The sequence below is a fragment of the Ammospiza nelsoni genome, chromosome Z (assembly GCF_027579445.1).
Source record: "Ammospiza nelsoni isolate bAmmNel1 chromosome Z, bAmmNel1.pri, whole genome shotgun sequence".
NCBI lineage: Eukaryota > Metazoa > Chordata > Aves > Passeriformes > Passerellidae > Ammospiza > Ammospiza nelsoni.
Genome location: NC_080669.1, coordinates 19,911,979 through 20,056,157, shown reverse-complemented (window position 1 = coordinate 20,056,157; position 144,179 = coordinate 19,911,979). Strand labels below are relative to the sequence as shown.

Here is a 144,179-nt window from a genome sequence, read left to right as displayed (position 1 = left end):
GTTTGAGAAAGCTTAACAACTACCAAATGTAGATAACAGCATGGTGTATCTTCCTCATTTGTGTTCTTCAGTTTTAGCACTGTTTACAATTTTAAACCATTTATTTTATCAGCAGAAAAGCTTAACTGGCTTTTGCATGTGTCCTCTTTGCATGTGTACAAGTTAGTGTTCTCAGATATTCTTATCAAGACTGGATTAATGATTTACATGAAAATACCTGGAAAACTGCTCATTAGTTAAAACTTATGGAGCAAGGGTTGTCAGAGCAATCTTCAGAACATTAGCACACAAAACTCACTCAATATCAAGCCCAAGTTTTGAAACCCTCAAGATTCAAACCGAATTTGGCAATTTAATTTTTTTAGTTATTTATGAGTAGCATAGATGGACAGTTACAATTAAGCAATTGCACTGTGAATTTGTTTTCTTGCCTAACATTTTGTTTCAAGAAAAAGTGAAGACAATTCCAAGATAAATGAGAGTCACCAGGAGTGAAACCAGGACTGAGCAGTAACTGGGAGAAAGGTAACTCCAGCAGAGGCAGATCCTGACCACCAACTCACTGACCACAGACTCAAACGGAGGAAAGAACTATACCTGAGGACTAATTAGCATGAGAAGTGAGAGACATAAAGAGCAAATTGGGGGTTGAGTACTAACTGATGAAGAAACTGTGGAAACTGTGACCAATGAATGCTGATGCCTTTGTTTATTAAAATATAAAACCAGTGTCATGTTTAGATGATCATGGAGTCAGGCTTTTGTGTGCTACCACCCAGCTCCCTTCTTTGCACACTCTAGGATAAAAAAATAGAGATACCTCAACTCAGTGCGAGCATTGGCATTGAGTAATGAACCCACATTCAGGATAACAATTTACATTTGAAGTTGCAAATGACAATCAACAAACTTGTGTGTTCATATCACACCCAAAGTCATCTTGACAACTTTAGCTGTAACACACTGGAAAACAGGCCAAGAAGAACCTATCTCACTTTATTCAACAATATTCTAAATGGTATTGTGTTGCAGAAATTCTTGGACCTTTTGAACACACTAAAATAACTGGGCCTTTTATTCCTCTCAGAAAGTGGAAGCTAGGTAATATAGTGGGGGTTTCTTGGTCTTTATTTTGGATACACATTCTGAACGGTGCTCTGGAAGCTGAAGGTTTTTCTTCAGAAGAGTTTTAGAAACACTTATATCTAAACATCGTTTCAAATATCATTTTGGAGTGAAAGCATGCAACTTGGTCACATTTTGAGGTTGTCAGCAGGGTTCCTCTAGTGGACATGGGTGTTGGTGTTTAAAAATCTAGACACTGGAAAATCACGCTTTGTCACATGCTAGGCCATGAACTTCCCCTGTGTGAGACCCTCCCACAGGCTGCAGCTCTTCATGAGCTGCGCTATCGTGGATGCCTTCTATGGGGTGCAGTCCCTCAGGAAGACTGTTCCAGCCTGGATCCGCAATGGGGTCACAAGTCCTGCCAGCAAACCCGCTCCAGTGTGGGGTCCTCTGTCCATGGGGCCACAGGTCCTGCCAGGAGCCTGCTCCAGCACAGGGCCTCCACCAGGTCACAATCTTCTTTTGACATCCACCTGCTCCAGGCCTGGAGATCTCCATGGGCTGCAGATGGATCTCTGCTCCACCATGGACCTCCACAGGCTGCAGGCAGCTGCCTAACCATGGTCTTCATGATGAGCTACAGAGGAATCTTCTCACAGAAGCCACCACCCCTGCAGCCCCTGTGGCACCAAACCCTTGCCATGCAAACCCAACACAAACTGCCCTAAAGAGCTGTTGCTCACCCACCGCCCATACATCATCTTAGCAGCACTGCTGCTTCAAACTCATTAGTGACAGGCATGTTACATGTTAACTCCTGCTACAGGTTTTGATCTGAAATATTTATTTCAGTAAGAGATGAGCTCATTCCTTGCCACTTTTGTTATGTTTCTTGATAGAACACAGTAAAACATATGAAAATATGTCTTTCACAAGTATTAGAATAGCATGGGGATTGAAAATTCAGCACTGCAGTGTGTTAAGTTTCTTGTAAAGTGCATTATAACAGGACAAAAAAATACAGGGCAATTCTCCTCTCCTGTTACAGTAGCCATGATTGATAGATTCCCTATATCCGTCTGCAAACAAGGAAACAACTTTCAAGATTTCTAAATTATTTTTAAGCAATAAGTAAATATGCCAATTTGGAATAAAAAATGGAAAATTTAATCCTTGGTTCCAATATTTTGAGTTTGCTTCCTCTGCCATTAATAAATCCTGAAAAAAAAAATCAACCAGTAGTGGGGAAAATGTGTTGACTTTTTCCTTCATCAAATTCAATTCTTCTTTCAGTATTTTTAGCTTTTAATGTTATGAAAATAAAAATTACACCATTTTCCTGCATTACTTCTATGGAAACAGCTTATTCTTCAGACCTGAGCTTTAGTTCTAATATCTCATATTTCTCTTATGCATTTCTGCCCTGGAGGCCAGCTACTTTGTCCTGCATTTTGGAAAGAAAACAATTATTAACCTCATCAGTGAAGGTATACAGATTTTACAATTTGCCTGAAGATTTAAGACATGTATGGGACAAATTCCTGTGGAGTTAAGTGTTGCAGAAATGACAAATTCATGTCACTAAGCGCTCTTAGTGCCATATTTCTCGCCTGCCAATTTTATTCCTCCCTGGATGCATTATTATTTTTAGCTATTAATCCAAGCTACTCTCTCAGGCAAAACTCCCTCTGGAAGTTTTATAATACTGCCAAATGGAGAGACGAGAGACCCTGGTTTTGATGTGTGTTTCTCTGTTTTTGAAGAGTAAGCAATACTATATGTTCTTTGGCATTTCAATCTGAGTATTTTCTTATATTTCCTAAATATAAATATTTTTTATACTTGATGCGGTACCTCGCTGCTATAGCCTTTAAAAGAAAATTACTGCTTTGTCTGAAACTGTTGATTGTTTTCAGCATCATCTAAACATACAATTGCTTTTTTCAACAAGGCAATGACACAAGGCCACATCAGTCACCTTTCAACAGGGTACATAGCAGAGTAGCTTTAAAATGCCTGATAAGAATTTAATAATCCAAGCAGAAAATTAATGGCATGCTGCAGAAAAATGGACAAGTAAGTAAGTATAAGAATCTTCAGTTCAAGACTAGAAAAACAGAAAGCAGACCACAGAATAATTTCTGTTCTTTACACTTCTTAAATGTTGGTATTTTTAACTGTCGCGGACAATGCCTTAGATTGTTAAGATCAACAGGCAGCAGACAACCATACACATAAAGGGTGAATGTCCAAAACTGAGCTTCTGAATTCTCAAGCACGGGTCTATTTGCTAGCTAAAACCTGTATAGTCTTGTTGCAAAACATAGAAGTATCTTGGATTTAACAGAAGTGACATGACTAAATCCTGCAATAAAGAAAGGCATATGCCATGCCACAAGGCAAACCTCTCAACTTAGAGGCAGATTACATGTGTTTTTACATATATTTATATGAAGAAAAGCAGGTTTATAAAATAGGAAAAATGGGAAATTCCTTGAAAACGCACCCAAAAAAAAGCACTCAGAGGTGTTTGGGGATTTGGCCATTGACTCTCAAGATCAGTAACTGTAAGCACCAGAATAGCACAAAATCAACACTTGTGCCCCAGCTCTCCAAGATCAACAGCAATCTTCCCAAGAGAAGAGAGAAGAAAGTTAAGACTGGGTGAATGTTACATTCAGAATGGGTGTATACCGAAGTTATTAAGGATGATAATGGTGGCACTACCACCCGTATTTAAAAACTCAATATCACAACACACACTGGTTTTTTTATCACGCTTTTGATGAAAATACACAAAATACATGAAAGTAAAGCAGAAATAAAATGTCTAATAAAAATGCCTTACTAGGTTATGTAGACAGAAGCTTCTGTAAGACACGAATCTACCATAACCCACTCAAAGTTTAACCAGTCAACCAACAATTAAAACAAATATTTGATGAATCACGTTTTTTTCAGAACCTCTTAGAAAGACTCTCTAATATTTGAACACACCAAACAAGATAATCAAGCCTGAATTATAAGGGCAGAGAAAATAAACATTGAAGTCAAGATAGAATGCCAGAGAAGTGTCTGTTACCAAGCTTTGCTTGCAACATTTCAGAGCAGGATCAATTAAGCAAGGTATAGAAAGATTCCAAATCTTTTCTCCAGTGAAAATAATTGCACACATTATGAGGCAGTGTTGAATTATACCCACATTGTTGTTCTAAGATAAAGTTGTCATTGACAGCTGCAGTCAACATCCTGCACTGCCTCAAGGCAAGGTTGTCCTCTCCTGCAAATCTAAAGGAAATTTTGCCACTGATCCCAGTAGAAGTAAAAGCCAATGCAGAGAATGAAAAAAGATACAGGAAAATAAAAACATCTCCAACGCTGATATATTTCTGCAGCCCTCATTGATACTCAAGGTTTGCCTGCATATTGTGTCACCGTTTCGTTTAACTGTACAAGATGAATGAGTATCTGGAATCATTTAAGTATAATGAAATCCTATTTGTATTTCTAAACTGACACCATACACTACCCAGAAGTCTTTACACATAGCTAAGAGGGCTTGCTAAACGCATTTGATGTGATTGCTAGCCAGTTCTGTGGATGCTTGAAGAAACTTAGTCACTTTCAATTGTCTTAGAATCTATGCAGCCTGCATACACTTCATCATGTGTGGCTTGCACTTACCATCCAGAGAAACTCTCCTTCCAGCTGACTATAATAAAAAGCTGAGCGGTATTTGGATTTTAACTACTTTCTCATATGGAAAGGCTATGTCACTCGGAACTACCATGATCCTAAGAAACAATTGTGCCTCTTCACTGCTCAGTTCAAGTGTCTGTAGGACTGGCTCCTCGGTCACATGCAGCTCTAGGAAACTCAAACGTAGTATTTGTGCTGGAGTTGCACACAGTGATGGTAGCAAGGTGATAGGACAGGGTTGCTGGTTGACAGGACAAGGCTGCTGGATGATCAAGTATGCAAGCAAGTGAGGCACAAGGGAATGCTAAAGGTGGCCATTTTTCACTGCCTTGCTGTCTAGCTGAATATGCAACTATCCCTCAGTGAAGAACTGTGGCCATTTTCTGCTTACAAATAACTGCCGGGCCTCTGGTAGATTCCTCGTGTCTTGTGGATATAGGAAGACTTGGATACAAACTTTGAGTCTGGTTAAGTAGTGGAATATACTTCTTTGGCCTTGGAGCTGCAGGAAAACAGCCATAGTAACTTTGTTCTGCTCAAGAGGAGGAACAAAGAAGTTTACATATCTAAGAGTCCATATAAATGCTCTGCATGAAATCCAGTTGAAAAGTCTTCTGACACACAGGTGGAAAAGCAGCAGAGAGATAAACATGCTGCTCTAACAACACATGAATTTTGGGTACCATATTTTTGTCGGAATTAGAAGTCAGATTCTTCAACACCTGTAAAGGTCTCAATAATGACAATAGGATAGTAGAGATTAAAATGAACTACCAGTAAGACAATAAAGCCAAATAAGCAGCTTGATAGACTAGCTCAACATTTACAAATTCATGAACTTGTGATTACCCTTCAGCTGCTGCCATTTCAGGTACAGAACACACTAGCATCACTGAGACTCTTTTTAAAGTATTTCAGCGAAAGAATTACATGCTCAAAACACTATCAGAGCAACAAAAAGACATTACCTAGCTTATGGAACATTCTGAACAGGAAGTCCTGGTTACAGTTTGTTTTGTTCTAGAAGTAGGAGCACTGAAATCAGTAGTAGAGACAGACAACCTGACTTAGCCATACAGCATGGGTAGTAGTAAGGCCATCTTCAATCAGTTTTGGGGACTTTTATACAGAATGTTCTGTCACACATCTGAAAAGGAGGTATTACTAGAACTCTAAGTATGTGTGGAAGTGTTTTCCATCTGGAAATCAAAGCAACAGTATCCTTTATGCAAAGTGTAATACTGTCCTGATTCCAAGGTTACATGCTATATTTTTACTCTTATAATGCCTTCTGCATTATAAACTGAAATACATTTAAATATGTGGCAAGTCATAAATATGCAATTAGACAGGACAGAATTTGGCTCTTCTGGATCCTCATCCTTTCAGCTACAAACCATCTTTTTAAGGTTAATTCTGTTCTTAGATAGCAAAGACCTAGAGTTCAAGAATGAGTCCTGGGGTGCTTGTGAGGGGCCTCTTCTTGTTCTAAGACACCTAACAAGAAAGGATCAGATAGGGGCATCGGTGTAATGGTATATATGAATGGGACTACCAAAACTGTCTCAGGGAGCGTTCATCCAAATCTGATAATGCTAAAGATTAAGATAACAATCAGATGGATTAAACAGTAATCAGGCAATTAACAGAGACTTTGGTGGGGAAAAAAATCCCCCTAAAAAGCAATATAAAAGCAGCAAAAACATTTGCAGCAGTGGAGATGGCAGCTGCTGATGCTGGGCAGACAGAGCAGCTTCACTGAAGGGCACTGCTGGGCACTTGCACCCTCTTTCTGTGGAGGACACATTGGAGGGAACCCCCATAGCATGTGCCTATGTGACCTTGGAGGGGGCTTCCTCAGTGGCTTGGCAGTCTGAGCTGCTGTTTTTTTGTGAAACAGGCAAAAATGAAATAAGCTGCACCTGGGGTTCATTATTCCATGAGTATGGTCATCCTGTGTGAAGCACGTATATGTTATCAAAAGATTGTTATGCCAGCTCTGATGTGTTGTGATACTAAGAATATATAGGCGTAGCCAAGGTAACAACTGAAAACCAAATGGCTTCTTATTGTAAAAACACTGAAAAGGGTATGTGTAACAGTTGGCAATTTAATCAGGTTGACTGACTAGAGAAAATTGCAACTACGGAGAATTCAGCAGTATTGTCTGCTTCTGGTGACAGTTGCAATCTTGGCTGGTATTCAAGCAAATTTTAGCACTGAGTCTAAAACTGTACTACACTAGGAGAAATCTACAGGCTGTTTCCAATTTTGGTACTGATCTTCAGTGACCCCTGAGGAAACCAGTCTGTTCTTCCTTGACCTCTAGCTTACATGAAGTCTTAAAGAACGTCAGATTTGCAGCAGTCTTTTGGTGACACCAAGAAGACCTAGAAAAGTTGAACCAGAATAGCAGTGACATCAGAACCCTTCTTCTTTCTCTCAGCACAGATATTGACTTCAGAAATTTCCTACCATTTTCCCAGGAAAAACCTCTGAGTACTAACCAAAGGTACTACACCGGAAGACCTTTTACCTATGTTGGGCTTGTTAGTCAACTACCAACCAGCTTCTGCTGATTATCCAGCAAGTGTCTGACCCATTCCAAAGACAAAACAGAACCAGGATCTTGCCATGTTATTCAAGAGTGTACAGTAATATATTTTGAAAGAATACCATGGTAATTTTATAATACATTACATACTTCCTCCAGAAACAAGAGGTATTCCTTGCATGTAGCATGGTACAATAACATCTCTAGCAGCAGTAAGGGACATGCCTTTGAAAGCAGTGACCTCCTTTCAAGTGGAAATGACATTGGAAATAATGAAGAGAAAATCAGTATTTTTAAAAAGTGTGTATTTCAATATTTTGTTGAAAGTGGAAAAAGACTTTCAAGTTCAGAAATGCCATGTCTCAAAAGTTTTTATGCTTAGAGTAGGAAAACGCTACTCATCCAAGAAAATAGCTGTGCAAGGTATTGCAAAAGATGTGATTTTTGATTCAAAAGATGAACAAACTGAAGTCCCTATTTTCAGTTTTAGTACAAATATCTTTGGGTTTCAAAAAAGCAAGTATTTTCTGCCTTTCCTGACTTCCTTTCTTCACCAAATAAAAGCACAAGTATATGCACAAACAGTAGAATAGACAAGTGTCCATCAAACATCACACTTCGTTATGAATCCTCTGCAGCCATACCTGAATATGAAAGACGTGCATTTTTTAGCACAGTCTGCTCATGATGGCACGTACTTGGTCTGTTTTGCCACCCAAAATTCAAGAGGGCCTTTTATGGCAGGTGGAAGGTCCATGAGAGTACTTTACACTCCCCTACTCAGTGGTACATGAAGGCTAATGCACTCATGCAGAAGATTTTAAAACATCTTCCAAATATGACTGTCCTAATAGAGCAGTACTGGGCCATTTTCATAAGCTTTGGAGAAAAGGACAAAATTTCCTCCTTAAAACCCCATGCTGCTGGCAATCAGCATATCCATGGCAAACTGCAGGGACTATCTACCACCTTTAAAATCAATATGCTCCCACAGATTTTCATCAATACATGTCAGAGTCTCCTCCAACAAGAGAAGTAAAACTCTGCAGAAGAAGAGAAAATGAGGAAGAAGTGGTTTATGTTGTAGTCCTAATAAGCAGTGCTGCTATAGTTTCTCTGGCCTTCTTCCATTGTAACATGTATCAAAGAAGCTTTCTGTTGTTTTCCCACTATCTTTCACACTTGAAAATTTCCCAAAATACACATCTCCAATTTTAAAATATGGTCTTGGGTTACAACCAACTTTGTTTCATTGTTAGATCAACAGGATATAATGACATAAGCTTGCCTCTGTGCAACATTATTCCCACAGTTAGGTTTGCCTGCCTACATACCCAAACAAAACAGAAACTGTTTTAAACAGCTGTAGAGGTTTAGACAGGTTAAGGCTGATCTGTGATAGAGCTAAGTTGTATTGTCACATAAATATTAATACAGAAGAAAAAGGAGAGAGGGAATACTCACCTGGAGTTGGGAAGTCAGATCAGATGAGACCAGCTGTTTTTAATAGGTTTATGAATTTAGAATTTATAGAAGTCTGCTGTGTAATTGCATCTGAACAATGCCTTTATTTGAAAAATACACCCAGCAGAGGAACTTGGTTAATGAAAACTACCTTTAGCTAAGATCTTACTACTAGAAGAAACTTGGGTTTCTCACTTAGGGTAAGTATATCTGAGAGATATATATACCACATGACCTTATCTCTTATTTATCAAAAATATCCTGTCTATTTCCACTTTACAGCTAAACTCTTCATGGATAATTGTATGTTTTCTTTGACATAATTTACTTTCTTACTGAGACAGCTCTCCCCATCAGTAGTGTTAGAATAAAACAACACAGCTGGTTATATCCTGGGGTGAATTCTCCTTTTCTTCAGTTTTGTAATTTATTTATTTATTTCTGTTATATCCTGGGGTGAATTCTCCTTTTCTTCAGTTTTATAATTTATTTATTTCTAACTGATGACACAGAAATACACTGTAAATTCCACATTGACTATTATTTTTGCCACATTCCTATTATTTCCTATTATTTTGCCAAGTCAAAACTACTCTAGTGGTTAGTATAGCAGATCCTGTCTTGCCATGATTTAAAAATAACTCTGGAATCAAGAAAACACTTGAAACTCAAATGACTACTGATCCATCATAAATAAAACAGTTTTTACATGTTTCTAATTGATGGTAGGCATCTTTTAAGACACTGATTTTGGTTTTAATTTTTTTTCATTTCTGGCAGCTGAAGAGGAACAGTCAGTGTGAGTTCAGCAGTCAAGAAAGAGTTAACTATCTTTACTGCCTAAATCCATAGTCTGTCAAAGAAGAGTTAACTATCTTTACTGCCTAAATCCACACACTGTTGCTCCAGCCTGTACAAAGCTGAACTGCTGTTGCGTAAAAGTTGGTGACATTTGTTCAGAGGAAGACCCCTGTTTCCTGAGCTCCAACGCAGCTATTTTAAAAGCTCTTTTGTCATATACAGCTTCCTCCTACCACTCATTTATATAGATCTCTTGTAGCTGTTTCACCAGTCATGAGGGCTCAAAGATATAACACTTTTCTTTAGGGGATCAAATCACTCTTTCCATGTGTGTAACAATCATGGGGAGGGGAAGAAGGAGTTCTCTTAAAATGAAATACCTCAGCACTTCAAAATTCTGCATCCTTAACTTCTGTTTGAAAATTGTTAACTTCAACTGAGTGGCTCTGTAATTTCAAGCTGCTTTCTGTAACTAATGGGTCCCTACACTGTCATGCCTGTGCATTTAGTGATGGCACTGGAACAGGTTGTCCAGAGGTTGTGGATTCTCCCTCACTGGAGATATTCAGGAACCATCTGGACACAATCCTGTGCTTGAGCAGGGAGGTTGAACCAGGTGACCCACTGAGCTCCCTTCCAATCTGACCCATTCTGTGATCAGCAAAGTACTGACATAATGACAGCAGTCTGGGATAGCACTGCTCAGATAAAAACAACTGGTGAGGGGCAGCTAGAATCAATACCAGAAGTACTGTGTAATCAATTTATATTCAGGTCAAGCTCAAATTTGCATGGGTCCTAGTACTTAACAAAGCTAGTGGTTTTAAGAACACGTTAAAACTAGCAACAAGAGACTCAATGAACATGCAAGCACACTTCACTGATTTTGACATAGATGCAAACCTGCCTTAAACCATAAACCAGAAGTACTGAGGAAAAGCCCGTCATTCACCTCTTATAAGAAATAAGTAGCTGGGGATAGGGCAGTGCAAGCTTTGTTTTCTCAAAAATCTTCCTTCATGTTGCTGGTATGTACATAAAATGTAATCTTGGCACTGATACCTGTACTACCACTGAGTGCCCCTATTTCTTGAAGCCTCAACCAACTGTTCCCATTTGCTCTCTTCTACCTTGGACATAATTTTTTTGCCAATCTGCTCTGGCTTAAAAAGAATTTCATTACAGTAAAATTAGATTTTTTCAACATCAGTTTTATGAAGTGATGCAAGCCTGCACTGTCTGAGTGCATGCATGGTTTCACTGAAACAGGGCAGCTAGGTAGCACCACGTTTCGCTGACCTTACTCCACCAGGCTGAGCAACTGAATTCCACTATATTTTATCTCTTTCCCTTTTTGCCTATGAACTCTCTTATTCTCCCTTATTCTAAAGCATTAAGTCATGATGATGATTCAGCTTGCCATACTAAAAACAAAAATAAAATTATAATGTGTTTTCACTTGAGCTCAGTGTCTGAGCTTGTTTTCATCTTCTCTGTGTGGCATACTCTCTATCTAATTTCTGTGCAAATGTGCAGCATTAGGTTTCATAGCCACGTGTATTTTCTGTCAGGGGAAAAATACCTGCTTGCACTGCAGCCTGTCGCTTACCTGATGTGTCCACAAAAGGCACCTGAAGAAATATTAAGTCTCTTCAGATTATATGCAATGAGACTTACTGTCTTCTCCATGAGAAGAAAGTATTCAACAGTGAAGGAAAAGAAAAAGACAACAACCACAGCGCTATGGTAGACAGAAATTTCACACTGCCAACACTATCACCACAGCACTTACAGAGACTCATCTGTAACTTTGAGAGAAAAAAAAAGGACTTGTAATTCATCATTATGTTGCTTTGCGTAGAACATGACGATTTTACTTTAAATTTAGAATTCACAAGGCAGTTTATAATGGGATAACTGATACAGGAATACCAAGTGCCTTATGCAAGGCTACATGATAATCCAGTTACAAAATGATGACAATCCTTACATCTTCATTTCTGAAGTCCACTTATTCAGTATCATTACTGATTTAATACCAGTTGCATTTTTTTTACGGTACAGCTTGGTGTCCACAACTGCATGATAATCAATTTACACTAAAGACAAAAACCCTTTTTTTATGAACTGCATAGATTACCATTTAGACAAGAGGTGAGTAGTGAAATGCCCCAGTTTGACATCCAATCTTTGTATTAAACAAATTAAACAGCAGTAACTTTTCAAACTAGTTTACTTCCATTATTCTTCCAAGCTTTTCTGTAATGATTACAAAAATTTTGTCCAGTTTATTTTTTCACTTTTATTGGAGCTTTGCTTCTCAGAAATCAAAATTACAATCTAACAGATAGACATAAGTAATTTCATGTTCAGCATGTTTTTAAAATCATTAATTAAAGTAATCTAAAAGGCAAATTTTAGCTGGCTGAAGACTACATTTTTCAATGTGATGCTATTCAATAGTCTGTCATTAAAGCCATTTTTACAGGCTTCCCAGGGAGGTCATGGAGTGTCTCTGGTGGCATTCAAGACCCACCAGGACACCTTGCTGTGTAATCTGCTCTAGATGAACCTGCCTGAGCAGGGAGATTGGACAGGATCATCTCCAGAGGTCCCTTCCAACCCTAATGAATCTGTGAATTTTGAGGTGAGTGTTTTTGGTGATTAAAGTTGGAGGGTATAAATAAAAGAGTCCCACTTCAGGTCTCTTGTGTCCTATGAAAACTTCCTGTATGGGCCTGTTCAAGCTGCCAAAGACACAAGTCCCCAGGGTACTTCAGGATACTCCTATTTTCTAGGCTGTAAATAAATAAATGCCTCTAATATGTGTCTGTGTTTATTTCAATCATAGAACCATAGAATACCAAGGGGTTGGAAGGCACCTTAGAGACCATCCAGTTCCACCCCCCCACACACATCCAGGGATACCTCCCACTGCACCAGTTGCTCAAGGCCTTATCCAGTCTGGCTTTAAACATTGCCAGGGATGGGGCATCCACAGGTTCTCTGGGCAATTTGTTCCTGTCTCACCACCCTCACAGTAAAGCATTTCTTCCCAATATTTAATCTAAATTTCCCCTCTTTTAATTTGTACCCAATTCTCCTTGTCCTATCATTACAATTCCTAATGACGAGTTCCTCTCCAGTCTTCCCGCAGGCCCCCGGCCAGGACTGCTAATTAAGTAAGAGGACTATAGACATTCACCACGTACCTGCAACACTACACCCAACTTTCACCACTCGCCGTGCTCTATCTTTGGGATACCCACCCAAATCCGTCATTACCAGCTTCCTCTTTTAGGCCTAAAAGCCCCTCCGTAAATTGTGCCGGTTCCTCCCAGCACAATGCAGTTTCGCCTTTTGGCTTCCTCCACAAACTGCACAGGGTTGCGCCTATTTCCTTCCACTGTGACCCGCCAGACGCAAGACACTGCCCCGCCAGGGATACCTCGGCACGGCTTTCCCTGTCCGGGGAGCCACACCGGCACACCTCCCCCGCCAGGGATACAGTGGCACGGCTTCCCTTGTCCGGGGCGCTCACACCGGCACAGCTCCCCGCAGCTCGGCCCGGGGCGGTCACACCGGCTCGGCTGCCCCGGCCCGGGGCGGTGCCGCGCCTGCGGAGCCCGCGGTGTGCGGCAGGGGCGGGGCGGCGCAGGCGCGGGGCAGCGGCCGGAGCCGAGGTGAGGCGGGCGCCGGGCCGGGGTGGCGGGGCTGTGGTAGCGTCGGGGGTGGTGTCAGTGGCCTCTCTGCTTTACGGGGAAAGGAGCGAGGGCATCCTGCGTCTGCCTCCCCGGTGCCTCCCCGAGATGTTCAGACCAGATCCGCACGGTGCCACACGGGCCTGATACGGGCCGGGAGCGCGGAGGTGCCGCCGCCGCCGAGGTGGCGGCGGCCGCGGTGGAGAGGCGGTGGTGAAAGCGAGCCTCTGGTCAGCCCGTGGATGCTAGGGGTCAGTGGGGGTGGCTGGCGCCATGTCTTCCCTGAAAATCGTAAAGTCACGGTGTCAGATGGCCAAGTCAGATGGCCTTGGCTTCCCGGCTGCCGCTCGGGCGGGGCACCGGCTGCCTCCTGAGAAGAAGCCGGAGCGAAAGAGGTTTTACACTTCTGCTGTGAAGTGATAAATAAAAAAAGAACTTCAGATACAGAGTTTCTGGCGAGTTGAGCTGTGGTAGTGAGGTGTGTGTTCCTGCTCCGTTGGTCCCGGGTGGGATTCCCTGCTGCTGTCATCTGGAGTGCTGCAGGCAGAAAGGCGAGGAAAGCTGCCAACTGCTCATGAGAGGTTTTCCTCAATATGGGTGGGTTCTAGCTGTTAAAGTTTTCCGTCCTTGGTTGAATTTGTTGGCAAACCTTTTTTATTTCATATCGTCCTGTGACTTTAGCCTAACTTTTAGGGAAGATGGAACTTCCTGTTAGCTTCTGCAGCCTTATCAGAATGGGGAAGCTGTAGACATGGTGGAAACAGCTAGGAAAGATATTCAGGGATTGTGTCCACGCAAGATAAAAAGTTGTCCGTCAATGTATTCTATAAAGTGCTGAGCGCTTGTGTCATAACACCCTGCATATGATGTAAAGGATAGATTTATTGTGTCAGTTTTCATACACAAGCTGTACGTTGTGCAAGTTCATCATACTTCTCTAGTGAGTAAAGGGCATTTGAGGTCTGACTAATGATTGTAAAGCATGCCACTTTTTTATGTGAAACATACATATGTATATACACAAACTTCCTTTCTGAATGAAGTCTGTGATGAAATCTCGGGTGAAGAAGCCAGATTGCTCTTGAAAGTGTCATTTGGAAAGAAAAGAATTGTGGAAAGGCTTTGATTGGAAGGGACCTTAAAGATAGGATGTAGTTCCAATGCCCCCAGCTCTGGGCAGGCATGCCATCCCACTAGTGTTCCTCAGTGCTCCATCCAGCCTGGCCTTCAGCATTGCCAGGGAGCAGGCATCCACTCCTGTGGGCAACTTTTTCCAGTGCATCGCCACCATCACATAAAGAATTACTTCGTAACATCTGATCTAAATATTTTCTTTTAAATAAGGTTTAAAACAAGTCCTAACATTATTTGGCCATGTAAAAAGAAGATGAGATAATGATGATGGCTGGTCTAACTTTTTTGTCTCTGTAATTTTTTTCTTTTTTTTTCAGGTAAAGTAAGCATTTTAGTTAGACAAGAGAGAGGAAACAGGCATGTCAGCTCTTTGTCCACCACCATCCCCTGCAGTTGCTAAGACAGAGATCTCTTTGAATGGCGAGTCACCATTATTAGCTGCCACTTTTGCTTACTGGGACAATATTCTTGGCCCCCGAGTGCGGCACATTTGGGCTCCAAAGACAGAACAGGTACTTCTCAGTGACGGTGAAATAACTTTTCTTGCTAACCACACCCTGAATGGAGAAATACTTCGGAATGCAGAAAGTGGTGCAATAGATGTGAAGTTCTTTGTTTTGGCCGAAAAAAGAGTAATCATTGTGTCATTAATCTTTGATGGAAACTGGAATGGAGACAGAAGCACATATGGACTGTCAATTATACTTCCGCAAAGTGAACTTGGTTTCTACCTGCCCCTTCACAGAGTGTGCGTGGATAGGTTAACACATATTATAAGGAAAGGAAGGATATGGATGCATAAGGTAAGTTTTTTGTTCATTCCTTAAAATAATTGTTAGGTTGTCTTAGTGCAGTAGCAAAAATTGAGATGCTGTGATGTCTGTTATGTGGAGTCCAGAGAGACAAACTCAGAAAAGGCTGGTCTCTGTACAGTTTTGACGGTTAAAGGTTGTCAGATGGTAAATCAGCAAATTCAAGGCTGGGATTTTAGCTTGGATTATCCTGTTGATACTATATTGCCTCTACAATTGTGTAGTTGAAAGAGGCTTCCTGTACAGTTTTTTATCTTTCTGAATTTCATATTAATTGTTGCTTTTGTGTTAATTTGTGTATTTAAAGTAGGTATAATTGTAAATTTACTGTGTTTCATATAGTTGTTTTCCTTGTTGAGGTCCAGAAATGGGAACTGATGCAGTTATCTTCCCATTCCTGTTACATTTTTATTTAAAAAAAAGAGAGTGTTAACAAACAGTTTGTGAGGACTTAAACTTTGTAGAACTAAAGGGAGATCTACAAAAGTACATCTACTTTAGTCCAAATATTTTTACTCCTGGAACTTAAAAATGAAGACATGCTAATTTTTTCTTAAGTGGTGAAACTCTGACCTTTGGATAAATCATCGATATTTCCTTATTAAGTGAAATCTTTTATGTATTTTTCTTTAAACTAAATAACAGTCTAATGGTAAAATTTAAAATTTTTGTCATCTTTATGGAGTCCAAGCTGTCTTAGAGCAGTAGAGTGCCCATCAGCTGTAATGAATATGGTGATGTACATTTGTCTGGTATCTTCTGTTCTGAGGCTTGTAGTCAACACACTTTAAACTTACTCTTTGAGTGCTCTTATCCGAGCTAATTACAGAAGTAACAAGCTGATACTATTTTTGTGGTGGTGTTTCCTTTTGCTGTATTGCCTTATTATGGCTGGTAGTGCTTTCTGAAACACTGGGTTTTCATAGTTTCTGGGGTTCATTTTTTAGAGGAAAGATAGGACATAAACTTCTTTCTTAATATAGTAAAAACACATATATTTAATTCCTTATCTAGTCTTTTAAACCCCTGTTAATGTTAGTGGTTTTAATGTAAGTGAATGGTGTCTTATTTTGCTTATTTTGCTTCTTTCATTTAGTGTCCTCTGCACTGAGTTCTAATGAGAGTGGTCAAATAAGAATTATTCATAAATTTTAGCTGTAATAAATTTTCTCAGTTTTTATATTGCTCCATGCCAATATGTTTTCACAGCAGAAGTGACCTTCAAACAGCATTGAGAATGATGTTTTTTTTCTTTAAGCAGGTAGGCCAGTTGAATTAGCTGAGACAGCAATACATTCTTAATTAGAATTTTTTTTTGAGAGAGAGCTCAGATTTCTGCATATATTTGCAGTTTTTCAGTCTCATTCAGAAAAGAGAAAACTCATTGGAAAATTTAGATTAAAATTTAGGCATGATTTGTAGAATAATTGTAACTATGATAATAAATTAAAACTGCTTCATTCTGTGGTTTGCATTTTGAGGCATTTTAGCAGCTATGGTTACATACAGCAAATCAAAATAATGATCAAGTCCAATCTGGATCTGTTCTGGATGTTCTAATAGTTGTGAATATTAGCTCTCATTACTTCTGTGTAGAGTCAGACAACATTTCCAAGTAGACTTGAGATGAGAAGAGCCTTTTGAACTCAAGAATTAGGAGAAACATGGAGCAGTGTTCAGACTGGCAAAGAAAGCAGGCAACTCTGAGGAAGTCATCAATATGGGATTAAAACCCCATTCACCTACTCCAGTTTATGCTTTGTATGTCTTTCTAATAATTTTCAACAGTTATATTTTTGAAAAGAAGTGGCCTACACCATTTGTTCAGCCTTATCTTCAAGAAGACTGAGTTTTTTAAAATGATTGTCAAGGATGTCTTCCTTCTCGGACTGAAGGGTGGAGGTGCTCTGTAGGAATCTGCCTTGTTCCAGTGTTGTTTTTCACTGATGCTTCTTTTAGATGTTTAGAAAAGGCTTATTGCTGTTTAAGGGCAAACTGCTGTAGCTTAGTCCCTATTCATCTGCTCAAAAAAATCTCTTGCCAACTCTTTTCACACTTGAAGGTGATTAACTCTGAGTAGGTCAGTCACAGGAAACTAATGGTTAACCAATAAAAATGCAATAACCCATCAGCATCTAGCAAAAGATATCATTAGTTCTCCCAGCATCTGCTATTTTTTGTGACTTGTATTGATGCTGCAGCGATTAATGCCAAATCCTCTTCGTGAATAATAACTTCATTCCATTGCAAGTTCATTTTAAATGCAGTTTGCTATTCAGCTGCTGGTGAGCCTGTTTTCAGAGCTTTGTTCAGCCTCTTGTACATTGTTTTGTGTACCTCTTGTACATTGTTTTATGTACTCTGAGGTTTTGTGTCTCCTGTACTTGGTTATAAAACAATGTTTTGAAGACCTGTAAGTGCCTCAAGAGATGGGGGAAAAAAAGTCTTTTGTTTCCCACCCTCCCCAGTCCAATAATTTTTCTCATTCTGAAGATCTTATTTTTTTCCTGTTATGTCAGGAATCCTCAATCTATGCTATATCCATCTGAAAATAAAAATCCATACATAAAGGGGAATTCTTCACCATAATCTCATCATCTGGCATTTTCTTGATCTGCAATGACAAAAATGTTTTGACATTGTCATCAAATCATTCCTTTCCTGCCCAAACATGGGAGATGTGCAGTGGAGGAGTGGAGGGCAGAGCAGGGAGCGTTGATCTGTGTTGCATGACATCACCTCTTCCTAAAGTTAACTCTGTAAAAGAAAAAGTACTTGAACATCAAAATTTGAATGTAAGAAGCCTGACTCCACAGGGAAGAAACTGAGTGACTGGTGTGTGCCTACATACATGAACAAATGCCAGAGAGTTTATATTTAACTGCTTCTCTTGCAGGAGAGGCAAGAACATTTCCAGAAGATTGTCTTGGAAGGCACAGAAAGAATGGAGGATCAGGTAAGGGCCATCTGGCGGATGCATGTGGCACGCCATTGCAAAACCATTTGACTGCCTCTTATTACTGTAGATGTTGCTTCTTATTTTTGGATCCGGGAGAATGCATTAGACTGGCTAATAATGTGACATGCACACTAGGCAAAGTTTCTGAAGATAGGATGATGGAAGCTGTGATCAAATTAAAGGAAATTATATTTCATCACTTTAGGGATAAAGTAGAAATTTGTGAAGAATATTACCTTTCAGAAAAGGAAACTCATTAACTTGAACTTGTAACAAGCTCTGTAAAGGTAGCAGTTTCCATAGAGTCATGCCAGCCTCCTATTGAGCTTGTTTTTTGTTAGGTTTAGAATTATAGAGACATATGGACTCTGTGACGTTGAAATGTGCTTGGAGATTTAATGGATGAGACTGTGAAAAGAATTTGATTTCTGAAACTCTAAATGTGAGACTGTGGCTTCCTTCTCTTGTGATAGATAAGTCAGGAAATTATTTTTGTATGTTAATGAGTAATGTGCTTGTTTGTTTTCCAGTCATTGTTATAAGATCAGACTTGAATGTAAAATGCTTAACAGTGATTGCATGTAACATAGTATGATCAAGTTATCTCACATCAAATACTTCTTGTCTAGGCCAATCAAAACTAATGCTGAAAATTAGCATAAGACCCAGATATGCATGTTAGGTGTGACGTTGAGAAGCCAAATACATTTTTCCAGTTTATAATTATTGGTGAGCAAAGCCCAAATCTGTGCATCAATTTCTGCTCATACTACCCTTCTGAGCAGTAGGAAGTTAGGATGTTTTGCATGTAATACTGCAAGTACATGTTGGGAGTAACTTCTGATATTACCCAATGTGCTTTTACTTCAAGCATCTTATTTATTGTTCAGGGTCAGAGCATCATTCCAATGCTGACAGGAGAAGTCATTCCTGTAATGGAACTCCTTTCATCTATGAAATCACACAGTGTTCCAGAAGAAATAGATGTAAGTTCTGGTTTTATTTTTATTCTGAATTTTTGAAAAGTGACTTTCTCCCTCTGGTTAAAACATAGCTTTGTGCCTTTACTTTGGTACTCACTTTCCCAGAGAAAATGCCCATTTTCCTAAATTCTTGTACACTTCTGTTGCTTCGCATCAAGTTCTCCTAAGTGGTGTAATGCATGGCAGTATTTTTTTATTGTCATCACTTAGCAAAATTGACTGCATAGGATTATGTCATTGTATGAATGGAGAGGCAAACCAAAATGAGTGGGCAGATTAATGGATTTGATGTGGATACCTGTTTCAGTGCATTATAGTGTTCTCATGGAAGGAGTAGAAGTGATACGACGTGCACTAATCTAAAGTATTCTGGACATTCTTTGCAGAAAAAAAATACACTAGGAGAAACCTGACTTGTACTGGTGGAGACTTAATAATCAAGTGACTCTTATTTTTCCAAATGCTTTGTCTGAAGACAGGTCTTCTTAAGATTATGCTTTTTGGGGAAGCCTTACAAGTTAACTTAAATAGTTTCCAAACAGTTCCCATGTAGCAAAGCGAAAATCAATTAATTGGAAGGTGATCAGATTCTTGTCTAACTTTTGTTTATATTTACTTGCATTTCAGATAAGTGACACAGTGCTAAATGATGATGACATTGGGGATAGTTGCCATGAAGGCTTTCTCCTCAAGTATGAAATTCAGTTTTGATTTATGCTGTAGTAAAATGATTTAAACTTGTGTATGCATCTACATGTATCTATCTGCATGTGCATGTGAACATGGATTGGAATAGATTTCTTTATAAGAGGGGGAAAAATGACATATATTTGGCTTTTTGAGATTTTTGTCAATAAAATGTTATAAAGTTTCTGTCATGCTAAAAGAATGGTTCTGAGCTAATAGCTGCATCTCTGTAGACTCTGTTGTCACAGGATTATTTGTTTGATAATGGAATTCCTATTAAATACATGTTTTTCTTTGATACCTGCATCTAATTTTATAAGACTTTAAGTCAAAGTCTTGCATTTTTTTAAATAGCAAAAAACCTGGGTTGTGCATAAGTCTAAATAAGAGTCCTTAATGGTATGGCATATAGCATGCTTATTGTTGAGTTGTGTATTTCTCTTTTACCCCTGGTTTTAATTTTTAAGTGGAAATAGTTGAACTTGAGAGCAGCTTGGCCTCTTCCTGTGGGAGGGTTTAATAGGTTTTAATTGATGTTCTGTTACATTTCATTGTATCTCCTGCATAACTGCATTCATATATGTAGTGCTTGGTGCCATCTATTTATACACCATCACATGTGCTTCCAATACTGGAGAAACCATCGAACTTTTGGATTTCAGCAGTAACCTATGCTGCTGTTTAAAGTCCTATAGTTATGGACATGTAGGCTATATTTATAATTGAAACACTTCTCTTCTTGTGAAGGTGACAATTGTTTCATTTAAAAAATCTGATTAAATGTATTAACCTATGTCTGTTTTTACTTGCAGTGCAATTAGTTCACACCTGCAGACCTGTGGTTGCTCTGTAGTTGTAGGAAGCAGTGCAGAAAAAGTTAATAAGGTAACATACTTTCTAATAAACTGAACTTAAATGCTGATTATTAGGAGTGTTACTTGGAACAAAGTTAATCTATAAACATTCTTGAGGCTGAAGAAGGAAGGAGTACTATTGTCTGGCTATCTTCAGTTGACTGGTCTAGCAGAAGAGAATTCTGCCAGAAAATTGCCTTTCAGTTGTATTCTGACAACTATAAGAAAACCAATGTATTTAACTGATACAATACATAAATGAGTAGTAAACGAGTCTGAGCTTTTAAAATCAGATTTTCTAGCTAAAATACACAAATAGAAGAGACCTGACTGGCTTGTCCATTTCAGCTATGTCATAGAATCACAGAATGATCAAACTTGGATGAGACCTTTAAGGTCATCCAGTCCAGCCATCCACCTGGCACTGCCACAGTAGTTCCTAAACCACTCAACCACATCACCTAGCACCAGATTTAAGACACCTCTTAAACATGTCCAGCCATGGGGTCTCCACCACCGCCCTGGGAAACCTATTCCAGTGCCTGACGGCTAACAGTGAAAATTTCTTTTATAATAATTAATCCGAGTCTCCCCTGTCTCATTTTAAGACCATTTCCTCTTGTCCTCTCACTGCGGGCACAGCAGAGACTGGAGACATAGGAGAGACTGGTCCTCACCTCACTGCACCTTCCTTTCAGGGAGCTGTAGAGAGTGATAAGGTCACCTGAGCCTCCTTTTTTCAAGACTAAATAGCCATTCCCCCTCAGACATGTTTTCTAATCCTTTCCTTGTTGCCCTTCTCTGGACACATTCTAGCAGTCCAGCACTTCAGTGTGCTTTTTGAAGCGAGAGGCCCAGAAGTAAAGACAGCATTTGAACTGTGGCCTCATGAGAACCAGGTACAGGGGGACAAGCACTGCCCTGGTCCTGCTGCCACAGTATCCTGCTGCCACAGTATCCTGCTGGGATGCTGGCCAGGATGCTATTGGCCTTCATTATTACCTGGGCACACTGCTGGCTCATTTAAATCTGGCTGTCAACCAGCACCCCCAGGTCCCTTTCTCCTGAACAGCTCTTGAGTGACTCTGTCCCCAGCCTGTAGTGCTGCATGGGACAAGGGCAGGACCCAGCAGTTGGCCTTTTTGCACCTCATGCAGTTTGTCCTTGGCCCATTGATCAAGTCTGTCTGATCAAGTCTCTCTGCAGAGCCTTCCTTGAGCAGATCAACACTCCTGCCCAACTTGGTGTCATCTACAGACTGACTGAGGGTGCACTCAATCCCCATGTCTAGATCATCAGTAAAGATGTTGAATATGATCAAACCTGGAACTGAGGTCTGGGGAACACTGGTAGTGGTGAGTATACAGACAATACCCATGTCATTGGGTATTGTCTGTATGCTCTTAAACAGTTAGTGTCTCCATAATTTCTCCTGCACTGAGCAGTAAACAGGTTTCTGTGTCATGAGCTGTTTGTGTTTCGTGGAACATGCGTCTATTTCTTCAATGTGAAATAAAAACATTATGAACAGTGGACCTGCTGAATAAATTGTATATTACTTGTGGAGTATACATGCTATATATGTATAGCATGCTATATACAAGAAGCCCATTATACTATTTTATAGCATAAAGACTTCTTGCCTTAATGAAGTATTAAAGTTGGGTTTTTTTAATTTAAAGGTAATTTAGTAAACCTATGTTTTGAAATAAACAAAATTGGGGCAGAGGGAATGCATTGTTTCATGTGTATTACCAGCAGTGATAAAGGACCTCTGATCAAATCAATAGTAAATGCAGGTGCCCAAAAGCAACAGGCAAACCAGAGAAAAGAAAATTCTCAGATCTTAGCTGCAATCACAGCTAACCATAGTTAATATGTATGGTTTCAGAAATTTAAGATTTACATGCATTTAAGTTACTGGACATGTTACATGCTTAAAAGAAATGCTATCATGCTATCTATGTACGCACATATGCTATATATAATACAAGAGGAAATGTTAGAAGCTTAAGTAGTTATAAAACACTTATAGATCATTGAATAGTTAATAAAAAGGACCTAATGTCTAAATGGTTACGAATTAGTAAAGTAATATATCAATAAGCTAGAGAGTATAGGGAAAAAACAGTGTAAAAGAATGTGAGCCTCAAGACATCAAGGGTAAATTTCATAAATTAATTCTACACGTTCTTATCAGCAGCATGCTCCTTGTGTCATGGTACAACTCTTCTGAAGTAACTGCTTTCTTAATAGCATATTTCAGCTTATCTGAAAGGAAAAAAAACCACTTGTGGCATATTGTGACAAAAAGTGTCAGTCACAAATTATGTTGTCATTGTTCTAGGTACTGCAGAAACACATTGTGCAAGGACAGAGTCTTTTCAAATATCTTACAGACACAGATAAGACACTACAGGTTAAGACTGTTAAGAGATGAGTGGAATGGAATATGTGTTGTATTTGGAGTGATAACTCGTAGCTGTTTCAGCTCAGAAGATTGAAGATGGGTGATGAAGTACCTGTGTTCATTGTAGTAGAGAGTTTAAGGAAATTACTGAGGAAATAAGCATCAGTGCTTATTTACAAAATTAACTGTGCCTGATTTGAGACAATAACTGCTATTTCAACATGGAATGAACAAAAAATAAGAGACCTGAAAGGCTAGGAAAGTAATCACAGTAACTCATGTTTATTAAAAGAAAGATGTAGAAGAAAAAAAGTGATTTGTTCTACATAATTGGGTAAAAAACAAATTTGGTTGCAAGAATGTGTAGGATTTTTTTCATAATTTGACAAGAAGTTGGAGTAGTATGGCTTAGTGCTAGTAATTAAAAAATAAGTAAAAGTAAGCATGTCACTATTCTGTGGCCTGTTATTAAGTTTTGGCTTTTCTAATAAACATGCTGAATTCTTTTGTTCGTAATTTGAAATGCCCAGTACAAGGCATTTCAATAGTCTAGTCAGACTTATTTCCTTACATTTTCCTGTTTTTCAAAACTATTCTTTTTAATGCAGATTGTGAGAACGTTGTGCCTGTTTCTCACACCATCTGAGCGGAAGTGTTCCAGACTCTGTAGAAGTGAGTCCTCTTTCAAATATGAGTCAGGACTTTTTGTTCAAGGCTTACTCAAAGTAAGTATGCTTAGGAAAGTTCTGTTCTTCTGTAGTGTAAGAACATTCTTCAGTGTCTGTTTTTGCATATGGTATGCACACACATACAGACATTCACATTCAAAAATGTATCATTGTCCCGTGATGTCATTTTTTCTGGCATTGTAACTCTCCTTGTAATTATCTTCATGTTAAAATTCCAAGCCAGTCTTTTCTATGACACATCTGTTTCTTGAGGACTGTTCAGGATTGTTCCTGTACTTTGAGGTACAATAATAATATGCTCTTGTCTGCTTGGGGCTAGAATTCCAAAAGTAATTTAAGTTTTTGTGTTTTAACAAAACCAAGGATATCAGGCCTGGAGTTTCCAAGTATTTTAAACAGTCTGTAGCAATGGGTGGAGATGACTAGAAAAATAATGCTTCTTGCTCTAGCAAGCAGTCTGAACTTACCAGGTAATTACAATACTATAATGCTAATGGGCTCACAAACCAGGTGATGCAATACTCTAATAGACAGGTCACCTCAGCACCTGTTTTCACCTTTTTGTTAAGGAAATCATCCATTATTAAGGACTTAGTACTGCAATACAACCACCAGTTGTTCCAAACAAAATGCATATGAACAAATGGGTTATAAAATGTAGGCATGATGTTTTAATATTGTTTTGTCCCAGTACAGCTTTGCATTTTTAACTGAAATAGCGTTTTTTTCCACTAAAACAGGATGCAACAGGAAGCTTTGTGTTGCCCTTCCGTCAAGTAATGTATGCCCCATACCCTACTACTCATATAGATGTGGATGTCAATACAGTGAAGCAGATGCCACCTTGTCATGAACACATCTATAACCAACGACGATACATGAGATCTGAACTGACAGCATTTTGGAGAGCTAATTCAGATGAAGAAATGTCTCAAGATCATATTATCCACACAGATGAGAGTTTCACACCTGATTTGTACGTATTCTTCTCACATCTCACCAAGTTACTTGGTTTGGGATGAGAGTGTAGAGTACAGAGCCTACTTGCTAATAAAGTACATAGAGCTTCTTAAAAGCAAAAAAACTTCTTCAGTTCTGGAATTTACACTTGTTGTGGCAGAATTGACCAGATCCTTCAGTAGTTTGGTTATATCAAATACTATTGAAATTAATTTTCAGTGATAATTCTGACCATGTCATGTTAATTTTATTGCCTGTTGTAATTAGGGGTATAATAGAGATAAGTGTATTTGGCAGAGACCAGTGGCATTTCTGGATTTAGTTAATTTCATCTGAGTGCTTTAAAATTCTCTGTTATCTTTAAAAATACCAGAATTGTAATTTACTACAGTTTTAAATTCACTTTTAATTTCAACCAGACTATCAACAGTAATGCTACTGCGGTGTTCAACTCTTAGAAGGTTAATATCCCTTACTGGCAGTAACTCACATGTTCCTTTGTTTTCTTTTCCATAGAAATGTCTTTCAAGATATCGTGCATAGAGATACATTAGTAAAAGCCTTCCTGGATCAGGTAATTCTTGCTTTTTTCAGAAAAAAAAGAAACACAGTTCAGTACTTTGACCCCTAGGAACAGATAATTTAACACAAATACATTAATTACATAATTACACAAATATCATTCAATGGTTTGGTAGCTTTTCTTCATACTACTGCTGTGATTCTTCTCTACATAAGTAGAAAGAAAAATATTGATATGAAACTAAATCCCTGCTTAATTGTGAAAAACAAGGGACATTTTCTATTGCTGTGCAACAGTGTCTGCAATTACAGTATTGAAAAAACTGCCTGACCAGAAATAATTTCAGATAACTGTCCAAATGGAATTGTAATACAGCTTCATTTATTGTATATGAGCAGATAGAAAACATAGGAAGCATGCTGTCTATGTACAAATCTGCCATTATTTGCCTGCTTTGTTATAATTAAGAATATCTTATGTGTGTATGCAATGTTTCTTTATTTTCCAGATTCTTGAAATGATTCTTGAATTTCCATGTGTACCTAATATTCTTGATTTTTAACAGATTTTTCACCTGAAGCCTGGCTTGTCTCTAAGAAGTACTTTCCTTGCACAATTTCTGCTAGTCCTTCACAGAAAAGCCTTAACTTTAATAAAGTACATAGAGGATGACACGTAAGTGAACAGATGATGGAAAGTAGATTTAGGGAAGCTTCTTTTGCTCTTTTTGAAAGCATGTTTTTATTTCCTTGCAGGCAAAAAGGCAAAAAACCTTTTAAGTCTCTTCGTAGCTTAAAGATAGATCTTGACTTGACAGCAGAGGGCGATCTTAACATAATAATGGCTTTGGCTGAGAAGATTAAACCAGGTCTACACTCCTTTATCTTTGGGAGGCCGTTCTACACCAGTGTACAAGAACGCGACATGCTCATGACATTTTAAAGTCTTCCCTGCATCTGATATTGCAGTCCTGCAGAACACGAAATCTGTCAGTGGCACCCCCAAACTGGTGACAAGCTTTGTCGACTGAGGGTAAAGCATCAGGAGCACAGTGACGTTGAGGTGTGTCTCAGGCAGTAAGGGTCTTGTTAGAGGGAATTTCAGCTTAGCTATATAAGCATGATTTTAATTAATTGGTCTCTTCTGTGTGTTTTTTAAATTATAAATGTTACCAGAGGTTACCAGAGATTCCTTGGCCATATTGGCTTGGTGGATAAATGTGGTTATGTTTTGGTGTATGGTAAAAGGAAGCATTTTGATTTTTATTCCCCAGAAACTTCTTTCAAGTGTGTGTCAGATTTTCTCTGTCCTGCTGTGTCAGTATTTTTAGTGTTTCCACAGAAAACAGTAACTATGTCCTCACTAACAAATTGTCCTCACTAACAATGGAGGTTGCAGAAAATGTTTCTTCCAAGAGTTTTTAAAACTGTTGTTCTTATGTATGTGGTGCAAATCTTAAATATGACTTTTACTCTTCTGCCTCTTTTAACACTACTGCCTTCTTCCTTTAGAGCATTTAAACATGTTTGCAGTTTTAATGTACTACAAAGTGCTGTTTCTGAGTGCAGACTGTTGATTATTTGCAGCTTAAATAGCAGTGCATTGCACGTGGGAATTAGATCATTACTCAAGCAGCTTTGTGCATGTAAGTGCCAGCCAGGATACTCTTATCATGTCTTTCTGGACTGTCCTGCAGTGGAGTCAGTGATCCTGGTCAGTAGTCAGCTGACTGAAGTCTTTCACAGCAGTTGTCAGTCCTTCTGTTTGTAAACTACTACTGGTAGTTGCACTGTCAGTTTCCATGAGGCTCGTAGAATTGTTTGGAATGGAAAAGACCTTCAAGATCATGGAGTCCAACCATTAACCCAGAACTGCCAGGTCCACCTATAAACCTTGTTCCTAAGTACTACATCTATACATTTTTTGAACTCTTCCAGGGACAGTGATTCCACCACTTTCTGGGCAGACTGTTCCAGTGCTTGACAAAATATTCAGATTAAAGTATTAGACCCTTCCAAAGAACATAAATGTGATAGCCGAGATAAAAGATAAAACAGTACTTTTTTTTCATTTACATTACCATTAATATATTTAATAATCCTTAATTTATAGATGTGCGCAGCTATGAACTAATGTGATTAGCATTTTTGTAAGTTAACTCTAGTCATTAAGCTTACCTATCTTCTTAGTTCAGCTTAGCGTATCTCCAACTTAGCTTGAAAATCAAAACACATTTTCTATTGGTATGTCTCAACCTTTCATTCTCAGTAATATATAGAGCAAATCAGAAATTTGAGCAAATATATATAGAGCAAACCAGAAATCAGAGATATATCTGTAGTGCACATTGTTGTATCTCTGCTCTTTTTGGACAAGTTTAGGAATTTCTTTGTGTCATGTTTCAGCATAAAGTCATAACTCAGTCTTCACTGGAAAAGGGAAAGATCTGCACTGACTGGAGAAGCCATGGCTGCTTTATTGCTTACGTTGTTTATAGCTCTCCTTTGTAAATAGGTTTCTATTTTCAAGATAATGTTTTAGTATTATTTTCATGTGGTGTGACAGAAAAGTTAGAAGTTGGACTCCCATTTTTCCTGAAATGTCTAATACTCAGATTTTAAAAGAAATACTGTCCTTTATTTAGATGTCCAAAATTCCAGTATGTTTCCTGAAAGACAAAGATCCTCTATCAAATGTTTAGAACCTCTAAAAGATGTGAAATTAAGCCCCATCTGCACACCATTTTTGTGAGTTTGCATCATCAGTATTACCAGGTTGCAAAAGAACTGACATTTTGTGCAGACATCTTTTTGCCGTACATGCATGTAGAACTCTTGCATTAACTTGGTGATTCATCAAAGGAACTTGTCAGAATTACATAAGTTACTTGTGCTGAGTTTGTCATTCTAACACTGCTGTTCCCTTCTGTCTTTTTAATCAAGACATTAGAGCCTGAATGGGCTTAAGTTGTTACTCTCATGGGTAAATAGTGAAAGAAATGTAATAAACACTGCCAAAACTTCTAATGTAGAAGTTGTGTCAAAATATAGGAGCTTTAAATCTGCTGCTGAAATTAATCCTTTCAGCTTGATAAGCATTGGAAACTAGACACTGACACTACTAACAGAGAAGCTTTTGTTTACAGAAGATTCTGTTATTTTTTTGAAGTTACTAAAAACTGGAAATTCAGTTGCTACTTTTGTTGCACAGCTGTCACAAGTGCAGAATGTATAGTTAAGTACATTGTTAAATGCATCTGCATGTTGTGTTGTAAATCTAACTCAGGAAACAAAGTAATAAAATTCATGCACAATTTTTGGACTTTAATTGTTGCTGATTTTTTTTCACATATTTCTGCTCTGTATCTAAAAGCATCATTATCTTTCATGCTTTGAATTAAAGAAGAAAACTTTCTTCCTTCTTGTTAAATTTATTTATGCTTGGTTGCTGTCACTGATGAAAGTCACATGTTATTTAGTTCCTTCATTTGTCAAGGACTTGGTCATTTCAAGCTGAGACCGATGGGACTTGCTATGCCTCTGATGTACTCAATTATAAATTTTAAAAACTTTAAATCCCATAGGTGAGAGGTTAGAATGTTCTATCTAGCAGTCAGTGAATACCTTTCTTCAGGATTTTCTTTCCTTACATTTGAAAGAAAATGGCAAATTTATTTCTTCCAGCTGGATTTGAAAAGAAAGTACTGTTTTCACGCATTTTTAGTAGCACATTATTCCTGGTCTTTGCACATTTAAAAAGATAGCACAGAAAGATATCCACTGGAATGTCTTACATATTAGGACCACAGAGAATATTCCCTGTCCATATATGCCAGTATGTTGCAGTGTCAGCTTTATTCTAGGGCAGAATAGGCATTTTGGTTCTTATATCTAAGCAAGCTGTTTGCTACACCAATACAGAGTGCCAGGACTTCTGCACTCAGTTCTGTACTGGCAAACGATGTTAGAAAGCTTTCTCTTCCTATTCTCCGACCTGTGAGCACAAAGGAATGTGACCCAGAACATGAGGACAAGCAGGTAGGGTAGTCCCCTCTGTTGTCTAATCAGAGGCTACAAGCAAGTACTTTGTCCTCTTCAGCAATTGGAAGGCACAAACCATACTCATTAGTATGCAGAGTAGGTTTTTGCACAAGAGTAGAACTTGGTTGTCTTGTTTGCCTTCATCCTGACACAGAGCTCCTGTTGCACTTCCTACTTGGGCAAAACACTAAGGAAGCTCCAGGGCAGCATGTGGTTATTAGCAAAGTTGTTCACATGATATTTCAGTTATAGAAAGTAATTATCTCATTTCTCAAAGCCATGCTGTTCATATGCCTGCCCAAAAGTTTCAAACAAGAAGATTTTCAATTGAAGTTCAGAAGTATGAAGTAAAGGATGCATTCCTGACAACGGCCATCAAGTAAGTCCAGGGCAGCTTTTAAAAGCAAAAGATCAGAGGAAAGAGAAATTACTTAACACAGAATTGCAACTGGTAATTGTTCCTTTCTCTTAGATACTTCTGTCTTTATTGTCACATAGATGGAGGAGGCCTTTGACAACTGGAAAAGAGCCAAAAGACTGAGGAACTGCAGGTTGACCAGTTTTACTCAGGTATTAAACAAAATCATGCCATGTGTTCTCTTGGACTTTGTGTCTTACCACATGAGGGAGAAAAGGTGATTGGGAGTTACCAGCACAGAAAAGTGAATAATGCTTCATCCATCTCATCATATTTTGTGATAAATGACTGGATTTGAGGATGTGGAGAATGGGATGTAACAGGCTGACTTCAGCAAGGCTTCCAACACCCTCCCACAATCTCCCTGTAGCCAAGCTGGTGTTGAGGTGGGGATGTGTGCCCCACAAGAGCGGTATCTATCTCGTTGGATGTTTGGGCTTAGATGTGATGGCCACTGGGTCATATCTGACTGGAGGCTGCTGCCCTGTGGGATCCCAAAGGGTCTCCCCTGGAGTTTGACTTGTGCAGTGTCTCTATCTGTGACCTGAGGACGTGACCAAGGCCTTCAGGTTTGCAGGTGGTGCCAAGTCAGGGATTGCTGTTCAACATGCACAAGGGCAGGGCGGCTGTCCATAGGGATGAGGGTGGGAGGAAAGGATGGGTTCCCCATGTCCTTGGGGCTGCAGAAAAGGGCAGCCCTGCCTTGGGCTCTGGAAGCCACGAGACCATGGGCAGCTCTGGGGAGACGGCCCTGGGTCCTGGTGAGCTTATGGCCCAGGAGGACAGTTTGGCAGTGGGGATCACTCAGAGAAGGGTTCTGTTTCTCTACCTGGAGGGTTCCCAGGCTTCACAGGATAACATCCTGAGCCCTGGTCTGACCATAGGGCTGAGCCTGCTCTGAGCAGGAAGATGAATGGAGACCCTCTGAGGTGCCTACCAGCACAAAGTGTGCTGTGGTGGCAGGCTGCAGCTATTTTTCCTTAGGCCAGAGAAAACAGGTGGGCAGTGACCTCTGGAGGGTAAGGGTCCAACCCCCTGTGTGGACCAGGCCAACTCCTGTCAACATTGCTCATAGAATTGTCTGGTCTGTTCTGACCAGAACTTCATTCCAAAAGCTTTGAGGTGGCCTGGGTTCACCAGTAAAACTGGAGATATGCTGGTACATGAATCTCAAAAAGAAAAGTATAGGTATCAGGAATACGTCATCTCTAGGGTCTAGTGCACAGGTTAAAATTAATGGCAGCATGTCCTCTAGTTGAAAGGTTGGGATTAATCAGGACTTTTTGTAGAAGCATCTCTCTATAGCAAGGAAACAAAGACTTAAGACAGAGAAATTTACACATCTAAGCAAGGGGGAGTAAGTAAAGTTCATTTCTGGCTGAATTTCAAAGTAAAAGTGTGATTCTCAAAGGCAAATATCTGAAGCTTCATCCCTAATCTGTATCTAACAAAAAGCCAAAATATTTGAAAATGTACAACAGCCAGAAGCTAATAGATGCAACTTCGAGGTAAATGCCAGTCTCTTCCATTTATAAAATGGTCTCATTATAGAACAAGAGAGTGTCTTACAGCTTCAATTAAATATGATTAATGGACAGACTTGTTGTTTTCAGTAGAAGCAGGAATGTAAGAAATTAAAGGTCAGGGAAATTTGTACTGCAGCCTATACACAGAATAATTCAATATTTTTTTGAAGTGTTAAGCTGACTGATGAAACTGCAGTTTTGGCCTTCAACATTCATCCATGGAAATACAAAGCAGTTTGTCCTGTGTGTCTCAGGCTGCCTCTTCACTGGAGATTAGTCCTGTGTCACTTCATCACATTCTCTGCCTCGCCTCTGTAACAGCAGTATATGAAAATAGTTTCTGATAACATGGCATCTGGAGGAAGGACCTTCTGGCATTTTGGGTTTTTTTTAGTAGCCAAAGGCACCTCCACAGACAAAACACAAATAGCACAAGGGACCTGGATAATAAGTAATGACTAATTAACTTTATACCAGCTGTATACCAGCTGTATTCTCTGTTGGCAGAGAGCTGGATGCTGGCAGGACGAAGAACATTTTGGGTTCAGTCTGCTTTTAGCATCATAGCTGCCAAAGTCTGAAGCTTTCCCTTGAGGTTGAAGACTTGAGAGGCAGCTGATGCAAACATGATTGACATGTTTTTGAGTAATGATCACACTAGAAGGAAATGTGTAGGACAGCAAAGTTCTCAGTGATATAGGCAATCAGATATACCAGCTTTTAATTAAATAACAATGCAGCGTATTAGCCTTGACTGTGACAGTGTTAATTATAGGTTTGAAGTCCAGTGAAACCCATAAGCATGCAATTGCTGTCAAATTACATTTTTGTTAGTGTGCAGATGCAAAGGTGCAAAGTGATTCCCTCCCACATCACATCTAAGGGACACCATCCAGATGATGGGTTGTCCAAGGAGGGTCCCTTTAGCATCCCAATGTGTGGTGGCATGCAGGTCAGCATCATTGTCTGCCAATATTCATGCTGTTGCTGATAGGGGATTCATCTTCCTTTTTCTCTACCTGACTTCATACTTTACTCCTCATTTTTTATTATTTTAAGCTGACATTTTTGCCATCTTTGCATCTTACTCCACCAAGCTCCTCTCAGCACCCCACACCTGATTTTTTTTTCCCATTAGTCCTAGTTTTGCTGCATCAACACACAAACGTGTTATCTCTGATACTGTTCACTTAGGCAGCACTGGGCATACGTGGCTTTTTTGGCCGTATTGGACATATGTAACTTTACCAACAGTGAAGCTCAGTGTGAGTAGCTTTGCACTCAAACCTGTCCAGCCATTGTTCACTTCAGCCTGGTTGGACTTACTCCTAGACATAATATCTTGACTTTATCCTCCATGCCCCTGGCTAGTTCAAACTGAGCATGAGCAAGTACACACCAACAGTTTACATACCACAGAAGCAGAGTAACTTAACTTGTTTTTTCACACATCTGCTGTGGTCTGTCACAGGTCTCCCATAGGACCCTGGCTGCTGTAGGGCCACATGTCCCACAGGACCTTTGGTATGCCAAGGCCAAGAGGATTGTGAGCTGCAGAATTGGCAGGAAGCCAAGCTTTCAGTGCCAGGACCTCCAGGGTGGGGAAACATAGTCATTAACAAGGTTCCTTATAGGGCATAAGAGCATGAGGTAGCAGTACAGCACTTCATAAAACAAGGTTTTTGTTATGGCTCAGGGAGTTGCATGATGCCAGCATGTCTTGATTGCAGTGCACTCAAGATGGACGTAGATGTTTGTAGTGGATGTTTGCAGTGGATGTTTGACTTCCTGTGACTCCATCAAATAAAATTACTCTTCGATGCCAGCTAATAGTTGCCATGGTAGCTCTATAAATTGTGAGTTGTACTTTGGACCCTTTCACCCTCTCTCTAGTTCGACACAAAAAAAAGCTATATTTTTAAACATGTTTTAGGATAGTTGCAGTGTTACTGAGCATTGGGCTGAACTGTCTTTATAGCTATCTGTATTTCAAGCAAGATTTTCACATAGATATAAAACTTATATAAATAAAGTGTAAACTGTGAAGATGGAACAAAAATAAAATAAAAAAAGTGTTCCAGTCACCTTTCTGATAATGCATTTAAGAAAAAAAAAAAATTAAAAAATATTCTTAGCTAATAGACTTCATTAACTTTTGGCATGTCTCTTTTCAGACTAATCGCTGAATTTTCATTCACATCTTTCCATATATCAATAGATTTCTTTGTCCATTTATGAGCAAACCTACCACTCTGTTACATGTGAAAATAAATGTCTGTCTTTAACTATTCTCATGGATGTGATGACAATGTGATGTCTTTAATTAGTTGCAGAGAAGTGTCAGCTTGTAAATGTACTTATTACCAATAAAAGGTAGCCAAATCTATAGCATCACACATTAGTGTATCTATTTTTTAATTATGGAGTTTTCTTAATAGAGTGTATGCATAAATTATAGTGTTTAAATGGAGAGTTATGTTGGTGGAGGCTGTATTTAATGTTACAGGGTTTTTTTCATGTGGCTTTTTTGTGGCTTTTATTGCTGGTAATTTTATCTGGGAGTGCAAATTCATGAACTGGATACAGACCTGTCCCTTGGTTTTGTTAATTCCTGATGCTCAGTAATGTCAAATAAAAAACATGACATTGGGGTAATGCCAAAAGGTGTGTGTTTTGGATCAACACAACCCTTCAACAAAAGATAATATTTGGAAACTGCAGCAATTTTGAGGCAGGACTTCGACAACTGAGAGCTACCGGAGTGATGCTGAAGCCACAGACTGCAACCACGGAGGAACCTGAGAGTAACAGTTTTGAAACAGTTTCAGCCCCATTTCTGAAAGCTGCTGTTGCCCTCTGTGGGAGGAGGCCTGCTCAGATTTTCAGACGCTAAGAAAAAATATCAAATGAGCTTAAAAAAAGAAGAGGCAGGGGGGGAGCTGAAGACTGGTAGAGAGGAAGTGACATAAGTTATTTTGAAAGAAAATGAAGAGAGAATCCAAGATGGCAACAATTTGGTGTTCTGAGTCCCAGACCAAATGTTGCTCTAGCCAGTGAAAAGGAGCAGGACAAGAACTCTGGTCACCTCCCACCAATCCCTATTATTCAAATTCTGCCTTTTAACCTTTACAGCTCAGCGAGAGAAACAGAGGTTTTTACTATAAATAGAGAAATCTCCCCATGACCTTAAAGCAGTTTCAATAAGAAAGAATTAAGAATTTTTCACTTGAGACCATTTGTCTGAACTCCAAAGACCCCAGTTGTGCAGAGATTGAAAACATTTTTGCTTTTAAACCCAAACAGGGCTACTACTTTCCTTCAAAACAAGCTAGTGTTATTCTGCTGTGCAATGAAAGATCAATTCTTTGGGCTGTGAAAAGAAGGCTTTTAGATAACTTGGATAACAGGGGTCACAAAGCCATCCTCTGCCCTGCTCAGTGCACAGAGACCTCCTGTCTATCTGCAGGCAGCTGCTGGAAACAGCTTTGCTGCAGTCAGTGGAGCCTGTGACTGAACCAATCCTGGAGCAGCCAGTGGGATTTCAAATGCTCTCTGTTTGCAAAGAATTCACAGAATATTTTGAGGAAGAAGCTGAGAAGAAAAGCCCAATGACACAGCAAGAACAAACTTCATGCTTATGACTGTGCTGAAAGGGTAGCATTTACTCCAGTGAAAACAGAGGATTTGGTTGGAAGGAGGAAGACTTGGAGTGGTTAGGCTCTTGGGAAATTCTTCCCAAGTGGGAGGTCAGAGAAACTGAATCAAGACTTCTTGAAAGGAAGAGGAGAAAAATGATGCTGGCAAGAGCAGAGCAGTGGTGTGCTGGGGAGCCCAGTGGTCAGGGGGTGCAAAGGGATACTGTCAAAGCTGTGTGTGACAACCACAGCACTGAGATGAAAGCCAGCATTAGCACTCACAGGACACAGCCTCAGTATGGGAGGGGGGCACTCAAATGCATGCCTTTTGTTTTGCTACATTGTGTTAGCACTTGGTGAAATGCTGTGAGAGTGTTTTCAAAGAGCAAAACAATTGGTGCTGAGGAGTGAGATCCGTGTGCATTGATTTCAGTGTTTTAGCAGTACCGTGCTTCAGACAAGCTTTAGTTCTATCCCACACCCTGACTGCCTACTGGCTGGAGTACCTCTTCCCATTCGGTTCAACGGGATGCAATCCAGTTAATGCAGACCATTCGGTGAGGCAAACCACAGTGAAGAAAAATGATGATCAGATGAATGATTTTAGGAGAGCATTCCCCATGTGAACTGAAATGCTACTACAGATGTACTCTCTGCCCTAAGTTGCTGATCACAAATAACAAGTAGGAGTGTTTAAATGAAACTAGAGGGAAGAAGGAAAACAGAAAGGAGAAAATGTGAAAAAACAAAAAAAAGAAAAATTATCTCTTTTTTATCACAAATGCATTTGAATGTTCAGCACTAAAAAAAAATCTGAATGATGGAAACCAAATAGATACCAGTATGACCATATTTATGTGCTTTTATTTTTTCACCTCATCTGATCTGGATTACCATGCTTTTCTTTCTTGTAGAAGGCTGTTAAAATGCATTTATCTAATTCCTTCCTCCTTTCTCCTCCCTTTCAAGTTATCACTAAATGTAGGCAGTGTTTTTATTTTTAGCAGAAAATTCAAGCAGCGTGTGTCAGAAAAAGCAAGCAGGAACATGCCTCAGCAAATATTTCAGTACATGCTTTATTAAAAGGTGAATTTTAAAAAGTGTTATAATACATGGAAATGCCTTTCAGGACATGGGACCTCTTCAGAAGGAGTTGAAGTGGACTGAAATACATCTATTTATATCCACCATGGGAGGAGTTTGTGGAAAAAATTAGTATGTTTTAAGTTTTTTACCATTTGTTTGAAAAAGTATACAGATAAAAAATTGTTACTGCATTCATTGCTATAGGTTCCTGTATTTCCAGTGTAGACCAATTTAATTCCCTTCTACTTTTCACGAGGTTCCTTTCCCAGGGCTTTTCGTGTTGCAGCATCTCCAATTATTAGGAGTTGGGCTTCTCATTTTAAAAACTCCTACAGTACAGAGAAGCAAGGCATCTTGGAGCCATCTCACACTTGCTTGTGGGCAGAAATTGTGGAATGCTGACTATTCTGCATGTCAGATCTTGCCAACAGCTGGAGAAAAATAAAGCCATTATTTAAAACAGCATTGTTACTTTTTCCAAAAAGAGCAAGACCCATCTGGTTCTTATAGTGTTTCAGGCTGTGTTAAGCAATGCAGATTTTGCTGACTTAGGACAGACTTCAGAACCAGAATATTTTTAGTGTTTCATGTTTGAAATTTCCTTGACTCTGGGCAGGGGAAAGCTGTAGGTGAGGGGGGAAAAAAGACAAGGGCAAGATCTATGTGTTTACCTGATTTTTGAGCCAGGAGAGAGCTAAATGTCATCTATCACAAGCTGGAAGGAGCTAGTACAACCACAAGTTGTTTATATTGTGGCAGCATCTTGGGGTTTTAGCTTCATCTGTGGAACATTCCTGGAAAAAACAGCTCCAGTGATTGTACAGTCATCTGGATAGAGTGACGTTTAGACAGCTTTTTGATGCTCTGGGTTGTTAATTTCACTTGTCTTGTTAAGAGACTGCTCTGATGAGTACAAATGACTTTACTGATAGGCAGCTGCAGAGATAAAAAGTGATGAAGTTTATACCTTATTAATCTACCTAAGTGATTGTGGTAAGCAACTTGAAGCCAGCTAGAAATAGTCCAGAGGAATTATTCAAGGTCTGATAGGTTTTAGTACTGGTTTGCTTTATTAAGCAACTTCTCTGAAGGAGACATTTTATTTACTGTTATTTTGGGGGGACTGTATGACAACTGTTCTGGGTTAAAGGGTGGCAGAAAACATTCACTAAAGTAGAAAATGTTATGAAATTTTCTACTGTAAAGAAAGTAGAAAACAAAACAGCTAGGTTTTGCCCCAAGCAGAGACATATCCCAAAGTAAATTTGCACCAAGTTATGGCTTGTCAGTAAGAAAGCTAGGCTTTGCTCTGTAATGTACATCTGCAACGTCTCACACCCTTGGTGATGCAGACACTCATGATCAGCTTCTGATAGGATTGCTCTTTTGGAAGCCTCAAACCAGCATTGAACCACAGTGATGTTTCCACAACGCTGATCTTCACTCAGTAAGGGAAGGCAAAAAAACTCAGCCCCCAGCCTAAGTCTCTCTCTTCTTTTCTTCTGCAGTTTAGTCTCTCTGTTATGCACAGAGGTTTCCCTGCTGGCTGTGCAGCAAAATTGCTCACCCAGTCACTCTTGAATCTTCCTGATGGGAAATGACAGGTATATTTCTGATGGCAAGCTTGTCTGCTCCCTTTTCTGGACCTAATTGTTTTCAGGAAGAAGGGAAGGGGAAATAGAAGCAGAAGTGGAAGCAGAAAGCAAGGGAGAAAGTAAGGAAGGCTTTTACTAATTACCTTCCTGAAAATCTGCCATATGACTAGTTTTCAACAAGGTGCTTAGAAAGAGTGAGATGAAAACTCTAAATCATTGATAACCATTTTGTAAAACAACTACAAGCAAGTTAAAAAAAACATGAGAGAAAAAGAAAACAAAAGAAAAACCCTAAATAATAACCCAAATGCAACAGATTTCTGATTTTTGAGTGATTCAGTTGCATAAATGCTGCCTTATTTGAGATTATTTTGTTTGCCCTTTATTGTCTATACAGGAAGTGCTGAAATGTGAAAGTCGTAATGGAATTAACTTCTCACATACTTTTTACTGTCTAATTTCAAATCTTGCAAGGACATTTTTTACATAGTCATTTGTTATATACAAAGTGTGTTACATCCCATATAATTGGCAGTCTCACTTGCTAAAGAGACAAACTGATGAACTAAAATTTCTATCTTTAATCTCAGGCATTCTGAATTCATGCATGTTTTTGCATGCAGTTTATCATACCCTTGGACCCCATTCAGAAAGAATGATCACAGAACTAGTTGGAGTGGAGCAACCATGACGGAATAATTTCCCAGTTCAAGTAATTCATGAAAGTTATTTAGTGACTATAAAACCAAAAACACCCCAGAATTAAATAGACCTTAAAAAATATACAAGGAAAAATTTCTCTCTGATGTAATTCAAGAGTAATTCCAATATTTTCAGACAAGGGTTCACTCCTCCTTTGGTTTCTCCTTCCCTGTAGGAGTTTGAGATGGGGTTTTACAGTCTTGATCCTGATTTGTGAATGGACATTACTTTCAGGGTTGTTCAGTTATCTCTTTTGTCCCCTTTTTTTTGGAGGTACCTGTAAAGACTGTTTTGTCATGAGCTAGCCTATGTTAAGATCTTCACTGGACTAGAAGACCTTGCTGAATGCATGGTTTGAGTGGATTTAGAAGACATATTTCTTTGAATGTAGTGGGTTCAGGTAGGCTCAGGGAACCATGCCTAAATCTGAAAATTATGATGCAACTTGGAGACCAAAACCACTGGTCCCATAGTGGAATCTAAAATTGTGAGATGGTAACAGGAACAGAAACATCTTGCATTAGTTTACTAAAACCTGATACAAGTGTGTGTGATTAAAAATGTATGGGGACTTTAAACACAAGGACAGTTCAGACTGATGTTTTTTCTCTTCAGTTTCAAATGTTTTTTTTCTAGAGTATAAAGTCTGATTCAGATACCACTGAGAGTTTCCAGTGACAGAAAGAACTTTTTCTGTCATCTGCCTATGTATAGAAGGAATTAAAGCATTATTGCAACCTCTGTCTTACTGTATAGGTATTGCACCATCAGCAAGGACAGAATATTGTGGACAGAGAATTTTTCAGGTGAGGAACAAAATGGCACTAGAAACTGAAATTTGAGTTTTATTCTTCACTTTCCTTCTATGTTCATTTTGATTTTAAGTTCTTCCCATTAGGCTGTTGTAAAAAGTTTTTCAGTCATTTGGATATCAAACAGTGATTAGTTTACGTAGTCTGAGAATGTATTTACATAAATATTCATAAGATAGTCATCGTGAAAACAAAGGAAAGTGTCTGGACATGACTTCATGCTCAGGCTATAGAATCCCACTGGAGTTACACCAAGATGATGGTCCTGCATGTAGCAGGACCCACTTATGCACATTTTATTTAATTTATTTGAACCCTCAGCTTTTCACTAGAGAATTATATTTCTAGGCAAATTGTACAATTGCAGATAACCCACAGGAATATTTAGACTTCTTCTGTATTTTGAAATACATTCCCCACTCACTTCCATTAGTCCTTTTGACCAGCTGTAATGTACAATTTATCTTATGATGAATTAGTTCACATTTTCACAGCTCAGGGAGGGGACAAGATGTGCTGTTACCTTCTCTTTAATGAAAAAGTACATCATATTTTACCAGTGGTCAAGGACTTGGTGCTCTAAGAGATGGAACTTTTACTAAAGCTAGCATATTAATTTAAAAAAGGAAGTAATGCTTAAAGATGAGATTTTAGACTATGAGTCTGCCTCTATTATCAAGGGAGTCGTTAGTGTTTTTTGAAGGAGACAGTCACATTGAAAAATGTCAGCCTTGTGGCTTAACTGTGTTTTGAAGTTGCATTTACCTTTGTCCTTTAGTCTTGTATGCATTTAAAGGCAGTACTGAGCCTTTACCTTTCCTTCAATTGCTGTGGTTGGAATAACATTGCAAAACTTGTAGGACCCAGGTGATATTGCTGTATGTGATTGAAGAGTTATTGTGTTCATCTGGACGTTCCTGTAAATCCACTCAGTGAAACAGAGTGCAGACAGAAAAAATTGCTCTGCCCTGGTATACAGTGCACATAAGGCTGGTCGACACATCCCTGCTGAAAACTGAGGCTGCAACCTCCAGGGCCAAAGAGAGAACCAGGTGGCAAGTAAAGAAAGAACCTCAATATTTTCTTCTCCCATTGTAGAATGCATGGGTCTGAGCCCTTCTTGGGTACCTCAGACCACTCATCTTGTGGGCTATTCAAGCAAGTGCATGCGATTCACTGAATCAATACTTTGTCCATGCTTTGGCGTATAACTCAGACGTCCTTGTATGCAAAAGAGCTGGGTTATCCTTACATAAAAGAGTGAATTAAATAACACTTTTTTTTTTTCAAGAGAAACACATGACATTGTGCTCCATGGTCTGTGTTGCTATTCTGAATCCAAATTTAATTTAGCATTCTGGATTTGTGGAGTCTTCAAAGAATAACTTCTGAGAGTGTATTTTATTTAGGTATGTTTACAAGATGTAAACACCAGAAATATCTTTCCAAGGACTGTATAGTCTTCCTAATTAATAATACTGTTCAAAATTGCAGGATTTCGTCATCTATATATTCTTCCAGCTGATGCTATTGCACTGAGCTCCTAAACTAATTATATGCTGCAAAAAGCTTCTGCAAGCCTTCCCTCTCCCAGTCATCAGACTGGAAAATAGGCTTTAATAACACATGTGGGAGTTCAATCTGGGGATGAACAGACCTGAATATTCAAGTGCTCTTGCCATCCACTTCTCTTCTATATCAAGGCTTCTCAATGTTGAGTGCCTCTTCTGATCATAAAATAACCAGATCCAAAACAATTAGAGCCTTGAAAGCTTTGAATTTTCCTGGGGGACTTCCAAGCCGGCAGTGCAGCTGTCTGACCAGCAGTGTAATGCTCTCCTGTCACAAAGTCCCACTTAAGCAAGCTACCAGGTTCCAAATTAGTTTTGGTGTCCAAGTGATGTCATTAAATAGAAGGAGAGATTAAGGCCAGATAGGAAATAGGCCAGCCAGAATCTGAAACATCAATCCATAGCTTCTCCAATTGCAGATACATCTTTCTGGAAAGTGTTAAAATGCTATGTCAGCACTCATCAGGTAAGGCTAAGTGCAAATCAAAAATATTTATCATTGTGGGGAGGGATATGTTTTAAAGTGCATGATCATACCCATACTGTTCTGATGTGTCATTCACAACAGATTTCATGCAAGAGACACCATTAACTTTTCTATATCTCCTATATATTGTCAAGAATTTAGTAAAAAGCATGACAGACATTGGTTCATGGTGGGTCTCCTTTCTTGAAATATTAGAATAGTGAAATTCTGCAGTTTTCATATTTGTCTTCCTTTCCTAAGATATTTTCCCCATAATGGCAGGCCAAACTAATTCAACATGGACTGAATGGATTTTTTTCATGAAAAATAATTCAGAGTATGTTCGAAAAGGGATATAGCTTCCCTAATAAATAGTGGGATCACTGAAAACTAGGGTGAAGAGGACAGTTTGCATATGATCATTTGATGATCTTATGTAAGCATAGATGGAGCAGGGATCATGGTAGCTTTAAGCAGGATTTTAGATATTCCATGGAGGACTTCTAAGAGTGGAGGGAAAATAGATTAGGAGAAAATTTGTAGGCTAGTAGATCTAGTAGTAGCCCTGCTTAACAATGTATTTTAAGTATCTCTTGTACACCAGGAAGGAACCAGGCTGAATTCTGAGGTATACTTCTCTTGCCTCTCCATACCATTGTAGCTATATATTTCTTTCACCTCTGTGTGTCCCACATTAAACAGAATATTTCTCTTATTCATTTCCTACTGCAGCAAATGCAGGTGAGTAGGCTGGGCCTAGGTGAGAATATAAGCTTGTTTGATATTTGATGAAACCTGGAGATCTCTTTGCTTCCTCTCCTGAAGAGGTTATTGTGCATTGGTGTCCTCTTATAAAACTCTGGCAGCAGGGGTTGAAGGAGAGGGTTCCACTGCACAGAGCTCATTAGTTCAGCTGATGTTCTCAGGCAAATCAAGCATCCACGCTGTCCTGTCTGGTGCTCTAAAGGTTACAATGATTTTCACTTGTTGGAAATATATCCTTCAGCTATATGGAGTCATTGGGAAAAGCTGGTTTTGGCTGATCCTTTTTTTAAATCTGCCTTGAGTGGCTGAAAACTAAATCCTTCATCAAATAGCTCTTAGTAGAGCCAGAAACTGAACCAGTGTGTCCTTTGTGGACCTGAGAGAGTCCTAGGCCCATTCATGGTATATTAATATTGCAGCAATCCCAGGAGGAGACAAAATTCTGGCATTAGTTCCAGAAAAGCATTCTTTCTGCTGTTGATAGGAGAGAGGAAGCAAAGGTTTAAAACTAACAAACAAACAAACAAACAAAAAAAACCCCCACCAAATAAACCCCCACAAAACCAAACCAAACAAACAAACCCACAAAAACTATAAGGAGAGGACTTGCATTTTGTCAAAATACACTAAGATTATAGCACTTTCTGATCCACACATTTCTGAAAAAAACAAACCTAAAGAGATGTTGTCAATATAAAAGCTAAAGTAAGTCCAGAGAACATTTTGAATATAACCATTGTCCTGAGAGAAACTTTAAGCAGTGTTTGAGTCAGAGGAAACAGTGACTGAATTTTGCTGTTTACTTTTTGCAGGTAGGAATAGCAAATAATTCTCTAATCTCAGAGGGACAAAGGGCACTGAGTTCCACTCTTGGTGACCTTCATATAAAACATATAATCTTTTCATTCTAGAAGCAGAAGATTTTCCTAGTTCATGCTGCTGAAATTGGGTAAAACTTGTTTCCATGTACTTCACAATAAAATCTGGAGGATGATACTTACTACCAGCAGAGGAGTTCTATTTTGCTTTGGAGAGTTCTAGGAAAATTATCTTAATGCAAAAGTGAGGCTACTAATTTGGGCACATGTTGCCTTTCCCCTCTAGGTACTCCGAGGTGTTTTCTCTTTAATTTTAGCATCCCTCATACTGCTTGGCAAACATCAAAGAGATTTCATTACTGTAGAAAAGCACAAGTCTCTGCCTCTCTCCTTCAGTTTTCAACCACAGAAAACCGTGAGAATATCCCACAGATGAGCAGAAACAGGCAGGTAGCAAGGGAAACAAGATGATTCATGCCAGTCTTTTGACCTCAGCAAGGTTTCTCTTTCACTCATGAAACCACCAGCAAATTTAGTCTGCTGGTCTTCACCTGCTTTTCCAACAAAACATGATTCCTTCCATGAGACACTGCCAGAGCAATAACTGCCTCTGACCACCCAACCTACAGGTTAGCACCACTGTCAGACCTTGGATAAATGTTTTTCTTCTCTCCTTACCAGTTTTTTGGCCCAGACCCATAATGAGCTCTTGAGGCAGTTGTGACAGAGCTGGAATAAAAGCTGGCAACAAACAGCACACATGCAGCAAAACATGCTTAGGCTTCTGGCACCACCACGAGACCACCAAATGCTCTTGCTGATGCCTTTCAGTTACTGGAAATAATTTTTCTATGGGCAACTATAATTATCAGGACAATCAGCAAAGGGAATAGCTGCCTTTCTGAATCACTGAACCAAAAAATAGGCTTTTGACAGGATCATCATAATCTCTGGCCAACATCAACAAAAAAGGATTCCAAACCTAATAAAGCTGTTGTGGAGCCATCCAATGGCTTTATTCAGAATTCTTGAACTTTCCCTCCTCATAACCTGGCTCTTGGCAGTTCTGTGAATAATGAAGTCTGGTTGTAAGAAGTAGCCATGATACAGGAGGCATTTGTGGATGCTCCATAAATCACCCAAAAGAATGACAAAACCAGTCTTACTGTGCTTTTTGTAACATGGTATTTGCAGCTGTTGCCACTACACAGCGTTTACTGAAACATCTCCAAATTGCAAAAAAAAAAAAAAAAAAAAATCCTAAATTGGAAATAAAAAAAAAGCCAAACCACAAACAAACTAAAATGGACACACACAAAAGCCCACACCACCAAAACCAAAGCAAAAAATCCCCAACACAATACCCCTGAAAATTAGTGGATATATGAAAAGGCTGATTCTGTGTTTACTTATGATAGCAAGGACCCTGTTTGAAATTTACCCTAACATGTTCTTTTGCCAGGTATATCAGTGGGAGATTTCCAGAATGTATTCCTTTAGAATAAGTCAATCAGGACTGGTGGCACAGTTCCTAAATATAACAGAGAGAAGATTTACTGCAATAATATTTGTGCTTTATGCCAAAAACTTCAGTATACAGTTTCCATAGTAAAAAAAGAACCACAACAAAACAAAATAATGCACAATAACATGTGAGTCATGGACTTTGGAGTAGGGAACTTAGACTTTGTATTAAGAATACTTACACCAAAAAGAAAAGGAAGGGAAGGAAGGGAGGGAGGTGTCGGAAGGAAGGAAGGAAGGAAGGAAGGAAGGAAGGAAGGAAGGAAGGAAGGAAGGAAGGAAGGAAGGAAGGAAGGAAGGAAGGAAGGAAGGAAGGAAGGAAGGAAGGAAGGAAGGAAGGAAGGAAGGAAGGAAGGAAGGAAGGAAGGAAGGAAGGAAGGAAGGAAGGAAGGAAGGAAGGAAGGAAGGAAGGAAGGAAGGAAGGAAGGAAGGAAGGAAGGAAGGAAGGAAGGAAGGAAGGAAGGAAGGAAGGAAGGAAGGAAGGAAGGAAGGAAGGAAGGAAGGAAGGAAGGAAGGAAGGAAGGAAGGAAGGAAGGAAGGAAGGAAGGAAGGAAGGAAGGAAGGAAGGAAGGAAGGAAGGAAGGAAGGAAGGAAGGAAGGAAGGAAGGAAGGAAGGAAGGAAGGAAGGAAGGAAGGAAGGAAGGAAGGAAGGAAGGAAGGAAGAAGGAAGGAAGGAAGGAAGGAAGGAAGGAAGGAAGGAAGGAAGGAAGGAAGGAAGGAAGGAAGGAAGGAAGGAAGGAAGGAAGGAAGGAAGGAAGGAAGGAAGGAAGGAAGGAAGGAAGGAAGGAAGGAAGGAAGGAAGGAAGGAAGGAAGGAAGGAAGGAAGGAAGGAAGGAAGGAAGGAAGGAAGGAAGGAAGGAAGGAAGGAAGGAAGGAAGGAAGGAAGGAAGGAAGGAAGGAAGGAAGGAAGGAAGGAAGGAAGGAAGGAAGGAAGGAAGGAAGGAAGGAAGGAAGGAAGGAAGGAAGGAAGGAAGGAAGGAAGGAAGGAAGGAAGGAAGGAAGGAAGGAAGGAAGGAAGGAAGGAAGGAAGGAAGGAAGGAAGGAAGGAAGGAAGGAAGGAAGGAAGGAAGGAAGGAAGGAAGGAAGGAAGGAAGGAAGGAAGGAAGGAAGGAAGGAAGGAAGGAAGGAAGGAAGGAAGGAAGGAAGGAAGGAAGGAAGGAAGGAAGGAAGGAAGGAAGGAAGGAAGGAAGGAAGGAAGGAAGGAAGGAAGGAAGGAAGGAAGGAAGGAAGGAAGGAAGGAAGGAAGGAAGGAAGGGAGGGAGGGAGGGAGGGAGGGAGGGAGGGAGGGAGGGAGGGAGGGAGGGAGGGAGGGAGGGAGGGAGGGAGGGAGGGAGGGAGGGAGGGAGGGAGGGAGGGAGGGAGGGAGGGAGGGAGGGAGGGAGGGAGGGAGGGAGGGAGGGAGGGAGGGAGGGAGGGAGGGAGGGAGGGAGGGAGGGAGGGAGGAAGGGAGGGAGGAAGGAAGGAAGGAAGGAAGGAAGGAAGGAAGGAAGGAAGGAAGGAAGGAAGGAAGGAAGGAAGGAAGGAAGGAAGGAAGGAAGGAAGGAAGGAAGGAAGGAAGGAAAAGAAAACAGAAGGAAGAGAAGAGGAGAAAAGGAGAAAATTCTGCATCTTCTTTTTATAGGAAAGAAACAGTTTCCTTCTATCTGTAATCACAAGAGCGCATGTGTGTGGTATGGAAGGTAAATTCTCTATTTGTCCCACATGAACAGGAGGTAGAGACCACACCTTCAGCAACTCTCAAGAGAACACTTCTTTCACCACTGTACTTTGGACACTCCCTCAGCAACCCCATCATCATTCTGCCTTCAGCACACAGCAGCAGTGCAGCCACAGCTGTTTGCAGCCCATCTTTCTGTCTATTATTGGCTAGGCTGGTCAACACTCTGCATGTTTCCAGAAATATCTGAGAAGCAACTGTGCTAGATCTGTGGCATACACATAAATTTCATGTAGTGTGGTGTGAATGATCTGGTGTAGTATGAAAGAGCACTCTTGTATTAAATGTCCTTGTGACAACAGGCCTTCACTGTGTAGAAAGGTGGAGTTAAGTCAGCAGTTAATGCTCAGTACCACATGGTCATGCTGTGAACAGCGAAGAGCTGTTAAAATCATGAGTCAACCATAATGGATACTGATGTGAAGTACCCTCTGGGTTACCAACTGAAAGAGTGTAGGGAGAAAGTATATTTAGGTTTGCATACATTGTGACTTGAGCCTATTCAAGGTTTCATTAATTGATTGCCTGCATGTGTTGAATTTTTGTATGCTTTCAAATTTTTATGTTTGTAATTTTTCTAAAGACAACAGAGGAAAGCTACGTCATGCTGGTGATGAAAAAGGAAAACTCTCTTAAAGAGGGACATAAAACATCTCTACAGATACAAAGGGTACCTAAAGGGCTGAGGTAGTAAATGCCTTCTAGCCATTTCTGTGTGCTTTGAGGTTGTGTATCCGACCCTGCTTGAGTCCAGGTGGGCATTGCAACACACAGGGGCCAGTCTAGTGCCAGCATCTGATAGATGATTCAGGGCTTTCACATAAAATGAAACCAGTATATTTGATGTATAAGGGACTAAAAATGCTGTACTTTGAAGTCTGTCATAAAAATTATCTTTAAGTTTAAATTGGGATTAACAAAGCCACAGCAATTTCGTGTAGACTCAAATCAAAACCATAAGCTGGCCACTTGAAAAAGGAAAGAGGATGAAGTAGGCTCTAATTTTATCCTGCTCTCCCAAGAAAACAGTGATTATGATAGCATCATGGTTACATACATGCCTGTATTCTTGTTGTCCCCTGCTAGCCCTTTTTGTAAAATCAAGGGATAAATTAAGGGACAAAAATACAAACAATGTATGTATTATGCCAGGGCAGAAAAACAGATGTACACAAATTTTGTCATGTACCAAGGAGACAAAGTTAATTTAGTCCTATCAGGCACAAGACCCCAAAACAATACAAAAAAACAGGCAGAGAAGAGCCACAGGAAAACAATCCTTGTAAGATCCACTTACAAAATTTTGGTTCTTTCAGAGCATCCAAGCACACCTAATACTAAACAGCAACATCAAAACATGTTATTCCTGCTAGTTCAAATTGTTTGTACCAATGTGAATTGTCCAATCTGTGTAATTCTCCATCCTGTATTCCCAACAGTGGCAGAGATTAAGCAGTCCTCAATTATTTGATGCTAAATTAAATTGAATTTCAGTTTGCTTGTACTGACAACAATTAATCTGAAGACCTACTTTTTTTTTTTTTTAAGCTGTGTATTTTGTGTAGTAGGAAGAGGAAAGAGCCTTGACTTTAACAACTTTGCAGTATGAGATAAGAATAATAGGGCATAGATGACTGAATCGACTCCTGGTTAAATTCAGCAGAAGTAAATTGACTGATTGGGTTCACAGCCCTGGTTTCTGGCTTCTCTCCCAGCAGCAAAGGAGCAACTTCCATCAAACATGCTGGTGAATGTAGCCATGGCAATGATCCAGACTGCAACATGACTACAGAGAATGGAAAAGCAGGCATCTTTCTGTTCAGAAAGACAGCTGTCCTTGATGTGCTTTTCAGCACTCTAGTAATTTCTGATGGTTAGAAAATAAAGGGGTTGTGGATTGAAGTTCAGGAAAAGAATTGTGTCTGTAGTTTGTCCTTTCTGGGCTCTTCTTTTGTCACCACAAATAGGTTCTGCCTAAGCAAAGCCAGCAGGTTCTTGATATGCTTTAATTATTATAAATCACAGAAAAGAAAATGCTGTCCTCAAAGGCACTGTCTGTCCCTGTTTGAGTGTATATAACAAAATGGATCTTGTCAACTACACCTACTGCATTTTTTGAAACATCTTTCAATGGAGCATTTAGAGGGATGCAAACTTTTAACTTTTGGGGACAATGGGAAGGCAGTTACTTGTTTTCGTTGTCCAGTTGTTTTAACAGGGAGCTTGTCTGAAAATTATTTTACTGTGTCACTGTTTTTTAACCTGGCATTGTCCTTATATTATGTTTAAGCCTTTCCAAATACCTTAGGAAATTTGGAGTTTGACAGTTTCTCTTTTTTAACCTACTCCTTCTTAGGGCTGTGATCCTGCAAACTCTCTGTATGCATGTTTTATTGTCTTTAATTTTGTACATAGAAATATGAAACACAGTAATGTCAATGTCAAACTGTTTCTGCAGGGCAGAAAAAAGAACTGATTCTGCCTGAAAGCAGGGAATTGGTAATGATATAAAAAAGCAGTTCTACCAGTGACTTAAACCTACTTAAACCTTTCTGCTATCAGAAAAAAGATTATTTCTACTGCTATTTGTTCAGATATATTTGTGAGGAACCTTATGGTTGCCTCATAAAAAATAGAAAATTGTTTCAAAAAGGGTCACTTTTCAGACTTTTCTTGCAGTATTTGTGAAGGTGCAAGGGTTACTTCTATTATCTTTATTTGCAAGTGTTAGGAAATAAAAGTTAATCAGTCACAATAGAGTATTTCCTTCCAAGCAAACCAGTCTTCTGCCCCAGTCACAACATGCTGGCAGCTTCTCAGGTACCCATCCACTTTTTCTCCTCTGGTTTCGCAGCCAGTAGTTCCTAATCCAACCTCTCATCTAAGAGGCCACAGATTCAGTCCTTCCCTCAGGCCAGCTAAGGTTCTGCTTTGACTCTGCCACGTGGAAGCTGCTACCTGACTTCATCTCCAATTTGAAGGGAGACAAAAGTTGGACCTTCTGTGACAGTACAGATGGGATCCACAGCAGGGCAAGAGGCCAACTTCTTTGCCTCTCACAGTGGGAAAGGAAGCACAGTAGTTTTCAACAAACCTGGATGATTTGCTGCTATTTTCTGCAAACCTATTAAGTGGACGGTTCTTGTTCAATGTTTGCCCCACTGCTCTTGTTCACAAAACACCTTCAATTTCCCATGATTATTTGTCTTGCATCTTTGTCAGGCTGTACCCTTGTGGGTCTTTGCTGCTGGAAAATAGGGAAATTTGGGGTTCGTTCGCTCAGTGAAACCAGGATTTCCCAAACTCATTCTGCATTGCTGTTGGGTTTGCATTTTTTCCACCTAAGAACAGAGAGTTTGGCATATAACCACCCTACTTTTAGTTGAGTGTCAGTGAAATGGGTCTCTGCTGTTATTCTCTCTCTTTCCTCCCACCTCCTGCTTCTTTTTTGTCTGCAGAAAAGACGGGTCAGATGGGAAGGTGTAAGAAATCTTTGTAGGCATGAGAAAGAAAGAACTTTTTTTCCAGTTTGTGTGTATATATATAGTCAGCTGGGAGAATGTATGTAATGGTTGGGGTTTTTCCGTACTGAGACAATCAGTACAATATAACTGTGAAGGTGGGCATTTCTATACACATGACTGTGCATCAACATACTCCCAAAAATGCCATGGGTTAGATAAACCAAAAATCTCATTAGCTGATAAAACAGTAACATGGATACTTTTACTTATTCTATCAGTCAACCCTGAGATAAGGGTTTGTGTCTATGCTGATGACTACCACATCAGCTGGGATACTGTTAGGGAGGCAAACTCCTCCAGAGCACTGTGTCTGCAAGGAGCTCAGTGAAAGAGGGCCATGGGACCAAGGCTTTTACTGCTACTGCTACAGGTTCTATGGTTGGTGAGAGTCTCATATTTGTTGCCTAAACTGAAGTTAGGTTTTCTCCCAAAACCTAATTTAGGTTTTAGGTCTCTTCCCAGAAGCTGTCTCTTCCCAGAAGTAATTGTCCTGCTCTCATCTGCAGTCGGGCAGCCTCGTCTGGAGACCAGTGTGCAGTTTTGGGTGCCATAACATAAGGTATAAAGCCATTAAAGAGGGTGTTAAGGAGGATCACAAAGATGGTGAAGGGCCTTGAAGCCATATGAGGAGCAGCTGAGGTCACTTGGCCTGCTCAGCCTAGAGAAGAGGAGACTGAAGGGAGACCTCATCGCAGTTGAAACTTCCTTGTAAGGGGAAGAGGAGGGGCAGGCACTGATCTCTTCTGTCCAGAATATGAATTTGTGACCAGTGTCACAAACTCACAAAGTCCGTAAATCAGGTGACCAGTGACAGGACACAAGGGAATGGCCTGAAGTTGTGTCAGGGAAGGTTTAGGCTGGCTATCAGAAGAAGGTTCTTTACCCACAGGGTGGTTGGGTACTGGAACAAGGTCCGCAGCACCAAGCCTGACAGAAGCATTTGGACAAAGCTCTCAGGTACAGGCTGTGACTCTTCGGATATCCTGTGCAGAGCTGGGAGCTGGATTTGATGATGCTGGTGGGTCCCTCCCAGCTCAGGATGGGCTGTGATTCCGAGGGACGCAGATTGACCCTCGGGCAGGGCTGTCTATGCTGGGGCCGGGCAGTGTATGCCGGGGCAGGGGCAGTGTGTGCTGGGGCTGGGGCTGAGGCAGTGTGTGCTGGGGCAGTGTGTGCTGGGGTCGGGCAGTGTATGCCGGGGCAGGGGCAGTGTGTGCTGGGGCAGTGTGTGCTGGGGTCGGGCAGTGTATGCCGGGGCAGGGGCAGTGTGTGCTGGGGCAGTGTGTGCTGGGGTCGGGCAGTGTATGCCGGGGCAGGGGCAGTGTGTGCTGGGGCAGTGTGTGCTGGGGTCGGACAGTGTATGCCGGGGCAGGGGCAGTGTGTGCTGGGGCAGTGTGTGCTGGGGTCGGACAGTGTATGCCGGGGCAGGGGCAGTGTGTGCTGGGGCAGTGTGTGCTGGGGTCGGACAGTGTATGCCGGGGCAGGGGCAGTGTGTGCTAGGGCCGCGGGGCGCGCTGGGCCCGGGTCACGCCGCGCACGGGCAGGGGGGCAATGCCCGCCAGGGGGCGCCCTCCGCCGCGGCAGGGCTGCGCGGGGGCCCGGGGCCGTCGGGGGTGGCGCTCGGGGGGGCGGGACGGGCGCCGAGCCGAGCCGAGCCGAGCCGAGCCGAGCCGAGCCGAGCCGAGCCGAGCCGAGCCGAGCCGAGCCGAGCCGACTCGACTATACGCAGGCTGTTGCGTTCTTTTCCCGGCCCTCAGGCGAGGAAGGCACCTGAAGGAGCGGCGGCGCCCAGAGGGATGGGAGGTAAGGCTGGGCCGGCGCACGAGAGGGTGGAGGGTCGGTCCCGCCGCCCACAAACTTTCCGCCGTGAGCGGGACGCGTTCGTGGTGCGGGAGCGGCTCGCCCGCTCCCCGCTGCGCTCGGTCCAAGCGAGGGTGACAGCCTTGCTCAGCTCCTCCGAGCCCGCGGGGACTGCCGTGCTTTGGGGCTCGGCCGGTGCTGGCCCCGCGGGGTGGGGCTCCTGCTGCCCCGCGGCCGCGCTGCCCTGGCGCCCCCGGGCCTTCTCCTGAGGCGGGCGCGGGCGGGGGCGGAACGTGCCCCTGGTGCCGGCCGGAACGACAGGTGGTGGGCGCTGCCTGGGAGGATGGGATGGTACTGGTGAGCGCGCTCCGCTCCGAGCAGCAGCGGCTGGGCTGCAGCCCGCACGAAGGTGCGCTTTCCCAAGTGCTCCTCTTTCCTTTTACTGTTCTTTTTTCTTTATTTCTTTTTTCTTATTTTCTTTTTTTTTTTTTTTTTTTCCTTGGGAGGGGAGGGGGTGTGCGTTATCTGTTTCGTTTATTTGTTCGTTTCCCTTTTCCCCATCCCGTCTTTCAGAGGTAGGTCTCTGTGTCCTTCCTCCAGAGCTTCAGGAGCCGGCTCGCTGCTGCGCGGGAGCCGCGGGCTCTCTGGACCTGCTGCCCTCGGCGGGTGCCCGAGCGCGGGGCGACGAGCGGGGCCGGGCCGGGCTGGCGCAGAGCTCCCGCCGCCTCTCCGCACCGTGCTCTGGCGCAGGGAGGCGAGGTCCGGAGCCCTGCGTGCTGGTCCTGTTGTAACCGTGTTGAGCAGAGGGGTGGGAGTCTCGGCCAGGAGCTTGTCGTCTTCCGTGGCAAATGCTGAGACACAGCCTCTTAAAAGGGGCAGTTTTGCTGCCCTTGCTTTAATGCTGTGTGCGAAGTTAGTGTCTCAAGAAACGTGCCGTGCAGCTGATCTGCCAGGTCTGTTGTGAAGACACAGGCTCGGGGTGCTGGATTTTGCTTTCAGTTTGCAGGGTTTCTCAAGGAAAAATGATTTGTGTTAAACTTCTTGTTCCCTAGTGGAACACAGTATTTGAAATCCCTGCAAGTCTTTGCAGTCACAGTGTGACAGTCTGACAGCTGCTGTCTCAGAGACGGACCCAGGGCTTGTTACAGAGAAATGCTTCATTGCCGGTGCAAGGACTCACACGCCCTAGAGGTACCCGCTGTTGGCTTAAAAGAGAACTGCAGTGCAAGCGCAGGCAAAGGCTCCTGGAGAGTCCTGCTTGAAGGTGATTGACCCTGCAGATCATCTGTCTTCTGGCAAGACTGCTGCCAGCCGGCATTTGAAGATGTAGAAACCTTCTTGCTCCCATTTGATGGTCAAATCAGCCTGTTCTGGGATTGGTTGTGGACATCTTTCATAAATAAAATATTCTGATTGAATAGCTGTATGGTGGTCTGAAGGATAAAGGTGTTTGAGGACTCTTCCCAGCCCTGCCTAAATTTCAGCAACTTTTTATATAGGCATGAGGATTGCCTCTGTTCTCCGAGATTTTTAGTTGTATTTTACACGCAGATATAAATTGTATTTAATAGGAGATACTTGTAAGACAATGTTTTGGACATACCTAACTGGACAATTTATATGCTGGTTGCACTGCAGTAGGTAGAGGAGAGCCTGTTTCCTGCTTTTCCACAGCAAAGCATGTTATTAAAGATTTGCACAAGTCTCTGAGTGGACCAGTAATTGTGACCTGTGAACAGGTTGTGCTTCCCTGCTCCATGGCACACAGAAAGGAGCCTTCCGGGAACACAAAAACAACCCAAAAAACCCCAAACGTAAGAACAACAACAACAAAAACAAACAAACAAAAACCAAAACAAAACCTAAAAAAACCCAAAAAACAAAACCAAACAAACAAAAAACAAAAACCCCAAAAAACCACCAAAAAAAAAAAAAAAAAAAACCAGAAGGAGGAAACTGATGTTTTTGATGTTTTTTAAACAGACAATATGCACATCTGAAAGTGGACTGTATACAGTAGAAAGAAAAGGAGCACAAGATAGACTACAGTCAAGCAATACTGAAATCTAGAAAGTGCTAAAGAGAAAAGGAGGTGGGTGCAGAATGGCCGGATGTTGCTTGGCATCAAGCCTCTTGCAGTGATGATTTTATGCAGTTTGCTGTTGTGTTGGTGTAGTAGCTGATGCTGCTTAGAACACATTAGCGAGTGATGTGAGACTTGGGACTGGACCAGATCACTTCAGTTTCTTTGCTGGGGTTTCTCTCCTGAAAAATATTCTTTATTAACTGCCAGCAAAGTACCTGGAATCGTTAGGCCCCTGGGGAAGGTATTTGTGTTTTGGAACAGAAACTGAGAGAAACAGAGAGGTCCTAGTGCCCTGGGAACAAGGACCACAGAGTAATTTGGAATAGCAGTTGTTTAAAAATTTTATGGGACAAACATGGTGCTCATCTTTGTTTAATATTTAGTCTTTATCACTAGTTAGGTAAACTGAGATTTCAGATGGAATTTTTTAGGCAAAACCCAGTGCTATTTTCAGTCTTCTGTTTTAGGGTATTCTCTCAGAATTAGAGGCTTTGGCATCATTGACAGATAGATTGTCTTTGAGCCTCTTGTGAGCCTCTTCTGACTTAGGCAAGAACTGTCCAGATAAGATGGAGAGAGAAACCTAAAATGAGTCAGCTAGAACTGGAATTTTAAGCTAAGCACTGCAGAAGTAAATTTATTTCCAGAGAAACTATACTGTGCTATTCCACTAAGGTTGTAGTGATGGGTAATTAGCGTATTAGTATATTAAAGGAGAAATACTTACGGAGGACCTGCAGATACAGCTGAAGATCAATTATATGTGGTGTAACTGAGAGGTTCTTTTAAAGTCATTTGGACCAGACAAGAAAAGCAGAGAAGGTTTTGCTCACTGTTCTTGTTACCCAGTCTTGCTGCAACACTCCCCTTTCTCTTTCGTGCTAGTTCTCATATGCAGTGGGTCTTTTTCTCTGATTTTAAAGCTTTACCTTTGAACAAAACTATGGATTTTATTTGTTTGGGTATTTTGGATAATTTTTTGTTTGTCTGATGGGCTCAGGAAAAGGTTCAACAAGTATTAAAGCAGGACAAGGATGTGAGATTGGAAAGAGGGAAAGGGAGGAAGAAAGAATGTAAAACTGGGTCATCTGATCTTGTGAACCATCACTGTTGTTTGATTTCCCCTGGAAGGAAAACAGGGGACTTAGCCTAATCAAGTAGCTTAATGGGACCACACTTTTTAACAGCAGGGGGCTCTTTGGCCAAGAGTTTCTAAGAACTGTTTGGTCTAGGAAGTCTGTCATCACTTTTAATCTAAGACATCTGCTGCTTCTGCTGTTGAGGGCATTTGCTTACCCCACCAATATAATCAAATAAAAAATAATATTTTTTTTTTATTTTGAAGATTCAACATACCCTTATGCTGACAAAAGGTGTAGGTTTTTAATCTAGAAAGAATATAGTGAATTCTGTGGATAATAGCATGCAGTATATCCAGGTGGTTGGTAATAGATGTCCACTTCTGTCTTAAAGATAACTCTCTTTCCACTGTAGCGAGCATTAGTTTTGGATCTTGGATTTTTGTTTGGGTATAGAAAAAATGAAAAATAAAATTATGCCACTCTAAAGTTTCAAAGCAAGTTCTAGCAGATAGAAGAATGCACCCTCTGGAGAGGGTGCTGAGCAGGTGTTTAAAGCAGCCTCATGAGCCCTCATACCAGGCACTGACTTGGGTGGCACTTCCAGTGTCCTGAAACTGGAAAGGTGTGAGGGGAGCTGATTTCTTGCCCTTTGGTTATTCATTCCTTACTTCAGCTCTTCCTCTCAGCAGAACTGCAGTTTATCTTTTCCAGCTCACAGCTGTCTGTATTTCAAAGTAATCCAACCTTTCATTGACCAGTACAAATGCTAGGAGCTTTTTCTTCTTTTAACCAGGAAAAAAAAAATAAAGAAGATCTTGAAATTTAGTCTCTTTTTTTTTTTTTTCTTAAACGAAATTTTAAGTGGCTTTGAAATTTTTATAATTATTAAAACTTTATAATAAGTTTTAATAATTAGTAATTATTTTCACTTTCCCATTTTAGTGTCTCCCTCCCTCCCCCCACCCCCTCTTTGTTCTTGTACCCACCGGCATGGTATTAGAGTGCTTGATGAAGATAGACATTGAAGTGGTGTCTATTCACAGATATGTTGAAGCCAATACACTAAAAAAACCTGAACAAACAGACATGGTTTTGTTTCTTTTGATCTCCAGTTACAGCAATGATAGAAAGTTACAAAAAGTTTAATTGTAAGAGTTATGTGTAACAGCATTAGTCTAGAATTTTTCATGAGAATGTTCAGTACTTAATTTTTAAGTACTCATTTAAAGAACAAAAAGGCAATACTTAGCTATTTGACTTTAAAGACCATATTCAGTTTCAGAAAATACAGTTCTTTTCACAGGAGTAGAAAGTTGCATATTGTTTCCTCAAGGAGGGTTAAGACTGAATTCCAGGTGAGAAATGTGAAACTAGTATTGATTACAGTTACTTCTTTTTTCTTCTATAAGATACAGTTAACTGTAACTTGTGAAAGCACAGATTTTTTACAGAGAGCTAGCACAGGCAGTTCTTAAATAGCTGTGTTCCCTATAAAAGCTTAGCTGTTGTCAGTTAGGTAAGCTTACCTGGATACCCCAAATTATGATCTGATGAGGTCTCTCTTCCCCTCTTTCAAAAAAGCCCAGGCAGCCTGCATTTTGGAAGTGTGAGTCACAATTGACAATGAGGAATGCATGAGTTAACAGGCATGTCTTTATTCTGTTCATTGAGGTTCCTCCCCAGAAGAGCAGATGGAGGAAGTGAATGTTTCCATGCTGTCCAGGGATGAGCTCTTTTTAGGTCAAGATGCTGTCATTACCTAACGAAAACATGCTGTGATTCCATGGAGAACTGATAGAATCCAGTTAGAATCCACTAGGCTGTGCAGGGTTGTTACTAGTCATAGCTGCTGAAGTCTGTGCTGACTCTTGGCTTTTTAGAGACTGGAATCTAAGTGTAGAGCAGAGCAAAGAAAGTAAAATATAAACATAGTACATTCATACAACCTTATGTCATCTTGCCTGATACATTATGCGTAGGGAAACCTCAAGGTCACAGCCTTCAGTTTGTCAACTTCCTTGAGTTTGGTATCCAAAATTGGTTTACATTAATTCCCCACAGTAATCACACATTAAAAGCAGCAAATTAAGGAAAAAAAAAATCAGAGTTAAGTGTACTTGAACATATTTTGCAGACATCAAACATCACTTTAGTGTCAACATAGTTGCAGAGTGTTTAAATTAATAAAACAGACTGACTAATAAAGTTGGGAATGTTACATTATCTATGTGCCAAACTTGTCTTATGTTCCCCATACAACCAGTTAAGAACTGAGCTCTCCTGTTGGTGATTGAAAGCAGAATTATATTCAGGAGTCTGAAGCTCATTCTTTCCTCCCTGTCTATGTAAAGAAGGAGCATATGAGAGGGGAGTGAGTGGGCCTGATTTCCCTAGCCCAGTGTCTAATTTGGATGCCTAAAATTAGGCAGTTGCAAATACCCTGTTGTTGCATTCCTGGAATAAGGAATTATACCAATTCATTGCAATAGCTGCATGCAGAATCAGTTTTCCTCCCCCCCCCCGCCCCCCCTCCAAGTGAGAAGGGATTTTTAAATATCTATTTCATTTGAATTAAGAAAAAGGAAGGCAACCCAAGTTACAATCCAGCGATTAAACTTCTTAGCAAAATCTCAATATTCTGCAGGTAATGGTAACAGTATTTTTTGTCAACATTTTTTTGTCAAAATAATCCCTTTTTCTTCTCCAGTTCCAGAAGTCATGGATATATTTTAACTCCTTCTTACATTCAAGTTTGACATATTCAATTTATGATGAAAATACATGAGAAATGAGATATACTTGAAGGTATATGAAATCTGAGGTGGAAAAAATCCATGTTAGAGGTCGTCCAGTTTTCAAATGAGTAGGGAGTGATATAGAGACCATAGGGTATTCAAAGTGTCTTGAGTAAAGGTTAAACTGATGAAGATGATAATTTGAAGTACTGCTTGATTCTGCCTGAATGAAGGAAAGAAAGATGGAAGAGGGATGGAAGAAATTTGTTAGGATGTGTTCATACAGTAGTTCTTTTCAGATTAATTTTTACTGCTTATGAACTTGAAGCACATTGAATGCATACATATTTTACATAGTGTTGTGAATCAACATGTCCTGAAATTCTATGCTATAGTTATTCAATATGCTGTATAGAAATAACTGTATTGAATAACTATGCTATAGTTATTCAATATGCTGTATATATATAGAAAGCTATATACATAAATCTGTCTATATATATAAAAATATAAATATATAGTTCATGTGTATTTATTTCATATATGTATATTTCATATCTATAAATATATCTCCATAGGCTATGGAGACAATTATATTTGAAAAATAAAGATCAAAGCTGGTAATTGACTTTTATTGTTTGGGAGGACCTGTCATTATTTTTTGAGTTTAAAGATGTCTTGGTCATCTTAAATTCTCATTTGTTTTGTAAAATAAGATCTTCATAATGCATAAGACTACAGGAAGGTCCATCTTCCTTATGCATGTCTGCATCTCGTACTTTTTTCCTGAGTGAAAGTACTACAAATAAAAAATCTATGCAGAAATGTATGTAAATTTTTCAGGTTGTAAATCAACTGTTATTTTATGTGGAAGGACTACAAAACCTTTTTAAAATAGTGCAGAGAAACAATACAGGGGCAATATCCACTTGTATTTTTAAAGACCTACAGAAGCAATGATACCAAATGCTCTTTCATTTGAGTACTCTACATGTTTAATTTAGAGCGCTGAATGTTTTTTGAAACCAAGTCCCAACTGTCAATTTGAAAATTATTAAAATGTGGATATGAAAAACATATCAAGATGAGAGAAATTATTGTATTATTAAAAAGAAACAAAACATAGAAGGTTTTACCTCTTTATGTAGTTTTTTTTTTCAAAAGACTGTCAAAAATTCTGTGACATGTTCTCAGTTCCATTTGAACTGCTTCCCAGGAACAATGGCTGTATTGCTTATCTTTTAAGAAATTGGTGATTCTTTGAAAGTACTTTTTTATGCTATATGTCGAGCTTTTTAGGATCCATGTTTGAAAACTGTTTCTTGCTTTTGATTGTTCTTCTGACAAACATGTCTCCAGTTCTTCAATTTGATGATGAATTCCATTTTGGAAGCTCTCAATCTTGCTTGTATTCCAAACATCAACAGGAAGATTTTTGCTAAATAGTTGGAAGATGTGTTGAAGAAATTCATAGATGATCCTTATGATGTTCTTCTCTGTGACCTTGGTAATCTCTACAGGGAATCTGAAATCAGTTGTTTTGCTGAGACATTGCTGGGGAAAATAACCACCCGTTTTCCACAGAAAGTTCATGATATGGTAGTTCACTTTGTTTCCTTGGAAAAGACAAACTGAACGTGAGATTTTGATGTACAATGCCATTATCATGCAAATTTGCAGTAAACTTCTCTGAACCATAATGGTCATGCTGATGAAGCAGTCAGCACTATTTTCCTTTCCTTTTTGCAGATCTGTAAGCTTGCAGTTTCTTGGTTGTCTTATCTTGCTTTCATGCTTCTCTTTCACATCTCTCAATTTATTTCATCTGTACAACACGCTGGGTATTACTCACTGTGTGGGAGTTGCTCTTTCGAACAACTATGGTCCTGCCAAGGTTTACTGTCTATTTCACTTTCACACAGTTGCAAAGGTTTTGCTCATTTCTGCTGTATTTAATTGAAAAATTAGTAAATCAGTCAATTCAGTGATTCACAGGATATTGGCAGATTAGCAGGTTAGAATGTGGTAAGAACATTTCATCTTCTTATATTCTTACTCTTACTTCTTATATACTTACAACTGCTTGAAAAATTTTACTTTTATGCTTAAGTTGGCAAAGACAGTAAAAGATAATCACATCCCTGGCTAACAGATATGCAACCAAAGCAAGATGTAATTTTATTGATTTAAGAACAAATATCTTTTTAGTAGGATAAATTGTTTTGTTTGGGCAATGGCTTTTATTAGCAAATTTTATTAGCAAAATAACCTTTTGGTTGACACAAGCATTGAATCACTAGGGGCACATGTTGCTATGACTATATTGGCAAAAAAAAGAAGTATATACAACTCTTGAGACAGATGCCGTTTTCTCCAAAATCTCTGATAGTTCACTGTTCAGAGAAGCTTTGTTCTACTCCATCACTTGATGAATCAACCTCAATTTTTAAATCCATTAAGGAAAGCATGCTTTTACCTAAAAAAGGGGAATGCCCTACATTTCAGAGTAGGAAAATTCTTGTTCTGAAGCCTCCTCCCATTGTCTCAAAATGGGTTCTTTCACCTGGTTTGTGAGAGAGTCTGGCTCTGCTCATCCACTGAAATGCAGAAGAAAGCGTCTTTTAAATCCAAACCAGTCACATCAGTAATTGTCCACAGTTATTTGGTTTATTGCTCTTAAATCCTGTTCCTTCTGACTCTCTTGTTCCTCTGGGGTCTGGGTCACTAGTAAACAGATTTAAGCCTTCTGTGCCTTACCTTGTGAGATGTATAGAGCCTTCTGATTCAAGCATTTAACTTGCATAATAAATCTCATCCTAGAAAAGACAGCAACATTTTGGCATATAGAAACTCACGAGTGAGTTTAATGTCTCCAATTGGCTACTCTGTGAGTTGCAGGAATGGCCATAAAGCTGCCCCAAAAATCAGAAGCTGTAGCTTCCCTTAGCCCTTACAGATAGTTTTTACTCAATATGTGTCTCTGCTATTTATAAAACTTTCTTTTTTTTTTCCTCTGGTCTTCCTGAAACTACAGGGTCTCCTGGGGGTTCCTTGCTATGTTCCCCTGGTCCCCTCATTCATTGTAAAAAAATTCTCCAGCATCATAATGTTTCCATGTTTTCAGTGACCCTTACGGCCTACAAATATCACATTGATTTAGGCCAGAAGAGTGTGTGTGTGTATTTGTGCAGGGCAAGTAGGGGCCTTTCAGGCCCCAAGCCCCTTGCTTGGGGCTATCATGTTTCTTTCACCTTTGTAATGCCAGTCTCTTTTCTTTCCACAGTAACATGGTAATCAATCTAGCCTAAGTATGACCCCAGCTAGGGTAACCTAACTGTTAGGTTAACAGTTTTCAAAAGCTGAAACCAACAGATCACTTCCAATTTGACAATTATGAAATATAAGAAAGGACATGTATAAAACCTGGCAGACCCCTGCCGCTTTTTTGAAAGTTGCTGTATCCCTGCTTGCTTATTTCCCTGAGTCTGGCCAGCAAAAGGACTAAAATCCATACTTCTTATATGTTCTTTATATTGATCCATATTCTCTTCATCCATCCCCACTCCTATGTTATATGGTGGGAAAAGGAAGCAACTAACATTCACGCATCTTCTGCCTCATGCCCCCTGCAATACACGACCTTTGCCTTAGTACAAGACATCAGCATATCTCCTCCCAACATATACTTTTTCTGAATACCTGGGTCTCTATACAATGTCATAAAAGCATCAGCATAAACCAAAACTTATCCCATTTACCAAGTCAGCAACAAAACACCAATTCTAAAATAAAACCACAAAAATCCATTTTCCCCATTCACCAATTTATAAGGTGTCCACCTACTGTTTACAGTACGTAGGCATTTTGTCTTTAGTCATTGGATCTTCCCCAGCTTACTCCAGCTTTTCAAACTAAAAACCCAACAGCTACAGGGTAGAATTGTTGGACTAGTTTGCCAATACTCAATTGCCCAGTTCCATTATCCTTAGGTTCCAGACCTCTAATAAAAATAATTTTTTACTCTCTGCTCCAACTCCTTGTTGTCAGAGAAAGGAAAAGTCCTCTCTTCCATCACACAGTTTTGTCTGTAACAATTTTAATGCCTAGGCATTTATTTATTTATTTCCCAGTTCTGATGTCCTGTTGATATTTACACAGTGCCCTGACCTTGTGTCAGCAAAGATAGGAGGACACCTCCTCTCTTTCACACACTATTTATGTTGTGTACAGTGATAGTCACTGTTCCAAATCTTCCTTATCCAATTTACACAGAGCTTGAAGTTTTCAACTACCAATCCCACTGGTCAGCCCAGGACTGCTCGCACTGATCAGTTACAACAAAATGAAATTTGATACTCACCAGTCTAGAAATTCACATCACTTTTGCCCTTGTTCAAATATCTCTGGAGTGTTTTACCTTTGAGTTGCTCACCACCTCGGTGCTGGTAGAGGATTTGACGGAGTCTCCAACCAAACTGGTGCAAATTCTATTTGATCTGATTCTCCTTTGCTGGTAGCAGCAAGGTGATCCAGGCAAGGCAAGGCTTTATAGTTCCCATTTGGATCACCTAGATTGTTGTCCCAAAATGGGTTCTTTCACCTGTTAATACAAGAGGCTGATCCACACACAAAGCTCAGGTACTTGATTTATTTAGAGTTCTGCTAGAAAGGGGTGCTGGGTGGGAAACCCAGCACACAGACTATCAAAGCTTTTTACTGTTTCTACATTTTAGCAAACAAAGACATTAGTGTTCATTTGTTACAAGTTACATAATTCTGCTATTAATTAGTGTTCTGTCTTCTCTTGGTTTAATTATTCCCTTGCTTCTTTTGCTAATTAGTCTGCTTGCTCCGTCTTTCTCTTCCTTGAGTTAGTGTGTTTCTTGAGTCCATGGTTGTTATTTTCCCTTGCCAGAATTACCCTTTACCCTGTTGAAGTGTTGCCTTTTTTACTTTCTTATCTTGGGAGTTCTGCCAGATGACCTTGTGGCCTATAAATTCTGCATTCTTTGTGCCTACTCTCAGTGGTGCATCATTCTCCCCCAGCTCTGCTAACCTCCTGCTAGGTCTGTGATCACTGAAGCATGACAAGCCCTAAACCTTAACAAGACTATTCTACGAGCAAGTAAATAATCTTTCTAATACCTGGATATCACTCTTATGAAAACAAGCTCTCAAGAAGACTGAATTCACTTGTGTTGGTAGGAAAATGTCCCATCTTCAGGACTACTCCAGCTGGTGTAAGGCAGAAGTTTTTCTCCAAGGGTCTGGCTGATGTACTTCTCTGACTATCAGGTCTTTGGGCCAGGCTGTAGTAGGACTGCAGGTAGGCACCACTGGATGAATTCTAAGTGTCTGAATCAATCTGAGCCTTTGATAATGACACTTCTAATAAAGTGCCACTAAGCCCTGTGGCTTGAAATTGAAGTGTTTGGTTGGTTCCTGAATATGCATTAGCAAAGTGCCATGTTTCTATGTATCACTGACTTCCTCTAGCGCAGTACCACCTTTTGAACTCATTCCTCATCACAATATAGGAAGTCACTGGTGGTTGAAAACAAAGACAATAACCATTAAGATAAGCAAAAATTACGAACTATTCAGCAGGCAGATTTGCTTTTCTTCTTGTGGGAATATTTATGGATTGCTAATTCTAATAGTGAACAAAAGTGATTTATCTTTATGTTATTCAGTCTGCATAATTACAGGAATATTTGAAAAAGAATATGGGAAATGCATAAGTTCAGAAATATTTTATGTTGTCCTGATTTCATTTGGAATAGGATTTATTTTTTTCCTAATTGCATGATGTGTTTTAGATTCAGCAGGAGGATAGTGTAGATGAAACATTAGTGATTTAGCTGTAGCCATTAGAACTGATGTTTCCTGTGTTCTGCCAATGAACAAGTGCAGATGAAGTTGGAAGGGAGCCCAGCGAAGACAGCTGACCTGAACTGATCAAAGGGATATTCCACACCAGAGAACATCATGCCCAGTGTATTAACTGGGGGGAGTTGTACAGGAGCTGCGGATCCTTCACTGGCCAGTAGGTGATGAACAATTGTATTGTGTATCACTTATCTTTTTTGGGTTTTATTCCTCTTTATCACTATTTTTGTGGTTGTTGTTGTTTATCATTGTGATGATGATGATGATGATAATATTACATTATGTGTCATTTATTAAACTGTTCTTACTTAAACCAATGTGTTTTACTTTTCTTTCAGATTTCCCTTCCCACTGGGGAAGGGGGAGGAGTGAGTGAGTGACTGTGTGGTTCTTGGTCACCAGCTGGGGTTAAACCATGACAGATGCAAGCAGTGAAGGATTTCCAAATGAAAGAAAGTATTTTTATAAAGGAAAAATAAATCCTATTGATGCTTGGAAGCATCTATTATAGTATGACTGAGTGAAAAATTGCTATGGATAAGCAGTTTCTTTTAGCAAACCAGTGAATGACTTCAGTAGTTGCACAGTAGTATCCTAGTAATATAAGAACTCTCCCACAATTATTCTTGTTTTGATTCTGCTGATGCTAAGGCTGTAGTTATGTTGTGGTATTGTCACAAATTATCTACACACAGAGGTCTTCAGAGAAGTTAGTTTATGAATGAAATATGTGGTAGGGATGTCTTTGTGTTTGAAAGACTGAAAAGAGAATCAGGAGGACTGTGGTAGATTTAGCACATTGATTTGCCACAGATGTGTTTTTAATTTTAATTTTGTGTACAGGTGGATGGATCTATTGCATTAAATGGAGCATTGATTTAAATCAAATTAGGACCAGTCCTTTCATCTACTAAAGTAACATGAGAAGCAGCTTAGTGCTGCGTAACAAAGTGGATCTAATTCACTGTTCAGTGGTTCTATTCTGTTTATACACTCTCATACCTCTTTTCCTTCCATTGTCATTTCATAGGAAACCCATGAAATATTTGATTGTTGTAGGAAAAAAAATAAAAATTCCAAGTGGAGATTAAGCAGTATGGAGTGATTGTAAATGATGAAGAGAAGAATATCCTGTGTAAGAAAGTTCAGGTCAGGGTTAGGGATCAGTGACCTGTTTGCTTTGTGCAGCTTGTCTAAGGACAAGTCAGGACAATTGCTTCTCGGAATAGCTGGAGAGGATTTGATGGAGTCTCTAATCAAACTGGTGCAAATCCTATGTGTCTACCTAATATTATGTGTCTACCTAATATTATGCATAGCCTCCCTAATTTGGGGACATCTGAGGATCCACATGGAGATTACCATTTTCTAAATCAGAACTCTTCTTTCCTGAAAACAGAGGAGGGAGATAAACACATTTCTTTCCTGTAGTGCAAACCAGCCACCCTGTGACCAAGCACCTCACACTGGCTCTTTCCTTATCTCTTCCGGTACATAAGAAAATACTTTTCCTGTGGGAATGAGAAAAGTGGGCTTGAATGACTGAGTCAGAAGCTATGCATCTGCTTTACTTTTAGTGCTTCAGGATTTTGCATTTCATTGTGTTCTTGCCTCCTAAACACTTCTCTGAAGTCTGGTGGATGAACCAAAATTTGCTGAAAGAACCGGTTTTTTTGTCTAGTGAGATAGAATATGGTTGTTTGGTTTGGATTTTTTTGGTTGCTTCTTTTTGTGGTTTGTTTTTCTCAACAACAACAACAATAATAATAATTTTAAAAATCTGTCTGTCACAGATGTCTGTGACAAATGTGAGCATCAAAATGTCTTATAGTTATGCTTACATAACCTGTTATGTTTCAGTGAAGGATAAAGAACTTTTGGACTGAGGATCCCATTTTGCACCAAAGCAGATGACAATATGAACATTTTATGGCTCATATGGGAGGTGAAAACAAAATCCAGAGGATAAAGGTGAAGGTCTGGTACAGAGGACTAGGTGTCAGCTGAATGGAACTGAGATCCCATATCTGAATTCACCTAAATGAATTTGTCTAGGTTCAAAGTTTCTTAGTTTTCCTGTATTTTAACTACATCTTTCTTTACAAAGTAGATGTATCTGGTTAGTACATGTCTTGGAGCATTATACAGTTTTACCCAGGCTATTTGTTAAGATTATCTAATGGAAGCATTATGACGAATGCAGAAAAAAGAAGAAAAAAAAAAAAAGGCAGAGACCTGAAAATCAGTTTTGACTTTGGGCAACGCTAAATTCTGAGAGAGATGCTACTTTAGCTACTTTAGCTTCCATATTGTCTTTGTTTCCCTCAGCATTGCCCTCTTTTCTTTCTTAAGAAGTAGTAGTGATAAACTGTTAGTTTATGTGATAAAAACTTGCCTGTGCTCCACAAGGTAGTGCAGAGAAACATTGGCAGGTGTGGAGGAGCCTTAGTAACCCTTTCTGCGGCTGCTCCCAGCCCCATCACTGGATCCTATCTCCTCAAACCCAGAGGAGCACAAGGGACAGTGGCAGGCAAAGACCCTATGTAAGGATTCTGAGGAAAGGCCCCTTCCAGAATTGTGCTGGGGCAGCCTCATCCCCATGGCATGGGAAAGAAATGCATCAATATGAGCCTGTCCTGGAGCACCTCACAGACTTCCTGGTTTTGCTGCCTGGAGGTAGAGGACACATTGCAGCATACACAGGAAGACAGGACTTATGGGATGCTTAGGGGAGAAATTAAAAGCAGGAAAAGGAATGGAACTGGGTTGTTTGGGAAGGAAAAAGCAGGTGAAAATAGAGGGAGAAAAATGACTGGTCATGTTTAAACAGCAGCTGGTCAAAACTCTTCTCTGTTATGACCTGATTACCATTATGCCCTCCCAGCAAACTCCATTTCTAAATATTTTACTGGGTGAGGGACTGTTTGACTTTCCAAAGGAATTTCCATCTGACTGCATTGTCTGACTCTTCGGGTTAGATCTTCATGACTAATGTTCTCATCTGTTTGCAATCAATTGTAATAAACAGTTAGACTAACTGTTATTGTTCATCTCTCTGTAAGAAGGTCATCTTGGCAGCTAGTGAAAGAGTGGTTATGAAAACACTACCCAAGAAATAGGAGATACAAGGTTCCTGATGCTTTTTCACCTCTATGAGTTAGTGCTAGTCTAGTTAAAGTTGAGGTGTTGTGTAATAAAAGAGGAAATCAAAATGCCAGATTAGATTTGCTTGGTTTTCCTGCTGAACAGTGTTTTTGTTTCTGGGAAGCGTGCATCACCTCATTTTTCCCCTAGAAAACCCTTAGGCCTGAATCACAGAATCCAATAAACATAATAGGAAAAGCTCCACTGATTTGTTTACCCACAACTGCAGAGGAAATATTTTACACTGAATGTATTTTAAGAGATCACCATCAGCCAAATTACTCCTGGGAGCAAGCCTCTAACAGGACATGAATGATTCCAAGCTTAAGGTGAAGTTTACTGCACACAGCCAAATTGATGTGATGGTTAACTCCCACCCAAAGAGCTGGTCCTTTTTCTCTCCTGTTTGGCCTCAATACTGTTTCAACTTGGAAAAATAGTGTGACCGGAAAGCTAATCACCTTTCCTTTCTCTGGGCAGGAATGATGGTGATGAGAACAATCCAGAGGAGCACAGCCAGTAGGGTGAAGGAGTGGATTCTGTCTCTCTGCTCTTTTCTGCCTTGGTGAGACCCCACCTGGAGCACTGCATCCAGCTCTGGGGGCCTCAGCACAAGAAAGATGTGGACCTGTTGGAGCAAGTCAGGAGAAGAGCTGCTGAGTTGATCAGAGGGCTGGAGTACCTCTCTTATGAACACAAGCAGAGAAAGTTGGGGCTGTTCAGTCTAGAGTGGAGAAGGCTCTGGGGAGACCTTGTAACACCTTCCAGTACCTAGAGGGGCCTTAAAAGAAGGCTGGAGAGGGGCTTTGCACAAAAACGTGTGGTGATAGGAAAAGGGGGAGTGGCCTTAAGTTAAACGATGGCTGGTTTGGGCTAGATATTAGGAAAAAACTCTTTACTGTGAAAGTAGCACAGGTTGCCCAGAGGGGTTGTGTTAGTTTATGAAACTAACTAACTAATGTGAGTTTATGGTCTTGAACACCTCTAACTAACCCCATTGTTAGAGGCGTTCAAGACCAGGCTGGATGGGGCTCTGATGATCTAGTGAAAAGTTTCCTGTCCACAGCAGGAGGATTGGAATGGTCTGTAAGGTTTCTTCCAGTTCAAGCTATTATATGATTCTATGTGCTTAGTGATGAGATTTTTCCTGTGTTGGTCAGTAGCTTGTTTTCCTCCTCATTCAGCAGCTAATTTTGTGTGCTCTTGAGGACTGAATTTATTTTGAGGGGTTTTTTGAGGTTTGAATGGCTCTTTCAAACATCATTAAAGGAGGATGGTGGTTTGTAAGGTTGTTGTTAGCAAGACAGACACTTTGGACTTTCTGGTTCTTGGAAAGTTTTGTTTCCACGAAATCAGTTTAAAAAATATAATAGAGAGATAATTAAATGTTTTCACCTAAAAAGTTCTTAAAAGTTAATAACTTTCATAGAGAACTAAAAAAGTCTAAGCAATTATTGCCAAGTGTCATGGCTATGGACTTTTTGTGAAAAACTGCAAAATAAGGTGGGAACCAAGAATGTTTACATCAGCTTGGTTTGACAACAGGCATAATAACCATGCCAAATTCAGCTTATTTATTGGTTTTTTAGTTGTTGTTTCATTTGTTTGGGGCTTTTGTGTTTGGTTATTTTTCCTTTCTTATGTACCCATCTCATTGGGTCATTTGCATCTTTGTCCCACCCCTCCCTCAAATGTTAGTGTTGCAGATAAGCTTTGTTTCCCCTCGGGATCTGGTCACATATGAAAATGGATATTACCAGCAAGTCTAAAAGCCTGCCTTGCTAATGATCTTGGCTAAAGGATGCTAAATGGTTCCAGGAACACTTCGTTCTGTGGTTGATATATTACTAAGTAACAAAGTTGTTCTGAAGGCTCTCATAAACCTTGCCAGGAATGCGTGACCAGAGAGGTTCCTGTAACAGGATGGATTCTATGTTAGGAATAGCTCATGTAGCCCCATGAAAATATCACTGCGTCTGTTCTCCTGTGTTCAGAGAAGTGCCTACAGTACTGTCCATTCTCACAGAATCACCGAGTACGTAAGACTGAAAGGGGCCATAATGGGTCCCACATCTGGTCCAACTTCCCCTTCACACTATATCAGAAACAGTTCACATTTCCTGCTTGAAGACCCTCAGTGAATCCAGTGATATTCAGTTGATTTGCTGTGTAGATTGTGACACTAAAAACTAAAGTAAAAACTGCTGGTACTCTCTTGTTTGCTACTTAGAATTTTGCAGAAGTCTGTCTGTGGAAGAACTTGCATAGAACCTAAAACTTAGGTGGGTTCCTAAACCCTGTCTTAGTCTTTGCTGAGTAAGCAGTTGGACTGTATGAGAGTATATCACTTGTGGAATTGGTGCATTGACATGAGTCTTTTGATTCTGTGACATTAGTAACTGGTCATTGGCACCCATTATTTTGAAATTGCTTAGCCACACATGACAGGCAATTCAAGAGGGTTGCATATGACAGATCAATGTTTTGGGCAGGACAAAAGCTCTGAACACAGGAACTTTTGATGTGCTGAAGCCATGAACCAGTTCATTCTAATGCTTATTTCAAAGTCTATTGGAAGGACAGTTTTGAAACCCTTGATGAATAAAGAATGTACGTGTAGAAGATGTCAAGTTTGGGCTATCCATCAGATATTTCATTTACACTGTGAATTTATTAGATCCAAAGGACTCCATTATCCAGTGGAAATTGGGATATACGTTATGTTGAGCAGGTTCAAGCTGAGTTAAACAGAGGGGCCAAATCTGTTTAAAGAATATATTTGGAGTGCAGCTTTATGAACAGATGGCCACTCCAAATGAGGCAACTGTGTTTTCCTTCCTTGATCTCTATTGGCCTGGTGTGTGGCCTTGGACAAATGGCTTGCTCTTATATTTCTTGCTTCCATCTGCTGTTCCCAAAGCACTCGAGGAGACAGTTTTTACATGATACAGTGGTTTTGATAAGAATTTTGTGGTTATATTTTACAGCAAAGAGAGCAGTCATTTGAAAACCTGATCTTTCACTATTAAAATAAAGCAGCTTTCATAATCTGATTTTTGTTTATTGTACTGATAAAGCTACCAAACACAACTTAACTACATTAATGACCTTTATAGAATTATAAAGAAGGAAAACTTCTCTTAGATTGTATATCTCATTATGCTTGCAGGTGTAATTTCTTATCTTCTTCATTTTTATAGTGCTTTGCATTAGAAATGTACTGGTTTCTGCAGGTCATCAAATGTGGGAGATTGCAGGGGCAGTGTGCTTCCATTGGGATGCATGGAATGAGACAATCCAGAAGTGTAACATATAGTATGTAAGACACTGCTGGTATTCCATTGTAATCCCTGAACAAAATCTTGATTTCACATTACCTTTAAAAAATCTTGTCTGGCAATGAAAGTGCTTAGGTTGAAAAGCCTTCTGCTGAAGCATTTTGGAGGAAAAGGAGAGGATAAGCTGCTGAAAAACAGAATCACAGAGTATCCGGAGTTGGAAGGGATACATGAGGATTGTCAAAGTTAACTCCTGGCTGTTATCTGTAGGGTACAACACAGGTTAATATGATTTAACTTCCTTAGTCTCTTCTTTAGTGTTTTTTATTTTCAAAATCCTTTGCAAGCAAAGAGATTTTGCATTCCTTCCTGACTACATATTTAAGCAGCTTCTCTCTGTTTTATGAGTAGTCTGAAGGGTACAGAACTTTCTTCTGTTTGCTTCAGGCAATCTTGAGTTCTGGTGTGATCTGCTTTACAAAATACAATCACCCAAATGCAATCCCCAAGTCACATTATTTTTTAGACAGAATTGCAAATTATTAATAATCAATCTCTTAGCAGTACAACTGGAGCACAAGCTGGGAGATGCCTGTGTAACCCAGCTCTCCCACTCAACCAAAAAGGCTTTCTGCAGAGCCTCGAGAGTCTTCAAAGTTCTCAAGGCTTTTCCATCAAGACAGGCTGCAGAATTCACATGGCACGAGGCATCAGAGTCTGCTGTGATAACCTCAGTAACTAATAACCTCTTTTCCATGAACTATATTCTGCACCATACTGTAAACTAACATGTTAACAAAACAGAACTTAGCAAATAAATAAAGGCCTGAGAGAGAGCTGTGGATCACCAATACAGCTTCTGTTTTCCAAAGTCTGTCCCACTCATGTTCTTATCTAGGAACCTAGTTAGGATTAAAAGATGGTGTCATAGGTTGTCCCTGGCCAATTGCCAGATACCTACCAAAGCCACCCACTCACTCCCTTCTGCAGCTGGACGGAGGAGAGAAAATTTAACAAAGGGTTCCTGAGTTGAGATAAGGACCAGGAGAGACATCACTCATCAAATAATGTCACCTGCAAAACAGGCTCAACTTAGAGGTATGCATTGAATTTATTACTAAGAAAATCAGAGCAGCAAAATGAGGAGCAAAATGAGCCCTTAACAACACCTTCCCCCACTCCTTCCTCTTTCCAGCTCTACCTCTTACCCTGGTGGTGCAAGGAGACAGGGAATAGGGGTTATGGTCAGTTCACCACCTGAGGCTGCTCCCACTGCTCAGGGAGAGGAGTCATTATCCTGCTGCACCCTGCGGTCTCTCCCATGAAAGACAGCTCTCCATAAATGTCTCTGATGCAGCTCCATCTCATTAAAAACAGCTCCCTGTGACCTGCTGCACATGAATCCCTCCCTTGGGCACCAGTCCCCCTCAAACTGCTGCAGTGTGGGTCACTCTTCCATGGGGTGCAGTCCATCAAGGACAGACTGCTGCAGCCTGGGGGCAGGGCCCCACCTTCCATGGGTCTCCCACAGGACCACAGTCTACTCCAGTTATCCACCTGCTCTAGCATGGGGCTCCTCCACAGGAGGCAGGTGGATCTCTGCATCCCCCGTGGACCCCTGTGGGCTGCAGGGGCACAGCTGCCTCACCATGGGCTGCACCACAGCCTGCAGGGGAATCTCAGCTCCAGTGCCTGGAGCAGCTCCTGCCCCTCCTTCTCCACTGACCCTGGTGTCTGCAGCATTGTTCCTCCCGCATGTTCTCACTTTGCTCTTCTCTGGTCACAATGACAACTGCACAACCTCTTTTTGTTTTTCTTTCTTCTTAAATATGTTAACACAGAGGCATTACCACCATTTCTAATTGGTCCAGCCTTGGCCAGAGGCTCATCTGTCTTCGGAGCCAGCAGGAGTTGGCTCTGTAAGACATGGAAGACGTGTCCAACATCTTGTCACAAAAGCCACCCCAGAATCCCTCCCTTTCCTTCCCCACTGCCATTTCCAGAACTAGGCCATGGAACTCCAGTACAGATGGTCATAACTCAATGTCTTCTAAGACAAAATAAGGTAGGTATAAGAAGTTAATTTACACCACAGTAGAAATGTTCACACCATAATAGGGAGTACATATGATTTATTAGATAAAGAATTTTACTTTGAGAGTCTGAATTCAACTGGTTAGAGTCTTTTAATTTAAAGGCTCATGGCAACATATTTAATACAGTGAAAATAAAATAAGGTGACTGATAGCCTGTAATGGCACAAGTGGAGGCCACAAAAGATCATTTCAGGCTTGGCTCTAACTGTAATTCCCTGTATCTTACCACTATCCAATGCCTTTTCCAAGAGGAAATACTCCAGGTTTATGTACTTTGCTATGAAAATAACCCACATAGTTTACATGAAGGCTTTAGCTTTTGCCATGTCCTATTTGTGGCAGTGGCTGCTGCACTTGGTCCTGCTGGACTACTGTATTTATTTGTGCCAGAGCCAATGGCACAAATGTTGTACATTATTGAAGCATTGGTTAGCCTGAACATACTGCTGGGCTAGTGCGCTCCAGAGGGCCAGAAGGCTTCCCTGGTTTTCATGCTTTGAGCAACAAAAACATTGAGAACTGGGCTGGGCTGGTAACCAGAAAGCCAATACATTTTTATGTTCTGGGGGTGCAGTGATGAAGCATCAGTGCTGGCTAGGTCACTTGGCTTGGGTGATCAGGCTGTGTTCACTGTGGAATTGTCTATCTGTCCCTTCAAATCATACAGTCAAAATTCAATCCTATGCCTTTTCAGAATTTAGTCCTTTTTAGACCACACCAGTCCAGAAGCATAGTTGTCTTACTTTCTATTCTTCATGAATGGTTTTCTACTGTATTAACATACTGATAGATAATTGAGAGTTCCTGGGGTTGCTTGCTAGGAACTTTGTTCAGCATTTATTTGTTGTAGTATGTATGATTGTTTATTATGCTGTGCAATTTGACATATAGTCCAGAAAAGTGGTGTTGCTGAGTTATTTTTTGTAATCATTATATTTCTAAGGCAGGGCCATTAGCTGCTCATAATGTAGACTTGTTCTCAGCAATGCAGTAAATTAAGCTAATGCTACATTGTTGTGTTGTTCGTATTGCTCTTTCATTTGTAAATTGTGGCATTTAATTATGCACTAATGATTGTTTTTGTGTAGCTGCAGTAATACTATCAGGCATTTGTCCTATGTTCACCACAAACTCACTGTTTTTCATTTTCAAAGCTAATTTTCTCGGTAGACAGGTCAGACTAGCTTTATTAGTTTAACTAGAGGAAGGGACATGCAGAATGTTTTTAAACATCTCTCAGACTCTTGAATTCCAAGATTTATTTCAAAAGCATTTCATAGAAAGCACACAAGAAATCAGATCAGGGCAAATATTTGTTTGCCCTGCAGACTACCCTCTTACCTCTTACGTTCAGTAGAAAGAAGATGGTAGAATTGCCATCAGTGGACTGGTTTAGAATGGTATTATAAAAAGAAGCAACTGTGACCAATTCTGAAATGCTAAATCCTCTTTGAGAATTCTTTCTTAAAGTGTCATAGTTAGGAAGTCCTTAACATCACATTGAATCTCATGGTTGATAGGTAAAGTATTTCCAGAGTTGTTTTTTCCCTTAAACAGAAATAGGTAAAAGGGACTGTTACTATTAACATTGCACAGGGTCATCAAGTTTTCCCCTGCAACTAATGTTCCACTGCTAGCAAATACTTTTTTTCAGATCTGCAAGCATGACAGAATGTGTTATAGGTATGGTAGCAGAGAAAACTGATACACAGTCTGCAAAAACAGACACAGAAAATTGATTTGAAATTTTACCTGGTGTGGGAACATGTTTACCCACAAAAAGACATCTGCTTTGCTTTAAGAAGGTGTTAACTGGGTCATAAGTCTTCACGAGACAGTTTTGTGCTATTCTGTGCTTCTCTTTACCTCTGTCTTGGGAGAAAAACGTTTGTCTCAGTTCTTATTCTCTGCTTAGAGCACTTAGAGCTTAAATGAGAAGTTGTGTTTGTACTCAAAATTTATTCCTAAAGATTTATCTATGTGCATGCTAGTGTTTCAACTCAAATGCTGACAGTAGGATAATAGTAGGGATCATTTTAGTTTTCTGGGATACTGGGGCCTGGATTCGTTAGATGATTCCTTGTATTCCCCATAGATGTCTCGTTTCCTCAGTCCATTTCATTATACCTTATCACAAAAAAAGAAGTGCAGTTGAGCCAATTCACTTGTTTGACTTGCTGCCTACACTTTGGAATATGTTCCATCAAAGTTTCATCTTTTGATGCTCCTGTGAACAGTAGTACAGTGCACCATCTAGACCTTAGACTTACTCATCTGATAATGTCTTAGAAACCAAAATATTATGAAGTCGTAAACAGACAAGAAGCATAAAGCTTGACATTATGTTTCCTGCATTTTTTCAGTGGAGCTGTTCTGTAACATCTGCCTGATGATGGAATAAACCATGCAATTAATCTAACAGTTCTAATGACAAAGGGATGTGAGAGATCAGAAGAGAGCATATAAGGTTACCTCTTACCCTTTAGCAGCCGTATGTTGAAATCTCCTTTGTAAAAGGCACAGTTCAGGCATGGAGTATGCAGTTTCTCAGTCTAGGTACGGTACCTCTGCCATGGAGCTGAAATATGAGTCAGTTTATCTAAAGACTGCTGTCAACCGATACATTTTATGTGTCCAACCTACCACAGATGACATCTGTTCTGTGGAGTTTTTCAGGATATTGTGTCACTTGGCTTTAGGGGTGTTGGATGGCCACCTGTGCTAAGGTTTATGCTCTACTTCCATGGGTGGGTCTTCTGGAGATTGCATCACATTTAGAAGCTTTGAATTAAATCTATAGAACTGGATAGCACCTACAATATTCCTGTGGGACAGAAAAGCTACATGCCTATATCTGCGTGACTCTTTAGACAGAATCTGCTTTGCTATAATTACCTTGGAATTATATGGTTTGCTTGGGGCCTACACATTTACAGAAGCACCCTTACTTTACATTTTCTTATTATATTCACAAGACTATCAGTATGTTTGCAATAAAGTAAATCTCATTTAACCCATTAGATAAGTCTGGATAGACTTCTGAAAATTATTTTTGTTGAAATATACACATGATCATTTTGCAAGCCTTATTTAACTGCTTCTGTTCAATACAGTGATTGAAATATATTTGAATATGAATGTATGCTTGCATTGCAAGTTAGGTCTTTATTTTTCAATATCTAGGACACAACGAGTTTTGTCTGTTGTTCTGCCTACTTTTTTTTTTTTTTTTTTGAGTAAATTGTGGAAAATACAGTGCCAGTGTCCATGTTTGTTTTATAACAAAGAAGTTGGAACTGAAAGAAACAGAGGAATGATGGTGTTTAGCAGAATTTGGAAAATCGTGATTTTCTGGCAAGAGTTGACTTTCCATTGCAATTATAACTGGCATATTCAGTATTTGAAATATTTTATCATGGTCCTTTAGAGGGACCATGTTCTCTAAATACGTGTGCCACTTATACCACATTTTTCAATTTAAGCAGATGTATTAAAATTGAATAACAGATTGAGTAGTGGTTTTTATCTTGAATTCCCAGGTGTGCCACATCAGTATGGCTCTGACCTAAATGGAGGTTTTATTTTAGAGCAAGCAGGTGAAGAGTTGCATGATAGGTTCTGGTCTTACAGGCTGTCTAACTTGTAGTATGTTGTCCTGTTGTAAAAACAGGAAGTCCACAAGAAGAATAATCCTCTAATTGCATGTACTCCCACATACATGCAATAATTTAAAAATTGAACCTGTCTGAACATGATTATGTAAAGGGCAGCAAATGTAGGTAGTTTACACTATCTTTGTATATATGCCTGATTGTTTTCTACAGTTGAACCTAGAGTTAGAAACTCAATGGAGACAAAATGCCGTGTGGCCAACAGCCTTTGCTTTAGTGTCTGCCTGTGATTCTTCTGAACTGCTTTTTAGCTGACACTTAAACCAAAGCCTGGTGCAGTGTCTGGGTGAGTGAAGGAGAGAATAAAGAAAAAAAAAAAAGTGTTAAGGTAGGGAAGAGGGTGTTCTGAAATTAAGAAGGGAATAGAAGGTATAGAAGTTCCTCACAAAGAACAATATAGGAAAGCATTTCAGAATTTTGCCTGATCTTACAGCATCAGTGAGGTGTGTGTTTTCTGCATGTGAAGCAGTGTGTTTATGCATTATCATCTAATTGGCTGTAATCATGGCAACTGCAGATGCGCCTGCCTGTTTTGCACCTTGGCACTCAGGTGTTATTAGCGGCTCCTAAAGAAATACCCATAGTTGAAGTTTCCAGTCTTGCTGACACCAGAGTTATGATCCCCAAGACAGTGACAGTGGCTCTTGCCTAGAAACTTGGTTTTGCAGCTCATTATCCAGGATTCTCACTCATTTTTCTGAAGAAAATTTGGACTTCAGTCCCTGCTGTACTAGGATGGGGATTCAGTCTTGTCAGTCACCTGGGTGGCATTCTTTTCAGAGAACAGATATATTATTATTTGGGAGTACTCTTGGGATCTGTGGTGATTGCTACCTCAAAAATCCTGATGGTATCTGCCTCTCTAATAGCAGATCTTGTTTGTGATACAGCTGGGTATACTCAAATAATTTGTGGACTGGATCCAAATCATAAACATATGGAATGCACGAGTGGCAAAAGATGTAATTGAAGTGGGGTAAAGAATAGCAAGGTAGCAATGCAATTCCCTAACCATTTATTATGTAGCAATTATAATTATGAAAGCATCCTAGGGGGAAGTAGGTCTAAGGTTGTTTTGGCTTTGTGCCAATTCAGGAACAAATTACAAGTGCTAAAATCTGTGTGAATTTATTCAGTATCCTCCATGTTGTTAAAGATTCCACCAAATTCTAGTGGATAATAAAATGTTGGAATAAATATAATACAGCTATGTAACAGAAGTGCTAAATAGATAAAAAAATCTAGCACCATTATTTTTATGCATTGAAGAATGTGTGTCTCTGGCAGGAAGCAGTAGAGAAAAGGACATAGAACAACCTGGGCATGAGGACATTCAAAAATACAACAAATACTCTTGTTTCTGTCATGATGTTGAGAGGGCATGGCATCTAGGCCATGGTCTGGATGAATGGGTGAAAAACCTATTGCCAATCCAAGTGCTTCCCATTTGGAAGAATGCACAGAAGTGAGGAGAAGACTGCAGTAGGGTAGCAACCTCAGGCACTAATCAAGCAGTAAGTGATGTTTTGGGAGGATCGTCTTTGTTGTCATTTTTCTACAATTGAATACAATGATATTGAATGTATGAATTATCATTTGTGTAAGGTTCTCCAAATTATCTGCAAAGGTTTATTTTGAAGCTCTCCTAGCTTTTCTTTTAACTCAGTCTTTCACTGTTGAGTATTAACTTGTAATAAAGTGGCATATATTCAGATTCTCAAACTGGGGACAACCTGTTAAAAGAATAAGATAGAAGACTCAGACTAAGTGCAGGTAGTTCAGATAATACAGGGCTGTTTGCCCCAGTGACTTCTCTACCATTTTGGTGGCTTTTCCTGCTTATCTCACATGTTTTCTCTCTTCAGTGATTTTCTGGCTTTTGGACTTCTTTTGAGTTGGGTCTTTGTTTGGTTGTTTGAGGGTGGGGGGAGTGGGAAGACAATGTTTTTGGCAGGTGATTTTGTTTGTCAGTTTGGTTTTGGTGTTTTTGTTGATTTTAGTGGTGGTGCTTTGGGGTTTGGGTTTCTTTTTTTGCTATGATTACTTTGAACCAACCTCTGCTTCTGATGTCTTTAAGTATCATGCGAGTGTGCCAGTCTTATGAAATCTTACCTTGGGAGAATAGGAATCTTACTGGTGAATTGGTTATATGCCTGGTTTAGTGATATACTGAAAATGCTGTGAATTCCTCCACTGCTGTAATCACAGTAATCATCTTTTGGTTTGGATGTGCCTTTGATAAGACAGCCTGTCCTGCAGTATATTTTCCTAGCATCTACACTGTCTTAGAGAGTGCAAAGATTTTGATGCTTTTAACAGTTCCCACTAAAATTCTTCTGTGAAGCCATGGGATGAGAAAAGGTGTAAAGCGGCCTTAAGGTTTCAAGGGGTCCTGAATAAACATCGCCACAGAACCCCCCAGTGACCTTTTAATTAGAGCAGCAAATTAAAGTTTTTTTATGGTGTACTTTGATTGGGATCTGAGACAAAGACCTTCCTGTTGAGTCACAGCATGTGCTGCACAAAAATGTGCAAGGAGAAGCAAGAAGCTACCAGGCTTTCCTTTTTCTTGATCAGAAATTATGGGGGACATACTGTGGGAAATATGCTGCATAAATGCATACTGTAGGAGGAAGCTTAGCCACCTGACAACTCCTACATTCAAACTGTGCCGTCTTTACTATCAATTTTTTGATAAAAATCAGCAGTTGACTTTTGTTTAGAGCTAAACTGGGTGCTGCCAGGCTGTATGGAACCACTGTACTGCAATGCAGATGGCACCTTCCAGAGCGTATCATCTGTGCTTTCCCTGTGTGCTGGCAGCTGTGGCCACACAGACAACGAGGAGCATTCATTTATTTTGCTTCAGAGTAAACGGCTTGCAATGGTCATAGGAGAAAGAACTCAACCCTGTTGGCTGGTTATGTTCATATGCTGTGTGAATAATGAATTTTGTTCCTTTCTTTTTTAGTATTGGATATTGGCCACAGCTGTGGGCAACATGGTTTGAAAAGCAAGATCTTTAACTGGCAGTGAAAGTAGTTTTACTCTATTTATACCTTCTAAGAGTTTGGTGCTATAGCTCTGTTACAGTAATTTTTTTGTGTATATGGTTAGAAGGAGAGCTTGTACTGTGTGAGACTTGCTCTGACCACAAATTGTAAAGAGTAATCAAATACTGTCCTGATTATAAAAGGCTTCGCCACAGTGATCTGTTGATATAAAAAATTACCCAAACCCTTATTCCAGATCAGTTTGTGATTAGTTTTGTTTGCTTTGTTAAATTCCTTCTGACACACACCAGGGGTTAGGCAGTGTGCAGAAAAGGCTTTCAAAGTAGTTTAGTTCACTAGAAAGGTAAAGCAGAATCATAAACTGAGAAGTTACTTTTCAGTGTGTAGGGGGAACAAGGCAATTCCACAGTTGTTCCCCGGGGCATACTGCTAGTGCATTGCTCCTCTAGTGTTGGTACTTTTTGGTCTTTGCAGAGCTGTGCAGTCAATACAATGCTGGCTGGTTATTATATGCTCAACTGCATTAAAAGCAGCACATTTTTGCTATCCTAAACTCTCTCCTGGTGAAAAATCCTTGTTACAGCAACAATTAGTTGTATTGTCATTGGAGAGGAGACTGGCATTCCTCAGAGGAAGTAGTTATAATGCTCAAGTGTTCTTTCTAATATTGTTTTTTATTTATGATGTCACTGACTTCTTTTACTTGCTTTCATATTTCACATATCATGGATGGCAAGGAAAACAGGATTTTTCCTCCAAGTGAGTCCTTCAAGACTGCTGATTTAGAGTTCTAGAGTGTGGATGGTTGCTCCACCCTAGGTATTCTGTTTCCACCTAGCAGATTTTCTTTTTTTCCTCTATGCATGGTAGTAGGTCTTTTTGGCCAAATGGTAAGTTTGAACATGCTAAAGTTTACATGGTGGAGATCAAAATTATTCTACAGAGAAAATTTTTTTCAGCTGTCAAGTCAGTTCAGTTCTGCAAGTTAAAACCTATGTAAAATCAACATTGTGGATGATTTATTTCTTGAATTTTGAAAGCACAAATCCCACAACTAGACAATTATTGCAGAGGCTATGCCATGTGACTGCATGCTGCTAAACCATGCCCTTGACCTATCAAACTGTGAAATCATAAACCTGTGAAGTCTTTAAAAGACATCTGTACAAATACCCTTCCTTTGTCTCCTTGATATAAGTTTGAAAATGTCTATCCTGGGATGTATCAGGTACAGCATTGCCAGCCAGGTGAGAGAGGGGATTGTCCCAACTTTGCTTTCTACTGGGGCAACCTCACCTTGAGTACTGAGGGCAGTTCTGGGTGCCACAGAACAGGAAAGATATTGAGCTGTTTGTTAGAGAGTGCCCAGAGGAGGGCATGAGGATGGTGAAGAGCCTTGAGGTGGAGCTGTGTGAGGAATGGCTGAGGTCACTTGGTCTGTTCAGCCTGGAGGAGACTGAGGGGAGACTCATTACACTTACAGCTTCCTCATGAGGGGAAGAGTAGGGGCAGGCACTGATCTCTTCTCTGGGATGACAGTGACAGGACCAATGGGAGTGGCCTGAGCTTATGTCAGGGGAGGTTAAGGCTGGATGTCAGGAGAAAGTTCTTTCTCCAGAGGGTGGTTGGACACTGGAACAGAGTCCCCAGGGAAGTGGTCACTGCACCAAGCGTGGCAGAGTTCAAGGGGTGTTTAGACAGTACTCTCAGGCACATGCTGAGACTCTTGGGGATGTCATGTTCAGGGCCAGGAGCTGGACTTAATGATCCTGATGGGTCCCTTCCTACTCAGGAATTTTGTGATAATCATCTGTAGTTGCTGCCACTCTGTCTATTGCCATATTGAGTGCTTTGATCCAAACCGCAGAAAGTAGACTTCTGCTGTTATTTCATACACTTAGCTTTTCTGATAATCATGCTGAGCTGTGTTTTAAAGTTAATGGATTAGGTCCTACAGCTGCTGGAGGTCCGTTTCAGAACAAGATTACAGATTTATGGTATAAATAATTGGAAGATATTCACAATCAAATTATTACTTTTGAGTTATTTGCAATTAATTTGAGGGGCTGCACTACCACATGATTTTAGGTGGATTTTGTTTCTTAGCAACATGGAGTTAAGGGTAATTTTTTTCTAACTGAAAATCATCATGTTCATGTACAGATTTATCAGTGTTTGTTAAGGGTGCAGTGCACCAACTAAAGGATGTCATAGCCTCCTTCGCTTTGGAAAATCCCTCTGATATAATGAATTTCTTAGAAAAGTTGCTAAAGGTAATGTGTCACCAACAGTGTGTCTGTGCTGTCCATCCCACTGCATTAACCTGAGCTTTGGTAGGAGAAGCCAGACTAAGGCTAATGGGTCTAAATGGGTGTCAGCTGAAGTTTTTACATCTTGTTTTCAGTGTGTTTGCTTGTGGGAAGTGCCGTTTTAACCCCAGTGTTAGCTATTTGTCTCTGCCAGCATAGTGTTTGTAACTTGACTCTGCCATTGTATCCCTGTTTTTTGCATGCTTTACTTGGACAAGAAAATGAGTGGCTTTATTTGAAATGTCATTGAGATGTAACATATGATTTAGACATTTTTCGTAAAGCAGAACACATACACAGTTTCCTAAAGCTGAGATTTAGACCAAAAATAAAATTTGAGTTTAGCCAGGACATGCAGACTAGGACACCTGAAGTTCTAGGGCATATAAATTACTGACTTCTAGCAGATAGGCCTTGTACAGAAATGCCCTGGAATGAGGTCTGAAATCACATTTTTGCGTGTGCACATTTTTTTGTTCCCTATAGCTCATATGAGCTGACTAGCATCTTCAGTGGAATTGAGTGGACTTGGTTTTAGGCTATCATATATGGGAATTGTATGGATGATCTGATAATGTTGGAGAGGGCAGGAAGTAATATTTTAACTCTCTCACAGTTTACTCGGTTTTGTCAGTGCTTTTAACAGCCAGAATGTAGGTTTAGGATTTAAGCTGAACAGAACAGAGAGATTTTTGAAGTTCAACCACATTTGATATGGATATGTTATTGTTTTGTAAAGGAGAGTTTTCAGAGTGTAACTGTAAAATTTTAGCTCTATTTTCTGAATTCATTATCACAGCTCCCACTGAACGCAGCTTAGTCAACATTTCATCTTCAGGAATGGCTTGGAATCAGAAGTTAAGCAAGATGGAGGAAATACATGCTATAGTATAATAGAGAATCAAAATGTATTTTAATTTGTGTCCTCTTCTTCTTCAAGGCTATTTTACCTTAGTCCTTTCACCTGATCTTAGTATATTGACTTTAAAGGAATGAAGAATAACTGTTCTCTGTTGCAGCAAATGCTGCAGTATGCATACTACAAAAGCCTAACAACCATCCACTGTTGGCATGAAGTCTCTGTCCCCAGATACCAAGAGATTTTGGCAGAAGCAGGGTTAGTGAGCTGGTTCTGTTGGTCTTCATACTGCAGTTAGTAAGCTGACCCACACCGTCCAACAGTATGGTCAGCTGTGTACAAGAGCAGTGATTGTAACAGCAGCTGGTGAAACAAGCCACGTGCAGCTGTAAAGGCTTTGTTTTGTTGGTGTGGAAAGATGTGGCAGGTAACAGGGGCTTGATAACTGAAAGCAGAGGCTGGTTTTGTACTTAGAAAATGTGGTTTAGTGATTCAGGATTAGTGGCACAGGATTCAGTGTGCTTGCACGTGTACTACCAACAGCTCAGGTCAGTAAAAAGCCTGTGAACCAGAGAGAGAACTGGTAAAACCTGTGTGCAATTAAAAAAAAACAGCATTCAAAGAGAATGTCAGAACTGCATGCTTCACTGTGATCTGTCACTCTGTCAGTAGTTGCCTGAGCTAAAGGGAGTTCCCAATCTGCTTGAAAGTTTCAGAGGTCTGAAATTGTTATGGCAAACATTGTAATTCACTTAAGTGGCTGTGGCTAAATAACCACTCCCATAGGGTTTTAGTCCATCTGTCTCATCCTCTGCCTTCCACACACTTTTTCTTATGTTCTCCTTTTCTCTGTTTTGTGTGACCAAACAGGATCAAAGAAGTTGATTGGGATGAAAAATCTGTGGTTTTTTTAATTATTACAGTTTACGTGTGAGTCTCATACAGCTCCCTGCAAGGCGATGTATAAATGCTTGGACGAGGTATCATAGGGAAGATGTCAAGAAGGTAGGAACATGAAAAGAGAAGAGGAAGTGGGACTGAGTTTTTAGAAAAATAATGTGGCCATGCACACCCCTGCATGACTTTCAGCCTGTCATGGGTTAAGATCTCATATTCCTGGATAACAGGGGGAACATAAGGTGAATTTCAGTGTAATCTAACTAACGTATCTTTTGTAGTTTCTTTACTGTAGTTCTGAGAGATATTTACTTCAATTCACCCTAAATTATATACTACAGGAAGTGCACATTCCTCACTAGAATGCCATGGATGCTGTAACCAATATAAACTTGTAGCAAATAAGCATCAGGGTATTTTCAATCCCTTTTGCAGATTTTCAGATGAGGTGTAATTGGATTTAAGATTTGTGAAAGGTACTAGAATTATACTATTGGAGCAGCCAGTCATCTGTTAAAACATAGACATTTATCCCCATGGAGAAAAAGCATGCTTCATTTACATTGTTAAACAGCACTTATCATCTAAGATTTGAGCACTCATACCTGATTCTGCTGCTGTTAAACAGCTGATGCACTTCATCATAGAAATTACTGCTGTTTAAGTCAACTTCTAATTGTTTTGTACAACCAGTTTTCCTAAAAGGAAAGAGGGGCATCTGCATTTGTATAGGAGGGAGCTTTGTTGAAAGAATTGAAATTAAATATTTTTAAGTAAATTATTGGGATACATAAATTCAATAGTTCTACCTAACATCACCTAACATGCTCATGGAAAATATGATGCAGTATTTAAGGGCATCAGTCTAAGAATGACTACAAATGTCATATGTTGTGCCCTGATCTAAGCCCCAGCCATTCCTACTCAGTCATGACAGTGATTGTGTTCTTTAGCCAAATATTATTTTTCAAGTTTATCCCGATGAAAACTTCAGTATTTTTAAGAACCATAAATCATTTATTTCAGGCTGATCCAATTTAGCAACTATTTTTCTCTTGTTTCATAGCTGCATTCATTTTTAAAGCACACTGTTTTATGGACAGCTATCCATTGTATCTTGCTTTCCCTTTCCAGCCTTCTACCTTAGAAAAGTATCAAGGGTTATTTATATTTGCTCCATTAGGCCTTAATACTTTCATTATGCAAACAATATGCTGATTCCTGTGATTGTTTACAATTGTGGTTTTTTGCTAGTCTTGCAAAATCTCTTGCTCCTTTTTTTTCCCCATGCCCAGACAGAGCATAAGGCAGTTATTGCATGTCAGATGAATGCATATAGTTATATGTTAGAAGTGTTTCTTGTTTCTGACTGTGAGAAGGCTTCTTTCTAATCCACCTGAGTGACTTGAGTCTGCAGGTCATTATTTTGGTTACTAGCACAAAGTAATCCCAGCAGTTTTAGAGGAAAGGAAATTGCCACTCAACCAGTATCATTCCTGATAGAATGAGGAGTGGAGACTTAGATTTTAAAAAGAATATAAAAATGTAGAAGTGAGCTGATGCAGAGTTGGTTTTCATATTGTGCATTGCTGGATAATCATCTCTCTGTGTGCTTTTTCTTGGAGAAGTAATGTTTCCTCGCTGTCTGGTTCAATAAAAGAGGATTTATATTAGCTACCTTCCCAGCAGACTTCTAAAGCTTGTGTAACACTCCCTACAATATCATGATGAAAGGTATGTGTCTAGAAACAGTGTGTCATTTAACATTCTTGTTCCCTGTGATTTAATAGAAAATATGTGGAGAAAGTATACAGTATGCTTTTAACACAGCAGTGACTCTGATATGATGCTGATCATGATGTGTGTTTGTTGTGTTTGGTTTTTTTTAATGGTATCTGCATCAGTAGGACTGGTTTATTATTTCCAGATGTTGGTATGCATGATTTTGGGCCAAGTTTCTCTCTCCGTCTGTGCACAAACTGGAGGACAGAGTTGGTCACTCTGGTGCTGATGCTGTGGATGAAGCTTATGAGATCTGGCTGTCCTGAGACCATCTCCACATCTGTGTTTACCATTCTCAGGCATAGCTCTGAGAATGGTAATTTCCCCAGCAAGGGAATTCACCCAGCTGCATTATACATGCTTTGGAATAGTCCACCCGGACAAGATGTTGGTGACTGTCCCAGAAATACATTGCTCTGAAGAAAAAGAGAAACTAAATCATTGGGAGCAATTACCTCTCTGAGCCCATACCAGGATAGTCATTTAGTTCAGAGGGATATGCAGGACACTGTTCCAGTATACCATTAAGCCAAATACCATGAGTGATAACCATGAGTTATTCTTTATGCCTTTCTGTATAACTAGAACCTGTCATAAAGACTAGAAGCCAGTTTTTATCAGTTTTGACACAAGTATAAATCAGGAGCAGTTCTGTTGGCATTACTGTAACAGTAAACTGCAAAGTATCTCTTACCAAGAGACAAATTTAGTTTTATGTGAAATGAGAGTGGGTGCTACTGTACCATAGGTTTCAAGGAGTTGTGATTCAGTGTGACCCATATCACATTGTCTGCAGTGTTTCAGATTTGATGCCGTTCCCCCAAGACCTGTTGAGATCATGAAACTGGAAGCATTTTTCATTCTTGTAAGGTGAAAACTGTCATAGAAATGAATGTGATGACTGGAAAAGCAAGTTACATTCTCAGTGCTTTAAAAATGGTGGGATTTTGTTTATCATTTGTTGTTGAAGCTATCTGATGAGTTTTCATTTTTGCTGATGTTATGCAGTTTTGAAGCAATAGCTTTGATTATTAAGTTGTTCCATACAAAGATACAAAGTTTTAATTGACAGTATGTGGTTTAGGATGAAATGAAAAACTTCTTGTCATGATTGTTGATTCAAGCGCAGTACAGGGAGTGCTGGAAGTCTCAAGGTAATTGAGTTCCTGAAACAGATTAGTGAATCAGGCCTCAGCAAAGGAGTGGCCATCCTGTCATTAACACCAGCCACTTTATTGCCTAAGCAGAAAAGATGGTCTTAGAGCATAATGATTTTGTGTAGAGTTCTTCCATTAGCATCAGCCTCTGAAGGATCCAAACCTAAAATACCTGTGCTTGAACACTACTGAAAATAAGGTGAGCCTGCTCCTTTGTCTCCTGTCAATAAAGGAAAAGCTTCTTTATTCCAAGGAAGTAGTGGTAATGTTGTTTGTAAATGTTTACAAAAGCCTAAATTTTTATTTCTTTATTCATTTCTGTTAGCTTTTGAGTAAAGATAATGGTTAATTAGATAGCAAATACCATCAAGAACCAGGATGCAAAAAAATCCCCGTATTTCATAGGGTTGATTCACTGCAGTATTTTGTGAAGGTCAGGTCTTATAATTTTCTATTTTTCATTCTTGAATATGAGACAACATGAGAAAGCAAGTCTGTTCGTCCCCTAGCATTGCACAGTCTTCAGTCATATTTCTAAACAGAGAAAGAGGGAAAAAATAAGCTCTTAGCAGAGCTGTATCTCTTAAGAGAAGTTAAACAGTGACATACAAGTTTTGTACTTTTGTATTTTGTAAAGTTACAGGAAGATGAAAGAGGAACAGCCTTGGCTTTTATTGCAGGATACTGAACAGAAGATTCTCCAGATACAAAATGTATAGGAAGTTCTTTCTTGTTCTGATTTCTGGCCTGGTGAGTTAAAGAGCAGTTTCATCTGGCTGCACAGTAGAATAATTTTTTGGATGAGTCTTAGAGGTGAATTTGACCAGAATGTGTGTGTGCTTCCACAGAGACCTTCAACATCAACATAAGACTTGAGATAATGAGTTGTTTGCTGAATGTTTTGGTTGAATTTTCTCTGAATTAATTAATTTTATGCAGATTTCCTGAATATATGGAGGGGAGTGGGAAACATTATTTAATGTGATTCATTTTGTTTGCATATTTAGTAGAAAATAGCTTATAAAATACAGTGTGTTCTGTTTTTCTTGAAGGAGCTTTAATTGCAGTGAGTACTGTGTTTCAAAGTGACTCTTTTGAAGTTGAATTTTATTTGCTGCTCAGCTTGTTGTTTTAAATAAAAATCCTTGCATATTCTGATGAATATTTGCAGGTGATGAAGGGAGTCAAACCACATAAGAGCACCAGGTGTATTAATGTGGGGAAGAAAGTAATTACCTGAGCTGTAAAATTCTGGACTTAACCTGCTTATTATAACAAACTGGGACATTGGCTCCATGCCATCTTAAGGTGTGTCAGTCACAGGCTGAGCCTGTGCAGCACTACTCACCTGTGTTTTTAAGGGCTTTTAAATAAACAGATGGCTGCCCCAGAGTATTTGAGGCTGGAAGTTTTGGGTCTTAGTAACAAGCAACAAATTGTAGGGCAAAGTTGACTATTTAAAAGTATCTTCATTTCCTGCCAATGACACTTAACTGTTCCAAGGCTACTTTTGTTTAAAGTCTTCTTTCCCTGATCTTTGTCAGGGAAAGAATTTCTGGACTGGAATATTCAGGATCTCAGTCTTTGAATAGAGATCAAGGGGCATGTCAGATATGACAATAATCTCCCTGGAGCTAATTCCAAGACTTCTTGGATTTTGCAGATATGGAAAAATGACTGTTTATAAGGTAATGGTTGGAATATCCCTCCATCATGCCATCAGAAGTTAAAGCAAGCACTTCTCTGCTGATTCCATGTGACTGCTGCTTGCCAACAAATTAGCTTGCATGCTAGTCTTTCACATATTTAGAAGAGGATTTTTTTTGTGGCACTTACATCCTATTGTGTGGACACAGGGTCTAGCACACCAAATTTCTCTTTGCTAAAGTAGGTGTTACTTTCTTGTGGATATTAAGAAGAAAGCAACACCTTTTTCTCTTCCTTTTTGCCCCTCAGCAAAGCCTTAGGCAACTGTCTTCAGAAGAATTTAGTGCTAGGCACACACTGCCTAGTAAAATTTTTGTGGACATTATTTTGGTTAAGGGAAACAGTGGAACACAGACAATCCATAAGAATTGGCCACTAATAGGGGAGGATTTTTGTATTGCTATGCAGGTTTAAGATATATTGTGTTATTTAATTTAAATATTGCACAGAATGAAATGTTTATATTTATTCACAAAATCTTTAGTACTAAAACAAAAGTCTAATTGAAGCAGCACCTATCTATCCTGTCACTCCTAAGTGTATACATTTAGTGATAATATACTTTCTTTCTTGTACATATATGAGAGCAAACAAAGCTGTAATGCAGTAATTTATTTGTTCCGTCAGGCTCACTGTTGGAACCATTCCACTGCCAGCTTAGGTTAGATGGAACAACACAAAGTCTATGCTCTTGCTTTTGTAAGGACAATGCCAAGTATTCCCCTGTAAAGAAGATTAATAGAGCTATAAAAAAGTGGTGGCTTCACAATTGCTAATAGTTCTACACAATCCAATAAAAATCTAAGTCCACTACTGAATTTCTGAAGGTGGGTCAATAAAAGTAACAATCTCCATACAGTTTTGTGGGAAACAGGAATTATTTCTGTGTAATACCATAGTTATCCTTCTTATTTGGTTCTATGAGGTGTGCAAAAGTGAACACCTCAGTAATTTAAAACAGAAAACAAATATGGATAAGTTTTGCTTGCTGATTTCTTTTTGCCACAGAGATGAGCACTGAAGCTATGGCAAATGCTTAGAGGCCCCATTGGTAGCTTCAGGAGCAGTTAATGATTCTAAATTGTCACAGTTTTTTTCCTACTTAACTTATATGCACATTTTGAATGTTATACAGTGGCTGTAAAAATGTAGCAAAGTGAAAAAGTTGGTTTTAAAATTTGAATATCATACAAGATTTATTGAATTCCCATCTTTATAACTTAAGAGCCTCTATTTGGGTAGATATTTTAAAAGAACAGAGAAGTTAATTCCTTAATACTTCAAAAAATGAGTCACTTAAAAAAAATTAAGTCTTCTAGTTAGGGTTTGGGCAGTTCTTAAGGCTAGCATATTACACATTATATTTCATCTTATAATTGCTAGAAAATTCTGGTAAAACAGTAACAAACTGATGGGACCAGACTTGAATTTGCCATTGATGTGTATTGTTTCTGTATCCTTAGGGAAATGAAGCCTTTCAGGGGGGCTTTCAAGAGGAAGAGCTGATAAATTGCTCTGAAGTTGATGCAATCTTCTCTGGGAAAAAGAGCAGGCCCTGGAAAGCCTGTGATAGAGAGCAGCTGTTTTCAGAGACTTGCATTAAATCTCAGACGTGCTTTCCTGCCAGCTACTTCAGTGCAGAAGATTAACAGACATGTCCATAGCACTCAAGCAAGTCTTTAATAAAGATAAGACTTTCCGCCCAAAACGCAAGTTTGAGCCTGGAACCCAGAGGTTTGAACTTCACAAACGAGCGCAAGCATCTCTCAACTCAGGGGTGGACTTGAAAGCAGCTGTGCAGTTGCCCAGTGGAGAAGACCAGAATGACTGGGTGGCTGTTCATGTTGTCGACTTCTTCAATAGGATCAACCTCATTTATGGGACTATCTGTGAGTTCTGCACGGAGAGGAGTTGCCCAGTGATGTCTGGAGGCCCCAAGTACGAGTATCGGTGGCAGGATGACTTGAAGTACAAGAAGCCCACAGCACTGCCTGCACCCCAATATATGAATCTTCTCATGGACTGGATTGAGGTGCAAATCAACAATGAGGATATATTTCCCACAAGTGTAGGTAAGTGTAAGGAAGAAGTCCTAAAGCATAAACTGCCTTTCATTCTTGTACTAAGCATGTTCTCTTCCCACATATTTAGGGACATAAAAGCTGTTGAACAGCAGGTGAGGAGTAGGAGGGATCAGAAATAGTATGTAGTTCATGAAATGTTAACTATGGTTTCTAGGTATGATAGTGTTTGTTAGCCTTAAATGTTTATCCCTAATGATTCCTCAGGTTAATCACTGAGGGTGATCAGCATTGCATTAATACCTTCTTGAAAATTAATCAAATTTGTATGGCTTTGCACTTTGTCCAACTACTCACATACAGAATGGATGGAAAGCAAAACTGGTCAGACTGCTCTCATAGTGTACATTTATGTACAAGACAGTGGAGAATCAAGAATGCAATGAACTTAGCCCTCCCACCTTCTCTTGATTTCTTGTCCAAAACTCACAAGTTGTCAATTATTCTCCAAAGTATTGTTTTCAGTACTACATATAACTAATAAGCATTGTTATTATTTAAGCAGACAGCCTAGATGAGAGAGCTGTTAACAGCTTCACATATTTCCTTTTATAATATTCTCTCTGAAGAGTGGCACAAGTAGGTTGAAGTATCCTTGCTGAAAGTGGAAGAATGCATTGCATAGTGCAGACAGCATAAATATTTACCTATGGCTGCATGCAACAATAAAAAAGTTATGCTTTCAAAATGTACTTGCTTGATTTTTAGCAATTTTAATGAATGGTTTACTGCTTTCAATTGTAAAAGGCGGGGGCTTTTTGTAAGAAATGTAAGTTGTTATGTATTAGTTGGCCCAGATGAGTAACAAACAGGAAGAATGCCATATGTTTAGATAAGCTCAGCCCAATATTTTGGAGTTTATATAGGCAGCTAGGTCCTGCGACTAATTGATAGATCATGCATCGAGAGTCTGTGTCTATCAGTGTTTCCAGACCTTTGAAATACCTTACACTTGGACTTGATGGCTATCTATCCGGACAAATCTGTGGTTTGTTTCATAGTTTCTATCACTTTTCTGTACTACTTTAATAGGTAGAAAGGATGCATTAATTATATTTTTAATCTGGATTTTGACAACATGGCAAGAGAAGGATGATATCAGAAGCAGTATCATATATTTTTGTGGGTGAAAAATGGGTTTGATTTCTCAAGCACTAGTTGCTTTTTGTTTCTTCAGGGTAAATGATTTTTGGAGTTGAAGATTGTCTGAAGGTGCTGAGAAATATATGATTTTGCTTCACTGGTATTTCTGCAGGCTTTCTTATACCAATTTTCTGCCTTGGAGTATTCCAGTATTGTTCTGTTTTTGTGTCATTTGCATATGTAGAAAGTGTTTGTCAGCAGATATGGGGAACAGGTAGCACAACTGGTGTGCTGATGGGGTTTACTGAACCAGCTAATAATCTCTAACACACAAGCATTCAGCCCTAGATGCTCCACCATTATATTTGTAATAAGACACTTCTGAAGGAACTTTTGTCCTGATGGTTTACTTATTGTAAGCTAAGAATGACATCAGTAAATACTCTCAGTCTACTTCTCCCAGCTGCTTCTGCTGTTGTCAATTCAATCAAACATGAAACAACTGATGGAGGGGAAAGACGTCTGGTCTCTAAAATGGGGCTGGACTCTGATAAAAGTAAAAACAGGAAAGCCCAATGTTCATAAAAATCTTTGTCTTACTCTGAATTGATCCAAAGGAAAGGGACAAGTCTGCTTGTACTGGATTTTGCTGTATTCATATTACAGACTGAAATGATTGGACAGTCTTGTAAAGAGATTCTATAGATACCTTTAGAGCATTATTGGAGCAGTGCTTGTACCCCTATTTCTTTCTTGCCTCCTCTTCAGCCTTTGTTGCAGATACCATGCTGGCCCCCTGCATATTTCTCATTTTCTTTTTGATTAACCACTTTCCATATGAAACTGTTGATAAAATTGTTTGGGAGGCTTTAGATCTTTCAATTCAGGGACAACCACATGGTATGTTGAATTTAGTATTCTGGGTATCTCTTATGTGAGCAAGTCCCTGCTTAGGGACTCAAAACATGCAAAGGGAAGTTTGGATCTGTTCCTGAGGTAAGTTGCCTTTCAAAAGAATATTTTTGGTTGATTTTCATATCAGTCCCAAATTTGGATGTGATACTACCTGTAAACCTATCTGAGTACTGCATTATAAAGCTGGTGAATGAAATTCACTGAGCATGTGTATTGTTACCTGTGCTGCATTTCACAGGTGATCAGAGAGGGAACCTTTGTTGCTGTGTTAGATACTGTTTATTCCTATCTGTTCTGCAGCAGCCTTTTGGTTAGCCTATGCACCATAGGCATAGTACTAATTAAAATATCTATTTTCATTCACATAAATTAATGGTGATGAATATGACAATTCTTCATTCTTCACAGCAGCTGAAATAAATCTTGAAAGATGATATACTCAGAAAACAAAACAGGCTTATATATGACCTTACTAATAGGACAACAGTTTTAAAGTGTTGAGTGGCTGTAAATTAGAGATTGCTTCATTGCTTTGAATCTTTCTAGTCTAAAGATAATTGTTCTAGGAAAAAAAATGTGTCCAGTGGATGGTATTTGGGCTGACTTTTTCATTAGCAGATAAGTTTAATGAGGAGATCCAGAGCTGGGTTAGTAAGTGCTGTTCACAGAAACCCTGAACACACTTTTCTCAGCTTAATCATATTAAACTTTTCCTCTTTCATTTAGCATGTCTTATGCAAACTATCTAAAGAAGGATTTCAAGAACTGTAATTAAGTGCAGCTTTCACTGAGGAGCTAGTTTCAAGGAAAATAATTTCAGAGTAGGGATAGCAAGGTTTGGTGGGATCTTCATTCTGTGGTGGTGGTTTTCCTCAGTGGTAAAAAAAACCAAACAAACAAAAAGAAAACCAAACAAAACAAACAAACAAAAAAAAAACCAACAAAAAAACCCCACAAATGCAATTGAGTTATAAATTGTTATAAATGTTATATTTAACCTTGTCAGTGTTTGTACTGGCACAATGGCCTGTGGCCTCTTACCAGTCATCTGTGGTCTGATGTGATCTGATTTCCTTTCTGCTTTCCCCTGTCCTTCTGGTTTATTCATTTTATGATAAAGAGCCTCATCCCTCAACCACTCTCCCAGTTACAGGGAGCTGGTTGCATGGAAAAAGAACTGTCGAGAATTGTGTGCAGGTGATAAAAGCAGGTGCTGAATATCAAGACCACTTCTTTGTATAGCAAATCTTGAACGACGGTTTTTATAAAATGGCCTCACCATCTGTAGAAGATTGTTCATGATTATGTTCTTATGTCCTTAGTGGGTGAGAATGCACGAATAGAACAGAGTCTGTACACCTGCTCAGCCACTGCTGAATCTATCCATCTCCAAAATCAGTTTTTGTAATGTGCCTGGTGTTTATTTAGCTTTAGAGTAAATTCTTTGGTAAGTACTAGTTGCTCTTTAGTGCACCTACTAGTCTCACTGTTTAACACTTTTCAAGGAATATATTTCTCAGCCTTTGGTAAACAGTCTGAAGAAATAATTTGGAATGGAAAGCAGTAGATCCTAGGAAAAGATGTACTTTTTGTTGAACTGCATCAGCTTTCACCAAATGAGTTTTGGCAACCTCAAAAAAAGAGCAAAGAAAGAATTTTTTCTTGGAAAGAATTCTTACAGAAGAATTCTATTTTTCTGTGCTCCCTTTAAATTCTGATTTCAAAACATGATAAAACAATTTGCTTTAGGTTCTTTCCTGTACTCATTGCAGCCATAAAATGAGAATAATTATGTATTGTTGGGATTCCATTCACTTTTCAGTGAATGGAATGCTGAGGGTTTTTCTGTTGTAAGAGTTACTGGGAAAGATACACAGAAATTTAAGGCCACTGGGCATTATGTCATTTATTCTAATCTGAACACCAGCATAACACAGGCCAAAGAACATCACCGCATGATTTCTTCATCTGGTCCACAGACTGAAATGAGAAGATGGTCAAGCAACAGAAAATGTTGCTGAAACTAACAGAAAATTGACTTCTTTTCTGGCTTGACATAATGAATTTTTTTCCCAATGAAGAAAATTGGGAAAGAAGAAGAAGAAAATTGAAGAAAAGTAGCTGAGAGAGAACAAAGGTTGTGCCATCTCCATCCTTCAGGGTTTGCAAGACCAGGCAGAATAATACCCCAAGCAACCTAATCTGATGGGATGCAGGCTTCCCAAAACCAGTGCTAGCTTTAAATATTCTGTGATTCTTAATTCAAATTTCAGCACTGCCAGGCTGCCTAAGGAACTAAAAGAGCTAAATTAATTGAAACCTGATTAAGCAGTTTAAGAAACCACAGTCTGACATTTAAAGGATGTACAAAATCACTTTTAAGGTATAAGAGTTCTTGTATAGGAGGATTTTAAAAGTTATTAATTAATCAAATAGCCTAGTTATGGCTGATCAAAATAAAAATACTTCAAACATATTTAAAACGTAGGACTTCAGCTGAAAAATTAATGTATCTTTATCAATACTTTGGCTGTTCCATGTTTGGCTAGCAAATTTTGGTATCTGACAGCTTCAGGTTTTGCACAGAGCATGTGTGTGATGCTGCTTTCAAAGAAAGGAGCCTAGTATGTCACAACAATTCACCTACAAAAGCAGACCAAGATTCTGGAGGGCCTTTGTAGATATGATTCAAAATTTTCTATGGTTTCCTCCTAATATTGTGGTATTGTAGAATTTTTTACAGTTATTATTGTGGAATTTTCTACAGTTTTCTTTTCTTACAGTTATGTCTGTCTTATTCCTGTTCCAAAGTATGAGGAAGTGTCCATAGTGTGGGCAAAGTGGTGCTTGCTGGCATTTCCTGCACACACTTTTTATTCATTTTTTTGCTGCTGTTGCAATTGCACTATTGTTGTAGTGTCACACACTATCTAGGAACTGCCATTGTTTCATGCACACCCACCCCACAATCAAAAATATACAATTTCTATAGCTGGTATGTTTCCATTTTTTTTAAGACAAAGCTTTGCCAGGGACCAAAGGGAGAAGTCAGATTGCTATCTGTTAACTGGTAATTCAGTCACCCAGTCCTCGATACATGCAGCTGTAGTCTACCACCTGAAGACCAATGTAAAATCCAAACAATCCTTTCTGTTTGATCTTTGCACCTTTGCGAATTATTGATGAATTTGGTCTGTGGAAGGGTTTTATTTTGTAAGGTTTACCTGCTTGTCCCTGTTGCTGCCCTTTCTTGATCACTCCTTCAACATGGATGTGCCTGCCAAGAGCTTTGAATTATTCTTTATGTCAATGAAATAAAGAAAATTCTGCAAAATACAGACTGTCCTATGGCTACAGCTTTTTTTCAGTTATTAAACTTTATGAATTCTGTGCCTATACAAATGTTATAGCAGCAGCACAGCTATGCTCTTAGAGAGTTTGGTGTCTTGAAATATATGTGCTTGGAAAATATCAGGTAGATATTTTACTATTTTTACTAGATTGCACATTTGAGCTTCCTCCTCCTCACACCTTTTTCCTGCCCCTGTCATTCAGGATCTAACAGGTGATTCAAAGTAACCTAAGCTGGCATATGAACCAGCCCACAAGCCTAGTATGCTTCAAGAGTATCATCACAAAAGACTGATGAAAATTGCATTAAGTCCATCTGGATGGCGAGTGATGCAGTTTAGCAGTTAGCAATCTGGTCTTCTTAGCATTGAATGACTTTCTTGCTGACTGATTATATCTTGAAGGAGTTTGATTCCCTATTTGTATCTGATATCTAAAATGTCTTGATTAGTTTAAGTATTCTACTTTTACAATAATAGGGACTGAAGCTTGGGAGTAGTCTAGACTAGTAGTCTGGTCCTGCAGCCATATCACTGACAAGCCTTCCTCAGTGTATCCCCTTGGTCTGTTGCTCTGTGTATCATTTGAGGTGCCTAAAGGTCCACTGCCAGCTCAGACATGTGAATTAACCCATTCTGCAATCTAGTTTTGATGATAGAAGAAAATATGTGTAGTAGAAAGTAAGTGCAAATCTATTAGTGTATTCTCTGCATTTCCATGAGAAGGATTTGGCTCTGCTGGTATGAAGGAATGCTGTCTCACCTGGAGAATGTGTACTGGGAGTCTGATGCTTTGTATGACATGTTTTCAGTATTGTGGTAGTCATTAAGGGCTACAAAGCACTTTGGCTAACAGACTAAGAAGCAGGTCTCAGTGGCTTTCTTCCTCCATTCTCTGTGTCTCAAACTTGAGGGAAATAGAAGGAAATCAACTTAAGTGGTGGCATGAATGGTGGTGGAGTGAAAATTTGAGCGGAAAGGGATGTATTAACTGGCTCTGCAAAGGTTTCAGGATTTCTGCTCAGTCTGATGCTGGTTTTGGAGGAAAAAAAAAGTACAGAACACCCACAAGAAATGGTGTCCCATTTAGGAACTGGGGTGGTTTGTCCAATATCTGCCATCTCCCTTGTTCTTAAGGAATTCAGCTTTCCAGCACGTTGTCTGTACATATGTTGTGGGAATTACTTAAATTAGCCTCTCAGAGATTCAGCAATGCCATGACCACAACTTCTACCCTAACTGAACTTGTGACCTCTTCTCTTTAGCCACCTTCACAGCACAGCTGATGTCTACAATGTTTAAGTAGGCATGCTGGGCTTGAGCTTGTGCCCAACTCAAAAAGTGTGGGAAATGTGGTACCTTGAACATACTTTACCTTGGAAAGTGGGTTTTTGTGAACTGAGCACTCTGCATTCTGCAGTGATGTGTGAATTCCTTCCTGTGATGAACAAGAAGAATAGCTTCTTATGTAAAACCTTCTAAAAAAGACTTTGTGTCACAGGCTGCAAGGCAGAATGTGTGTAGGAGAAGAATTTATATATCATAATGACTTTGCTGGTTCATTGTTTGGAACACAAAATAAGATTCACAGGAATAAATTTTTTTAGTTACTACCTCTTGCTTATGTTTTTTTGCCAAATTGAAGTTGTTGTTTAAGCTCAGAAATATTGTAGAAAATTCATGGTACTCCCTACTTTGAGAAATGTATTTTCATCCTTAAGGTCAATCTTCTGAGCACAACATTGGTGCTTTGGGGCATGTTTTATGCACAGTCTGGCCAAGGGAAGAGATGTATGCCCTGATAACACGATATCATCACCTGCAACAGATATATGGTAAAAATCATCAGAATGAAGTGTGATCATAGAGGCATGAAAATAAAATTATATAGTCCTAATTGGTTTAAACAACAACCTCAATTTGATTTCACTGGTGAGTGGCTGGAGTGACGCTTAGTGTGGCTCTTAGGGAACTTTTGGAAGTCCTAAATCTAGGAGAAGATTTTTGCTTCAGACAGAAACACCAATACTCTCTTTTAAGTTTCTCCATCCTCTTTCAAGTAGAAATTTGGCCTTCTAAATTCATATAGATTATGTATATGGAGCAAGAGCAGAAACTTTAGGAGGGAGAAAACTTATTAGTCACTTTTAAATGAGGTTCTCATGTCTTTTATAGGTATTTTTTGAAGAAAGTCAGATATGTTGGATAAAAAAACCATTATGCAGCTAAAAGCCAAAAATAATGTGGCCAGCAGGACCAGGGCAATGATCTTCCCCCTGTACTTGGCATTGGTGAGGCCCACGATGAATCCTGTGCCTAGTTCTGGGCCTCTCCCTACAAGAAGGACATTGAGGTGCTGGAGCGATTTCAGAGAAGGTCAACAAGGCTGGTGAAGGGTCTGGAGCACAGGTCCTACGTGGAGTGGTTGAGGGACCTGGGTGTGTTTAATCTGGAGAAAAGGAGTCTGAGGGGGGCATTGTTCTCTATAGCCACCTGATGAGAGGTTGCAGCCAGGCGAGGGTCAGCTGCTGCTCTCAGGTAGTCAGCAACCAGACAAGAGAAAATAGCCCCATGTTGTGCTAGGAGGAGTTTTGATTGAATATTGGGGAAAATTGTTCCATGAAAAGCATTGTTAAGCATTGGAACAAGCTGCCCAGAGAAGTGGTTGAGTCATTTGGAGGTATTCAAAAGACGTGTAGATGTCATGTAGAAGATACTTGGACACATGTCTTAGTGATGAACTTGGCAGTGTTAGGTTTATGATTCAACTTGATCTCAAGAGTCTTTTCAAACCTAAATAATTTCATTCTTTTGTCTTTAAACACAAAGCCAAGAATTATATATTCAGATAACCTGTAAGTGTTCATTCTGATAATGCCACAGAGAAAACCATCAAAATTTTTCAATAGGAGTATTTATAGGTGTGATTAAGTCACTTGTGTGTTAACCATTAAAAGACAATTGTATTTGTACATTTCTATGCCTAGTTCTGCAGAAGTTCTCTGCCTTGAGGAGCTTTACATGCTCATAGAAAAAAAAGTCAGCAAGAGATTACAGGAAGAAAAATTATATATATATATATATAATGGGAAGATTATATTTATAACAATAGCTATACAAATATATATATATATAATTATATAACAGGAAGAAAAGCAGTTTAGTATGGTTTCTGTGAGGATGGATTTTTCTGCATCATATTTGTTTGGTCAGTGTTTTCAGCTGAACACTCACTGGTAGTGCTGCGCATGACATGATTAGTCCTTGTCTGCATAACTGCATCTTACATATCTCTTTTCTGCATGAGTGTGTTTACATGTGTAATAGCGATACCAAAGAAGCTAAAGGTAGGGACGATGGGGGTCATTCTGAAGGGAGTTCATTTCAGACACTCTGAGTGGCATCCCTTTAGCTCTGTGGTTGTTGTATACACTATTTTTGTGGTATGCGCGCCACTGTGTTCCTTTATGCAGAGGATTGTCAATACTCTGTTCCTTAGCTACTCAGTACTTTGAGGTAAGCAACTTGAAATCTAGACTATAATGTGATTCTGAAAAAGACAGCTGTATTTCTTCTTGTATTGATTATTAAGGGTTGTAAGAGGCCTGGGACCATAACAGAGAACTTTAAGTAGGAGGGACAACAGATTCCTTTTTGTTTTTGAAAAATGTAAGTGCATGCAACCCTGAACATGAACATATAAGATTGCTTGGGAAGTAGAGGAGGAGAAAAAAGCAGACGTCAGTCTTGCACCATTGCCAGTCTTTGCATTGTTAAGGGCAATGTTAATTTTATTAGAAAACTTTTCTAAGTCCACACAAACCTCCTGCTTATTCACTGTCCCTCTGTCCTTAGCAAAGGGACCCAAGGCTTACTGTATATGTTCCACAAGACTGTGATAGAGTAATTCAGCCATTCATTAAAATAGAACAGATTTAAGTTTATGTGCTACATTCAGAAAAAGCCGAATTACTCTTAAAAGCAGATTTAGTCATAATTGGTTCACTAAGGGAAAAGAGCTCATTCATGCCTTTGTCATAGCTGTCAAACTATTGGTACCACACAGAATTCACAGCTGGTGCTGTGTACACAAATACTAGTGACACTGCTGTAAAACATGTTTCTTCATTTAATGTTCCAGTAATGAGTTTAAAGTAATGAGCTTTTTCCCTGTTTATGGAAAATTGAAAATGGAAAATTGTTTTCCTGTCAAAAATGGTGTTTGAGCATAGAATTGTTCATATTAGCTGGCAGTCCTGTAGTACTTCCAAGACAGGGTTTCTGCAACTTCCTAGCTAATGGAAACTTTGAAAAGTATATAGCTGAAAAGTTTTTGAAGTATGCATAGGTCCATACTGAATGGTAGAAAATAATGTAACTGAAAACACTAGAACAACTCAACAAAAATGGATACTCACCAGCTTATGCTCCATGCTTTGATAGGGCAAATCTGTGCTTTGGTTCTAGCATGGAAACCTGTTATGTGCCGGGGGACTGCCTGACTTCAGAAAACCTAAACAAAACTTAGAAGCTTTGGCAGGTTATTCCTTTCTGCATTTATGGGTCTATCCAAGGAAGCATAAAATGCCTTCTTACACCTTTTTAATGTCCTGGAAAAATCAAAGCAGAAGCCTTGAATTTTCAGAGCAGCAATGCAAACACTTCTATAAAGATGACCAATATAAGGAATGTCTGTAGGTGGTGAGAGCTAATTGGTGTTGAGTCCTTGGTAACTGGGAGCTGTGTTTTCCCAGTCCACCAGCACAGGCCTTTCTATGTGACTTGCTTTCTTGCTCCATCAAAAACCATCCTGTGATTGTTCATGAGAGGTGTACAACTTCACAGGGTCATGGTTTTTAAGCACTGTAGAATTTCATCTACAGTCTCTAATCTATCCATAAGTTACCTCTGTGCAGAGGTAACTATGGATAGTTACTTCATGAAAATCTACTTTCTATTTGACTGGAATTGCACAGATATACAACAGAATCTGGAATTTAATAATTCTCTTTCATTCTCTTCTTAATGCTGTAACTGACTGTAAGCTGAGCAGTTTTGATTGAAACCCATCAACCAACACATTCCAGAAACTACTTGCAGAGAAAAAACAAACTGCATCCTGCATATGCTTTTGGTGTTCAAAGCCAAAATATTAAAGCCAATCTTGTAAATGGATCTGTGGCAGGGCCAAATGCTTGAACTACAAACAGAGCTGATGAGTAAAAGAAATAATGTAAACAGTTGCTTTCTCTGTTACCTTCTGCAAGCCATGTGGATGTGGATAGGTCTGCATAAGCTGTATTGAGGCAATAAACTTTCCTTCTCCTACCCTACTGTTCAATGTAGGCTCTGTGTGCCTAAGCAGTGACTGAGACACCAGGCAGCTGTTACTACCCTGTAACTCACATTAATGACAGGCTCCCCAGAGAAAGGCTCTTCAGCCTGACAGTCATTCTTGGGCTGAGTTGTAAGCTCTGTGTCACAGGGATAAACAGCCTTTATAATACAAATTCTTCCGTTACAGTGCCACAAAACTTACATGTGCATATTGTGGACTGTGAAAATATAAAATAATTTTTAGTGCCTGACACTGTTTATATGAAACTGCAAGTCATTACACAATTTTTGATTACACATTTAACCTGGAAAAATTGTTTCCAAGTAGAGAAAAACCACAAAAGCCAAGGCCTAAATAGTTTCCTTTTCCCTGAAGACTCACCCAAGATGCTGTCCAGCAGATGATTTTCCACAGCAGTAGCTTCCTCCTTGTGCAAATGAACATAGGAATTTCCTAGACACACAGATCAATGTAGTGTTTCATGTGTCTCCCTTTCCAGAAGTTAGCTTCACTTGGAAAATCCTCCGAGTCATGCTTAGAATGCTTGTAATAGGGCGTATATGTGATACCTGTTCAGTGACTGTTTTGTATTACTGAGCAGAAAATAACACTTGCAGGAAACTCAAAGATTAGGAAAGACATTACAAATGCTGAGAACCTCTCAGCAACACTATGGAGTGAAACAGGCTTTAGTGACAGTGCTGACACAGGGGATTTTTTATTTCTTTCCATCTCACAGTGAATCACGTCTAGGAATTTCAGGAAGGCAGTGTCATTTCATACGCTTGAAAATATGCAGTGGAAACTTGTATTTCCTTCTCATAATGTGAATCAGTGGCACTTTGACTCATTTAGAAACAAAAGGATGGTTGCTGAGTAATCAGCAGGAATCAGAGATAATCGAGAAGGGAATAATCAAAGTCAATTAATAGTTAGAGGGGAAAGGGGGAACAATGAACAGCGTATCTTTGATAGACTAACCTCTCATCTGGATATGGAAAGAAGTATCTTTTCATTTAAGAAGATGATGTTCAGGTGAACTGAGAAACATTATAGTTGACCAATGAATGTATACTGTCAACATTAGCATGGTGAAATAATAGTGATTTTATTTGTACAGCATTGACTCTAACCAGACTTAACAGACATAATTCAGTCCTCTAATAGACAAATCCCTGAAGCTGGCTATGGTACTAAGCAGGAGAAACATGTCCAAATCACATACTGGGTGACATAATATCTTTTAGAAAAGTGCCAATGAATATTTAGGTATTATAACAACACATCTGTTTAGAATTTATATACTTTAGAATTAGTTGCATTTCCTGACTGCCTTTCTTTTGGATTTTTAAGGCTTGGTTTTGTTTGGTTTTGTTAAATTAGGTGTAATTGTTCAAGAGCCCTGTAAGGCATGGTAGATGTTACTATTTCACTTGTCAAATTGAAGGCCAAATCTCAGGTAACCAAAGTAGTCTACATAGTGTGTAAGTAGCTGTTCAGGTAGGAAATTCTAAGTAAAAATTTTTTTTCTTGAATTGCGGTTTGTTTGTTTGTTTGTTTGTTTGTTTGTTTGTTGATCCAGAAAGAGGTCACAAACACATGGTAGTGTTAGTGATGCCAAGCGTACTCTTTACCTGTTCCTAAACTCGTAGCTCCGTATATGGAGGAGTAAAGAGAATGAAAACTGAAAGGCTTTAGAAAGACTCCAAATCCCATGCATTTCTAGCCCTCCAAGAGAACGCTTGATGCATTTTCTGGGAGGGTGTCAAAGTTTTGACACTGGCACAAGGCCAAATGCCCCCATGAAAATACACTTTCTCTGGTGTCTGCTGTAAGATTTTGACCAGGAATAAACAAAGCAGGCTCCCACTTGAAAAAAAAGAAAAATTTATTTACTAAACTACAAAAACAATTACTAAACTACACGCAAAAGAAAAGAAAACACAAGGAAAATGAAAACCTCACAAAAACACTCTCCTCCTCCTCCCCCCTAAATTCCCAATACAATACGTCTTCCAAAATCACCAATTCTGGGTCCAGCACCACCCTTTAGAATGCTCAACTTTCAGTTCCTCAAGAGGAGAGGGAGTCCTTCCGTGTGTCGTGGTGGCCTTTTCCGTCCTTGTTCTGGTGCTCTCACCACCGAACAAGAATCAGGGCTGCTTCCAGGGTTGTCTTTTTAAGGATGCTTTGTCCAGTTCCAGAAAAGCACAGTATCTCACCTTTGGGACATCTGTCCCCCCCATATTTGATATACCCCCTGGGGCTGAGGGGTACCCACACTGAATCTTCTTTGGCTCTGGGACATTTCTCCCCCTGGACTCAGTCTCTGTATCACACGGAAACATGGCTCTGTCCATGGCTACACAAGAGTCCAGCATAAAATGCCACTCCATCTTCTCCATTCTTCCAACATCTCTCACTCTCTCTCTCTCTCTGGTCCAGACCTTCATCACTCGTCTAGGAAGGGTTAATGTTCAGTGAAGTTTTCATTGTCCAAGAAGGGTTAAAAACTCCTCCAAGCGGCTGGACTCCTGGCTGCACACCCCCCCCCCCCATCTCCTCAGCCGGGCTGCCTGCTGCCAGCACGTTTACTAAATTTCAAGGTAACGGCCACAAACACAGGCTGTACTCTCTCTCTGTCTGTCTCCAAGGGGGGGGAACAGGCTGCACATTTCTTCCCAGCATTTCTTTACTTCTTCCTTCCACCCTTGGGGGGGCCAGGCCTACCTCTCCCGGGCCGGGCCGCATGGCTTTTCTCCTCCCCCCGCCCAGCCAGCAACTGGGCCAGGGGAGAGACCCAACTCCTTCCCGCCAGAAATCCAAAGAGAGACTGCCAGGGGGAGAGCCCTGCTTTTACCCTGTGTTCTCAGAGGTGGATCCAATGCCCAGTGGTTGGGCCAGATGGCAATACTCAAATCTGAGCACTCATTGGCCCTATCTGCAGCATCCCAGAAATCCTGTTTCTGGGTCAAACCATGACAGAGGGTTAAAATTGTAGATCAAACAGAAAGATTTTGCCCAGGTGTTTGTTTACTCTGGACCCATAAGATCACAATTTGAACATTTGGTTCCAGATCCCTGGCTTTTAAACACACAATCTGAAGAAGCAAGTCTGTAAAGGTCAAAGCAAGGGTCCATCCAGCCAAACAGGTAATGTTCATTGTTCAGTGTAAGAAAGAGAAAGGGAAATATGCTATTTCCCAATTTCCAGCAATCTGCATGATAGAGATTGTCTTGGAGGAGTCAAAATATTCTCTGACTTGGGGAATTCTGGTAAGAATGAAAATCTCACAAATTACAATCTTACTGTTTTATCTTGGTGGTGACTCCCTATTTTATGCATTTCAATTTTCTACTGTTTTGGGCTGCATTGAGAATTTCTGCCCATTAATTTTCCTGGCAAAGAAAAGAGAAGATGATAAATTGTCCTTGGACAGGCATATGTTGAAAACATTTTATGTCACAGTAGCAGTCACAGCCAGACCCAAAATTTTTGAGCAAAAAGCAATGATAATTTTAGTATTCAGGTTGTGTTGTAATTGGAGCTGGTTGAATATCAGTTAACTAACATGATACATTTATGCCACAGAGATTGCAGACTTTTATAAATGTCCCAAGGCATGGCAAAAGGTGTCAAGAAACTTTAAAAAATTACAATAATGTAATTGTCTTCTGATAAATCAACAGCAGAAAAAGAGAAAAGAAGGAAAAAACCTAAACACAGCTGAACCTTGTTGACTCAAAGAAACTAGCATTATTCACTCATGTGGACATTTGTCACCAGCATTGAGATAAAGTTTTAGTTTTGCATAGTTTCTGCCTCCTGCAGATAACTGGGCTGCAGGACACTGAGGATGTCTTTCTAAAGATTCAGCTGCTTGTGTGTGAGCTGAAATGTTTGACATAAAGCAAGCAATGTTGTATGTATTCAAGATGAGAAAATTATCACATGGAATATAGCCTTATCTAAAATGAAGGTTTTCCTTGTTAATCTCTCCTGTCATTTGCCCAAGCTTACTCTAGCATGTCTCCTCTTATAAGACCTCAGCTGTTAAAGCACACAAAACTTCATTCACAATGTCTTAACAGTTCCTCTTTAAAGAAACCATAAAAATCTTTTAATTGTCAAAGTGAATGCTGGTGACAACAGGACTTTCCTTGAATTTTTTGAGCAGGTTTGTCTGTATGTATGTTTTTATAGGGCTAATTAACAAAAGATATATTTATTGTATCAGGATTGTGTTTTGTTGGTAGTGCAACTTCCCCTGATATTTTTTATCATCAGGCTTGGTTTCATAAATATAGGGGAAACAGTCAGGCTCTAAATATCATTGACTTTCAGTGACACTCTTGAATCTAAAATCTGAATCTTTTATAAAACCTTTCTAAGACAGGCTGATTCTTTATGGCATAACTGGGAGAAATATACTAATGATTGGAAATATGTCAGAGTGTTTAGGCCAAAACAAAAAAATAGATGAAAAAAAACAAAACATAACAGTTCTTTCCACCACTCGCAGTTAGTGCCACTTACCACTTTGGCTAAGTGACTGCTTAGCCAAAACAGAAATTTTCTTGAACAGGTGGGATCCTCAGACGTACACCAGTACTACTGTAGTGCACCAAACCCTCTCTATGCACGGCACAACAAAACTGGATTTCTGCTTTGACAAAAAGTTCTGTGCCAAGCAGCTGCAGTGATCGTGCAGCTGCAGTGATCGTGGGAAAAAATGCAGCCACCTCTGAAAGCTATTTCAATTCTTGCTTTATCCTGCAGTTAAACCCATAAAAGCTCACTGGAAATAGTAACAGCTAATGAACTGTAGTCCTTTCAGTATCATGGGGATATATAGCTATGGAGGCCACAAATGGATTTAAAGGTCTTATTAAAACACAGTTCCTTTAGAGAATTCAGTCCCCATTTCTTTTAATAGTTTGACTTTTGAAATATTTAATTTTAGAACTGAACAAGTCTTTTTCAGACTTATTTTGTGATACATATTGTAATAATGTAAACTGCCACTTGCTAAATTTCTGGCCCCAGACTGCAAGCTAGATATTTACAAATGTTTCCAGTGGCTAACTAAAAAACTAGATTTCACTCTTCCAGCAATGAGAAAACAACCTGTCCAGTGCCAAAGACATACTTTGCCTTCAGCAAGGTACCTGGCTGAGGATGTGCCTAAGCTGTCTGCATCCCTGAATCTGTTTCCACTCTAGGCTCTGCTGCTGGATGGAAGTGCAAGTGTTTGTCCATTCCCCTCTTGCTGTTGGGGAATGAATTGCTTTGTGAACCTGTCAAAGTACCTGTAGCATTTGGTCTAGGTCTGGTACCTAAGTTATTCTCTCAAAGTACTTCTAGAGCTGTGCAAGTCCAGATGGGAGCTGTGCAGTACAGCTCCAGGTTGGTTGATGGGAACAGGCCTCCTCACCTCCTAAAGTGATCATGCTTAAATCACACCCTAGCAGGTCTGGTGTAAAGGTGCTTCTTAAAGGCTATGAATGCAGTGTGGTAAGACAGTGAGCTGTCTGGCACTGATCTTCACATTTGGGGCTGTACTTGACAAAATTAGAATCACAGAATAATTTGGGCTGGAAAAGACCTCTTGAGATCATCTGGTCCAGCCATCCTGCTCAAAGCAGGACCATGTAGAACAGGTTGTCCAGTCCGTGGATGGAGATTCCACAACCTTTCTGGACAACCTGTTCCAGTTCTTGACCCGTTTCAGAGCAAAAACTCATTTTTTAGTGGTTATGTGGTATTTCATGTCTTAATTTGTGCCAGCCACCTCTTGTCCTGCCAGCTGGACTATGCAGAGCAGTCTGCCCCCTCATCTTCATTCTCTCTCATCAGGTACTTTTACACATAGATAAAACCCCCTGAGTGTTCCATTTTCAAAGTGAATAGTCCTACCCCTGAGCCTCTCTACATATGAGAGATGTTGTAGTTCCTTCATCCATTATCTCTTGGGTCCTGCGCTTGACACTGTTCAGTTAAATCCTTTCTTCTACTGAGGAGCCCAGAACGGGACTGAGCACTCAGGTGCAGCCTCACCATGGCTGAGGAGAGGGAAGGACCACCTCCTTTGAACTGCTGATAGTGCTCTCCTCAATGCAGTCGAGGGTGCTGTTGGCCTTTTTCACCCTGAGAGCATACTCTTCACCTGTAGTCAGCTTGGTCTGCCAGAGCTCAAATGTTCTCCTCAGCAAAGCTGCCTTCCAGCTTCTCAGCTGTCAAAGTGTACTGGTGCCTCCATTGTTCTTCCCAGAAACAATATTATACAGTTACCTGTGCTGAACTTAATGAGATTTCTCTGTGCCTATTTTTCCAGCCTCTTTAGGTCTGTCTGAGGAGCACTGCACCTTTAGGTTTGTCAGTCACTCCTCCCAGCTTTGTGTCCTCTTCAAACTCTGACCCAGTATACCAGATCATTGGTGAAAACGTAAAACGTTAAACAGTACTGAGCCTTGAGATACACATATAGAGATACACTGACTTACCTCCAGCTGGATTTCAAGCCACTCTATGGGCCCAGCAGCTCAACCCACTTTCCATCCATGTCACTATCCACTTTTCATACCCTCATTTTTCCAGCTTCTCTGTGGTGGCAGAGATAGAGTGACTTCACTGGAGTCAATTTAAAGAACATCAGCTTCTGTCCTCACTTTTATCTGCCTAGTTAGTGACCTCATTGTAAAAGCCATCAGATTGGACAAGTGTGTTTTCCCCTCATAAATACATGCTGACAGCTCTCAATAAACTTCTTGTCCTTCATGTATTTGAAAATGTGTTTCAGGAAGATTTTCTCCCAGTAGCTCCCAGAGATTGAGGTGAGGCTCTGTGTCCTGGAGTTCCCCACATTTACAACTCAGCCTTCTTGAAGATAGAAGTGATCTTTGCTTTCTCCCTGTTTCTAGCAGCATGAGATCACCATGACCTTTCAAAGATAATCAAGAGTGGCCTTGTTGTAACAGTTTTGGGTGCATCCCTTCAGGCCCCATGGATTTATGGATGTTAGATAACACATAGCTTAACCTTCCCCTAAGTCAGTTCTCCTCCACTGAGGGTAATGATTCTTTTTTCCATACTTTTCCTTTGGTCTTAGAGGCCTTGGGTTTCTAAAGGCCCATTTAATTAGTAAAGACTGAGCCTAGGAAGGCTCTAACTTTTCTGTGTCATTTGTCACCAGTTCCCATGCTCCATTCAGCAGCAGACATGTATTTTCCTTTGTTTTTCTTTTGCAGTTTGTTTACTTGTAAAATCCTTTATTGTTGCTAAGTTGTTCACATTGTTGCTATGTTGTTCACATACCTTCCAAGATTTCAGCTCCTGTTAGGGGCAATATGTTCATTGCAGATTATCCTGCTTTGTTTCATACTTGTCTGGACAGATCTTTCTTGAGTTCCAGGAGGTGATCCTTTCATATCAGCCAGCCCTACTGGAACCTTCTTCTCAACACGATTTTATCCCATGGCATTCTTCCAGGCAGACCCCTGAAGAGATGGAAGTGGATTTTTGTGTAATCCAAGGTTGTGGTCTTGATTTTTGCCTTCCTATCTCCTTTTAGGATCTGCCCTCAACCACTTTAAAGTCGCTGCAGCCAAGGCAGCCTCTAACTTTCATGTTTCCTAACAGTTCTTCCATCTTCTTTAACAATCAGACTTGGTTGAGTACCTTTCCTTCTTGACTCCTTCATTATGTGTTCCAGGAGGAACACAAGAAGTATCATAGATTGCTTGAGTCCTGCTGGACTCTCCTTCCAAGAGGCCTTAAGGGTGTTAAGGCTCCCCTTGAGGACCAGAGGCAGTGAAAACTTCTGCTTGTTTGCTGAAGACATTATCTGCATTTTCCTGAGCAGGCAAGCACATTCCCACCTTAACAGTGCCGGTGTTGGTCTGCCCACTAATCTTGATGCAGAAGCTCTTCATTGACTCCTGTCCTGCCCTAAGGCAGACCTGTTTGCATTTCAAATGCTATCACAAAGCAGGTTATTCCCCACATAACCGTGCTTGCCTCTACTTCCTTAAAAGCCTGCATCCCTTCATTGCAGTCCTCTAACTGCAGTCCTTCTGTCAACATTTATAATGTGGTCACTTAGAACAAGTGTTACAGTTTCTGATGTGCATGTAACTACATTTAAATGGCATTTTGTGGTATAACCCTAGATGGCAAACTAGCTTGAATCTGACCAGCCAAAATGTTCTCTGCTGTATCTGGTGAGGATCAAACCCCTTCTTCCAAAACCCCTTGAGGCCATGTAGCTGGCAGCTGCTAGGAGACACAGGCAGGTGGCTCTGGGGAGGAATAACAGGTGTGGCAAGCAAAATCCATGTCCATAAAACCTCTTCGAGTGTAGCTACTTATACACGCTTACTTGTTCAGAAAATACATTTGGATGATATGTCTTGTAGGCAAAGAGAAAAAGATAGGATGGAAATCCAGATTATTAATCAAATCCCAGATAATTTTAAATTATTTAAAACTGAAAATTGCCTTCACTGTAGTATGCCTGACTATGAAAACTAGACTACTGAAGATCAGGATTACTAGTTTCAGATTATTTTTCCTTTTCCTTTTCTTCGTAATATTTTCTTCTAGAATAGAACAAATAATATCTTTCTCTTGTTTATATTTTCTCTCTTCTTGGCTGTTATATGTTCCCCACGTTCTCCTCTATAATGTATATATTCATCTGGTCTAGATTTATTGAGGCAGATAGGAATTTAAAGCTCTTACCTTCCACGACCAATTCTGTTACCCAATGAGTAAAGTTTTGACTAACAATCTATTTGTCAGAATATGATCCCCAAAAGGCAAGTAGGGGAACTTCCAGTACTCTTTGCAGAGCGAAATGGACACGGCTTTCTTTTTTAAACTTCCTATTGTTAATTCTTGTTGACTGTGATAGACAGAGACATGAGTACAAGGCCTCTCAGCTGTAGACCCAGACACTAATTCAACCAGCCAGCCTCTGCAGGCTTTGGCAGATGGCTCCTTCTTAGTACTGCATCTTTAATAACCCATTTCCCCTTGTTAGCCAGAGATAAGCTGAAAAAATTACCTTTCAAAACTTTTGATCCAATTGTGCATTTGATGTTTATTGATTTATTTTTCTTCAAAATTTTACTTGGTCTGGAATGTGCTTAAGGATACCTATTAAACTTATCATCTGCATACCACATTTGAACTCCATGCAGTGCTTTTTTTCTAACATGGTTATTCCAAGAGAGTTAGCCACAAAGTTTCCAATTTATATTTTACTTGCTTTTCAATGTCATCCACATTTTGAATTGGGTTTTTCTTCTTTTTTTTTTTTTTTTCAAGCAGAAGCATGAAACTCTCTTAATATTTACTTTTAATGCTGGTGGTCTCAAAGGAAAAGGAAAAGCTTGGAGTAGCTTTTAAATTTTCAGAAATTATTAATGATTTGATCATGCAATTGTGTGAATGGCAGAAAAACAAGGTTCTTTGGATAAGCCTTACAGTGGATGCTGGGAATGTATAAGAGGCAGCAGATAATTCACGGCAGTGGACCATCTCAATCTAATGCCATACACAGCATTAATTTCTAGGAGTGTGGTGAAACTTAACTGCCTGAAGGAATAAAGTAAAGTAGGAAAGTTTTAAGAGTTTTCTTTGATCTTGAAATTGGGAGGAGGTGTTTACAAAAGTCTTATACAGCGAGGGTATGAGATTATTCTTGATGATGCAATACTCCTGAGCACTAAGTTGGAATAGCAGAAAATGGCTCAACTGCCAAGTGAATAACTGGCAAAGAAAGTCAGGCAGGCCAAGTTGTTATGAGTGGGTGAGCTAAAAGAATAAAGAGCAAGAACACAGAGAATGCTGAAATAGATTGTACTGCAGCTTCAATGGCTACTGAAATTGGTCATCCCAGAAAAATATAAGCATTCATGTTAATGAGGTGCTACTGCAGGGAATGACACAATTAACTTTCTTATTGTTGCCTTACTTCAGAATTGGATGATGGATGCCCACTTAGGGAAGGAATCAGTTTGTATTAACCCTGTAATTAATTTGTAAAAGAGAAAAATTTACTCCAGTAAAATCAGGGTGCCTCCCTTTTTCAGCTGAATTTGATGACAGAGCAAATTAACTTATTTTTGGCTAGTTATGTCTTAAAATAATTTGTTCTCTTTCAAAACTTTTTATCTAATTGTGCATTTGATGTTTATTGATTTATTTTTCTTCAAAATTTTACTTGGTCCGGAATGTATCTTACAAGTAATTTGTGTAGGTCTAGTTATTTAATCTTTTGAAATTTTTTCTGTAACTGTCCTTTGCTAATGACATTAATATATTCTTATTCTGCTTAAGGTTTTCTTTCTTTGAAAGAGGTAGGATACTTTTGCTTATTGATTTTCCAGACTTATTTTCAAGGAAGTTAGTGGCTAAGCTTTCTTTGATTTCCAGGTACCAGATGGACCCCATGACATCTGAAGAGTGAGATGTTATCATCTATTAATGACATACTGGAATAATCTTTTTAGGTGATAGTGGCTCCTTTTGCACAGACAATTATAGGTTTTGAGTACCTTGTAAATCCAAGCATCTTTGGCCTATACTTTATCAGTTAACATAAGAGTTATGGGGCATATGCAATCAAAATATTCAAATTCTCTTTATATGGGTTGTGTTCCTGGTTTGGAATTATGCTGGACCCAAAACCTGTTAGTCAATGATAGCTTTCCTGCAGCCTTCCCTGTATTCCTGTGTTTGAATTTGCATGTGTGTGTGTGCATGTGTGTGCCTACTGATATAACCTAAAATTTCTTGGAAATTGCTGTCACCTGTGAGTGTAAACTCCTGTGTACTCTGGTTCCTTTTCCAGAATAATTTTAAATGGCTTTCTTTTTATGAATCATCTCCTGATATGCACTGAGAATATTGTTGTACACCTACGAGCTTTGTAAGTCGGCACAGAGTCAGAAAACACCTTCCATTAGAGGACACAAAGGGCTGCAGTGTGAGGAGTTAAAGTTGCGTATTTCTTCTAATGGCCTATGAAAATGAATTTAGCACAGTAATCATCTTAAGAGAAAAATTTTCTTTTGTGACATTAACCTGTCAACTACAGCTGCTTGTTAGTGTCATGATGAATTTTGTCAGATGTGGGGCCTGTGTTTTTCAGCTAACTGCTGGAATATCTGTGTGCTGCAGACAGGAAGTCTGGTTCTGAGTGCATCACCAAGACTGTGCTGCTTGCTACTCTTGATAATGTTTCATTTTGCTGCTTCTTGCAGCCCTTCTGAAGAGGGGCCTGTAGAACTGCATGTGTCTTCCAGTGTCCCTGTGAAATTAATGGGCAGCCAGAATGTTTGGTATTGAAGACATCAGGAGTTAAAGAAAGTAAAACCTGTGCTGTGGTACACTCAGCATGGAAAGCCAAGACCACATAATTGCCCAGAAATTGTCAGTTCATTGTAAGTATTGTTTGAACAGGGCTATTAACAAGTAGGGAGGAATGCTTTTCCATTGATAACTTGGCCAGGCTCCAGTGTTGTACAAATGTTCATACTTTTTCCTTATGTTCACTCAATGGGTTAATAAATTCTATTTTCCCTTCCTAAGCTGTTATACTGCCAAATGGCTGCTATATTTTCTGTCCCAGAAGAGGCTGCATTTTGCACCTGCACTATGGTTTCTGCTCTAAGAAGTATTCTAATAGTTTTCCAAGCCAGTTTAGGATACATACATATATATATATATATATATATATATATATATGTATGTATGTATGTATGTAAATGCCATACAGACTTGCTCAAATGCAGCAATCCAACAAACCTAATTTTGTTACTATATGGAAAATGAATCTTCCATGGCAGATGAATTATACTGACACATAATCATGACTCTGCAGCTTTTTATGTCAGTGTTCTCTTTGCCTTGAAGAGGTACAGAGCTGTTCTAATGAATTTATCAGGCTGATTATTGTCTGGAGTAAAGCTACCTTTGTTTGGAACAGGCAGCAAGAATGTTCTGCTCTGTGGCATTTCAGAGTTTCTCTTCTGTTCCTCTGAAACAGCAGCAGCAGAAGTAATCAGTAAAGGGGAGGAGTTTGGATTGCAGTCAAGTAACAGCCTCTGTAAATTTGCTCAAAGTCCAAGGGATCTGGCTTTTGCAGGGCAGAAATTTAAGTCTCTGTACTCTGACTTTGGGAAGAGTTTAATTCAGGTACTTTGCATACTGTTTCACAGTATTTGTGTTACAAGATTTGCCTTGTGGTGAAATTGACAATTAAATTGCAGATTTTAGTGCCATCACACATTTCTTGAAATAGAGCGGCAGAGGGAGCTGTTAGGGATGTTAAAATGCTTCAGTGCTTCCAACAATTTTCTGATTTGTAACTTGTTGCCTTTAAGAGTTCTCTTCAGGACAGCATATGAATACTTTTGTTGAAGAACTGACAGTGGACCTGCCTGCTGATTTATGTTACTGAAGAGTAACACTGTTAGGGGTATTCCTATTTAAAAAGGAAGTGGTACACCACTTTGCTAAGGAAGCCATATAAATCTCAAGATTGTTTTCCTTTCTTCTGCTCCCTCTGACTTGGCAGCAGAAGGGAGGGCAGTATCATGATGATATAGGTACACGGTAGTGTAGATTATCCCTAATATTTTGCAGCTATCTACTTATTTATTTGAGGAACAAAGTCCAGCAAAACTAACATTGTTTTCATTGGCCTTTTAGATAGACACTTCCTTGACTAACATACTATGAAAACATTACACATTGGCTTAGCTTAGGATAGATGCTTTTGCAGCAAAGGGCGTCTTTTGCAATTTTTTGTGCTTTGAGGAGGAAGAGTGGAACAGTTTGGTTCACCTAACTTCTCAACTTTGTTAGAGTCTGGTAACACTGTTACTTTGATAGCTATTATAAAATTGGAAAGTTATTGTTTTACCAGGTTGCTACATTCTTAAGCTGTGTTTGCAATAGAATAGTGTCAATCCTTTTGACAAGGGAGAATGCCTTCCAGGAGCTGGGATCCATGGTGTTGCCAAGAGGGTACCCTGACCTGTCATACACCACTACCCCCATCACTTTTTCATATGGGTACAAATAACGCCACAAGCCAAAAACTAGATGGGATCAAGGAAGACTATTAAATGCTGACAAGACAGGTGAAAAATATCATAAGTCATCCCCGTGCCCAAGTCATCTCCTTCTCTGTCCTCCCTGTTAGAGAAAGCAGGACAGCCAGAGACAGACACATTGTGCAAATCAGTGTCTGGGTTTGTGGCCAAAAGCATGAAGGTGGTTTTGGCTTCTATAACAGTGGGTGGTGTTTTTATGATTTTTAGCCTGTTATGGGGGAAGTGGATTACCCCTGGCTAAAATGGGCAAGAGAATCATTGGCAGCACTCTGGCCGGTCTGGTGAGATGGGCTTTAAACTGAAGGACTTGGGAGGCAGGGTGCAAATGGCAACGATTGTGCCATTGCTTCCTCCTGAGAAGCAGGTTATAGCAACCACTGCAGAGTCAGATGTACCTTGGCTGCCCCTGGAGTTGAGGATCAAAGCATAAAACACATCATAGGTGCTTATGGCTGTGGTGAATCCTCTTACACCCCTCCTGGGCAATGTGGCTTCTTGATTCTATTATTTTATGTATAAAAGAGATATATATACACATAAATATATATTAGTGCCAGCATACAAATGGATGCAGCATGAAAAATAAATAAGCACTCAAAATATATGTGTATGCAGGGCCATGATCTCATTGCAGTTGCTGAGACATGGTGAGATTGCACACATGACTGGAACATTGCCATGGATAGGTATGATGGGAATCTGCCTTTTAGTAAGGACAGGTCAGAGGCGTGAGGTGTTAGAGTTGCTCTTTATGTGAGAGAGTAACTGGAATGTATCAAGCTTTACCCAGCTGACAGTTTATGGGTAAGAATTGAGGGATAGGCACAATTTGGGTGGCACTCTTGTGGCTGTTCACTGTAGGCTACATGGTCAGGAGAAGGAAGTAGTTGAGGCATAGGTCTGGTTCTCCTGGGGGACTCCAGCCACCCTGGTATTTGCTGGAGGGGCTACACAGCCCAGCACACACAGTCCAGGAAGTTCTTTGATGCAAGTTGTGGAGGAGCCAGTGAGGAAAGGTGTGTTGCTGAACCTTGTATTAACAAACAAGGAGGTACCATTTGAAAACATAAAGGCTGGGAGCAGCCAATCCTAACAATTCTGTGATCTCTCACCAGAGCATTTGAGGCAGCTTTTCTGCACGTGTACATCATCCCTTGGTACAAAAGTGGCATGTGTGGCCCACACTCCTGAGAGGTACAGGAACAGTCGTATTCACAAAGCTTGTTACCATGCCTATTTAAGCCCCACTGTATTATTTCCCAATTACATATGTAATTCTGAGCTAAAGGAACTTTGCTGTGTGACTGAAACATTTAAAAGCTGCTTGCACATTCTTGGAACATATTGGGGAACTCTAGACTTTCAAATGTCAACCTAACCAAAATGATCCTTTTGTTACTTTTTTCCATTATGGCAGCACTGGGGCTCATCCTACATAGGAACAAGGCTGCCATTTCACTCATTTAGAAATACTTCTTGCAGAAAGATTCAGCTAGCTCAAAAATTTCAGTAACATCTTTGTTTGTCTTTTAATAACTGTAACTGACCAGTCTGGTTTGGTAGGTTTACATTCTGTCTCTTTACAGTGTCACATTGCTGGTAGCAATACAGTCAGTCTTTTAAATGGGTTAGAAGGGGAAGGGGACAAGGCCAGGCTCTCTAGAGATGAGCCTGAGGGTGACATACCGGAGTTGGTGCAATGGACAGCCCAGCTGAAATGCACCTACACCAGTGCACAAGGATAACAAACAGGAGAAGCTGGAAACCGTTGTGCAGCAGAAAAGCTATGATGTGTTTGCCATCATGGAAACTTGGTGGAATGACTGCCATGGCTGGAGTGCTGCAATAGATGTCTATAAATTCTTCAGAAGGGAGATGGGCAAAGCAGCAAAGGGGTTGGGGTAGCACTGTACCTTAAGGAGTGTTCTGACTGTATTGGCAGTGATTATGATGAAGATGACATGGTTGAGTGCCTATGGGTGAAGATCAGGGCAAAGATCAGCAGGGTGGGTGGTGGGAGTCTGTTAAACCACCCAACCAGGATGAACAGGCTGACGAGGCATTCTGCAAGCACTGGCAGAAGTCTCACAGTCTCCAGACCTAGTACTTGTGGGCAACTTCAACTTGCCAAGTGTCTGCTGGAAATACAACAGAGAGAAAGCAGTCTGGAAGGTTTCTGAAGTGTGTGGAAGGCATCTTCCTTACACAACTGGTAAATGAGCCTACTAGAGGAGGTGCTCTGCTTGACTGTGAACAGAGAAGGACTGGTGAGTGATGTGGTGGTCAGTGGCTATCTTGGGCATAGTAACCATGAAATGTTAGTTTTCAATACTGGGTGAAGTAAGGAGGAGGACCAGCAGAACTTTCACCTTGGTCTTCCAGCAGGCAGACTTTGGCATGTCTAGGAGATTGTTTGACAAGAGTCTATTGGGACTCAGCCCTGAGGAGCAAAGGAGTCCAGGAAGGATGGATGTGTTTTAGAAAGGAATTGTTAAATATTCAGAAGCAGGCTATCCCCACATGTAGAAAGACAGGTTGTCAGGAATAAGACTGACCTGGTTAAATAGAGAACTTTGGCTGGAACTTAGGGGGAAAAAGAAATCTGTTGTCTCTGGAAGTAGGATGAGGTAACTTCACAGGACTGTCAGGATGCAGTAAGGCCATGGATGGAGAAGATTAGAAGGGCCAAGTTCTAGCTCAGCTAGAGCTTGATTTGGTCTTCAGTTAAGGACAATGAAAAAACTTCCTATAACTACATTGGCAGCAAAAGGAGGGCCAAGGACAGTCTCCATCACTTGTTGAGTACAGAGGGTAATGTAGTGACAAAGAATGAGGAAAGGGCTGATGTACTTGATGCCTTTTTTGTCTCAGTCTTTAATATCACAATCAGGTGCCCTCAGGATATGGAGCCCCTAGAACTGGAAGTTAGGGACAGGGAGCTGAGTGAAGCCCAAATAATCCAGGAGGAAGTGGTTGGTGACCTGCTATGCCAGTTAGACACAAGCCTATGGCACCTGATGGGATCCACCCCATAGTAATGATGGAAGAACTTGCCAAACTCCTCTCCATCATCTACCAGCAGTCTTGGTTAACTGAAGAAGTTTCAGCTGGAGGTGGGGATTGGTTGCTCCTGATGTGCCTGCAGTGAGAGGACAAAAGGAAATTGCCTTAAGCTGAGACAAGAGAATTCATGTCAGTAACTGGAAAAAATATTTTCTCTGCCACGTGGTCAGGCACTGGAATAGGTTGTCTTGGGTAGGTGGTGGAGTTGCCATCCCTGGAAATGTTCAAGAGGCACCTGGGTCTGGTGCTGGTGATGTGGTTTAGTGTTTAGGGACTACAGTGATAGTTCTGGGTGGACAATTGGACTGGATGACCTTGCAGGTCTCTTCCAACTTTGATGATTGTAAGGCAAAGACTGCTGTGGCTGAGATGAAGGACAGAGAACAGGCTTCTTAGCAAATCAAATGAATCTAAATATAAGTTAGTCCAGTCCCAAGAGACACTTGTAATTACTCTGTTCTGTGGCTGATATATTTATAACTGTAAAGTTGCAATGGGAACAAAACAGGAGGCCAAATTCTGACCTCAGAATATAAATCTAGAATCGTTTTGCTCTGATTTTTTTTCAATTTTGATGACATTACTTGGAGTTCATTCTATTGTGATTGAGGTCAGAATCTGTTCTCTTTTATCTAATTTTGAGCACAAAGAGCAGCAGGGTGTATGTTCAAACTAGGGCTGCTGGCACCTTGATATGCGCATTGGTACCTTGAGGCTGACCAGATTTGAGCCTCTTCTTTGTGCCAGGTTCAGATAGACAGACTGACAGGCTCTCCAAGATTGAGGAGTGTAGGTAGCTCACTAAAAAGTTATCAGTTGCTTTCAGTGATACTAGGAGATGCTTTTTAACTCTTTAGGACACTGTGTCATTTTGTAAATCAGTTTTGCTGGAATGTGAAAGAAATCAGAGAGCCACTACTAATTCTCCTGTGCCCAAATGATATATTTGTGATAGCAGCAATGTTTCACTGTTTATTTAAGAGTTAATGAATCATATACAACTCCATAAAATAGGAGAGATTCTGCAACAGCAAGTGAAACTATGCAATTGGTCTGAAACCTTGATTCATGTGAGGAGCAGGAGGAAACACTGCAAATTTATTATGAATCCTTGGCTGTTCTATACCAACTATTTTTAAACATATGTTGTTTACATGTCCTCAGATTGAAAATGTAATGCATCTAAAGAACTGTCAGGTGAACATCCTCTCTTGCAGCAGAAACAGTGCTCTGCGGCTCTTGTAGTTACTGCCTGTGACTGTGAAGGAGCATGGCCTGAAGAGAAATGAAAGGATTTATCAGCTTGGTTTATTCAGATTGTTTTAGTCAGTTAATACAGAAGTACAAATGTCTTCATTATAGCAACATTCTTCAGTAACAATCATGTGTCAGCCCTTGCAAGATGAAACTAATTATTCTCCATTTTGGAACATATTTGTTCTGGATTACAAAATACAGTGCTTTCAAGAATTAATCTCTCAGTTCAGCAAGCCGACTTGCAGTGATAAGTGTCAGTTATTCCCCTTCCTCCTTTTTAAAGACTGGATATTTTCTTGGGTATATTTTTTTAATTTCTGGTATAGGTATATTTTACAGAAATGCAAAGCAGGTTGCTGTTATAGTAATTCCTGACTTTAGCCATGCTCTGATGGCTGGAATGTGAATGTGATCCCCCTTGTTAATGAGCAGCTACTTGGAGTTTCTAATATGTTTTTGATAGATTATGTTTATTTTGCCCTTGGAAATAACAACAATTGTTATAATCCAGGTGCTTGGGTAATTGTGTGGAGTTGTGATTTAAACATTGCCAAGACATCTGTAAATACTGTCATTTCTGTAATTTAACCATGTCTCAGTTCATGTCTTGAGCATTCAAGCCTTCTCCTTAACCTTCCATAATAGCTTTAGCATTTAAATGAATGGATTTGACAACAAAAAGCAAACATTTCTTAAGAAGATAAAGCAGCTGTGCTTTGATAGATGCAACTATTTTCTGATCCTTGGTTTGTACATCAGGAATAAGTAAAGCAGCACTGCATGTCTACAAGCTACTTAAAATTATTTCAAAAGGATTTTGTAATGTCTGGTGAACCCAGTACAGGCCAAAAAACCCCAAAATATTTCCCAACATTATCTGCACCTCAGTAATGGCAAATATAGAAGCAGTTCAAGGATACTTCTGGAGGCTGATGTGTTTCCCTACTCACATGCTGTTGGACATACCAATGTTAATATCCACAGTGGGTATATCCTGGTACCTCCTTGGCCAGGGATTCCAAAAGAAGATGCATGTTTATGTCGATCGGATGCAGACTGGTTACAGCACAATTGATAATTTATGTCATCTGTAATCAAAAATTTTGGTATGGAAATTCTCTCTGTATGTCCTCACATAACCCTCAGTGAAACTGGGCAATTTGTCTGTCAATTCACCACTCTTATGAGTGCTGAGCAACATTTAACAGGGGACTGAAATTTGAAAACTAGAAAGGTTGCAAAAGTGTTAGTTTAGTACCTCCACTTTCTTTCTGCCAATAATAAACGTTTTTCTTGTTCAGAGCATGAAATGGGCATTTAGGCAGTATGGAAATGCTTGATTGTGAGGGTTTTTCTAATTTTTAAAGAAGAAATAGCTGCATTTATGTGGTTCAAATCCAACTAAAGCATAAATTAGATAACTAAAAAAGCAGGAAACTGTGCAACAAAGCAGAATAGCAGTAAAGCTCCAAGCATGGCACTAAAGTCATTATGTCTGAGAGACAATCATAAAAGGAGATAAAACTTTAGGATTTTGGGGATAGCCTAGCGGTACATAACTCCATGCAAGATCAGTCTTTAATGGAGAGCAGTTCTGAAGAAATTATTTGTGCCTCATTATTGATGCCTGACAGTTTATTAGCAAATAGTGCTTTTGCATCTGATTTGGAATCCCCAGGTACAAAGTAGGGTAACTTTAAAAGTGTTTTGAAAGAGCCATTCCTGTATCTCTTGAAGAGATTTTCTATTAAAGGAGCAATCAGATTGGTACATGTAACTGTGAGGAAGTTGAAAGCAAAAAGGTCCTTCTGCCAATTATTTCAAATTTGTTATTAAATTTGATGGTGTGAAATGCCACTTTTGAGAAACATGAGCAGGAACTGTGTTACTTCTAAGTGCTCTGTATGCATCACTTTGGGGAACAGTTACTGCATGATGTAAATCCATTGATGTTAATAGATGTGCACTGCAGTGGAAATCACCCATGTTACAATACTGCATGGATTCACCAAATTATATATAGGAAAAAAAATAACTTGTTCCTGTCAGCCTCGATCCATTAAAGTTGTTTATTCATTTGGCTATCTTTGGTGCTAGCTCTCAAAGAAATGCATGCATAAAGTGATATTCTGGATTGGAAGGGAGGCCTAGAAAGTCATAACCTGGTTTGCAGTTACAATCTCACACTTGGCTGTGTTTTTGTCTTGAGATTGACAAGATGGCTATGACAACATTGCCTTCTCTATTCACAGGTGTTCCGTTTCCAAAGAACTTTCTCCAGATCTGCAAGAAGATACTCTGTCGGCTTTTTCGGGTGTTCGTTCATGTCTACATCCATCACTTTGACCGTATCATCCTTATGGGGGCTGAGGCCCACGTCAACACCTGCTACAAGCATTTTTATTATTTTGTGACAGAGCTCAACCTCATAGACCGCAAAGAACTAGAGCCTTTGGTAAGTGTGGGGTCTGGGCAAAAGCTCTAGGAAATTTTCCTTCTCCCTTTACCAAGACTTTCTCATCCTTGTTGCAGTGAGTTTCCTCTAGGAACAAGGTTTTTCATCCAACACAGACAATTTAAAGGGATTAACTCTGCCTTTCTGCATTCTTTCTGCTGCAGTATTTGTGCAATCCTCAGTAGGCTCTGTAGAAAGAAAAAAGTGTAATGTATGTTGTGTGGAAAAATATAAGGTGGAAAATCCTGGCATTTGAAAATAGAAGTTCATTTGTCTTTTGCTTCCTCCTGTACTATATACTTAGTATATAATTTTATTCAGTCTGTTTTCACTGGTCAGTAACAGCATGGCACTAAGTCATAGCAGTCACTTAAATGAGTGTAAAGGGAACAGTTATCTATATAAAGGTGAATTGTGAGGTTATTTAAGTCCTTAAGTAGGTGTTTGTGAAGCTATTGAGTGTGTTAGATCCAGAGCACACTCTGAATCTAAGTGAGATAGATGAAGTGAGACAGAGGTTCACATAATTAGCAGTGTAACAAAACCAGACACTTCCTTGTGGACTGAAATAGATTAAAATTAAAATCATTGTTTCCAGAAGCAAAGACCCAGAAATTGAAATGTTTTTGCTGTTGCTTGCAAATGCAAATAAAAAAAAATATAAGCAGAGAAGGAAAAGTAAGGAACAATTCAGAAAGCAGTTCAAATCCTCACTGTGGGTGTCCAGCCAACTTTAAAAGGGATTGAGGAGACATTTCCCCATTGGTTAGAGTTTGGACTATACTGTATCATACAGCCTATTAGGAAGTTCTGGAATCACTGGCTTGGTTTTTTTGGAGGGTTTTTGTTTTTGTTTTTGTTTTGTTTGTTTTTGGTTTTTTTTTGCACAGAATCACAGGACAGCTGAGGTTTTTTTCTATACAGGAGAATTAATACGCTATATAAATATGTCCTAAGGGGTAGAAGGCAGCCCTGCTAAAGAGAGTTTTTCTGCCAGAGTAGTGATGCTAGGTTATCCTGTAACTATTAAATACTGAAGTTAAGTCATAAGCAAGATACAAATCAGAATATCTCAGAGATAGGAATAGAGGTGATCTTAAGTTTAGTACAAAAGCTTTAGATTACAGAGAGGACAAAAATGGTTGAATGCTGCAGTTAGTGGGTATCAAAACCCCTGCACAAAGTTGACAGATAGGGACAGAGTGGTGCAGGAGGTTACTCAAGCCCAGCAACAGAGCAAGATGGGAATGTGCTCTAGTTGGTGTGTGCTTTCCTTGTTTTGTATTCCTCCCTTCACAAAATTATCCTTAGAATCATTGTATGATTATTAACTTTGCTGAGATTCACAATCTCCCAGATAAAAGTTTCACCTGCTTTCCTCTTCCTGTCCTTGAGTTGGGTGGGTGTGAGCAGTGTGGAAATGCAGAAAAAAAACCATGCCTGTATTTTTCTCTTCAGCTGAGCAAGGAGAAGGGAGGGAATTGCCAAACAAATCAGGCATTACAAATAGTCTTGAGTAGTTGGTTGAGGACAACCTGTGGACTGCTGGGTTCACCATGACAGGAAATGAGCCTGCATTATTTCCCTTAATTAGAAAATGGGCCAAGAGATGATTAAATAAACAGACTGCCACATGCTTTAATAAATGGGCAGACAACTGATTTATCAACATAACTTTAAGAAGGGAGAATAATTGGGGAAGTTGGCAGTAGATGAATCATAATATTAGTCTACAGGACTTATGCTCTATGTTTAAAATAGATTTTATCAGACTTTTGCAACCCAGTGGAGCAGTCATAAAATCAAATGAAGAAATAATTCAAAGAGAATTGTCCCTCCCATGTGGGAGTTGCATAACTCGTCCTTTCTGCAGTCAAAGAGATGGTTATAGTTTAAAATGCTACATGTCATTTTCCCATACCCATCAGCAGGTCAATTTGCAAGATTCTTGAGTCTTTCATAGAGTTGTTTTATATGGGGACAAAAGAGGAAACTGACATAGTCACTGACCCCACAGGGCATCCTGAAGAAAAAACTCATGTCCGGTTGGTTTATTTAGGGAAAAAGATGTCTGAAAGCATATGATTTCTTCTTTGCAGCTAACAGACAGACAAGGCAGCACCATGAGAGCTCTCAGACCTTTAAAGTGTGCATCCATGGGGAGGCTATGGGGGGCTATTCTTAGCTTTAAGATGTGTTATTTGTTTCATGTTGTTTTCCTGTGCGGCTAGCTTTATTTCCTGCTGTCAGTAGTTCACCTTAATTCACTTCTGAGCCTCATCCAATGGCCAAAACACCATAGGAATGGGAGTGCCTATTACCTCCATCCCACCCTCACCCTTTGTTAGGTGACAGCTTGTCAAAAGTCAGACACAGCAACTAAATATACTTTTTAGTGAGAATCTGTACACAGCCGTCTCAGCACATAAATTTGTTGTTCAAACATTAGTACAGCTATGCCAAGTATTGCCCCTCTACTTCTTTCCTGGGATCCCTTTTCTCTGACAATGTATTCTACAGTATGTAGGACTTCAGAAATATACCATATAACTTTATAAACACATCATGAGTAAAAACAATCTTGGTTCATGGAGTTTATTTAATTTATTGCGAGTTAACAAAACTCTTGATTACTGATCTGTGTATTGAGGAGAAAAAAGGGAATTAAACAAAACAGTTGGCAAAGAAACACCTTTCTTCCCTGGGCTCTAATTCAGTATAAAACTTATTCCTGCTTCCTGCAGGTCTCCATTCACCTTGAGTTTGCTAGGTTACATTCAGATACTCCTAATCCCTTCATGGAGGTGAGGAGCAATGCAGGAGACTGGGGAGGTCTCTGTTGCTTCTTGATTCTTACTTGTGTTCCTCCACCCCAGCGTGGGTTTCCTGTGGGACACAGTCCCTCCACAGTGTCCCTGCTCTGCTGTGCTGGGACCCACAGTCCCTTCAGGGCTGTGTCTGCTCTGGCACATGGCCCTTCCTTCCAAAAATATGTCTCCAACCACATCCCAACAGTGCCACCATTTGTCTTCTCCTCTTAACAGCTGCTGCTTTCTTAAATATCTGAGCAGAGGAACCATGTGCTTGTTTAGCAGAAATTTTGGCACACGGTGGGTTTATTGCAGTGGTGTCAGGGGCAGATGGCAGTAGCTGGCTGGCACAGGGCAGTACATGACCTCCTGCCACCACAACCCACCCTGCAAGCCCCTGCCACCAAAACCCTCCCAGTAAGGCCCAGTACAAAGAAACCTCTTGTAAGTAAGTTCATATGGGATGTCTTGGTTAAAGACTTAGTTTCTGTTTCCAATTTTATTTTAGGCTTTTTGCCTATCTCTGGGTAATAGGTCTCTTCATCAATCTTCTTATGTGACATATAAAAATATCTAGCATTTGACAGAAGTCTTATGAGCCTGAATTTAACAGTATTTGCAAAGTACTCTGGTGCCACAAAATAAGAGTTGTACCAAGAGAAGAGCTTGTTCCTAATTCTACATCCTACCTTCAGCAGCAAACTAGATCCTTGCCACATACAAAAGAAATGGGAAGACCAAAGCTTTCTGTGTTCCTTAACTTGGTGTTTGCTGATTTGCTTTGCTGTTTCTATAGGAGTTACACTGGTGGAAATGGGAAGGGAGCAAGCTTTTCCCGGCTGGGCGCTGATGGGTCCATCTGTCAGAGGACGGGAAGAGCATTTTCAGCCACAGTCTTGCCAAGCTGGTGAAGAGGTTTTTAAACTAAGGGTGCCAGTAGGAGGGGAACCTCAGTCCATCCCACTCCTACTAGTTTGATAGCAGTGTAAATCAGTTAGTTTCCGAGCAGATTCCTAAATAACTGGAAACTATTAATGGTAGCAAAATTTTCTTCAGAGATTGGGGTAATAGATAGCAGAATACAGTAATCTGCATCACTTATTCTTCTCAAGCTGTTTTTTTTAATAAATCATATCCTATGAAAACATTGAGCTTTTTCTCAAAGTAATTGTTATAAACATTTTTTCATAAGAGCAGAAAGGAACAATTACATTCGAATGACAAAAAGTAGAGAAATATATTGCTTATATGCACTATTCTGCTTACTTTTGAAATGTTGGTTTCATTTAGATGCAGAGACTATCAGCCACAGTAGCAACTGGCTGGGATTGTGTCTGGAAGTGATGACCATCAGTGGAGCTGAGTGTATAAAAATGGTGAAGTTGGTAATTGCCTCTATGAGTATGGACTTCCTCTGCAGGATAAACAAGGAAATTAGGATTTTCTTGCCTCATTATTCTCACTGTAAAAGCTTCCATTGGCTATGTGGTATGATTGGTTTCTGAAAACATTTTCATCTGGTATTTGGAGCTGCCTAAAACATGACATGGAAGTCAAGATACCAAAGCAAGAAGCCTCTGTTTCACATAAGTTCCACCAAGTCTTCTGTCTATTTCAGGATGTGCCATTAATAGTAAAGTAGTCATACAGTACTCAGGTAAACACTTGAGAATTCCTGTTTTGTGCTTTTTGTTTTTCTAGGGTTACAGACCTCATAAATATCAGTCCCTCAGGTCTGTAAGTCTTGTTACTCTGCCTCTGTGCATGAGGCCAAAGTAGCTACTGGTATATATCTAATTTATGTCTTTTCACTAAAAAATTAGCAGCTTTGTTGCATCTTTATCTATACCACAAAAGAATGTTTGCTCATCAGGCAATTCATTGCCAGAAATGCCGTAAATGTAGTAAAAATACTATAAACCTAACACTTCTGGCACTAATTTCATTCAGAACTCAGAGTGGAAAACTCAGCTGTAGCAGGTTTAGAAAAACATGGCAAAAACATTGGCATTTTGACAAAGGTGTCTCAGATGAAGCACAGCTGTGTGAAACAGGTTGATTAGAAGAGACTTTTTATGCAGACAAAATTTTCAAGCATATATTTTAAAATAAAAGTATTCCTATTTTAATTCACTGGAGTTTTTCCCAAAATGTCTGTTTGTCCACTTACCTATGTTTTTATGTTGATGCTGAAAATTAGAATTTAAACTTTCCAGTCCATATTCTTTGTATATCCACTTATAAACTTCATGAAAGCAGTGAATGCATCCACAAATCAGTAGAGTCTGAAATACAAATTATTTGCCAATCAGAAGAGGACAGTTTGAGATGAAGAGTACAGGAGAACTAATCTCATTATAGTTACTGTGTTCCTGTTGTCATTATCCTTTATAGCTACCCAGTTTTACTTTCATACTGCTGCTCATTGCCATCAAAGTACAGCCCTTCAGGTCTTTTCAAGGTGTCCTGTGTTACTGCACTTAGAAAAAGCAAGGCAACAGTAATATTAAGACACTCTTTTAAAGATACCTCCAGCTGTTTATCCTTCCAGACTTCCCAGTGTGTTTGTGAGTGCTGCCAGGATGGCTTAAGCTTTGGGCAGGTAACCTGTAACTTTTAGTCTTGTTCAGACTAGTTCAGTCACTGCTGTCAACTAGAAAATAGGAGTTCATTTTTTCTTTCAGAAGTGCAAGAAAACTAACCAACCAACTCAAACAACCTAGTATTTCCTGCCCCCAGTCTAGTTACAGTGTTAATATCTAACAGAATTTTCTTTACATTGTACAAGCAGTGTGAATTTCTAAAAAATTGATCTGGTCACTAACTAAAGAAACCAGTTTTAGGTAAATGCCATCTTTTCCACGTCCTGCAGGAAATTAGAAGGCAATTGAGAATTCTAGGATTAAACATTGCTGCAAAACAGAATTCTCAGTGCTGGTGCTCGAAGAAAGCAGAGAATTAAGGTGCACTGGATTTTCTGAATATATAATTTCTGGCACATTTTTAGTGACTATTTCTATTGCATCAGCTGCTTTGCTTGTACTTGACTGAAGACAGAAGGACTTTCCTAGTGAGATTTTGGTTAACTGTTAAAAAAGTGCCTATGATCTCCTTTCTTTTACAGTACTTAACAGCTCCCTTCAATAGTCTAGCTAGTCATAAGGCAAATGTAAAGGCAGTATACAGAAGAAATTTCAGAAAAGCTACTTTACTTAAGTATGGGTTTCTTAATTTGACCAGTACTTGTTGAGTGACTCTATTAGTTTGATTGCGTGTTGGATTGAACTGTTAATATTCTCTCTAAATCTTCAAGAACCAGAAAACTGAGAAACAAGTCCACTTTTTCTAATTGTCCAAGGAAAAAAAAATCTCATGTCACATGAACTTAGAAGTTCTGCAAAAGAAAAAAGAAATGAGGAAAGATGTATTTATTGTCCCATTTAATCAGATCTGTCAATAATCTATGCAAAATACCTACTATATGCAACAAAATTGTAGTTCATAGTAGAGAACTAACATGTCTCCTGATTAATGTTACGCAAAAATTTTATGCAAAATATAGTGTAGTGTTTACTTATTCACTCTGCTTCATTTCAGTGTAAAAAGTAACATATTTCAAGTCCATTTAATATGGTAAAGTACACTAAACCCAACTTTTTTTTTATTGTTACAGAAGACAAAAACATGCAGAAGGTGAAAATACCTCCTTGGAATATGACAATTTTAAGCAAGTCAGTCATCCAAATGCATGTACTTTGTATCTAGCTGGGTCTAGCTCTACTCACAGGAGTATTTGGCAGGGTAATTTCCTGATCTTGTTCCTGCTTGCAGTCAGTTGATAAAATACTTTTGTCATCAGTGATAAAGGGTTACATTTGCAGACAGGAGTATTATCTGTGTCCTGCAAACATCACCAAACAAATTCAGGAGGAACCAAATAGGATTACTGTCAGCCTGTCCTTAGGTTCAGAATAACTACCCTGAAGCCAAAGAGATTGTCTGAGAGATTAATTTAATGTTGTGCATCATGATAATTGAGACTCATTCAAGTGGAAGACATTGTGAAACCTAACAAAGGAAATAACTGAATGATCAATATACCCACTGGACAGCAATTACCAGTCTGTTGGGTTTTTTTTCAGTCAGGATACGGAGAGAGCAGTAATGGAAGAAGTGGAGGAATTTCTTTTTTAATAACTTTGGAGAACAATTTCTAAATTAATATTCAGGGTACAAGGTTCTAACTAAAACTTCCATTTAAAAAAAAAAGCTTTGTAGATTAATTTATTGTTACAATTCTGTTGTCAGTCTTCCCATCCTGATCAATCAGCTATCTGAATACAGATTAGTTGTGCAGCACAGGAACACAGACATTGTGATCCAGTGCTATTCCATTGTAAACAGCTTCTTTTGTCATCAGGACACAAAGAACTTTGTCCACAGGTTAGTTATTTGTTAACTATTGAGAGGTTTGTGAAGAAAGCAGCAATAAAAAGCAGCAGATGTCATAGTCATTTGTACTTTGATGAACTGATCTTTCTCTTTTTCATCTGCTTATTCTACAGTTGTGATTTGAACCACAGAAAGACTCTGAACTGGCTGCACTGGTGCCTCTCTGTGTGCATATACCATTCCCTGTGGCTGTGGCTTGCATTTCTGTCCATGAGAGTAGGGAGGAGAAATGTGTGTCCCAGGGATGCTTGTGTTTGCCCAGCAGAGCCTCAGGTCAGGTTGGATTGGACTGTTACGAGTCCATAAACTGGGAGGCCTGTTTGTGTATTGCCTTTCTGCCCAGCACTGCCTCACAGGATGGTTGAATAGATTTTAAGTTCCTTACCTGTGAGACTGCGGTTAATGCTGGGCAATGTTTTTTGTTTGTGGGGTTTTTTTTTTTGGTTGGTTTGGGTTGGGTTTTTTTGGTTGCAGTATTTGGTTGCAGACATGAGCGGTTCTCTGTGGAGTCAGTAAGCTTGGCAAGTGTAATTGGCATGGTGCCCGCTGCTGGCATGTCCTTCTCCTTGCCTCTTGGTCAGGTCTTCCAGGCTGATGGGTGCCTCCAGGCAAGGTATCACTGCCCGTCAGCTGGTAATGCTTTCTCTCTACCCACTTGTCTGTGAATACCCTTGTATATACATTTTAAAACCTCACTATGCTTAAAACAGTTGTCAAAGGGTTAAAAAGAGATGTTTCCACATCATCCTTAGGCTTCCTAAGTAGCAGCAGGAGAGCTGAGGAGAGGGAATATCAAGACATGCTTTGCTTCAATTTGGAGAACTGGAAGTGAGGATGAGACCCAGGCACTGAAGGAGGATTTGAGTCTTTAAAGTAACACTGGTTTTAGTGACGGTCATTATTGCATTTATTATTTTTCCTATTTTTCCTATTATTATTTTATAGAATACTATTACTTACACTGTTTTTTCACTTCATCTACTTTCTCATCAGTTTTTGCACAGGAGGGGCCTCTGGCTTCTCTTATATACTGGTACAAAGGTGATATTTGTTTGAAGGGTTTTTGCCTTGTGTTTTGGCAGCTATAGATTATACTCGCATAAGCACAGAAACACAGTTTTCTTTGATGAACATCATTCTTTATGGGAAATTCATTCTTCTTGTAATCCATTCAGATGCAATCAATATGTTTGCACAGGTAAATTTGTCACATTAAAAAGAGATTTTCCAGGCTACTTCTGGCTATGTTGCATTTTTTTCCATTCTCCTCCTGTTGCATTTAAACGTTAACTGAGGAGTAAAAATTGAAATGGTCAGGTATAGATTTATGTGCTGAATGTATCTGAAATTTATGTTGGAGCATTATGGAAGGGAGAGGGCCAGACATTGTTTAGATATAAATATTGATGACCTTTATAAATACTTATTTTTTCCCTTCATCTGTGAAATCAAGTTGGTATTCCCTGCAAAATGTTCAGGAATGTGTCCTTCCATGAATTCATAAATCCCAACAAATCAGATAGATTCTTGATGCTTACAGAGTGGCTTGTTACCATTAATTCCAGCAAGCAGATACTTGAAGGACTTCATAAAGAATAGCAAATGTTTCTCTTTATGTTCCTTAGAAGTGAGTTCCACGTTAAATTCTCCTCAGTTACTAGTCTTGGGCATATCCAACACATAGAATGGGTCCAGGCTTCTGATTTGCATTTTGGATTTGGAAAACAACTACTTCTGCCTTCATTTTTTTTTTTTTTTGAGTTAACTATGTAATACAGAATTGAGAGCAGGAGTAAGTCTGAATGCAGAATAATGCTCTGGAGTATCTTGTAATTAATTTTCAAAAGGAAGTGCATCTGGTAGCAAAAGTTCTGGTGTGGAGAGTTTCTGTTAACAAGCAAATCTGTGTCTCTGTGTTTGACTTTCTGACTCCCTCGTCTGTCTAGCCTTTATATTTCATTCAAGATCCAGCTGGGCTTGGGTATCACAGTACCTTAAGGCAAAGTGCATTTCCAGTCTTCCTGCCTTTTCAGAAGAGTCAGTTGATAGCTTTTTGTCATCTGCTGTGTTTGAGAAATACTCTTTTGTGCTTTTAATCAGTAACTGTTAGTCAAGAGCATTCTTCTCCACCTTTCCCAATTTAAAATGAACATTGATGTTTCACAGAAGCACAAACCCAAGCAGACTCAGGAGACAGTGAAAAAAACTTTTGTTAGCTTTTTGTTAGACAGTGCTCCACCCAAGGCTATGCAGCAGCAGAGTAACTGAGGATCAGATCTTTCGTGAGGTTTGAGGGGGACTGTTCTGCAGAGTTGAGGGGGGGATGCGTGCTAAGTTCTCTGGTGCCCGTCAGAATCAGTGAGAGATATGCCAGCAGGCTGTGAGAAGAGGGGCAGTTAATTTTGAAAGGTAGGTATCTCTGAGGGGGCAGAGTCTGGCAAGTAGGACCAGCTTGTTCAGTAACAGGCTCAGCAGCAGGCTCTGCAGCACACAGCATGCCTCATGCTGCTACCCAGCCAAGACTGGATACTAGGGGTGTGACCCTTCCTCACCTTCTCACCAGCATTTTGAGTGAAGCTAACTTTTTCTTTGCCAGCATCCAAATTGTATCAGTCTCTTGAGAAACTATTTCCAGATTGTTTTGTGAATTCCTCTAAGAAAATAACAAGTAGAAGTGGGTCACTCCCACAAAGCTTGCACCAGTTCACTATGACAGGCATCATGGGCTTTATCTTTTTTTTAAAGCACATCTAATTCACTGTCATTGGGTGAAATCAGTAAAAGCTCACATATATGCAGGCATGCACTGTGACTGTACTTGTGTGTGTGCCCTTTATTTACCACTAACAATATACATCAACACAGAGAATGTTTCTATGCATCAGTGATGTCAATGTTTATTAAGGTTAAATGTTTTTCTGACTTTACAGTTTTGGGGTAATTTCCAATACTGTAGCCTAGCAGCCATTGGGAAGGGAAGTTACAGGGAAGCCATTGCAGGAGGGAAGTTACAGAGCCATTTGCAGCAATGTTCTCCTATCTCCAGGGTGGAGATATAGGATCTAGGGAGAAGACTGTGGATGTAATAGTATAACCAAAAAAAGTTAGAAATTAAGGGAGAGAGAGGCTTTGGAAGAATTTGTATTACTATAAAAAATAAATTCTGCCTCTAGAGAGAAGTTAGAAATGGCATGATAGGTTCATGCTTCATGGGTGTCATAAAGGCCTCTTGTTTACATCTTATGCATGGATCATCTAAGTTCCTACTCTGCCCTTTTCCTGGACACATTTATCCATAGCTAGACTCCTACCTCTGATGCTATTGCAGTTTGCCTCCCACTGTGTCTGAAGGAGGGTGCCCCAGTTACAATGGCTCTGATATGGTCCACATTACTCCCTGGACTGTTTTTATAACAGGGCAAGATGATACAGTCTGACTGAAAATCACTGTTCAGCAGAAGTTGCAGAAGGAAGTTGCAGTGTTTTACCTCACAGATCTATCAGCCTTGATTATAGGAAGTACACTACAAACATGCAGACATCGAATATGTGTAAAATTAGGGGCCAGCAAAGATAAAAACTGCCTTGAAATGCCTGGACACCTAATTAATCTTCAGTAGGAAGCTGTCCAACACACTGTGCTGAATTTTATTTAGTTCTGCATTTGTGTTTGTTGCTCTAATGAAATAAACCTAATCCCAGCTATTTAAGGAAAAAAAAAAAAAACAAACAAACAAAAAACAAAACAAAGCAACTTCCCAAAAAAATCCACACAAACATTTAAGGAGAAAAGGAGACAGACTTTTCCATTAACAGTCAGCTTTGTCATCTTTAACAAATTGGAGGAGAAGCCAGTCCTAGTTCAGTTTACTGTATATATCACTGTGGAGATCACATATTACTGTATAAACTCCTGTACTGATTACGATTGTCTTTATAACAAATGACAACATCCTATTCTGCTACATGCATGGCAACAAAATAAAATGTAATGCAAGATAAATATAGAAGAAAGAAAAACTAGTTAAAGATTTGGAAAAGGAGGAGAAAGTCCCATGATTATGTGTATGATCCTAGGTGGAAAAGTAATTTGTTAAACACAGAGTAAGATACAGTTACAAAATTGTCATGACGCTATTTGCATTAGATCTTAATGACCTGATAAATTATTAAAAAAAGTTCAAGCAAGCTAAGAGATTTTTCAGAGACTTCTGGTAACTTGGTAAATCTCCATTGATTTTCCAAGGTAAATGCTGCTGTGTGGTCTGGTGTATGTGTATGGCTGTTAGTCAAATAATGCCTTTCCAGAAATCTGCTGACAAATATGAAGTTTTATAGAATAGAGCAGCCAGTTACTAGAGAGTTTGTATGAGAGTGTTTGTAAATCAGATCAAATAAAATCCTCTGTGGATCCCAAGCCCCAGTTCCTAACGGAGTTTGTGAATGGTCCAAAACCCTATCCTGGAGATGAATGCCACAGCTCTGGTCAAGTCCTCAAGGTTTGTGTTCCCTTTGTGCCTGTGGGTAAAACAGCTAGGCAGAGAAGATATATCTAGGACTCCTGTTGGCTGCAGGTTCAATGATAATGATTTGAATCCTTTTTCTTATATTAAATTAAAAGATTTCTGGCATTTGCAGTTGATTTATTTCTTAGGGCAGGGGGATGCAGCACCATTTACCTGACATGGGTAGGGATTTATTACATTATTAAAGCTGTCAAAATGACAAAATACTGTATTTTACATGCAGGTATGTTCATTGTCCTTGAAAGTGACAGAAAGGGGCAGAAACATGGTGCCATATAAAACCACATGAATTTGCAGAGTTGCAGAAATACTAACAGTGAAGAGGCCTGTGCACACTTTATCATAAATGCCATTTGTATTTTTATTTCCTCTTCTTGTTTTACAGAAAGAGATGACAACCAGGATGTGTCACTAAAAACTACCCACTGAACAAAAGCAAAGTCCAATTTCCTTCTTACTGCAGAGTTCAAGAATATGACAGCCTTCATGGACTGAGCCTGCTTGTTCATCCCTGAAAGCAGGAAAGTTGGGAGCCACAGTTACTGTCACAAATGCTTCTCTCCAGTGTCAATGTTGTTAACCCTAAATATGCTGCTAGGAACCTCAGCTGAGAACATGGATTATTGAGAAAAAGAATTATATCAGTTCTAGCTCCTTTATCAGGGATAAGAACCTCTTCAGCCACAGACAATAGCAGACAGTGCCCCTGCTGCTAAAGCTTTACTGAAATTCAGTTCCTTGGGCTGACCTCCAGACCAGTTGTTTCAAAATGAAATCTGCAATTTTGCTTTCTTTTTATTTTGTCTCTTGGTATGTGCTTTCTTTCCTAACTGCAGCAGACTATTAAGAGGTTCTGGAATGAAAGAACACTTAGCCTTTAATGCCCCCTGCCCTGCTCCAGGCCACCCAAAGCTTGGCCGCCATTCCCAAATGCTATCAAGCCTTGTGTTTCCAGGAAGACAGCCATGTCCTTCAGCTGAACAGAGTATGCTTCATTGTGATTCATAATTTAATGACAATGGAAGGATTTCTGATTTCAAATACAGGGAATGAACAGGGATCCAAATATAGCTCTGCAGTGCTGGGGTATTTTCCTTGAATTCATGCTGTGACTGACAGCAAATGTTCTCAGTATCTTTATATTACATTAAAAAAAACCAGCTACAGTCATCATCTTCCTGAAGTACCCAATGAAGTACACCAATCTGTCATGTAATTTCATATCCTTTTATCCCCTTAGGAAAATGATCCTTCTCAATCACCCTAAAATTTCATCTTTTCAGAGAAAAATAAATTTATTGGGGTAACTTGCAGGAAGATACAGTAAAGATGAGTAGTAAAAAAGGTTAGAGCAGGAGGGACTAATTGAAGGTCCCTGTTGCAGCTGAACAGTGCCCAGTAATGTGACTTGCTTTATACATTGGGCTAACACAATACATTTTTCCAGAACTTAATTCTGGAAAATGAACACGTGTATGGATAGTCTAGAACGATCCATTGCAGCAAATCAAATCTTCTATGCCAAATATGCCCTGAGGAGGCTTTCTTCTGAAAAAAAAAAATTAAAAAATGAAAGTGATACAGAATATCACAAGAGAAATACTTCTGAATAAATGGGAATCAAGTGGAACACATCTATGTATTCTGTGCCTTGTAATGAATTTTGCACACTAGTGTTATTGTGAAAAGTTACTTTTTCCTGAGTGAGTGCTGAACCGTGTTGCTGCCTTCTCCTCGAATAAGTTTAGGTATGTTTACATCTTCTGAGACAGAAACATAAGAAAATCTCATGGAGTATCCAGTGATTGGAACATTTGAAATAGAGCGGTAGCAGACACTAAAGAAGAACAGCAAATATTTTCTAGCTCAATGTTGTAGCACATGATGATTTATTTACCTGCTTGTTTAAATCAGGGCTTGTAAAATTCTTGCTGGGAAAAAGTGCTTTTGTCTGTGAACATTTGGTATACCTATGATGGGAGCTTTTCTGCATCTCTAGAACTACATAAGCAGCATTATCCTTTGCTTTCAAGGGGATGGACCTAAGTGTTCTTACCTCCTTTGGCAGTCTTTGCAATCAGGTTAATTCTCTGGGGATTGGAATGCACACACAGATGATTTCTGTTCTGCTGGCACTTCTGCAGGATATAACTAGCTTCTGGAATTCATTGCCACAGCTACTCTTGAGTTTGCCTCATTTTAAAGAAGATGAAAAATATAACTTCTTTGGGGTGATTCATGTAGCTGGCAACTGCCGGGAATTACAACTTTAATTGCTTATAAAGGGTGTTTTGGACTCCTCCAAAGTGCCTGGGCTATGGCACTCTTTGAGATGAAGCTACAGAAGCTGTAGCTGATGCAGTGCACTTGAATTTCACTGCCACCATGTACAGTTGCCATGTGGTGCTCTCAGTCTGGGCAACACTGTATTTGAAAGATTAACATAAAGATGCAAAGGTGTGGAATTTAGCGCATAAAGATCAAAGTCACTACACAAATTGAAAAACATGGGGTTTTATGCATAATTTAGTCTTCATTTTATTACATTACTTACCACGTGCTGTTTTGAGACTATTCACTGTAGCTGAGTCAGAAGATTAGGCTACGAAAAAGTTACCTGAGAAAAAATTCAATTACCTTTTTGTGAATGCATACATTTTTTGAATGCAAAACTTATCAGTTGGAAGTGTTTTCCTCTTTTTTTAACTGTTTTTTTTTTTCCCCACAAACCCCTATGTTTAATTTTCTGGTATGGCACACTGTATGAAGCAAAAGAGTGAAATGCAGGGTTGAACTCTAGAGGATTTGTGTTTGACCTGGCCAAAATCCCTGTAATGGTAAAAGCCCATTATTACACAGGAAATGAACCAGCTGGAAAGGAGGGAAAAGTGTACTCGTTTTGGTTGCTTATTCTGCTAGGAAGAACATGGAGTTTCCTTCCTCCACCTGACAAGGTGTGGCCTTCTGCTGAGTATTTCCCAACAGGTATTCTTGCTTCTGCAGCACACCTGGTGAGCCACCACCTGGCCATCACATGCCACAGGCCATCTCTCCTGTTCCACTCTGTGGTAGCTGACAAGCAAATACAAATGTCTGGAATGTGGCATCAGTAGATAAAATTATCATTTTACCCCTTCCCATAGCGAGAGAAAAGCAGCTTCCTCTTGAATCTTCTGATCAACTATTCCAGCTTCATCAGTAATTTGCTCAGGGCCACAAACAGACAGAACCGTGTTTCACTTGTTAATGCTTTTTCTACGTGATCTTATTATTACATATGTTTCTGATAATGCCAGCATTCCACATTGTTCTGGGATTGGGGAGGGTGGGGAAAGGAGAGAGAAAAAGAGGTTATTGTTTGGAATTTTTGTTTTGTTGTGGTTTTTTAATTTTTCTAGTTCTTCAGTCAGGTTTTGCTTTTCTTACATATTCTTTTCCTTGATACTTACCTTTAAAGATGCTGTTGTGTTAAGCTTCAAGGCACTTCATACTACCTTTATAGAGAAATCATTTCAACTGATAGAAACGCAGCAATACTCTGAAGTATTGAAAGGCTGTGAAAGGATCCTATGACACCAAACTTTACTTCAGTTGTTAAAGACTTGAGAACTTTCATTGACTGTCTCTGTAATAAGAGATTTTGTAATGAACTTCTGGTTTGTGTTAACATAGATTAGTGACAACTGTGATATGAAACAAATCTGAACATAACCTCCCTTAGGTTTTATGAACAATGAAGTCCCAGAGTCTTTTAAAGGGTAGGGTTTTTTTACTAATCCACAACAGCAAAATTGATGATTTCTATGAGATTTGAGAGAAGTTGGAGACTTATGAAATTTACTAGTTTTCTCCAAGAACTCAGGCTCTAAAGCAGCAAAACTTACATCAGGCAAGTTGACTCCCCTGATGAATGGATTCATTAAGAACAAGGCAGGGAAAGAGGGGAAAACAGATAAGGTGAAACTCTGCAGGGACCTACAGACAACAGCTCAAGATGTGCAGAAACTTAATGGGTGAACATCGTCCTCAGTGATCACAAATTCCTCGTCTGTGGAGAGAATACAGAGAATGATACTCTTTGTAGTTGGGAAGCCACTCTTGTCAAGTGTATTAACAGATTAAAAGGACTTTAAGCACCTTTGGGTTAAATGAATTACATATTTTGGAGATGTCTCACAAAAAGCTACTCCTTCCTGTTGCTTTTTACCTTCTCTGCATGTTCTTGAGGTTTCTCATTTTCTGGATGGGAGGTCTCAGAGCCAGCCTTCAGCCTTTCAGTGTTCCTTTTGCTTCCCCAAGGACATTGCTGTTACAAAAAGTAGCTTTCTCACCTGCTTCCATGCCTCTAGAAGGGCTACTTCTCACCTATGCCCTCTGAAGAGACACCATCAAGAGCTGGCTGTTTACCATCTCTTCAGAAGAATAAAAGCAAGAACAGGAGGTTCCTGCAAGAGCAGCAAAACAGTAGTCACTACATGTAAAATAGAAATATGATTGCTATAGTAAAGCATATGGGCTCTATGGGCTTTAGAAAGGGGATAACACTGGGGCATCCAGTATAGTGGTCAGATATTTCTTCCTACCTGTTGGAAGAAATTTTTATTAAATGACATTTTTAATAATTACGGAGCATACTCCAAAGGCAAAGCAAGCCAAATCAGCACTAAGAACCTGGTGATGGTGTACATTTAAATAAAAAGTTATCAAAGTTGATTTTTTTATGTGTTCTATGCTAAATAGGCAGTGATTTCCAAGGCTCTTAAGGTAGTTTCTGTTCTGTGTTTTAATAAGTTTTCCTGTTTTAAAGACAGATATAATTAATATAATTAAAATTTATACTAATTTTCTCACAGAGAAAAAAGTAAGTTACTCGTCCAGTCTAATACATGTGTGTCTGTGTTCGTGCATGTGCGTGTATATATACATATCTTTGTGTGTTTGGGGATATGGATGTGGAAGCATCAGCATATGCACGTGTACCCTCCCTGCTCCTTCCCATAAAATACATTTATTTAAATTTTGGTAATTTTTTAGGGGAATGCATCTTTCTGAGAAATAAGTGGTTGATTCCTTTTCTTCCTCCATGCATCAGCTCTGTTTGGTGTGTTAATTTTTTTTAATGCTGTCACATTTGTCTTGGACTTTTTTAGTTGTTATTAAATAATTGTTCAACTGTATGGGAAGAGAGACCAACATTAACTGTTGTAGTCATTAAAAGAAAAGGAAAGTTTACTTTTCAAACCAATCATAATGGATGAAGCAATGGAATATAAATAAAATAAACATAACAATGCAGAAGTGTTGTGGAATTATTTGCCTTCTAACTCCTCAGCAAGAAAAATGCATGTGGTTTTCATACCACAGAGCAGAATTTTCTGGCAGGCTCCCTGGATGCAGAGGTGAGTGAGACCCATCACTGCCAATGCACCCTCTCCACAGACCTCCTGTCACCAATGTGATACCAAGAAAAACTGACCAAATGTCATGCTGATAGAACTGGCCAGCCTCTCACCAACACTGTGGCATGCAACAAAGCATGTGAGTAGCTGTTCCTCAGCTAAGCTGGCCTGCTCATTTTTGCCTGTCAAATATTTGAGCTTGGGTAACTCATGGGCTTCATCATGTCCTTTACCCGAGTCCTGGTGAGACACTCCAAGGAGCCTCCACGCATGACGGGTAAGTAGCAACAAGCCAGTTACTGGCAAAGTTTTGTCTCCTAAAAACAAAACTCAAGAGCCTCAATTAGAATTTGGCTGCCACAGAGGGAAAAGAGCTCTAACAGGGCAATAGAAACTATCTCCAGCACATGGACTGGGGCACTCACTGCATGGTTCTCTTTGTCCTCATTCCTAAAGCACCGACAAGCACACGTATGTGCATAATTACATGTTGAAATTACTGTACCTAATACAAGTCAGGTACGGAGCTCGAGGGGAGCAGGAGCATTGGGGTTTATAATGGCACAGTAGAGACAACACCCAGTAGGAGAGCTGGACTCTCTCTGGCATGGGGAGGATCTGAAGAGTAGAGATGTTGAGACTAATGGAGTAACTGGAAAACAGCTGCGGAGGGAAGCTGAGGAACTTGGCAAGCTGAAAGAAGCCCAATGGCAAGAGTAGCAGGATATTTTGCAGGGTATCATGTGTACCTCTGTACACCAGAGGGCTGTGCCACCATTCAGAGGGCTCTCAAAAGTTTGTAGAAAAATGCCAAGAGAAAGTTCATGAAGGGAATTGAATAAAGAGAAGTGGAAAGTCCTGCAATTGAGAGTACCAGGCTCAGCCTGTATATGCAAGAGTCACCCAGCTGAAAAACAGTTTGGCAGGGAAGGACTGAGGGCCCCAAGCTCACCACAACTCAGTAATCTGCCCTCATGACAAATATGTCAAATAGCCTCCTGAACTGCATTAAGAAGAGTGTTACCAGCAGTTCAAGAGCTGATCTTTCCTCTGTGATTAGCCCTGGTGAGACATGCCTGGACTGCTAAGTCCACTCCTGGATGCATCAATACAAGAGACAGTACAGACTGGAGGAATGCAGAAAAGGGCCACAAGCATGATGAATGAACAAGGGCATCTCTCACACAAGGGGAAGCTGAAAGAGATGGGACTGTTTATCCTGTAGAAGCCCAGTGGGGAATGTTATCCCTATATATAAACATTTAAAGAGGTGAGTGAAGAAAACAATCAGACTTTTCTCAGTGGCATCCAATGACACAAAGTACAGGAAACTTGTGTTAAACATGTTTTCATGTTAAACATTGTTATATATTATCAAATCGAGAGCCAAATTTATAAGAAAATTTAGCAATGATTTATTAGATTGTCAGCAAAACAGTATTTCAATAGGCAAAAAACCACCACAGCCAAGGCAGTGCCGAGCCCGGGATCAGTGCTGGGTGAACACACGGACCTGACCCCCGAGTGTCAGAGTGTCCCTTGTTCACACGCGCCGCTTCGCGCAGCGAGCTTTTATACAGTTTATTCTGCCTGAGGCAGAGATGACCGAATGTTCCTTTGTGTCCCTTCACATGCAGAACTGGGGCCATACATGTGCAGAGTTAGACAAAAGTCCAATCCAGGTGTCTGGATGTTGTCAGAGCCCTCCAGAGAAGTCAGCATTCACATGGGAGAAGCTGGCATTCACACGGTAGCGCCAGTGATCACCATAGTAGATGCAATCTTTGAGGTGTGGAATCACTCTTGAGTGGTCCTGGCATTCCAGGGAAGTCAGTGATCATCGCTTAGGAAGGTTCCATTCTTGCATTAAAGGACCTGATACTATCTGAATGTCCGGGAACTGGATGAATAAGACTCTGTCCAGCTGGGGTAGTCAAAAGACATAGCTTGGATCTTACAATATTTTGTACATTAATAGCATGAATTATCTCTACCACATACTACAAACATGAAAAACCTGTTCAAAGTGACCTTGCTCTGAGTGTGGCATTGGACTAGGGACTGCCAGCAGTGCCTCCAGTCCAGTGGTGTGGTGGGCCTGCTACCACAGCAGCCTATCTAGGCTGTTCAGCAGTGATGAGGCTCTTCAGTGTGCTGTTGACAATCCCCTTGTCAAGGCCAGAAGAGACCTTCCCCTGTCAGGGGAAAGCACAGCAAGAAACTCTCCTATAGAATGTTGTTGCATGCCTTCCTATCCTGATTCCATACAGCAGCGAAAGCTGAGCAGCAAGAGGAAGGCATCTCCCTGTATCAGGCAAGAAGTGAAGGAGTGGGGCAGAAGTGACACTGGCTATTGCAGCCCACATGCCTTGCTGCACCACACAAGTTGTCTCAGCTATGCATTACCACCATAAATGGGACAATTTTTTTCCTGCTGCTGCTCAATATGATGGCAAAGCAGGATCCAGCCTCCTTCTCTATTCCAAACTGCTCTTCACAGTCCTTGGAGAGAGCCTAAAATAAAAGTGAGGCAAACCTAGCATGTGATGGGGTGAAAAACAAGCAGATCTTCCTGATTAAAAAAAAAAATTACATCTGACACAGAACAGATTATGCTCATGGTTTGAAACCTTAGCTTGTGTTTAATTTCATGGCAATTAAAGCAGTTAAAGTAAATTTACAGGTCATCTGAAGGTGTCACCCACCTGATGCATGCATTTTGGAAAGTAGAGCCTTTCTGGCAGAGTAGAACCCACACATTACTTACACTCTTAAAAGCCACACTGTAGGTAATTACTAACCATTCAGGAATAAATATGGCACAAAGGGTAGCAGTAGTTAGGAGGAGAGTGCATGAACAGTAGGGCTCTCTTGGTATAATCACATTCTATCCATTGAAAAGTGAAAAAAACAACTACAAAAAGCATAAAACCAAAACCCGACTAGTTATGAAATTTGGCATTTATAACCTATCAACTGCGTCAAAGAGTACTCCTAGATCATCATAAAATCTTGTCAGGCTAGTTAGCTCTGCAAATCAGGACACTGGTTTTTTTGGTTCAGTGTTAAGCATGTTTCATGTTCCTTTCTGACTTGCAATGGGCAACAGCCACCAGCTCATGCACTGGAATGGTCTCATAGCAAGAGACTGGTTTCTAAAAAGTGACATCACTTTCACCAAACGAAGGACAGCTCTTGCTGAACACACCTAGCCTTGTGTGGATGGAGCAGCAAAACATCAAAATGGCTGGGAACAAACTGAACAAAGCTGCATCCATTATTGCTGGTGGTCTCTGTCTCAGCAGTGCTGTCCTTTTAGACAAACCGTCAATTTGTTTTCTACACACTGGCATCAATGTTCATTAGTAAAAACGGAATCACTGGATGCAGTGATAGTTACAGAATTCTAGCACAGGTTTGGAAGACCTCATGAGTTTGCAGATATAAGGTCTAAAGTCAGCTTTATGTGATTATCCAAGCCTTGTCTCACCACGCTGTGCTGGAGTGCACTTCACTCATAGTCTCTGTCTTTCAGCCTCTCCTGGTCTCAAGCTGTAAAAATCAGATGTTTCCACAAACTGTTCCATCATGGTCCCAGAAGACAAGTGTTCAGTAAACTAAATGTACGTGCACTTTGTACTACGTTAACAAAATAAAGAAAACTATTCCACCTCCTGTTTAAGCTTTCTGAGGCTTTATCTTAGAAAATAATCAGAGAAATAAGCTAACAGTGCAGTCCAAACCCTCTCATAGCAACCAGTAGCTTCAGGGACACACACAGGTAAGACCTGCAGAGTTAAGTCCAAGAGTTAAGTCACCTGATCCCCCAGTTGCCACTCCCAGCCATAACAATCGCAAATTAATCTATCTACTTGATTGCCTAGTTTCTAGGGAGCTATGACATGATAAAATGTGAAGGGACAAATGATATTTACTAGTTGAAAAACTCTTTACACCCCCAAAATCCTAATAATCCAATATACTGCATTTGTCCTTCTCTAACAGGGTGGTATGTAATACCTAAATAGGACCTAAAATTTTTGACAAAGGCTTGTAGTGATAGGACAAGGAATAATGGCTTTAAACTGAAAGAAGGCAGACCTATGAGCTCTCTGAGCTCTCTGAGCAGTGGAACAGGTTGCCCAAGGTGCTGGTCAAGGAGAGTGGATGGAGCTCTGAGCAACCTGCTCTAGAGGGAGGTGACCCTGCCCATGGCAGGGGCAGTGGAACAAGGTGCCATTTACAGTTCCTTCCAATAAAAACCACTCTATGGTTCTATGATTTTGTCAATCAATTTATGAGGGAGTGCATGTGCCTGGGAAGGAGAGCTAATTTCCTTAAATAACAGGTCTCACTGACAGGACACGTTTCATTAGGCCATCCTGCGCTAGATTTTCCTAGCAGAAAAAAAATCAGTAGGAAAATCAGAAAATTGCACAAAGAATACTGTTTTGTTTTAGTAGTGGCGTTTGAAATGCATTGATCAAACAATCTGCTGATCATTTTCTTCTAAGATGATCATCCATGGCAATGAAATCAGACTTGCCCAGTCTGTGTTTCTGCCTCAGAGTTACTTGGACATGACATATAGTTATAAAAATGGGAAGAAGGTTGAACTGAAGGAAGAGTCTGAGCTGACTCAAAAGAAATCAACTTTTAGAATCACCAGTGCATGACCCTGAGTTTTGTGATGTATGTCTGACCCTCAAAATGTCTGTTCCAAATAACACACCAAAAACTGAATTTTACTGGTAGATGAATGTCAAGTGTCTGCCAGGGTTTCTATCTCAAACCACCTGAATGTTCCTAAGGATGGAATGAGCAGGAACTGTGATAAATCACTGCCTTAGTTTGACATAGCATTTTGTTGCTATTAGCCAGCATTTCATGAGCTGATTTCATTCAATGGGCCTACATTAATCATTCTTTATACCAGCCCATTGGAAAAAAACAATTCCAAAATACAACATACAGCAGAGAAAAAAAAGAGCAGAACAACTAAAGAAGTTGATGGACTTACTTTGCAGGCCTTGAGTGTGATGTTGAAGGCCAGCCTGTACTGCTGTTGTTCCTGACACTGCCCTTTCACGTGCTGGGAAAAAAAATGTCTTTAGTTTGTTACATCTGATTTGTGAGCTCCTGCATTTCCACAGGTTGCCATTATCCAAACTGGTCTCTGAAAATTTATCAAACTATTGTAATGGGAACATAATGAAACTCAAAACTCACACCTGAGATCAAACTCATGGCAGAAAAATTGACCTCTACAAAAGCAAGTGTTATAAAAGCCTTCTTAGAGCCGTTCATTCATTCAGTGACTGGAATGACAAACAGGACTGTATTCTGCTGCCATTTCCTGTTCTTTGGAGGCGGTTTTGCAGGATTCAAGGTGGACTTAATGCATTAATTCAAAACAGTTACTCTAACAGGCTGGCTATTTCCTGCATCTGTGGCACAGCCAAAGGCTCATTATTTGATCCAGCCCAGTTATGAGACGTGTTCAGAGGGATGAAATAAACTTCCCTGAGGGGGACCAATCTGATTTTTATTTTTGTCTCAACGCATGGTACACATGAGGCAAACGATTCCTATAAGGGCTGTACACGTGGTGACAGCCCTGTCCCCGAAGAGGCTTCACCTGGCAGCCGATCAGGGCAGAAAAAACTTCCACGATCGGGCTGCAAGAGAGCCGGCCACAGGCTGGGGGTGGTAGATGCCAGGGTGCCCGCAAAGGAAGCCTCCCAAAAACGCCCGTGGAGTCGGGCTGTGGCAGAAACCTTAGCACATTGAAGCAAATACCTGCGACACCACGCCAGCCATTTTTGCTTCCCATTTCTTGGAGGGATCAGAGGGTCACTGCGAGGGTTATCTTGGCCTTTCTCCCCGCGTCTCCTTTTTTCCCCTCGTGGTCCTGCTTCCCTACCCGTACCTGCTTTGCCCTGCTTCATCTTTTCCACAAACCAGCTCAGCACAGGGACAACCTCGTGCTCCACTGCTTCCCCAGCAGAGCGGCTGCCGCCGCTACGGCTGCAGCTGCGGCCTGCACCCAGCCCAGCCCGGCCCGGCCAAGTGCAGCCCAGCCCAGCCCAGCCTGGCCCAGCCCGGCCCGGCCAAGTGCAGCCCAGCCCAGCCCAGCCCAGCCTGGTACAGCCCGGCCAAGCGCAGCCCAGCCCAGCCAGTCCAGCACAGCGCAGCCTGGCCCAGCCCAGCCCGGCCCAGCCCAGCCCGGCCAAGTGCAGCCCAGCCCAGCCAGCCCAGCACAGCGCAGCCCAGCCCAGCACAGCCCAGCCCAGCCCAGTCCCGCCCAGCCCAGCCCAGCCCAGTCCAGCCCAGCCAAGTGCAGCCCAGCACAGCGCAGCCCAGCCCAGCACAGCCCAGCCCAGTCCCACGCAGCCCAGCCCAGCCAGCCCAGCACAGCGCAGCCCAGCACAGTGCAGCCCAACCCAGTCCAGCCCAGCACAGCCCAGCCCAGCCCGGCCCAGCCCGGCCCAGCCCGGCCCGGCCCAGCCCGGCCCGGCCCGGCCAAGTGCAGCCCAGCCCAGCCCAGCCCAGCCCGGCCTGGCACAGCCCGGCCAAGCGCAGCCCAGCCCAGCCAGTCCAGCACAGCGCAGCCTGGCCCAGCCCAGCCCGGCCCAGCCCAGCCCGGCCCGGCCCGGCCAAGTGCAGCCCAGCCCAGCCCAGCCCAGCCCAGCCTGGCACAGCCCGGCCAAGCGCAGCCCAGCCCAGCCAGTCCAGCACAGCGCAGCCTGGCCCAGCCCAGCCCGGCCCAGCCCAGCCCGGCCCAGCCCGGCCAAGTGCAGCCCAGCCAAGCGCAGCCCAGCCCAGCCAGCCCAGCACAGCGCAGCCCAGCCCAGCACAGCACAGCGCAGCCCAGCCCAGTCCAGCCCAGCCAAGTGCAGCCCAGCCAAGCGCAGCCCAGCCCAGCCAGCCCAGCACAGCCCAGCCCAGCCCAGCACAGCACAGCGCAGCCCAGCCCAGCCCAGTCCAGCCCAGCCAAGTGCAGCCCAGCCAAGCGCAGCCCAGCCCAGCCAGCCCAGCACAGCCCAGCCCAGCCCAGCACAGCACAGCGCAGCCCAGTCCCGCCCAGCCCAGCCCAGTCCAGCCCAGCCCAGCCAAGTGACGCCCAGCACAGCGCAGCCCAGCCCAGTCCAGCCCAGCACAGCCCAGCCCAGCCCAGCCCGGCCCGGCCCGGCCCAGCCCAGCGCAGCCCGCCGCCGGTTGCCGCGCTGCCCGCCGCACGGCCTGCCGCAGCACTGGGTCACAGCGACCTGCCTGTGGCCGCCAAGGGCACCACAGCCACAGCTCTGCCATCACCGCCAACT

The 144,179-nt window shown here is 40.2% G+C and overlaps 3 protein-coding genes across 4 annotated transcripts; 2 read left to right on the top strand and 1 right to left on the bottom strand.

The window, feature by feature from the left end:
• Positions 1–13,245: 13,245 nt before the first annotated feature.
• C9orf72 (C9orf72-SMCR8 complex subunit) lies at positions 13,246–28,711 on the top strand. Of its 2 annotated transcripts, none has more exons than XM_059492954.1 (11): positions 13,246–13,269; positions 14,739–15,224; positions 18,130–18,189; positions 19,083–19,178; positions 19,803–19,867; positions 20,675–20,747; positions 23,735–23,851; positions 24,556–24,791; positions 25,292–25,349; positions 25,864–25,973; positions 26,054–28,711. In XM_059492954.1, the coding sequence occupies exons 2-11, from the start codon at positions 14,781–14,783 to the stop codon at positions 26,238–26,240; spliced, it is 1,446 nt and encodes a 481-aa protein (XP_059348937.1). In that variant the 5' UTR covers positions 13,246–13,269; positions 14,739–14,780; the 3' UTR covers positions 26,241–28,711. The 2 variants fall into 2 exon arrangements, with proteins under 2 accessions (XP_059348937.1, XP_059348936.1); XM_059492953.1 differs by lacking the exon at positions 13,246–13,269 and adding an exon at positions 13,472–13,538.
• A 22,425-nt stretch (positions 28,712–51,136) lies between these two features.
• Positions 51,137–136,756, top strand: MOB3B (MOB kinase activator 3B). Its single transcript, XM_059493153.1, has 4 exons — positions 51,137–51,300; positions 88,467–89,075; positions 119,468–119,670; positions 131,844–136,756. Exons 2-4 carry the CDS (start codon positions 88,658–88,660, stop codon positions 131,871–131,873), a joined length of 651 nt encoding a protein of 216 aa, XP_059349136.1. The 5' UTR covers positions 51,137–51,300; positions 88,467–88,657; the 3' UTR covers positions 131,874–136,756.
• LOC132086909 (interferon alpha-1-like) lies at positions 58,341–58,907 on the bottom strand. The gene has a single exon (XM_059492871.1). It carries the CDS (start codon positions 58,905–58,907, stop codon positions 58,341–58,343), a length of 567 nt encoding a protein of 188 aa, XP_059348854.1.
• Positions 136,757–144,179: the final 7,423 nt, after the last annotated feature.

What these genes read in the sequence shown, in the direction of transcription:
- MOB3B (XM_059493153.1), top strand. Translation starts at nt 88,658, where the DNA reads ATGTCCATAGCACTCAAGCAAGTCTTTAATAAAGATAAGACTTTCCGC. An exon ending in TATATTTCCCACAAGTGTAG is followed by an intron (nt 89,076 to 119,467) that starts GTAAGTGTAAGG and finishes CTCTATTCACAG; the next exon opens with GTGTTCCGTTTCCAAAGAAC. An exon ending in GCAAAGAACTAGAGCCTTTG is followed by an intron (nt 119,671 to 131,843) that starts GTAAGTGTGGGG and finishes CTTGTTTTACAG; the next exon opens with AAAGAGATGACAACCAGGAT.
- C9orf72 (XM_059492954.1), top strand. Translation starts at nt 14,781, where the DNA reads ATGTCAGCTCTTTGTCCACCACCATCCCCTGCAGTTGCTAAGACAGAG. An exon ending in GTGCAGAAAAAGTTAATAAG is followed by an intron (nt 20,748 to 23,734) that starts GTAACATACTTT and finishes TTTTTAATGCAG; the next exon opens with ATTGTGAGAACGTTGTGCCT. An exon ending in TAAAAGCCTTCCTGGATCAG is followed by an intron (nt 25,350 to 25,863) that starts GTAATTCTTGCT and finishes GATTTTTAACAG; the next exon opens with ATTTTTCACCTGAAGCCTGG.
- LOC132086909 (XM_059492871.1), bottom strand. Translation starts at nt 58,907, where the DNA reads ATGACCATTATGGTTCAGAGAAGTTTACTGCAAATTTGCATGATAATG.